Source organism: Anabrus simplex, chromosome 7 (genome assembly GCF_040414725.1).
Source record: "Anabrus simplex isolate iqAnaSimp1 chromosome 7, ASM4041472v1, whole genome shotgun sequence".
Classification (NCBI taxonomy): domain Eukaryota; kingdom Metazoa; phylum Arthropoda; class Insecta; order Orthoptera; family Tettigoniidae; genus Anabrus; species Anabrus simplex.
The window spans coordinates 243,948,159-244,092,337 of record NC_090271.1 but is presented as its reverse complement, the minus strand read 5'-3'; the positions used below and the strand labels follow the sequence as shown (position 1 = coordinate 244,092,337).

At 41.4% G+C, this 144,179-nt stretch overlaps 1 protein-coding gene across 1 annotated transcript; it reads right to left on the bottom strand.

Moving 5' to 3' along the window:
* Positions 1-80,479: 80,479 nt before the first annotated feature.
* Positions 80,480-128,567, bottom strand: LOC136877085 (uncharacterized). The gene is made up of 3 exons (XM_067150903.2): positions 128,387-128,567; positions 119,581-119,989; positions 80,480-80,632 (listed from the first exon to the last, which is right to left on the bottom strand). The coding sequence occupies exons 1-2, from the start codon at positions 128,520-128,522 to the stop codon at positions 119,589-119,591; spliced, it is 537 nt and encodes a 178-aa protein (XP_067007004.2). The 5' UTR covers positions 128,523-128,567; the 3' UTR covers positions 80,480-80,632; positions 119,581-119,588.
* Positions 128,568-144,179: the final 15,612 nt, after the last annotated feature.

Sequence of the window (144,179 nt, the reverse complement as noted above, 5' to 3'; positions counted from 1 at the left end):
CTGACTCCCAGAGCACAGGTTGAACGAGCAGGGTGGAATTGCTAGGCTGTAAGCCCGCCCTCATTTGCCGGTAATCTCTGGCGAGTGTTCATGCCGACTTCTTGGGCTTACTCTATTTCTCAGATTTTTCTTCCGTCTCCCTGAAAACTAGCAAATATACAAATGCTTCACTATAGTATTCTACCTTGTTTTGATACGGTATTCTACCTTGTATACGGATCTCTACGAAAATGACTGTACACGCAGTGAGTAAGATTACTGTATATTAAATTGCATGCCTCTTAGTGCAGTCCATAAAACCAAACGGGGAGGACTCCCATACGTTGTTTCCGATGTAAGGTGCGTGTTGGATAGTTTTGATGATGATGACAGGCCACATTTCCTACTGCCATTCAAAATCAAGTTCGGGAGAATTTACTATAACGGCAGGCTCACTTTCCAACCACCATTCATAACAGAGATGGGGAGTTTTCATTATAAAGATAGGCCCACTTTCCTAATACCAGTCACAATCTAGTTAGAGATTTGACTATAATCGCGCAATGCAGCTCTATCCAACGTATAAAGAATCAGGATACGACAAAAGGTCATACGACCAAATTGAGCTGTGATTGTGTAATCTGTTTTGTGATATGACCTTCCGTTCAACCAGCATTTACCCCGAAACGAAGGTCTGAACTGTCATTAAAATTGCCTCCATATTTCGATATTTTCCGGGGCCAAAAGCTATACATTTGAACAGATTGGAATTTCTCATCAAACGAAACAGTGTCCAGGTTTCAGGATTATCCCATGCATACAGACGAGGAAACTAAAGAAGGAAGTAATACAGTTAAGAATAGTCATTAATAGACAATAGAATTATAGCTGAGGTCAGCCAGATAGCACAAATATGTAAATACCAAGTGCATGAATTGAAACATGAAATGTCCTTCACTGAATTGTGATCTATTTACGGATTTAAGAAAGCGGTAACAGAAGAGAGATTTAGCCGCAGGGAAACTTAGGTAAATATATAAGGAGATGAATTATGGTGTTATTATTTAAGCCTAAAGGGGCAAGGCTGAGGCAAGGAAATAAAGCAGAAAATAGAAGTAGAAGAGAAATACATTAAAAATTATACCAAATACCAGAAACACCTTACGGTGTGAAGTTATGGGTTAAGATCTGCAGTACTATTCAAACATTAACAGCTCCCTTTAGTGAAATCCGAAGACGATCTTAACCACCAACGGTATTCCGCAGATATCCTGCAGAACGGCAGCTTGACGTCGCTACCACCTTCGACTCAACGAACAACCGCAAGATTACAGGAATGATGACGAAAATGGCATTACGTTACTTCTCTGCTGGCAAGCAGCCAGAGACTTTGCCATGGTAACCGGTACGTTCGTTGTCGGTATGTCGGTCACTCAGCGTAGACCATGAAAGCCCAGAAAAATAGTAATTTTCTCTGTCATTTAAAGAATAAGTGAAATTATCCTCATAGCAAAAATTGTTTAAAATGCAGGGATGTTTCCCATATAGTCCACGGATTTTACACAAAATCAATAGTCATCATCATCATCATCATCATCATCATCATTATCACTAGTGGTCTGCCTATAGGCAGGTCTTCGCATGAATTCTCCACGCTGTTCTGTCCTCAGCCATTCTCTTTGTTTTCCAATAGCTTCTATTTACCTTTACACTGTCTACTAGCTGATACCTCTTCCTTCCTCTCTTCAGTTTTCCGTGCATCTTCCCTTTCGTCGTGCTGGTGGAACAGACGAACAAACAAACAGACGAGAAAGCCAAAAACCACTTATACGGTCTTGAGTTGACCTAAAAGGGATAAATGTATAAAAATTTGTCAAAATCGGTTATTAAACAATTTTGTCGCAAACAGTAGCCTCATCAATTTTTCTTCCGTCTTTCAATGCATTCCAATATCGTTCTCCTTCTTTCACCCACTCTTTAATACTTCTTCATTCCTTACTTTTTCCTGCCAGCTGATTTTCTCCATCTTCCGCCAGATCCACATTTCAAATGATTCTAGTCTTCTTTCTTCCTCTTTTCTCAACGTCCAAGTCTCAGCCCCATAAAGCGCCACATTCCACACAAAGTACTTTACTAACCTCTTCTTAAGGTCCCTAATTAGAGGCCCACTCAACAGTGTCCCTTGTTTCATAAAATCAATAGTATAAGAGAAAATTGAAGAAAACACTTCTGGTTTTCCTATAAAGCATATTCAGTGATTTTTAAAATAATATGCATATTTAAACCTTCCCCTGGATGAGTATACTCTAATTATGAAGTTTGGTCGAGATCTATCTAGCCGTTTCGTCGTGCTGGTGGAACAGACGGACAAACAAACAGACAAGAAAGCTAAAAACCACTTATACGGTCTTGAGTTGACCTAAAAGGGATAAATGTATAAAAAATTGGGAAAACAAACGAAATTACAAACAGCGGACCCCCTTAAACTTTATTTATATAAATCTAACTAAACGAAATTGTTGACATTTCAACTGATCTTGCCACGAAGTTATGGATGTTATGCAAGCAAATGTAACCCTTGGAATCCAGTACGTTAACACTATACAAGACAAATGTAACGATATCACTCACAGCTCTAGCGTCACGGAGTCGCGAGCTATACAAATTTTAGTGCGTCGCGACGGGCAGGGTGGAACTGCTAGGCAAAATGGTGGAGGCCTCCCACCACTCACCATGACATCATTGACAATTGAAACTTGTTTCAAATGATATTTTCACCTTTCTAACGGTTTATTAACCATTTAGATGTCTTTTATTGATCCGACGTTGTAAAACTGAAGTGTTATACATCCCTGTGTGGCGCTCGAACTTCTCCGCGGGAATCACTACACGAACTATGCGAAAGACCAATTCTACGCCAAATATGTTCGAGAATTGCATGACATCCATTTATTAAATGCACACATCGCACTCTGGATTCCCTAATCCGTAAAATGAGTCAAGAAGGATATGCGGCCGTACACTCGAGAAATCGAAGATCATAAGCCCGGTGGGCTTGTCATCACATCCTGTGGTTGGCAATTTTTCTAGTGCCAGGTAACTTTAATGTACAATGACTGCAGTTTTTGTCAATATTCTTGCTTCAGTTCAATTTATTTAAAATAAATAATGTAATGACAGACACAGTTTCAAGTTCATCAAATCAGATTCCACGAACAACAGCCACAAGACATTTCAAGACCATCAACTGAACTGCCTCGAAACAAAATCAAATGCCGATTCCATTTGGCAGCCCTTGGTAGCTCTTACGGAACTTCACTTTTGATCTCAGAGCCCTCCGTCCCGTTCGCTTCATTATGCACCACGCAGTTCGCTTGCTCAACACATATTTGGCTGTGACTCACACGCGTTCATCTCGTTTCTGCTCTGGAGCAGTCATCGACGGCTCTTTCGAATCATCTTAGCTTCTCTATTCAGTTTATTAACCATTTAGATGTCTTTTATTGATACGACGTAATGAACGGGAGAAAGTTTCAGATGTATTTGTCATCCATTTAAAAGTCATTTTTTAAATATCATTTTCGTAAAGTCTGATATGAATGTTGCGATATTGTGTGAATTCGGCATTCCGCAATTTTTATTAAAGATGTAATCGCCGCAGCTGATCCATCGTAGTATTTTAATACCAAGAAGAGCGTTTTATCAGAACGAGAACCGAAGCTATGATAATGTACCACGCGCGGCGCACTGCCAGTTAAACATGCTGATCGTTCATGTGCTATCAAGGCCGGATGACGTCACTGGAGAGCGGGAGTGGTCTCAAATCAAAGTGCGTCGCCTGATAAAAGAAGTGCATGAGTGCGATATATATCATCGAAGTTATTAGTATTTCAAATCATTCATTAAAGTATCGTGGCATGGATTTTCCACAAGGACCAACGAAAGAAGCATATTCTTCCTCAAATTTTAACTCCCACTGTTCTCTAGAAACACGGTTAAAGAAATTGTCAAAGAGCATCTAGAATTTCAATTATATTAAAATGATCACAAATCGGAACAGGTAAAACATAAAATTAAGAAAAACAATCAGATGTGTGTAAATCAAACTGATGTGTATCGCATTCTAGAATTTCAATTATATTAAAATGGTCACAAATCGGAACAGGTAAAACATAAAATTAAGAAAAACAGTCAGATGTGTGTAAATCAAACTGATGTGTATCGCATATCCTGTAGATAGCTATACTTTCTTCCTCAATCTTAATACGATACTGATTGTTGTTGTTATTATTATTATTATTATTATTATTATTATTATTATTATTATTATTATCATCATCTATATATTAAAAAATTTATGAAAACTGAAGTCAGTCAGTCCGGCCATTCTATCCGGTCGACTTCCTTCATTTTTTAACTGAAAGGTATTCATGCACAGATTTGTCATCAGGTACTATAAATCACTTAACTGCCGCCTTCCTCAAATTATTTTATTTTTTCAATTTTTTGTCTCTTTGAAGCAATCATATCTTTGGTTCCAATTGAGGTACGGAGTTCGTTTTGGCCTAAGAACTCTCAGAGGATAAACCTCTTTCATTTTAGCTCTTAACTATTCAAACTGGTTGATTCTGAGGAAAGTTATGAGTGCACATTCAATTTGACGTCTCATTTCTTCAACGTTTTTTCTCATTGAAGCAATCATATCTTTCGTTCTAATTGAGGTACGCAATTCGTTGTGTTCTAAAAACACTCAGTGAATCAAGCGCTTAAATTGGTAGATTCTGAGAAAAGTTATGAGTACATTTGTCTCCATGACGAATATCTATGAATGACTTTTTAACAGTTCAGCGCGTAGTGTTGTTCCAAGGCATGTTTAATTCAATTTCTTTGTGTGATATATTTTCAAGTGTTTTGTTGACATAATATCGTCCCCACTCTGGCAAACTAGCGAAACTGACAAACTAAGGAATCTCTAGTTCTGAAGTTCTGGTCTAGATTTTGTTTTTTATATATTGTCTACCCTCTGACAAAGTCTCACATCTGCAGTTCGTTCTGTATGCCTAACACATAAAACCAATAATTAAATATAAAAATTGATTTGACATGAGTAATCACAACTTCTTTCAGCTCTCCTAACCTTTTGACAATTTGCAGATTCGTTAGTTTGCCAGAGCAGGGACGATATTACATTCTGTTACCACAGCAGGTCATGTGCTTTATTTCATTAACTCGAAACTTTGCAAATACATCCGTGAGGATAGTAACGAACAACACCATACTTTCTACGTTGCGGGCGGAGCCAGCGGGAAACTGCTAGTTATTATTATTATTATTATTATTATTATTATTATTATTATTATTATTATTATTATTATTGTACCGGGCGGTACACCTCCACTCCGCTAATTTAAAATGTGCGCCTGATGAAACTCCTCTGTTGGAGGAAGTCTGAACTTTATCTACGCTACTAATTCTCTACTTTCTCTGAAGATGTCACCACATGGGAAACTTTGAGTTTTTGAACTGTGTCATTTTTAATGTGTTTTTGTTTCGCTTGAAGTAAGAAGTGTGAACTTTCTCTTCTAGAGGACACTACTGAAGATCAACAATAGTGCAACCTAGTGCGGAGTCAAAGAACTATTTTGTTGGAGAAATTTTATTTCAAATGTTTGTTCTTTGCTAAATTTCTTTCTGTTATTGTTTAAGTTGGCTGTATACCCCTCTTTTTCCCCTTGTTTTAGATTTATCCAATCCCGAATTTCTTTGAGTTATTTCCGACCAATCCGATGTATCTTCCCCCAACTTGGATATGTTTCTGTACCCTAGCCAATAAAGAATTTGCGGGAGGGTGTTTTCATTCCCCTAACGCCTCGAACCTTCTGCGAGAGGATATAAACTGCTGATTTTTGGGTCTCCGGGCCACTTCTGTTCCATCTTTCAGTGTGTAAAGTACATAGCAGGGGGCGGGAAGCGCCTCTTTCTTCTCCAGCTGTTCAACACCAGGTAATGGCCTCTTAATAACTTCTTTTCTTGCTAGGTTGGCAGTTTAACTCTCGGAGCGGGTTCGAAGCGTTTCCACCATGTAACCTTTTCCTAAAATGTAACCAATCTTTTCATCTATTCTCTTTTAAGCTGCATATTGGGATAGAGAGTGCTAACCCTCTCGAGCTCCCACTCACATTGTTTTGAGGTGAACTTATTTTCTCAACCTATTCTTCGTTAATGTAAAATCAATTGCTCTTTTCTAAAGTCACCTCTGTAGTATGGGATTAGCCCTTGCATTAGTGGCCTAAAGCCAGATTAGGTTTTAAAAACAAGTGTATTAGGAGTGCAAGATCGCCTCCTCTCAAATTGTTATTTTAGAGGTCATGTAATTGCCCCTTTTCATTTAATAGACCTCAGTAGGTTGGGTATTTTACCCCTGTGTCTATGTCCAGTGAGGACAACTTGAAGGTGGAGTTTGGTGTGGCCTGGGCGAGGCTTAAATTTGAGAGCGAGTGGCTCTTTTGAAAATTGAGTGTTGTATGCCTCGAGGAGGCTTTTCAGTGTAATTTGGAGCAAGGGCTCCTAGGCATGAATGGGGTTTTCTGCCCCTCTGTTGAAACTTGTGTTTGGGGTAAAACTGAGCTGATTGCCCAAGCAGTGTAAAGTCAGGGCGCGAAGCCCAAATCCTGTAAATATTGTAACTACCCTTTTGATTTGCTACTTTGTACCTGCCATGCTTGTTATTTCTTTGTTTTTGAAAAGAAAATATAACCTTGTTAAATTTTACATTAACTTTGATTCCGTAGTTTGAGACAGGTTCACGCCCGCACCTTCTTTCACCCCTACCTACCACTAAAACACGGTAACAAGTGGTAGCAGAGCGTGGTTGAATGGGTCTCAATTTAGCCCCTTTTGACGGCTAAACATTGTTTTGTTCCGAACTCTAACAATTTTCTCAGTTGCTGGAATTTTTTGACTTTTTCAAAATTGTTCTGTCATCATGCCCGGCCCTCGCGATGTTCTCCATCTTAACTATTTGCGCAAGGAGGAGTTGATCTACGAATTGACTATTAGAAATGTGCAATCTGGAGGCACGGTTGCAGTAGATACAAATAAGCTTAGAGAGTCCCTTGATCTGCCCATTTCCATCCCCACATTGGGAGAGAAAGATATTGACGACTCTCTTTCCACGATCGTCGAGAATATTACTGGGCTAGCTTCTGTAGTTAGTTTTTTTGATGAAAATGATCCCTCTCCGAATCAAATTAAGCGTGTGCAAGCTAGGCTATATCATTTTTCGAATAGGGTTAACGATCTGTTGTCTCTAAAACTGAATGACGTTCAGAGGAAGGAAGCTAGTACGCTCCTGGAAAATATTTCCGAATTATCTAGTAAGGTCACTCAATTGTTAACTGGGGAAGTTCCTCCCAAATCTGATCAACCCACCATAGTGAATGTAGGTAGCGAGGAAGAACCTCCTAAGGGAGAAGTAAATAGGAAAACCCTCGCTGCTCAAACTATCTCTGCCCCATTGGACAACGAGTCTGAACGCCGTGCATCGTTGAGTAACATCCGTTCTGAATTAACTTCCTTGCCATTGAAACCTTTACCTACTATGTCACCCGGGTTTAGCAGCTTGCCTCATCCATTGGCAATGTTGCTCAGAGGTATCTCTAAGTTTTCCGTTAATACCACCAGTGATGTAATTTCATTTTTAAGATTTTTTAGTTGAATTTCAGGATCATGCACTTGTGTTTTCTCTTTCTCCATGTCAAATTTTGCAAATTATCTATCCGTATGCTATTGGTATTCTCTCAGATAAAATCGTAAGAGCCATTGCCGAGCAATCATCTATTGAGGATTTCCATGCCCATTTGCTAGCTAACTTCATCCCGGCTAGGGCCAGGTCTTCCCTTATTCAGAAGTACTATTACCGTGTACAACGCTTGGATGAAAACTTGGCTGATTTCATACAGGACATTAAGTTTTATACTAGGGTGTTTGCTCTGCACTTCCCTGAGGACCAGATTGTACAAGCCATTGTAGAAGGCATTTCACCATCTTATAGGTCATATTTGTGTTTCGCGGCATGCCCGTAGACTTTCTCTGAACTTGAAGCGTTGGCCGTCTCAGCGGAAGGAGTTAGGTACGCCGATTCTTTGCGTGTGGCAAAAGAACCCCCTCCCTCGTTTAGTAATACTCGGCCTCCACCTCGCCGACCAGTCACACCCCGTAAATGTTATGCTTGCGGGTCGTCTGACCATCTTCGCAATAAATGTCCATTGGTCAAAACTAGTAGGGCAAATAATGGAGCTGGTTCAGCACAAGGCTGTTTTAAATGTGGGGCTTTCTCACATATTGCCAAGAATTGTCCCAATTCAAATAGCACCCCCTCCTGCTCAACTTCTGGTGCAAATTCCACCTATGCCAATAATAAAAAGTGACTAGTGGCTTCGGCTGAGTCGACTAATCCATCTTCCCGAGACTCAGCCCCTGGTAAACAGGTTGTAAATTCAGGGAACGAGCAATTTTCAAATTCATCTTTTGAAGGTCCCAAAGAGTGTCTTAGGATTACGGCGGATACCCCCGCACCGGTCCCCTTTCTCAAAATTGAGTTAAATAACGAGCCTATAACAGCTCTCTTAAATTCAGGTAGTGTTTGTTCTATTATTTCGGCTGATTGGTATTCAAAATTGAAATCTGTTTGTAAGCTTCCTAACTATTGTTTGTCGGCGATCCAATACGTTTCGGCTAATTCCTCTCCATTAGAAATTCTCGGTTCCTTATATGTCAAAATTCGTATTTTTAAATTCACATGGAAAGTTAAATTGTTTGTGGCCAAGCACTTGTCTTGCCCCATTATATTGGGAGCGGACTTTATTTCTCACACTGGTCTTGTGATCGATCTTCAGAGTAGGTCTTGCACTTTCAAATTTGCCTCTAATTGTAATATCCCTCTATTAAAGTGTAATTCTGCATCACGTTCTTCTATTTCGCCTACCCAGGATGAGATGTTGTTAGACCTTAGACATCTACCTGAGGAGCAGGCTGATAGTATTCGCAAATTGTGTCAGTCGTTTCCCGAGGTGTTCTCTGATACTCTTGGTGTTACTGACCTGATCGAATACAAAATTGAGGTCACGGATTCGATTCCTGTCCGTTTTCCACCGTATAGGCTATCTCCACCTAAAATGAAGGCTCTAAAAGAAATCATCGATCAGATGTTGAAGGATGGTATTATTAGGCCCTCTAAGTCGGCGTATTCTTCGCCTATTTTTCTAGTTCCGAAACCCCAAGGAGGCTTCAGGCCTGTAATTGATTATAGGGCTCTCAATCGGAAGGTGGTGTTGCAATCTGTGCCCCTTCCTGACCTTCATTCTTGTTTTTCATGGTTTCGTAAGGCCAAGTTCTTTACTATCTTGGACTTGAATCAGGCCTATAATCAAATTCCCCTTGCCGAAGAGTCTAAACATCTTACAGCGTTTGCCACGGACTGGAATTTATACGAATACAACCGCGTGCCTTTCGGGCTCCCCACGGGAGCAGCTGTACTCACTAGGCTACTAGATAGGGTCTTCTCCGACATCAAGTTTGAGTACTTATATCACTACTTGGATGATGTCGTCGTATTTTCAGAGACTTTTGAAGAACATCTAGATCATCTGCGAGAAGTTCTCGATCGCCTTCGTAAGGCTGGGTTAACTGTTAAGTTGTCCAAGGTTGCCTTTGCTAAGCCCTCTATGTCATTCCTAGGGCATATTGTGTCACCTGATGGTGTAGCAGTCGATCATTCTAGAACCCAGGCCATCCGGGATTTTAAACCTCCCAAGGACATTAAAGGTATCGCCAGGTTCATTGGTATGGTGAATTTCTTCAGGAAGTTTATTCCTAACTTCGCTAATAGAGCGGCGCCCTTAAACCTTCTTCGTAGGAAAGGCATCAAATTCGAGTGGGGACCTTCTCAACAAGCCGCTTTTGAAGACCTTAAATTAGCTCTTTGTAATGCCCCTGTCCTTGCTATGCCTGATTTCTCGAAGAAATTCATTGTCCAAACCGACGCATCGTCGTCAGCAGTAGCTGCAGTCCTTCTTCAAGAGACTGAACTAGGGAGGCGACCCATCGCCTATGCGTCTAGGACATTGTCGGCTCAAGAAGCCAAGTATTCCATCTATGAGCTCGAAGGTTTGGCAGTCTTATTCGCCTTAGAGAAGTTCCGTCTCTATCTAGAACATGTCAAATTCGACCTGGAGACAGATAATCAAGCCCTAAGCTGGGTCTTAGGTAGGCCGCGTCGTACTGGTCGTATAGCCCGCCGGGCCATTCGTATTTCTGCCTTCCAGTTTGATGTTAGACATATCAGAGGTACCGAAAATGTTGTTGCTGATGGACTCAGCCGTATGTTTTCTAACGACGTCGAGACCCATGAACCGGTCGACAGTTCATCACCTTCCGAGTCCATACTATCTGAGGTTAACGCCATCCTAACAGATGCTCCCATGCTCTTTAGGGATATCGAGAAATACCAACGTGAAGATCCGACGCTGGCTCCGATAATGGAAACCCTTTCTTCTGGGGAACATGTTGTCCCTTATGTTCTGAGGAATGGTGTTCTATGTTGCCCTTCGAGGCATGATAAGATGATGAAAGTTGTTGTTCCAGCGGTTCTTGTACCTATGATCTTCAAGTATTATCATGAGACCCCATTAGGAGGGCATCTTGGTATCTTTAAAACTCGTGAAAAGATTCGTGAAATGTTCATCTGGAAAGGTATGGACGGTGAAATCCGTGAACTAGTAAAGGCTTGTAAATCCTGTTTGCTTAGTAAACCGACCATGTCCACCAAGGTAGGCCTCTTGTCTTCTCAGCAAGCGTCGCGCCCCATGGAACGCCTGTATATTGATTATGTAGGACCCTTCCCCCAGTCAAAGGGTAATGCTAACAAGTTCATCTTTGTATGCGTAGATGGTTTTACCAGATTTTCTTGGTTATTTCCGACTAAGCTGGCTACCGCTCAGTCCACCATTACTTGCCTAAATTCTATTTTTGCTTCTTTTGGTCCGTGCCAATATATTGTGTCTGATAATGCTAAGGCGTTCACATCAAATCTTTTTCGTAAATTCTGTTTTGACTTATCCATCTCTCATGTAACTACTTCTGCTTATTACCCTCAACCATCTCTGGCTGAACGGGTTAATCGTAATCTCAGGTCCGCACTTATTGCCTATCATCATGAAGATCATTCTAGGTGGGACACGTCCCTGCATTGGTTAGCTTTTGCTTTGAATTCGGCGGTTCATGAATCTCATAAGTTCACTCCAGCTTCCTTGATGTTCAAGTTTGTTCCCAACACGCCGCTCTCTAACCTCTGGTCTCTGAGTGACATTCTACCCGAGACAATAGATCCGGATAACATTAAAGATCTTTGGAAGAAGGCTAAAGCCAATCTTAAGGTATCTCATGAAAAGGTTAGGGAAAGGTATGATCGTGGACGGAGACCCACCACTTTGAAGGTAGGTGACCAGGTGATGGTCAAGAACTTTGTTCCCGCGGGCAAGCTTGCCCCCAGATTTCATGGGCCATGCATTATTCTTGATTTCCTTACGCCGGTTACCTTATTGTTAAGTAATCCAGCCACCGAGAGGATATTTAGAGTTCACCTGTCCCAGGCGAAACCGGTGTAAATTTTGTGTCAACTTGCTTCATATAATTTGATAGGAATATGAAGGTTATATTTTTTTTTGAGTTTCCCCTCTTAAAGCATTCTGCTCCTTCTATTTTGTTTTATATGTAAGCATTTGTGTGAAACCTCCCCCGATTTGTTAAACTGCCATCCTGTCCTGGCCACGGCCATTACCACGCTCCCGTCTCCTGCTCCACTACACACAGTGGCTGGCTTAGTTGAAATGCCATGGATATCTGCACGCCGCTGGCCCCTCAATCTCTCTACATGCCTGTGCCCTCAAAAGAAACATGATGGTCCAACACAATTCTGCCGCCTAGCTTTAATGTTTCAGTGCCCCCGCAGCCGCGCGGCGCCGTGCAGCAACTGGGGCAGAGGACGGGCCCCCTCTTCTCCAGCGAGGACGTCAGGTGCACGGCGAGCCGGAGCTCTCCTCCCGGCCAAGGCTGAGGCGCGGCGCACGACCTGCTACTTGCCCGCAGCCTGTATATGTTCACCGCTGGCGCGGCGTGTTTCAACAACTCTGCTCCCCTCATAGTGCGGGCGAGCGGTATCTCAGGGTACTTGAGGGGTCCGAGCGGCCTCCTTTGGACGCAAGCTGCAACGGCCGGTCTGGCCATCCAACTTCATCAACATCAACTACATGAACAGTTACTATAAGTAATGACTACACTTGGGAATTCAACAGCAATATTTGGTGGACATTGCAAAATTTTTCATCACTTTTGAGTATTAAGAGTTTATCTTCAGAATTCTACTTCTACAAACTTAAAGACTATACTTCACCTGCAACAACAAAATTTTGAAACTGAATCAAACCAAATTAAGAAAATCTTATAATTTTTTTTGGCAATTAATCTCCATATCTACATCAAAACTTGGACCTTGTTTTCAAACATTTCATGTGTCACCCCGGGAGGAACTTTTGGGGGGGGAGGTCTGTACCGGGCGGTACACCTCCACTCCGCTAATTTAAAATGTGCGCCTGTTGAAACTCCTCTGTTGGAGGAAGTCTGAACTTTATCTACGCTACTAATTCTCTACTTTCTCTGAAGATGTCACCACATGGAAAACTTTGAGTTTTTGAACTGTGTCATTTTTGATGTGTTTTTGTTTCGCTTGAAGTAAGAAGTGTGAACTTTCTCTTCTAGAGGACACTACTGAAGATCATCAATAGTGCAACCTAGTGCGGAGTCAAAGAACTATTTTGTTGGAGAAATTTTTATTTCAAATGTTTGTTCTTTGCTAAATTTCTTGCTGTTATTGTTTAAGTTGGCTGTATACCCCTCTTTTTCCCCTTGTTTTAGATTTATCCAATCCCGAATTTCTTTGAGTTATTTCCGACCAATCCGATGTATCTTCCCCCAACTTGGATATGTTTCTGTACCCTAGCCAATAAAGAATTTGTGGGAGGGTGTTTTCATTCCCCTAACGCCTCGAACCTTCTGCGAGAGGATATAAACTGCTGATTTTTGGGTCTCCGGGCCACTTCTGTTCCATCTTTCAGTGTGTAAAGTACATAGCAGGGGGCGGGAAGCGCCTCTTTCTTCTCCAGCTGTTCAACACCAGGTAATGGCCTCTTAATAACTTCTTTTCTTGCTAGGTTGGCAGTTTAACTCTCGGAGCGGGTTCGAAGCGTTTCCACCATGTAACCTTTTCCTAAAATGTAACCAATCTTTTCATCTATTCTCTTTTAAGCTGCATATTGGGATAGAGAGTGCTAACCCTCTCGAGCTCCCACTCACATTGTTTTGAGGTGAACTTATTTTCTCAACCTATTCTTCGTTAATGTAAAATCAATTGCTCTTTTCTAAAGTCACCTCTGTAGTATGGGATTAGCCCTTGCATTAGTGGCCTAGAGCCAGATTAGGTTTTAAAAACAAGTGTATTAGGAGTGCAAGATCGCCTCCTCTCAAATTGTTATTTTAGAGGTCATGTAATTGCCCCTTTTCATTTAATAGACCTCAGTAGGTTGGGTATTTTACCCCTGTGTCTATGTCCAGTGAGGACAACTTGAAGGTGGAGTTTGGTGTGGCCTGGGCGAGGCTTAAATTTGAGAGCGAGTGGCTCTTTTGAAAATTGAGTGTTGTATGCCTCGAGGAGGCTTTTCAGTGTAATTTGGAGCAAGGGCTCCTAGGCATGAATGGGGTTTTCTGCCCCTCTGTTGAAACTTGTGTTTGGGGTAAAACTGAGCTGATTGCCCAAGCAGTGTAAAGTCAGGGCGCGAAGCCCAAATCCTGTAAATATTGTAACTACCCTTTTGATTTGCTACTTTGTACCTGCCATGCTTGTTATTTCTTTGTTTTTGAAAAGAAAATATAACCTTGTTAAATTTTACATTAACTTTGATTCCGTAGTTTGAGACCCGTTCACGCCCGCACCTTCTTTCACCTCTACCTACCACTAAAACACGGTAACAATTATTATTATTATTATTATTATTATTATTATTATTATTATTATTATTATTATTATTATTATTATTATTATTATTATTATTATTGGGAGACCAATACATAGGAAAACTTCATGAAAGATTGCAAAACTGGAATTTTATTTCAAAACACGCAGTGTAAGGAAGGAATTGAATCAAGATTCGACAATCAACCATTAATCACCAAATTTGAAAAAAGATCTTCCAAGTAGATAAATTCATATATCACCAGGCCGAGCGACTCCGATGGTTGAATCGCTGGTTTTCTGACCCCAACCTGGCAGGTTTGATCCTGGCTCAGTCCAGTGGTAATTGAAGGTGCTCAAATACGTCAGACTCGTGTCGGTAGGTTTACTGGCACTTAAAAGAACTCCTGCGGGACAAAATCCCGGCACCTCGGCGTCTCCGAAAAGCCGTAAAATTAGTTGGTGGGACGTAGGAACAAATACCATTATTATTAATTCAAGTGTCAAAGTACAATTACTCAACCCGCAGGGATAAATGACGAAGCAAATGGAGAAAGAACTGCTACATTGCAAAGAGCTTACAAGGTGACCTGGAGTAATAGATACAGTAAAAAATATATAAAAAATGCAAAGTTACGACACAGCAACACACTCATCAAATTAGAGACACTTATTGCACCCGAAACCCTGATAACTGACGATAAGAACACATCAAAAAACAGGAGAGTAGAATTCTGAGGAAAATTCTGGGACCAAGGCATGGAATCTGGATGAAAAGAAACTAAAGAAAATTTACAAATTCAAAGACAAAATCGTAGATACAATCAGAAAATTGCGATGAAAATTGGATTGAAACCGATCCAGAATGTATAACAGCGGAGTTTGAAAGGAATATCTAAATATAAATCCCTGAAAATCCACACCAACTGGTTGGTGGAAATAAACGGAGATCTACAAGAAATTGGTATAACCGAAGAAATAATTCAAAACAAAATATAGTTAAGTATTCAAAAATAAATTTTCGTAGAAATCTAAGAGAAATATACCTATATAGAAGATGGACAGAAGAACATTAAAAAGTGTTCAGTGAATAAATGAAGAGATATTCGGAAGAATAGAAGAAACAGTGCTAAATAATTTCAAAATTGCTGCTTAGTTGGGCATAATAATAATAATAATAATAATAATAATAATAATAAAGAATATAGCATATTGCTGGGTAACACTCGTACTTTGCTGGCTAGAGTGCGTAAGATCCAGATTTATCCTCACCACTTTGATTTCTGCACTGAGAATCTTTGTTAGAACTGTGAAACCTGCCATTTGCTCGACAGTCCTAAATACAAATCCGTGATTTTTGATTGAATGATTTATCGATTGGATTTCATATTTTAATTTTTATGTTATTTTCATTCTTGCCTTTCAGAATTTCATGGTAAAATTCTGCACTAGGTGAGGTCGAAAATTGTGTTTTGAAGTATTACCCTCGCTTTCACCATGTCAGTATCTGGCCTGTTCTTTCTGCCTCTCCAAAATGAATTCGTGAAGGTAAAAGCACTCTGAATCGAATTATTAGTCCCGGGGAGACAAAGAGCGAATTAAACTAGCCTAAATACAGTAACACACTCAACGCAAGGTAACTTTCTTAATGGCGCGATGCATGAAACAAAAACTTGTATTAGTTTTGAATTTTGTTTAAATCCGGGATAATGTATGATCCGTAAAGTACTGTTGCGACAACGGGTCAGATGACTGTAACTCTGTCTCCGCTGGACGGCAGGATGGATACAAGATCAACCCGTCAAGGACGGGGAAATAACCATAATGAGTGCAGTACACGAGTGTCCAATGCCATACATCACAGTGCTTGGAGAAAATCCCCCAGAACTGGGTCTGCATGTCAGCCAGCACATCACATCCGGAACAGGGACATCTGTCTTGACTGGTAGGACAGGTATCTGTCTGCAGTAACCTTGTTCTTAAACCAGAATGTGGACTGCTTGTTCTCTGTACGTTTTCAAGAATATGTGTAAAGTAAACTCGGTGTCACATATATATTGATCTATTTTAAAGGGAGCGTAGCACGTCTCTCCCACGTTGTCGTTTTTCCCACATTTGCTATAGTCCTAACATGGATGCGTTTTTGGCTGGGGTTTTATCAGGAACTAACTGTATTACCCCGCGTTGCCCGGGTAGTTTTGGACTGTTTACCTTTAAGATTCGTAATACCAGCTAGTTATATGGGAAGTGATCTTTATAGAATTAATTATGGAGATATTGATTGATATTTTAAGATCTATTCTGCGGTTTTGGAGTTATTTAGATATGTTTAACTTCAAGTTTTCGATTATTTAATTTTCGAGTAAATATTTGTGCTTAATAAGTGATAACTATATAAATATTTTACCTGTCGCGCTATAGATATGACGTACACGAATCCAACTGTCACTGAGACCATCCCCAATCAGCTTTACGACCCCATAAATAGTGGATTCAACACTAACCTCAGTCATTTTTTTTCCATTTAATTTTAAGCCCCTCTTAACCCCCGTCCCAATGGTGGCCGAACGTGGACTTAAACGGTGCAGAGCGTCACAATTCGTCTCAGCGACATATAAACAATAGATTCGACATTAATATCGGTTATTTTCCATTATTTTTACATGGCATCGCCTCCCCTCCCATTCCCCACCACCATTGGAGGTTGAGATGTTTCTTCTCCATAGCATTATTTTCCAGATGGTAAGTCATATGTGTATCAAGTTTCGATGCGAGCTATTCTGGATCATTCCCACATACACCCATGATCCGGTTTTTTAACATTCATTTTCACCCCATTTTCACCCTCCATACTGATTGCGGCTAAAATACGACTTGACAATCCAGAGTAACACAGTTCAGCGACCTCGTAAACAATGTATTCGACATTAATATCAGCCATTTTTGTTCATTTTTATATTTCAGTCCTCTTATCCGTGGTTTCCCATTTTCACACCAGGCTGTACCGTATTTAAGGCCATGGCCGCTTCCTTTCCACGCATAGCCCTTCCCTGTCTCATCGTAGCCATAATTCCTATCTGTGTCGGTGCGACGTAATTGTAAAAAATATTCTACTATTTTACTTTACGTCGCACTGACACAGATAGGTCTTATGGTGACGATGGGACGGGAAAGGCCTAGGAATGAGATGGAAGCGGCCGTGGCCTTAATTAAGGTACAGCCCCAGCATTTGCCTGATGTGAAAATGGGGAACTTCCGAAAATCGTCTTCAGGGCTGCCGGCAGTGGGATTCGAAACCACTATTTCCCGAGTGCGAGCTCGCAGCTGAGCGGCCGTAACTCCACAGCTAGCTCAGCCGGTACAATTAAATAGAAGTACGGCATGATCATGCAATTAAAAGTTATTTAGTATTTTAATACACACTAAGGAACTAACAGACACTGAAGAGGCTGTCAGACTGACGAATGCGTGCGGCATACCGGTGAATTATAACTCAGGGTCCACGACCTTTGCACAAACATTATACCCCTACTACCCTTCCCCACAGCACATGCAAAGTCTCCACTACTTGCCGTAGTGCTATACAAATCGGTTAGCCGCGACGAACGGCATTTGGTGCTTATTTCCGCCAAAAATTATGTTAATAATTAAGGAAAATAAAGGAAAGAATTAGCTGATAAGACACAAAGGCTTGGACAGATAACGTTTCTTTTGCAAATAATTCGCTGTGAGCTTGCATCCGGGAGATCGCGGGTTCGAATCCCACTGTGGGCAGCCCTGAAGATGGTTTTCCGTGGTTTCCCATTTTCACACCACGCAAATGCTGTTGCTGTACCTTAATTAAGGACACGGCCGCTTCCTTCCAACTCCTAGGCCTTTCCTATCCCATCGTCGCCATAAGGCCTATCTGTGTCGGTGCGACGTAAAGCAATTAGCAAAACAAATAATAATAATTCCTAGTTCCAGGTGGCTAAAGTGAATATGTAATGTTTACTCCACAAAGTGGCTAGGGGCGGGGGCGACTTTCCCTTCACACCCCACCCCCTAATCGCCGCTACTGTTTGTTAACACGCCAAAGATGCAGAAAAGGAAATTTAATCGCGTGTTAATTTATACATGTGTAGACATTCCACTCGATAAAAGAGTCGCTTGTATGAAACAAAAACGATACTGTTCGGTGAAATACTTGTGTAGAAGGCATACGTCTGTTTGGAGCTTCGATTGCATTCCGACCGGGTTGTCAAAATAATGTCTATGTATTCGTCGCTGCTGAACACACTAGCCATTGGCGATAAGTAGACAGTAAATATAGTGCGGCTCTACCATACACCAGCCTAGAACTATGCGGTCGAAAACGATGTTTACTAATGCAAGGGGTGCATTCGACCGCCAGCGCTGAGTAACATGCTGCGAGTGTGACTCTGTTTCTTATCTCTTCATATTCTGACATAACCTGCCCGCTGGCAGTAGTTCCCCTGTTAAAATCAGTTGGTAGACACCCCACACATCACTTATGCATGCGGGACATTTATAAGTAGAAAGTACGGCGTCCGTGAGCCACCTGGTATATATATATACTAGCAAGATACCCGTGCTTCGCTACGGTATTATACTGAAATGTATTATTGAATGCTTATTGTATTAAATATATAATCCGCCGAAATTCGCGATCTGACTCGTTTTCTGCGAGAATCCACCAAAATTCCCGATCTGACTGGTTTTCTATGATTTTACGGCACGTTTCCTCCCACTTTTAAATCTTCCTTTCCAGCAATCGATTTCGTACTTCCCGGGCTAGGCTCAGGTATTCCTCCCGGTCAGTTGGGTCCGTAAATCTTTGCCATCTTTTCCTATAATATTTTAAATATGGATAAAATCCTTCAGGAGATCCGGCGTGGTGTCATATTGGGTGCCTTGGCGGCACTGAAACCGCGGCCGGACTGCATTCTTAGTCATTACCCGTCCAGGATCCGTTTCCAGCGCGGTCCGCACATTTGACAACGGTCCGGAATATTATTACTATTATTATTATGATTATTATTATGTGTTGCTGGAATGGCTGATGACAGGGAAAACCGGAGTGTCCGGAGAAAAACCTGGCCCGCCTCCGTTTTGTCCAGCATGAATGTCACATGGAGTGACCGGGATTTGAACCACGGAACCCAGCTGTGAGAGGCCGGCGCGCTGCCGCCTGAGCAACGGAGGATCCTTATAAGTACATTAATAACAGTAAAATCAATTGGTCTCACCTCCTTCTACACCCCACTGAAGTTAAGTTTATTTACCGCCACCACCCCCGCCCCCGCCCACAATAAAAAATTAAAAGAATGCTTGTTTCTTTATGTTTAAGGGAGATTCCAAACACCAACGTTCACGTCTATTACCTTCAGTTTTGAGATATAAGTATTCCCATAAAAATAATTCACTTTTTTCACTTCATTTCACAATAATCCCCCCCCCCTTAAGTTAATTTTCCCGCAAATAATACTTGTTTCTTTAATAGTAAAGGATCTTCTAAATACCAGTTATCACGACTCTAACTTCTTCAGTTTTCGATTTATGTGTCCTCATGAAAGGAATTCAACTCCTTTACACTCCCGCCCTCCAAGATGGTTTCCCCACCAAAACGCGTTCTTCTTTGTTTTTAAAGGAGGTCCAAATAAGAATTTCCACGTCTGTAACAACTTTAGTTTTTATTAGATGTATGTATTCTCATACAATTCAGTCAATTAATTTTTCAATTCTTTCACCCCCCCCCCTCTTCATTGGATTTTCCGAGAATACGTGTTTCTTTACTTTTAAAGCAGATTGCAAATATCAAATTTCACGTCTGTAACATCTTCATTTTTGAGATATCAGTAGCCTAATTAAAATAATTCAACACCATTTTCAGTCACTTCCCCCCCCCCCCTCCACACAAGCGGTGTTTCAGAAAACTAAAAATACACGTTTCTTTACTTTTAATAGAGATAAAAAATACCATTTTTCACTTCTGTAACATGTTAAGATTTTTTAGATATACTGTAAAAAATCTCATTTTAAAATTTCGCCCCTTTTAAGTTCCCCTTAAGTGGAGTTTCCAAAAACAAATCACCTATATTTCTTTACATTTACAGGAGATTTACACCCACTCTTTACGTCTGTAACATTTTACGTTTCCAAGATATTCTGTAGATATAGTCTTTCAAAAAATTCACCCCAATTTGTCACTCCTGTTTAACCGCCATTAATTGGCTTTTATAAAAACTATAAAATACGTATTTCTTAATTTTTAAAGGAGATCCCATATGCAAATTATCAGTTCTGTAATATATTTCGTTTCTGAGATATGTGTATCCTCAATTAAGGCATTCAACCCATTTTTCACCCTTTTACACCCCTCCTATTAGGATTTACAGGAAACAAAAAAACGTGTTCCTTTATTTTTAGAAGAGATTCTAACTACCAATTTTTACATCTGTAAATTTTAAAGTTTTAAGATGTAGACAGACTCATTTTAAAAAATTCACCCCCCTTTTCACCCCCCAATATTTGGATTTTCCAAAAACGAAAAAATACGTGTTTCTTTACTTTTAAAGTAGATCCAAAATACCAATTTTCAGGTCTGTAATATCTTCAGGTTCTGAAATATAAGTAGCCTCATGAAAGGCATTCAACCCATTATTCACCCTTTTACACCCTTCCTATTGGGATTTTCCGAAAACAAAAGAATACGTGTTTCTTTATTTTTAAAGGAGATTCTAAATACCAATTTTTTCATCTATGAACTTTAAAAGTTTTGAGATATAGACACACTAATTTTAAAAGATCACCCCCTTTTCACCCCCCCCCCCCCATTAATTGGATTTTCCACAAAAAGAAAAATACGTGTTTCTTTATTTTTAAAGGAGATCCCAAACACCAATTTTCAGGTCTGTAATATCTTCATGTTCTGAAATATAAGTAGACTCATGAAATGCATTCGACCCCTTTTTCAACCTTTACCACCCTTCCTATTACGATTTTCCGAAAACAAAAACATACGTTTTTCTTTACTTTTAATGGAGATTCTAAATACCATTCTTACATCGATAACCTTTAAAAGTTTTGAGATATAGATACAGTCATTTTAAAATATTACCCCCTTTTCACCCCCTTAATTGGGTTTTCCAGAAAAACAAAAAGTACGTGTTTCTTTATTTTTAAAAGAGATCCCAAACACCAATTTTCAGGTCTATAATATCTTCAGTTTCTGAGATATAAGTAGCCTCATTAAAGGCATTCAACCCATTTTTCACCCCTTTTCACTCCTCCTATTGCGATTTTCCGAAAACAAAGAAATACGTGTTTCTTTATTTTTAATGAAGATTCTAAATACCAATTTTTACATCTGCAAACTTTAAAAGTTTGGAGATATAGATTCACTCATTTTAAAAATTCACCCCCTTTTCACCCTCCCATTAATTGGATTTTACAAAAACAAAAAAATACGTGCTTCTTTATTTTTAAAAGAGATCAAAAGTACCAATTTTCAGGTCTGTAATATCTTCAGTTTCTGAGATATAAGTACTGGTATCCTGATTAAAGGCATTCAACCCCTTTTTCACCCTTTTTCACCCCTCTTATTGGGATTTTCCGGAAACAAAAAAATACGTGTTTCCTTATTTTTAAAGATGATTCTAAATACCAATTTTTACATCTGTAAACTTTTAAAGTTTTGAGATATAGATACACTCATTTTAAAATTTCATCCCCCTTTTCACCCCCTTAACGACGGAATATCCAAAAATCCTCTCTTAGCGAGCACCTACATCTTAACATGAATATATCTCCAAAATTTAATTTCCTTATGTCCAGTAGTTTTGGCTCGGCGATGATGAATCAGTCAGTCAGTCAGGACAAGTTATTTTATATATATAGATAATATCATGTATGATTTATAAAGTCTACAGAATTTCCCTGAAAATTGAATTAATGTCACACAACCGCTTTAAAATGAAATGAATTCGAATATAAGATAACATTCAGGGAGGAAAATTCTCGTAACTGACTGAGACGATGCAACGTAAAATTAATATATGTAAAAGATATCTGTTAAAACATTCTTATTTACGCAAAAATCCTCGTACACACCCAGCCAAACCAAACCATTCATTTCACATTGGTTAGCGAAGGTGTATATTTATCGAACCTACAAGCTATAATTATTACAGGAGGTGTGACAGATATCTCAGTCGGATCGTCACTGGTTTCCACCAAGCAGTTAGTGGTTCGAATCCCCCATTATCCATGTGGGGAATATTTCAATGAAAAGCATTGTAAAACTGCAAATTCCACGATCATGGTTTGTGAGAAGTGTAGCTGTAGCTGTGATGAATTCTAACGCTGAAAACGACACACACCTCCAGCACCTGAGTCATCGGAATTAAGCAATTAAGATTACAATCCCCGAGACGATCGGGAATAAAACCCGGGACCCCTTGGACCAAAGAGTAGCTATAAAGCCGGACTGTTCTGGTATCAAACGAATTTACATTACACTGCCTTGTAATACAGTATACAGTACATAAAATGAGCCAGCCACGTAGTGCGCGGGTAGCGTGCCAGCCTCCTTCTCACAGGCCCCAGGTTCGATTCCAGGCCAGCCTGAGGGCTGGAATATGGATTAGTCATACCAAATGAGGGTCTGTCTATTGTGATAAGCAGCGGATATGGCCACGAAAGTTAAGCTGAGGTTACCCATACGCTGACCACGAGACACTTCCGCAATTAGCTTGGGAAGCTTAGACACTGAATGGCAATTTTTATCTGTTTATTCCCTTATTATTGGTCATCTGTTTCTTTGTTAGCTTATTTGTTTGTTTTTGTTTGTTTGTTAGCCTGGTCGTTTGGTTAGTTGTTTTCTGTTTATTTGTTATTCCGTTTGTTTGTTTGTTTGTTTGTTTGTTTGTTTGTTTGTTTAATCATTTGTTAGTTTGTTTATTTATTCGTTCCCTTGTTTTTTGTTCGTTTGTTTAATGATTTGTACGTTTGTTTTATTTTCATTCTTTTTTTTTGGTTGTTCACTCATTTGGTTATTTCTTTATTCGTCCGTTTGGTTTGTTTTTCGTTTGTTTGTTGGACTGTTCGTTTGTTTACTTGATTGATCATTTGTTCGTTATTGTAATTTATCACAGTAATATTCTTGGCTTAACGTCCCATTGAATACTTCTAAGGTTTTCGGAGACGCCGAGATGCCGGAATTTAGTCACGCAGGAGATTTTCTTAAGTGCCAATAAATCTAATAATAATGTTATTTGCTTTACGTCCCACTAACTACCTTTTAAGGTCTTCGGAGACGCCGAGGTGCCGGAATTTAGTCCTGCAGGAGTACTTTTACGTGCCAGTAAATCTACCGACACGGGGCTGTCGTATTTGAGCACCTTCAAATACCACCGGACTGAGCCAGGATCGAACCTGCCAAGTTGGGGTTAGAAGGCCAGCGCCTTAACCGTCTGAGCCACTCAGCCCGGCACCAATAAATCCACCGACACGAGATTGACGTATTTGGGTACCTTAAAATATCACCGGACTGAGCCAGGATCTAACCTGCCAAGTTGGGGTTAGAAGGCCAGCGCCTTAACCGTCTGAGCCACTCAGCCCGGCTTTTTAATTTTTCATTTGCTCATTTGTTTTTTTTTCATTCTTCTCTTTGTTTGCTTCCTTGTTCATTTGTTTCTTCGTTTGTTAATTTATTTGTCTAACCATTTGTTCGTTCGTTCGTCTGTATAGACGTATGTTTCAATTTTTCAAATGTTCTTGTCCTATTAAATTGTTAAATATTCACTTTTAAAATTTTGGTAGGAATAATCATAGTAATAATACCGTTGAATATTGTTATTAAATAACTTGTAAAATTATGTGGATATATAACTGAATATTTGTAATAGTTTTTTGATTGTCGATATTATGCTACTGAATGAAAGTTTGTAATTACTTTTTATGAATTTATTCCCACTTCTTTATATTTACAAGTAGTTGGATTGGATTTAACATAATTTTGGCTTCTCCTTCTTTCCATTCTATGTAATGTATACGTATACGTGCTTCTCATCATTAGGTTTGTACCTGTCTGAAGCACGATAGATAAGTACATTAATTAATTAATTAATTAATTAATTATTGTCTGGAGAATCATGCATAAGTTACACATTGTTACTAATTTCTTCTCCTTTATTGTTTCTTCCCATTTAAACTGATAAAAACGTACTTCTAAAGCACAGATTAGGAACTGTTCTTGTTGAAATGGACATTGTTCTTATACTTGTAAATTGTAAAAATGTTTACTTTTGAAATGATGGTTGGACAGATAATAACTTTATTGGTATTACCCCAGGTTTAAATTAATATTTGAAGACCTCAACAAGAATTCTACCTTATTATTAATGAATTCCTCCGCCGACCTGTGTAGCTCAAACGGCAGAACTCTGGCTTTCTGTTCCGAACTTGGCAAATTTCAATCACGGCTCAGAGCGATGGTGTTTGAAGGATCTCCAATAATTCAGTCTCGTGCTGATAAATTTACTGGCACGTAACTGTGGGAAAAATCCGACACACTGGCGTCACTGAAAACTGTCAATGTATATTTAGAAAGATGTAATACCAATAATACTTGTAGTATAGTTTTATTATGTTAAATATGTATGTCTATCCATTAGCCCCGTTTCTTAATACGGGGTCTGGGATAATGTGAGATGAAATTATATGGCATGTCCTTTTTATGGCCGGATGCCCTTCCTAACGAGTTAAGGAGGATCAAATGAATAATGGTGAATAAAACTGGGTAAGTAGGGGGAAGGAATCGGCTGTGGAATAAGAATAGGAACTCTCCCGGCTTTTGCCTGGAAGTGAAAATGGGAAATCACTGAAAAACATTTTCAAGACAGCCGACGGTGGGGTTCGAACCCACGCATCTCCCTAATGCAGAGCTTGTATCCGTAGTTCTGGAGCGTTGATACGCGTGGCAACTCCACTTGGTTATTACTTTATGATTATTATTTATTTATTTATTTATTTATTTATTTATTTATTTATTTATTTATTTATTTATTTATTTATTTATTTATTTATTTATTTATTTATTTATTTATTTGCTGGGGCTATCAAGGACTACGCAAAGTCTCGTTACATTTGGCAGTGAAGTTTGCTTACTTTTGAGCCCAGAATTCGCTCATTCTCTCTCAGGGGGCCTGCTTGCTTTTCTCTAATTTTCCCCCTTTTAATGGTCTTTCATCGATGGTGTAGTTTGAGACTAAGTTAGTGCCTGTTTAAAATAATACCATTGTAACCCACATAGGCATGTCATGGGTATTGCTCCATTTAATGTTTCCTTTCTCGTATTTTGTATTGCACATAACCGTTTATTTTTGCTTGTCTAGTTTTGTTGACCAGCATGATTTTAAAAATTTCGTCCGTAATCCTTCACACTGTCGACAACTCAGACGGTTACACTACGATCCATACAACACCCCCAAGTCATTGCTGTCCCTTCGAGATCACGAATATTGCAACTTCGATATTACACTGGAAATAAGAACTTTTGACAGAAATGACGATAAAGCTTGAATACGTGTGTTCCGAGTTGTTTTAGTTGGAATCAGAATACAGCCAAGAGCGATGCGGATAGAAATACGTTGGGAAGAATTCCAGATGCAGGCTGCCTCGCCTAGTTCGGTAGTAAACGTTTTAACCTTAATAACAGATTGCCTGTAGGATGGGACTACTTTTGTGACGTCATCCCCCAATGGAATGCTGTTCGGAATGCTCCTTGCGGCTTTCTAAGAATGAATGAACAGATGAACGGGAGGGAGCAACACGCACTGTGCCGTGGTCAAGTCCAACGAAACTAATATCGGCGTGAGATTCGCATGAAGTGGGCCCGCACAAGTTGCTTTCTCTCTACAGTCTGCCGTATATTTTGATCTCTTCCTTTGCCCTCATTCATACCTTCTGTAGTATTCCTCGCCATCGTGCGTGGTAACGAAGGGTACGGATGATGTTCCGTGGTTTTCCTTCGTGGAAGAGGATTGATGAAATTATAAACAGCCCATCAAAATAGAATATACACGATAGAACTGTGAAGGTAAACAGATTACGTAACACAGTAGTTTTCTACTGGACCAACTTACAGCTATTTACTCTTTCCGGTCCTTAGCGCCCGAAAGCGCCCGACTGTTCATTTAGCCTTCCGGTCCTTAGCGCCCGAAAGCGCCCGGCTGCATTATCTGCATTCGTCTGCGATCTGTGCGATAGTTTTCTTATTTTTCTCATCAGTGAAGTGTTTATAAGGCATTTATGGACACGCAGTGCAATCTACAAGTCTAAGGGAATAAAGGAAGAGAGATAATCTGTCTTGACGTTGCCCAGGCAACGGTCTTGAACTTTCGCGAGCGTGGGTCAGCTGTTTCGTTCGTGAACATGGCGGGATTGAATATCGCGTATATTGAAACTGAGCTAAATATGGGCGAAAAAGTGACACAGAATCATTGAGTAGGGATGCAGGTGAATTTTTAATGAGTGAATAATGTATCAACAAAGATAATTTTAATGATAACAGTGATATGAATGAAAACGAATATCGATAAATCGGACCTGAAGGCTATGCCACGGCAATTCAGGTAACACAAATATTACGTTTCGTTACTCCGAATGGTTAAATGGATGATGTTGAACCTGCGCATAATTCGGAAAGAGTATTAGGGGAAAGAGATTGCTTTTTACGTATGTTAGGAGGAGAAAAACTATTCAGTGGCATAGGTTATTGCGCATATAACAATGCAGCCTTCAAACAGTCGCATTCCGGTAAGATAAAAACAGATTGGGAAGACCCTTGCCCAGATGAAATAAAATCTTATATACATGGGCATCATTCCACTTCCAAAATCACGTGATTATTGGTTTTGAGGAATTCAGACAACATGGGAATGTGACAAATGCGGACTGTCTCTGTGTCGAGTATCACGAGGAGGGGGGGGGCTGAAAAACACATTATGACTCAATAAACAGAGAAATGGATGTGGTGGTATATTTTCTAATGTTATTGAAAATTTGAATTCATTGTGATCAATAGTTTTTACTGTATTTAACTTTTTCTGAAACAATACGGTCTGTTTCAGTTTTTACTAAATAATAGGTTGAAGCCTGGGGATAAGCGGAGTGAAAATGCGGGCGGGAAAGGGTTAAAAACAATCCCAGGTGCCTCATTCGCATTGCAATCACACTTTCCACTGGAATAAACTATTGAACTGGTGTGTGTGCAGTGTTTTTGCAGCCACATCTTCTTGTAATTCTCAGGACTAAATCGGTCAACTCGTGAGGCATTTGAATGTAAGAACAAACGGCTGGAGACGTAAGCAACGAACATTGATGACCTTAAATAAGTGATGACTTATAATGTTATTCATCACGCCAAACCTAAGATGTTTACGATTACGAGCGTAGCCAGAGAGTTAAAGCTCACTGATAGAATGGTAAAGTTAAAAAGAAAAGCAACCAAAGTAGAATGCATACGCAAGAAAGCAGAAGGCATTCTCTAATGAGTGGCGTTAAACAGAGGGCATACGGCATATACCCGCGTGTACCCTCCACTACAGTCTTGCTTATATATTGAGGAGAGGCTCAAGAATATAGTGCGTAGATCTCCTCCTCTCTTCTTTCTTTCTTCTTTCTTTCTTTATTTATTTATTCCTTTCTTGATGCCGTTTTTCCTAAATCTCGATTGGATCTCGGTTGGTGACTGCAAAACTCGTTCAAACTCGTTTATAAAATATTGTTTTCGCTGAAAATTGCGAAGTCTAGACTTAGTGAAAGCTTCCTGCTCGAACACTAGCGAATGTGTGTTTGAACGAACAAAACTATAACATACGCTCAGCTTCATTGTACAAATGAGTTTACTGAACTGCCCAAGCTATGTAATCACAATGAGCAGAACAATTCTGGGCCGCTCGAACACCCGGAAGTTCAAGGGTCACTCTCGTTGACACACAGTCGGCACATGAATTGTCCGGCTCCATGGATGAATGGTTAGCATGCTGGCCTTTGGTCACAGGGGTCCCGGGTTCGATTCCCGGCAGGGTCACGAGTTTTAACCATCATTGGTTAATGTCGCTGCACGGGGGCTGGGTGTATGTATCGTCTTCATCATCATTTCATCCTCATCACGACGCGCAGGTTGCCTACGGGAGTCAAATTGAAAGACCTGCAGCACCTGGCGAGCCTAACATGTCCTCGGACACTCCCGGCACTAAAAGCCATACGCCTTTTCATTTAATTTCTTGTCGCATGTATACGTTATAGGCATATCCTTATTCTTGTTTGTGCCATTAGTGCATACAAAACTCGTCTCGCACTCACGTGAAGCAGGAACTGGGAAACACCACCTACTGAGTGACTTAATAACTCAGTGGAATGGTTATTGAGCTCACTCTTCAAATATCGCCCATTTTCACTGAGCGCCAACTAGTCTGGTTCGAGTCTGTCTAGACTAGCAGCAGGCTCGCTCTGTAATCAAACGAGCAGAGAAGTACAAGTGGAGAAAATGAGCTCAGACTCGCCCATTGCACGGCTCTTACCTCGGCACATCTGGGGCGTAGATTTTGAATAGGGCCAGTTCTACGACTGCTACCTCTCCCCATACAATGGGATTTATTCAACTAGAGTGTTGCATGAGTATATTGTAGTTAATACTGTGGTATGCCGTGTGGAAATGAAGAAGTGTACACGAAGACAGACTGAAACAGGCCAGAAGAATCAAAAGAACGGGGTTATAACACCCATCCAGGCCCAGAAGAGAATCAAACTGGGTACCGTCTGAAACAAAGGTGGATATGCTGGCCATTCAGCCTAGGAATAGAATGTGATCTCGTCATTGCTGTTAGATTATCCCGATAGAAAGGTAAACTATTTCCGTACTGGCCATGAAGGGCCATGGAGGACTAACCTCGTCTCTAGACTTTTCACCCTACACTCCCAGAAATATGCCTGGTGGTGCAGGTTGACTGAACCTCAGAGCCATGTGCCTCTCGACAAGTGGAAAATTCTTTCTTAAATTTTTCGACTTTCTGGCAGGGAAATTAACACATATTCTTCCGGGTGAGCCAAGAACATCTTCACTATCTCGGTCAGGCAGGTTATTCTTACACCGAAATAAAATTAATTTTGAACAAAACCTTTCCGAGCACATCGGTAAACCAGTATTGCCGACTTAGTAGTATTTGCACCATATATATGAGTTCTGAAAGCTTGACTATTGGAATTTTTCTGCCTAGCGAATAGATGGGAAGCTTGTGAATTTTGTAAATTAACAACTAAAAATCTTTAGATCTAAATTCTACCGAACAATGGACGTGAAATTGTGAAATACTACGCTGTAATGGCTCAAACATTTCTACAGCACATATGATTGAATTTATTGTACAGGACCAATGCAATGCCACTGGGAGTAAAACGGTGTTGGTTTCACTATTTTAGGAAGCACCGAGCTGCTGCATACAAGACTAACGCAATTTACCTCCTTGAAATACCACTATACTGATCCGGAATCGAACATAGAACCTTGAGCTCAAAAGGCCGCTCACTAAGTAAGATTTTAAAGGTTTTTATCACAGCTTGATACTTTATGGTCAAATGCAGAGAGGGAAAGAATATTATTTCGAATCACTTTCGTAAAATCTAGCCTAAGCTACTTTAACTAACACAGACAGGTTTTCGCTGGGATGGAAAACAGGATTCCAGGTAAATGCTGGGTCTGTACTTCAATTAAGTCCACAGCCGCTTCCTTCAAACTCCTAGGTCTTTCCTATCCCACCGTCGCCATAAGACCTATCTGTGTCGGTCCGACGTAAAGCAAATAGCTACAGAAAACAGGATAGACTCGGAAATTAATGTGACCTTATTTTCACTAAGTTAATTAACCCCGGCATTTGTTTGGTGTGATGAGAAAAGAGCGGAAAACCATGTTCACATTATCAGGCGAACCCAACATCTCATGAATACAATCATACAACAGCTCGTAACGCGGTTTCTCACATATACCTGGTATTTTGACAAAATTGACCTTAATTTCATGGTCTTAATTGAGTGACATCATGGTGGCTGTTGAGCACTGATTTGATATTGACAAAGCTTTTGGAGTGGTACAGCTATAGATCGCTGTCCACTTCTCGTAACTGTGCATGGCACACCTGTCATGCTGGTTGCATTTCAAGTTGAACATTTGGGCGGAGGACAATAAATTCAGAATTAATCGACAAAAGACGGGAACAATTGATCTTCCGCAAGGGAGGCAGAACAGCATTAACAGAGAAAATTCACTATGAAAATGGAAAAGAAACTATGCCAATTGTAAACAACTTTAAATATTTGGGAATTACATTACAGACGTCAGGAATTACTTATACCAGACACATCAAGGATAGAGTGGCTGCGGCCGTAATAGCAATGAATTACATCTTGATCTTACGCAAACTTTCGGTTGAAGTCACTATGAAATTGTTCCATGCAAACATATCTCCGATAATGACGTACGGACTAGAATTGATAAGGGAACATCTCACTAAAGGAAATATTCGAGACATTGAAGGTGTAAAAGCATTTTTTTGCTAGTTGCTTTACGTCGCACTGATACAGATAGGTCTTATTGCGACGATGGGACAGGAAAGGGCTAGGAGTGGGAAGGAAGCGGCCGTGGCCTTAATTAAGGTACAGCCCCGGAATTTGCCTGGTGTGAAAATGGGAAACCACGGAAAACCATCTTCAGGGCTGCCGACAGTGGTGTTCGAACCTACTATCTCCCGAATACTGGATACTGGTCGCACTTAAGCGATTGCAGCTATCGAACTCGGTAGTGTAAAAGCAATCTACATGAAAAAGGTATTATGTTTGTCCAAATTCACTCCTTCAAGACTACAGATACGAGCTGACAAGATAACTCTTCTATACAGAAGAACTACGTCACAAACTAATATTGCCGTCTACAGATGTATTCAACCAGTTACAAACAGATCTGCAAACCAAGAAGGGATATGGGAAACATTTTACACCACTGAGGCTGTGACTAGTACGGATTGGATGAAGGCAAACTATGAACTTAGGCACATAGTAGCTAGATTAGCAACACACGGTTTTCATCACTGCGTTTGTGCTAAAAAAAATCTTTTCACACCCCTAGAAAGGGATGTATATGTGTACTGTGCGAGAAGACTTGCGACTTATGTCATGTGGTGACGTGTACTAAAAGATAGATGGACTAACCAAATTCTTTTTGATGTAATTAGTCACGTAAACATATTTGAATGGCCACTGCCTGCAGTAATTTTTTTTTCACAGGGTTGCAGGAACGTAATGTTGTGGCTGTTAAAGTGTATTATTATTAAACCGTCGCTTAACAAACAATACATCGTATCTGACAATCTCTTCCAGTCTGTTATTTTCTATAAGTCTGGTAGCATCACCCAGCCACATATGGATGTGGAGTCCAACAGAGCAATTCTTGTTACGTTAATTTCCCTATACCGTCCTGTAAAGGAAAATGAACCGTGCCATACCGTACAGAATGTATGTATAGCATATTTTCACCCTTCTACAGTATAATGCATTTAATGTTCATTTTCATTTCTACTTCTGCACAGCAAAATAAGCACAACGAAAATTGCGTTGATGGACTGCGTATCCATATGTGGCTGAGAGGCGTGACGAGTCTTAAGGAACATAATGGATAGGAAGAGCATTGTGGAATACGCGGTATTGTTTTATGGGGCAATATGTCTTTACTGATCGTGGCAGAGCCTCCATGGCTCAGGCAGCAGCGCGTCGATCTTTCAGCACTGGGTACCGTGGTTCATATCCTGGTCACTCCAAGTCAGATTTGTGCTGGACAAAGAGGAGGCGGGACAGGTTTTTCTCCGCGGACTCCGGTTTTCCCTGTCATCTTCCATTCCAGAAAAATTCTCCAATATTATTTCATTTCATCTGCCAAACAATTATCTTTGCCCCAGAGAAGTGCGACAGGACTCGGCATCCGGCACAATTCCTATCATCGCCGCTAGATTGGGACTTCATACATTACATTCTTGACCCCATCGAATGTCTGCAAACAGGATGATGATTTTCATTTTCATTGACAGTCGCAAAGTTAAGGCTCCTGGTTTTCTATTATACTTAGATAATAATAATAATAATCATATATAATACACTGTATAAAGGCTATAGCATTTTAACTATTCATCACACCGAGGTCAGGCTCTTCTTACTGGGTACAATGAGACAATGAACACTGCTGTTGTCTAGACATTATTTAGATTTTATAATAATAATAATAATAATAATAATAATAATAATAATAATAATAATAATAATAATAATAATAATAATAATAATAATCCATTTGCCATCCAGGTTTTATCCCCTCAGACTCAGCGAGGGATCTCACCCCTACCATCTGAAGGGCAGTCTCCTGGAGCGTGAGACTTTGGGTTCGGGATATAACTCGGGAAGAAGACCACTACCATGCCCAGGCGGCCTCTCCTGCTCTGATGAATAGGGGCTTTGTTGGGGATAGGAAGGTTGTAAGGGATGGACAAGGAAGAGGAAAGAAGCGGCCGTGGCCTTAAGTTCGGCCTGGAGGGGAAGTGGGGAAACCACGGAAAACCAATTCGAGGAAGGATGAGGTGGGAATCGTACCCCCTCTACTCAGTTGACCTCCCAAGGCCGAGTGGACCCCTTTCCAGCCCTCGTACCACTTTTCAAATTTTAAATAATAATAATAATAATAATAATAATAATAATAATAATAATAATAATAATAATAATAATAATAATAATAATAATAATAATGTTATTTGCTTTACATCCCACTAACTACTTTTTAAGGTCTTCGGAGACGTTAAGGTGCCGGAATTTAGTCCCGCAGGAGTTCTTTTACGTGCCAGTAAATCTACCGACACGGGGCTGTCGAATTTGATCACCTTCAAATACCACCGGACTGAGCCAGGATCGAACCTGCCAAGTTGGGGTTAGAAGGCCAGCGCCTTAACCGCAGTTAATCACACTAATCACTGCACGACATGGACGGATATTATTATTATTATTATTATTATTATTATTATTATTATTATTATTATTATTATTATTATTATTATTATTATTATTACGAAATATATAATTGTGATTCATATTATTAACAAGATAGCAATATTCGAGAGGATAATAATAAACATACGTCGGTTAGATCGGCATGGCACAATGTAGCCATCTAGTAATTAACTGTTTTACCTGCACTGAAAATATTTCTAGTAGCAAACATTTGCGCTGGTTGAAGTACAGCGAGGAAAGTAGCATAATTACAGCTTCAAAAATTCCACTTTCCACAATATTTTGAAAAACATAAGCATATAAAATTAAACGAAGTGGGAAGAAGAATCTATTTCTCTTTTTACCTCAGTTGTATTTATATACTTTTACCGATGTTTGAAATGTATATAGACAGACCGAAAACTTAAGTGTTAAATTCAAAATGAGCATAAAATCATATCTACAGTATTAACATTTAATACACACAGAAATTTATGCAATAATGCATGCATTCACTAGGTGGCAAGTATAACAACGGCCTACTGAGCGCCTCAGTGCTGACTGTTATAGGTTCGTAAACTAATTAATTCCAGACACACGAGATCTTCTACAACGCTGACAAAACTGTTTCTTTCTGTAGAAGTTGGTCGTCATTTCTCTGTTGAATTATTTTCTCGTCCTCTGTTTGATCGAACTCGTGTCTTCGTCACTGTTGTTGGCCCTCGTGGGCAGGACGCTGTTCTGGTACATTGTATTGAGAACACACATGCAGTGAAGTCTTAAGGTGACAATATGTAATCAATCAGAACATGCTTTGGCTTTCGCTCTTGTCGTCATATGTATTCTGTTTTTTTTGTTTGATGCACCATCATCGTGATCATCATCACCGTTATCATGACTCTATTGAAACGTTAATATTAAATGTAGATATTTAGGTCAACTGTCCAATCTACTTACAAAGGAACAGGAAGGTAAATCTGCACGAAACTGTCCCAAGTTCAATTTCCAGACAGGTCGTCAACTTAATCATGTCTACTTAACTCCTCTGGCTCAGTGACGAGTGGTTTGTGCTAACACACACATATTCATGAACACAAAGCACATCGTACTATCAACCACCACAGAAACATGTAATAACTTACCACATTCTTTACATAAGGTTGGCGTCAGGAATGGCATCCGGTAGTAAAACTATACTAAGTTCTCTTGAGCGATGGAGATCACACCTACGATCTCAACGGGATGAGGGGAAGGGGATATAGAAAGAAATTTACATTGTTATTAAGTAATTATTATTATTATTATTATTATTATTATTATTATTATTATTATTATTATTACTATTATTATTATTATTATTATTATTATTATTATTATTATTATTATTATTATTATTATTATTATTATTATTATTATTTACAGTTTGCTTCACGTTGCACCGACAGAGACGGGTCTTATTGCGACTACGGGATAGGAAGGGGTTAGGAGTCGGAAGGAAGCGGCCGTGTCCTCAGTTAATGTACAGCCCCAATATTTCCCTAGTGTGAAAATAGGAAACCACGGAAAAAACCATCTTCGCGGCTGCCGACAGTGCGGTTCGCCCCCTAACTGCACAACCAACTCTCTCGCTAATAATTATTAGTTTTACGTCCCGCTAACAACTTCTACGGTTTTATGAGAAACCGAAGAGCTGGAATTTTGTCCTGCATGAGACCTTTCATGTGCCAGTAATCTACAGACACAAGGATGATTTGAGTGGACAGAGGCGGAATCGAACCTGCCACGATGGGCTCAGAAGAGCACCATTCTACCGTCTGAGGTACTCAGCCCGATAAGAAGGAGGAGAAGAAGAAGGTTAGTGTAATTGTATTGCCTCATCCACCGTTCTATAGTATTTTAACTATTCATCACACTGAGATCAGGCTCTTGTTACTAGGTACAATGAGACAATGAACACTGCTGCTGTCTAGACATTATTTAGATTTTAGAACTTCCATGTTTTTGTAACATCATCAGCCTATCTATTATTATTATTATTATTATTATTATTATCATTATTATTATTATTATTATTATTATTATTACTATTATTATTATGTATCTGTTTACCCTCCAGGGTAGGTTTTTCCCTCGGACTCAGCGAGGGATCCCACCTCTACCGCCTCAAGGGCAGTGTCCTGGAGCTTGAGACTCTGGGTCGGAGGATAAAACTGGGGAGGATGACTAGTACCTCACCTAGGCAGCTTCACCTGCTATGCTGAACAGGGGCCTTGTGGGGGAATGGGACGATTGGACGTGATAGATAAGGAAGAGGCCGTGGCCTTAAGTTAGGTACCATACCGGCATTTGCTTGGAGAATAAGTGGGAAACCACTGAAAACCACTCCCGGATGGTTGAGGTGGGAATTGAACCCACCTCTACTCAGTTGACCTCCCGAGGCTGAGTGGGCCCTGTTCCAGCCCTCGTACCACTTTTCAAATTTCGTGGCAGAGTCGGGAATCGGACCCGAGCCTCCGGGGGTGGCAGCTTACCACACTAACCACTAAACCACAGGGCAGGACATTATTATTATTATTATTATTATTATTATTATTATTATTATTATTATTATTATTATTATTATTTCTTCCTTTTTCTTTTTTCCTTCTTTCTTTCTTTCTTTCTTTCTTTCTTTCTTTCTTTCTTTCTTTCTTTCTTTCTTAATCCGTTTACCCTCCGGGGTTGGCTTTTCACTCGGACTCAGCGAGGAATCCCGCCTTTGCCTCAAAGGCAGATCCTGATGCGTCAGACTTTGGGTTGGGCGATACAACTGAGAAGGAAGACCAGTACCTCGCCCAGGTGGCCTCACAGGGGCGCTGTAGGAGGATGGGAAGTTTGGAAGGGATAGACAAAGAATAGGAAGGAAGTGGCCGTAGCCTTAAGTAGGGTACCATCCCTGCATTTGCTTGGGGGAGAAGTGGGAAACCATGGGAAACCACTTCGAGGATAGTTGAGGTGGGAATCGAACCCCTTTACTCAGCTGACCTCCCGGGGCGGAGAGACCGTTCCAGCCCTCGTACCACTTTTCAAATTTTATGGCAGAGCCGGGAATCGAACCCGGGCCACCGGGGGTGGCATCTAATTACCCTAACCATTATACCACAAAGGCGTATATTTTATTATTATAAAATTACTGTATAAGGTGATGACATTATTGCATATTTGATGTTTATGGAAGTTCAGATGCTGATCTGGTTCTACCCCACAGACTTCACTTTTACCGTTAGTGTGCTCTTAATGTTGTCATCATTCTTTTACTTTCAACATTACTGAGTGCAAGGTTTTAGGTCATACCGAGATCTAATTAGGTATCTTTGTAAGGAATTGAAAGAAGAACAACATCCGCGTAAGCCTGATTTAAGAGAGCACAGAAACAGGAATTACCTGGTTCACACGCAACGGAACGCACATCACGCACAGAGTGTATGTAGGCTATTGTATCATGTTCTTGTAGGACAACTATAGGGAAACTTAATCAGACATTAATTAGAGTCTATGGAAACTGCATTTCTTTGAATAAGGTAGAAATATACACATTCTGACAAATTTCCTAAACTTAAATATTTATTTTAGCCAACATTATTTCTCAACTATATCAAATTCACCCATTAGAAAATGTATTGCAGTTATCCTGGAACGAATACGCGTATTACTATGTGAGAGACAACACACACATTTCAATGCCTAATCCATTGTGCCTTGTAATGATAATTTAATAGAAATCCACACCTAATTTGTACATAGATCAACAACAGTATTTTATAGCCCATTGAGGGTTGGGTCTGCCAAGACAACTGCAATACAGACACTGGCCGACATATAACTGGTTGTCAAATGGTCAGCTTAACGCCTCCTTAACTGTAGTGTTTGATGTGATTTTTAACACTCGAAACTGACGAATACAGGCCTCTAGCATTGGGCAGTGTGATTTCTTTTTTTATTCGAAAGAATTTTTTTAAATAAACTCATTTTCATGATTCAAAGTGGTATTTTTATTCTCAATATATGGCCACGAAATGAGAGGAAATTATATTCGTTTTATAAGAAAATAATAATAATTATTATTATTATTATTATTATTATTATTATTATTATTATTATTATTATTATTATTATTATTATTATTATTATTATTATTATTATTATTATTTGTAGTAGAAGTAGTAGCAGGAGAAGTAGAACGAGGAGGAGGAGGATGTTTGAACCCCAAAATCTGCAGTCCTGAAGATCATTTACCATAGTTTCTCATTTTCACACTAGGTTCCTTCTTTTCCACTCCTAGCCCTTTTCTATCCCATCGCTACCCTAATACCTACTTATGTCAGAATGAAGTAAAGGAAATTGTGAAAAGAGAAAAAAAGAGTAGTAATATTTTAATATATTCTCAATTTTACAATTGCATTGCAGAATATACACATAGAACTTCAATACAAAGCGCTGACTGTCGTTGCATTGTTGGAGTACTCATCAGCTTCGACACGATCCTTGCCGCTATTACCACCGCCTTGTGCATTCGTTGTTTTGGCATCTTCAGCTCTCTGAGCCCAACGTGCAGGGTCTTTGGTATTAATTCCCTTCTTGAAATGATTCCTGGGATTGTTCCCACTTACCTCATGTTCCATTGCGTTCGGATGGGCTCAAGTAGTTCGGTGTACGTGCGCAAATTTCCTGTGTTTTGATTCCAAGTTGTCGTTGTTTGGTATCGTTATATGATGTCTTTGCTGGCGAGACGTAGCGTTTACAGTGCTCTGTCTCCTGATACGGGCTTCAACAAATGTGTTACGTTCATTGACCTGTCTCAGTCTTATCCTTGGATTGACAATAGGAAAGTGACTAAGGTATGAGCAATGCTAGTAATGCCATTCCATTGCAGCCAGTCCCTGTTATGAATAGTGTCAAAATACTGCTCATAGGGTCGGTTGGTGCGTTCATTTCAGTGGGCTTTGCAGACTGATATGAAATAGCAACTTCTGGCCGTGTGAGGAAAGCAACGCGAATCTATCTCACTTCTCATTTCCCTAGTAAGCTTCTTCAGTGAAACCTAGGACATCTATGACAGGTGATAGTGCAGCTGATATAGACCTACTTCACATTCATAAATACATCGTTATAACAATTAACCATACCACAAACACCGAATCTTGAGACAGTACGCTGGGTAAAACTCAATTATTATTATTATTATTATTATTATTATTATTATTATTATTATTATTATTATTATTATTATTATTATTATTATTATTATTATTATTATTATACCACTTCGCGCGGGTGTGAACTGTGTCAAATATATGGATTTGGCCCTGTTTTACGACCGGTTGACCTTCCTGACGGCAACCTTCCGTAGAGAGGTGTAATCACTATTGCGTGTTGCTGTGGTCGTTGGTAGTATGCTGTGTCGTCTGAGAGGAAAGTGTTGGGGCAAGCACAAACAAACACCCAGTCCCCGAGTCAGAAGACCTAATAGGAGGCGATTAAAATCCCTTATGCGGCCGGGAATTGATCGCGGCACCCAATGAACCGAAGGCTTCAACGCTAAGCAATCAGCCAAGGAGTCAGACGGTTTGTAAAACCCAATGAAGACGATAATTAATATTTTCAATAACAGGTTTATCTTGTCTCTCTCTGAGATGTTAGAAGACTATGTTTCAGAGCCGGAGGTCCCGGGTTCTATTTCCGACCAGGTCAGCGATTTTTACCGGGACCTGAGGGCTGGTTAGAGGTCCACTCAGCCTACGTGATTAGAACTGAGGGGCTATCTGACGGTGAGATAGGCACCCCGGTTTAGAAAGCCAAGAATAACGCCGAGAGGATCCGTCGTGCTGACCACACGACACCTCGTAATCTGCAGGCCTTCGGGCTGAAGAGCGGTTGGTTGGTAGGTCAAGGCCCTTCAAGGGCTTTAGTGCCATGGTATTTTATTCAGAGCTTGTTTCTGATAGTTGCAACTGAATTGTGGAGAGACATGTACAGCCTCATGTGACATGTTGAACTGACTCATCTGAATTTATCCTTACCGACATCTGTTATCTATCCGCCTCCATAGCGTAACGGTTAGCACTATTAACTGCCGTCCACGGAGGCCCGGGTTCGATTCCCGGTACTGCCAGAAATGTATGAACGGCAGAGGGCTCCATTGAATTGTGCCTGCAAAGAGCTGAGGACACGATTTATTATCTGTCATCTGAAACTGAAATAAATTGTCAGTAGTTAGCCAATTATTATTATTATTATTATTATTATTATTATTATTATTATTATTATTATTATTATTATTATTATTTAAGATTGAGCACCCCGCCAGACTGTTTGTCTCAATGGCCAGCGTAGTGGCGTTTAGTTTAAAGGGCGCCGAGTTCGACTACCAGCCAGGCTGAGGAATTTAAGCGCGTTTGTTTCAATCCTTTATCTCGGGGCTGGCTATTTTGTTTTCGTCTTAATAAACAACTTCGTTTAGATTCAGTACATCACACTGCAGATCACGAATGAAGCACGCTATAGCAAATTGCAACCCTCCACATAATATTGCCGTCAGGAATGGTATCCGGCCGTAAAACGTAATTCAGGTAAGAATTATTAGAAATAAATCATCCGTCCTCCGGTAAGGGTGACCAAAAATGTCCGGAACATATAACTTATAGTATAAAAATTACCCTATATAATTATGGTAATGAAATTGTACGTAATAATATTGTTGCTGCAAAATTACGATCTCAGGTATAAATTAATCTGTATAATTTGCAGAGAATCTCTTACGATCCATGATTTAAAAAATCCACGTCATGAAGAGGCAACCCCACATAGTCGCTAAAAGACCAGGATTAAGAGAGAAGAAGATAACTGATTGAACAACAATTGGCGGTAGGATGTCACTACAGTAAGGGACGCAGGGTTCTGAGGATTACGTAGACCTGCTTATCAATTTTATTTTCATGTTTCAGCTAACCTTCAACTGAGTGCAGTTTGAAAGGATCTGTTACGCGAGAAATATTTTTTCCGAAAGTTCAAAATCGACTATTGTGTAAAGCATTAGTGTCGAATTTTGTTTTAACTCAATGTTTAACTGGCCATGGACAATTTAAATCTTATTAAGAACGCTTTAAACTTAATGTTACACACGGCTAATAATGCTTTTGTAAATCAATCCAGACAGTGAATTATTTCATATTTGAGTGTCCAGTTTTTGAAATGAGAAAATATTCTTTAAAATACCAACTGAATGGTTGTAACCTGGAACTTTTAAACCGCTGTGTTATGTACTCAAAAGACAATGTTCTTATGTGCAGTTTCTCACACCAATTAACAAAATTTTTGAAAACTAAATTTGTAAGAATTCTCTTCGTTATAATTGTAAACTTTAACCATAATATAAACCAAACCCAAACCCCATGGCACTACAGCCCTTGAAGGGCCTTGGCCTACCAAACGACCGCTGCTCAGCCCGAAGGCCTGCAAATTACGAGGTATCGTGTGGTCAGCACGACGAATCCTCCCGGCCGTTATTCTTGGCTTTCTAGACCGAGGCCTCTATCTCACCGTCAGATAGCTCCTCAATTCTAATCACGTAGGCTGAGTGGACCTCGCACCAGCCCTCAAGTCCAGGTAAAAATCCCTGACCTGGCCGGGAATCGAACCCGGGGCCTCCGGATAAGAGGAAGGCAAGCTACCCCTATACCACGGGGCTGGCTTTAACCGTAATATACCTTTGGTAAAATAGGGTTCCTGTATTGTTTTTGGATATTAAATAAATAACAAAGTATGCGTGTGACGACACATATTTATAACAAATTTTGCCTTACATTAAAGCGCTATTTCATGAAAACTACACTACAAATTTTCATTTTATCTCTTTTTTTCAACAGGTAGCCTCCCCTTTTATCTGTCAATCGTCCCCCCTGTGGGTGGGGGCGGTAGAATAACACCCACGGTATCCCCTGCCTGTCGTAAGAGGCGACAAAAAAGGGGCCTCAGGGGCTCTGAACTTTGGAGCGTGGGTTGGCGACCACGGGGCCCTCAGTTGAGTCCTGGCATTGCTTCCACTTACTTGTGCTAGGCTCCTCACTTTCATCTATCCTATGCGACCTCCCTTGGTCAACTCTTGTTCTTTTCCGACCCCGACGCTATTAGGTTTGCGAGGGCTAGTCTTTCACTTTCACGCCCTTCGTGGTCCTTGTCTACCTTTGGCCGATATCTTCATTTTTCGAAGTGTCGGCCCCTTCAATTTTTTTCTCTCTGATTAGTGTTATATAGAGGATGGTTGCCTAGTTGCACTTCCTCTTAAAACAATAATCACCACCACCACCATCTGTCAATCGATACATTAAAGATAACCGGATATTTAAATACTCTCGGTGATATTCGCGTTCTACCAAAACACTAAAAGCGTCTATAACTTTTTCGTTTCCATGTTGTGGAGCCTAAGTCGACCTTCAAAACCTCAAGCAGAATATAAAGAAATTATAGCATCAGAGTAATCTAACAAGGAGCATTACTAAAGACAATAATTGGACACGAAATGATTAATAGAGAGCTCGTCATATTTAAGTATATTTGGTGTATGAAATTAAGGAAAGAACGTTTTATTACAAGTGCCACTCCTAGGAAAAGTCAACGTGCCAGAATTCAGCTCTGAGAAAGTGTTTTTCACAGGTGCTTCGAGGATTAGACATTGAAACAGATCATGATAAAAAGCAATCTGATTCCTGAATGTGTTGTTATGTGCGTGGTTGTCGAACGCGGCTTCTCATTATATACTTATTTGAGTTTTGCTGACGGATATTGCCATATTTGAGATAGTTGAAGTGTGTCGTTCAGAAAGTGGAGCTACACTTTCTACCAGAGTGGTCGTGAGAAGTGGCACACGAGTATCTCGGCCAAGGAGCGGCTCAGTCCAGGTTCAAGAGCAAGGATGATGCGCCACTCTCTCCCATCTCTATTTAAAGGTCACTGCCTTCCTGCTGTCTGCTCTTACAAATACCGTAAGATCATTTTAATAACAACAACAGCCTACAACTAATATTCCTTTATTTATTTCTTAATCCATTTACCCTCCAGCGTTGGTTTGTCGCTCGGGCTCAGCGAGGGATTCCATCTCAAGGTGGTAGGGGGATACAAATGGGGAAGGGGACCTGTACCTCGCCCAGAACGCCTCACCTGCTATGTTAAACAGGAGCCTTTTGGTGGATGGCAAGATTGGAAAGGATAGACAAGGAAGGGGGAAGGAAGCGGCTGTGACCTCAAGTTTAAGTACCATCCCGGCATTTGTCTGAAGGAGAAGTGGTAAACCACGGAAAACCACTTCCAGGATGGCTGAGGTGGGAATCGAACCCACCTCTACTCAGTTGACCTCTCGAGGTTGAGTGGACCCAGTTCCAGCCCTCGTACCACTTTACAAATTTCGTTGCAGATCTGGGAATCGAACCCGGGCCTCTGGGGGTGGCAGATTATCACACTAACCACTACACCACAGAGGCGGACGCCAACTACTAATACTACTAAACAACCAATCCCCATGGCACAACAGCCCCGAAGAGCCATGGCTAACCAAGCGAACGTTGCTCAGCCCGAAGGCCTGCAGATTACGAGGTGTCCTATAGTCGGCACGACGACTCCTCCCGGCCATTATTCTTGGTTTCTAGACCGGGGCCACTATCTCACCGTAAGATAGCCCCTCGATTGCAATTATGTAGGCTAAGTGGACCTAGAACCAGCCTTTAGAGCCAGGTAAACATCCCTGACCTGTACGGGAATCAACCCCGGGGTCTCCTGATAAGAGGCAGGTACCGTGGGGCCGGCGCATTACTACTACTACTAATAATAATAATAATAATAGTAATAATATTCATAATAATATAACTGGCTTAATGCTGGCAAATCTACACATTATGCGGACCCCAATAAACCGACAGAGGGAATGGAAGTACACGATGTTTATTACCATTATTATTATTATTATTATTATTATTATTATTATTATTATTATTATTATTATTATTATTATTATTATTGTGGAGTTGTAGCATTCGCAGTAGCAGTAATATTTCTTAACTTATAACCAAAGCAATGATTAAGGAATTATTTTGTGGGTACAGTCACGCTCACTGCTGGACTTTAAAAGCGTATTACGGCTCTGAAGTCGAGATTATAAACTATATTTTTCATACTTTGTCGAATTCATGTCTGAAAATAATATAGTAATTAACTGTAAATGTATTTATATTAATTTTAATTCTCAAACCTATATTTTGTCATTGTGAATATTTTGCTGTTACTTTGAGCCTAACACTCTACGAGATAATTGGCGACGCCATTTCTGCCTGAGACTTTACAGATAACTGTTTGAAGTGGCTCCACACAGTGGCGAAGGAAGGAAAGGAAATGTACTACGGGCTGTCACTGAACTATGATTTTCAGCATCCGAAGCAGCTAGGCGATTCCACGTTTCAGAGAGGGTAATTCAAAGATGGGTGCAAAATTGTGGACATTCGGGTATTTTTGTCCAAAAAGCTGGGAGTGGCAGAAGGAAAATATCAACATTAAAACAGGACGCCAGATTAGTGGCAAAGGTTGAAAGGAATCCCTTTAAAACCACTACATTTAAGCCAGTTCTTAATTTTCCTCTCCACGACCAGACCGTGATAAATCGTTTAAGGCCCACCAATTTGTCTTCTGGGCGTGTCATTCCTAGAGAAGTTTTTAAGGAAAGGATGTATTCAATATTGCTGTTTGTTAGTGTGCTGTGTTGTGTTTAAATGGAGAAGTGTGCATTTGAAATGCCGGTTCCCGTGAACATGGTCGACTATGATTTGTTAGGAGATTGAGGCTAAAGGAGGCAGAGATAACCACCCCTATTAGGAAACCGAAAAATCGGCCTCCTAATCATTTCATATGAACTATTTTTATTGTATCTAATGTTTGGATGTAAGTGGGGTACGAGTTAAAACTCAAAATTAAAATTGTCACCCATCAGGCGTATTTTCTCTTTCGTATTTTACTGGGAAAAGAAAATCCAATACATGGTGTTTCGAGTCAGGGAGCACAAACGGTGTCTAAAAACTGCCAATAACTTTTTCACCGCAGAGTCTGAAAAAGGGTGTCCGGGATTTTGCTTTTTCTTAGGAAGTTCACCGTCTCCATAGGAATTGTCCCTCTAGCACAGGGCCTCTCAAACGCCCAAAATCTCACGCGTGCAGAGCGAGGCGCAAGAGCTGCGTGCACTGTGCCGCTCGGTGCCGCTCGGTATGGCTCGGATGAACGCTTCGTCTCTGGGCTACTCGGCTATGCTCGGCTCTACTCGGCTATACTCGGCTCAACTCAGCCCGGATTTGGAGCGCTACGGCGCAAGTGGGGGAGAGGGAGACAGGCGGAGCGAGCGAGAGAGGCGTGAGGAAAGAGAGAGTTAGCGCTATTGCTCCAAATCGAGGAGTGGGGGGTCTGCACTCTGGTCAACCAAGCCAAGTCGTCTTATGCACCGTGCACAGTGCATGCACCACGCGCATGCACCCTGAGAGGCCCTGCTCTAGCATGTAGGTTTTTCTAAACATGTCTCATGAACAATACTTGAATTTTGAACTATTGAATCCGGTTTATTTGTTGACAAGAACACCGGTCGACTTTTCACTTTGCTTGTCCTTAGAATGTTTGTGAACTTCAGTCTTGCCAACATTTGAAAGCTACAATGTGACTGTGAGGAAGAATGAAAGTTTAGAGAATGTCACTAGAAATTTTTTTATATTGAGCATAAAATGTACTGCGTTTATTTATCCGTATTCCGTTGAAATCGGTCAGTGAGGAAGACAGTGAAAGTATCAAACACAGACGCAGTAATTGATCCCGGCGTGTCGTGTCGACTTTACCGCCCACCGCCTCTGCCTCTTACTGGGAATCCAGGAGTAAATCATCATCATCATCATCTGTTTACCCTCCAGGTTCGGCTTTTTCCTCGGACTCAGCGAGGGATCCCACCTCTACCGCCTCAAGGGCAGTGTCCTGGAGCTTCAGACTCTTGGTCGGGGGATACAACTGGGGAGTATGACCAGTACCTCGCCTAGGCGGCCTCACCTGCTATGGTGAACAGGGGCCTTGTAGGGGGATGGGAAGTTTGGAAGGGATAGGCAAGGATGAGGGAAGGAAGCGGCCGTGGCCTTAAGTTAGGTACCATCCCGGCATTCGCCTGGAGGTGAAGTGGAAAACCACGGAAAACCACTTCCAGGATGGCTGAGGTGAGAATCGAACCCTCCTCTACTCAGTTGACCTCCCGAGGCTGAGTGGACCCCGTTCCAGCCCTCGTACCACTTTTCAAATTTCGTGGCAGAGCCGGGAATCGAACCCGGACCTCCGGGGGTGGCAGCTAATCACGCTAACCACTACACCACAGAGGCGGACATCCAGGAGTAAATACTGAATATAATTTTAATTCTTTTTACTCCCCAATTATATCAGGAAGTTGTTGATCAATGTAACCTCAGCCATCTTGTAATAAAAGTCTTGTACCAATAGTTGTTCCGTCACAAAGTCGGTGCTGTGTCCACTACCTCAACTGTCCCTCGACGTGTATTGTTACTATACTACTGACAGGTTATTTTAAAAATGTGAAAGAGAGGTGGAATAATAAGGTTACAGATACCGGTACATTAAGTTGAAGAAACACTATAAAAATTACTTACATTGTGCACCAAAGGTATAGTGCACGTTATAAAACTGTTCATATTAAACCTACTCACCTGGATTGCATTACGGTCACTAGGCGTATTAGTATAACTTAAGTGTAATTATTTTAAGATTTTCTGAGCATATGATGACTGGTTATTTTTTAATAATTATTTACAAGAATACTTTCAAATTTACGACAAATCATAGCGACAACTGTAATTAACTTTATACCACACATACTTGTAATGAACGGGCAGTTGCAACTTTTTCATTTTTAAGGTTTTATATAATCACTCTTATGAGTCTATATCCTTGAAAATGAACTGTCAGTATCACCAACGTCTAAAAAAAAGATTAAGTAAGTAAGTAAGTAAGTAAGTAAGTAAGTAAGTAAGGTGAGGTAGAGTAAAAAGAATGTCTCAATTGAATATATGTTCGACTCGTTGGCTGAACGGTCAGCGTACTGGCCTTCCGTTCAGAGGGTCCCAGGTTCGATTCCCGGCCGGGTCGGGGATTTTAACCTTAATTGGTTAATTCCAATGGCACGGGGGCTGGGTGTATGTGTTGTCTTCATCATCATTTCATCCTCATCAGGCGCGCAGGTCGCCTACAGACGTCAAATAGAAAGACCTGCACCTGGCGAGCCAAACCCGTTCTGGGATATCCCGGCACTAAAAGCCATACGACATTTCATTTAATTTCATTGAATATATGAATGAAAAAAGGAAAAGATGAAGACGCCCATAGAATTACCTTTGGTGATCATTATCTTCCTTCTTAAAATAAGCTTAAATAAGCTGCTCGTTTAGAATTTCAGTTTTTGAATAAATGGCATTGTAATTGGAGTTTCGCTACTCAGCAATACAATGTTATGTAAACTTGATCATATAATATTCAAACTGTCAACTGTATCTACTGATATATATATTTTTTTCTTGTGCTATTTGCTTTACGTCGCACCGATACAGATAGTTCTTATGGCGACGATGGGATATGAAAGGCCTAGGAATGGGAAGGAAGCGGCCGTGGCCTTAACTAAGGTACATCCCGAACATTTTCCTGGTGTGAAAATGGGAAACCACGGAAAACCATCTTCAGGGCTGCCAAGAACGGGATTCGTACCCACTATCTCCCGGATGCAAGCTCACAGCTGCGCGCTTCTAACAGCATGGCCAACTTGCCCGGTTATCTACTGTTGTAAATGCACTATTGAAAGCTTCGAAATGGCTTTGTAATCACAAGAGCTGAAAATCTTGTATAACTTATAACACAATACAGCTAAATCTTCTAGAAGGTGCCTTCCAACCATTTAGGAACAATTGTACACTTAAATCATTGAAAGCCGGACCGTGTGGCTCACCCACACTTGGAAGGTTCGATCCACACTCAGTGTGATGGTATTTGCGGGTGCTCAAATACGTCAGCCTCGTGTCAGTAGTTTTAGTGGCACGTAAAATAAATTCTGCCCGACTAAAGTCCGGTACTTCGGCGTCTCGAAAACCGTAAAAGTAGTCAGTGGGACATAAAATCCATTAACATTATTATTATAAATCATTGATAGCTGTTATGGGCACGCTGACAGTTGGAATGTATTTGATTTGAAATTTGTAAAATAAAAATCAAATTACAGCAAATATTCAAGTTAGTCTATATCTTTTAAGTTACCAAACAAATCGTTATAATTCAATATATTACCTTCTTCACAACATGCCCTGAAGTTCTAAACTTAGATTCCTATGCAATGTCAGTGGTCAATTGTGACATTATGAGGGGCTGCCGACAGCATGTTATTGGGAGGGCATCATCTGTTAATTTTAGTTTTCCGTTTGGCAGAGTTAAAAAAATGGTGTCAAATTTTTGTTTGGGAAAATTAAATGATCATAAATATATCTTTCAATAAATGAAACTCAAATTCAAAACAATAAATTTATTTGCGTCTAATGAATCTTTTTCAAGAGATAACTGTATGGAATTTGGAATCAAAAGTGCAGAATTCAGTGCATCGAAAGGGGGCAGCTAACTCAGGGCCTTTGGAAATACCACGAATGAATAGTTCTCTAGAATGTGATGAAATAAGGCCTCTTTGATGCATGAGCCTTCGTCTGACTCTGTCATCTCCACTCATCAATACATCACATCACACCCTGCAAGATCACATCGACCATCTGCATTCTAACGCCCCTCTTTGATAATATGTCTCTCAGTCATGGCCATCCACCAATACTTCGCATCACAGCCTGTAAGATTGATCAATCAATCAATCAATCAATCAATCAATCAATCAATCAATCAATCAATCAATCAATCAATCAATCAATCAATCAATCAATCCTGATCTGCATTTAGGGGAGTCGTCCAGGTGGCAGATTTCCTATCTGTTGTTTTCCTAGCCTTTTCTTAAATGACTGCAAAGAAATTAGAAATTTATTGAATATCTCCCTTGTTATTCCAATCCCTAACTCCCCTTCCTATAAACGAATATTTTCCCCAATTTGTCCTCTTGAATTCCAGCTTTACCTTCACATTGCTATCTTTCATACTTTTAAAGACACCACTCAAACTTATTCGTCTACTGATGTCGTTCCACTCCATCTCTCCACTGACAGCTCGGAACATACCACTTAGTCGAGAAGCTCGTTTCCTTGCTCCCAATTCTTCCCAGCCCAAACTTCGCAATATTTTTGTAACGCTACTCTTTTGTCGGAAATCACCCAGAACAAACCGAGCTGCTTCTCTTTCGATTTTTTCCAGTACTTGGATCAAGTAATCGACGCGAGGATCCCATAAACTGAAACCATACTCTAGTTGGCGTCTTACCAGATACTTTATGCCCTCTCCTTTACATCCTTACTACAACCCCTAAATATCCTCATAACCCTTTTTTTACAATCACATTTATGTAATTACCCCATTGAAGATCTTTCCTTATATTAACACCTCGGTACTTACAATGTTCCCCAAAAGGAACTTTCACCCCATCGACGCAGTAATTAAAACTAAGAGGACTTTTCCTATTTGTGAAACTCACAACCTGACTTTTAACCCCGTTTACCATCATACCATTGCCTACTGTCCATTTCACAACAATATCACCTGTACTCTAACGCTCCTCTTTGATAATCTGCCACTCAGTCATAGCCAGCCATCAATACTTTACATTATAGCCTGCACGTTGCAACGTAACACCACGTTACACCTCTAGTATCGCTAATTTCGTGACGCAAGTTTTCAGATGAACCCAGCCTTACGACTTGGCCCCACAAGAGTGTGACAGGCTTCGGTAGCCGGCACAAAGCCTATCCTCTGCGCTTCATTCATTCCATTCCTGACCCGGTCGAATGCTTGAAAACAAGCTGTGGATTTTCATAAGGTACAAACGCAAATGCAAATTCAAACGCAGACGCCTCGTGTGAATGTCGTGCTGAACCCGAGCCACCTACTTATCTGTCCCCTCCTGGACAACCCATGCACATCACAAGTTGTTTTTAAAGGAAATAACAAGGCCATCACAGCTGCAGTTTTTGGAAATGTCGACTGAGCAACGAAATGAATTAATTAATTATTTTAAGTAGATATTCTTTCTTTCTTTCTTTCTTTCTTTCTTTCTTTCTTTCTTTCTTTCTTTCTTTCTTTCGTAATCCGTTTTCGGTTCAGGGTGGGTTTTCCCTGGGACTCAGCGAGGGATCCTACCAACACCGCATTAAGGGCAGTGAGACTTTGGGTCGTGGGTACAACTGGGTAGGAGGACAACTACCTCGCCCAGGTGGCCTCGCCTGCTATGCTGAACATGGGTTTTGCGGAGGGATGGTAATATCGGAAAGGATAGATAAGGAGGAAAAGGAAGCGGCCGTGGCCTTATGTTAGGTACCATCCCGGAGGAGAAGTGGAAAACGAAAAAAAAAACACTTCGAGGATAGCTGAGGGGGCAATAGAAACCACCTCCACTTAGTTGACCTCCCGAGAATGAGTGGAGCCCGTTCTAGCCCTCGAACCACTTTACAAGTTTCGAGTTTCGTGACGGAGCCGGGAATCGAACCGGGGCCTCCGGCTTTGGCAGCTATTCACACTAACCTCTGCACTGCAGAGGTGGACCTTTAAAGTAGATAATTGTTTATGTATTTTACTTTGTCGTACGTTAGACCTCACATAAGGAAAGTCTAAATGAATAATAAACGTAAATGATGTGAGACAACAAAGAAGGTCGTCAGAGGGTTGAAATAAATCGATAAAATGGCTCTAAACAGTATTACGACGTTGATGAATATTACGACGTACTTTGCGGTTGTAGGAATATTACATTATTATGTTCTACAATGAACCCTATTTTACCACAGAATTCAAGGTACATTTTACATTTCTTATATACCTGTCCTGCCTCTTGCAGTTTCTTTATGGATGCAGTATATTTTATATGTCTGTTGACTAAGTTCGGAGTTAAATATAGCTTCCACTGAAGTTTCAGTCTCACTTATGGCTGTGATGTGTGCTTCTGGATGAGACACGACACCTGCAAAAACTGCTTTCGACTCGATTTGGTCTGCGAACACAGCGGACCAGTCTAAAGACCACCACACACAGAAACCTAAGCTAAACTACGCTATGCTACGCAACCCAACGATAAAAATCGCTCCAGTGAAGTTAAAGTATGTGGAATGATACACACAGGATACTTACGCTAAGCTACGTTGATCTAAGCAATGCCAAGCGAAATTTTATAGATCGCCAAGGAGGCGATTTTCACAACTGTAGCTGGCTTGGTGGATGCACAAAATTGGCTTTTTGCTCGGCGTCCAGTGAACAGCCGTTTCATGTATGTGGCTTTCGAGAATTATACACGAGTTATTATATTGCTTAATTGTTTCTATGCATGTTAATTATCACGAAAAGCAGACTAAAGGTAAAAGAAGAGATACAAACATATACATGTCTGTAAAATTATTAAGGACTTATGAAAGACAACTGTTGGCAACAATTAAAATGAACTCTGAAAATTGATTGTACGAATCATTTATTGCTTTTACATACATTTTTACCCCACATTCTATAATTTGGGTACTTCACTTTTTTTCTTAATATCAACCAGAGTAACAGCGAAACGTTTATGAAGCTGTCCCTGATTTACACGAAAGTAATTTTTAATTCTTCACCATTTCCATGTAATGCTTGAATCAAATGATGACGTGCTGAACGGCTCAGACGGTTGAGGCACTGTCTTTCTGATCTCAACTTGGCAGGTTCGATCGTGGCTCAGTCCGGCGGTATTTGAAGGTGCTCAAATACGTCAGCCTCGTGTCGGTAGATTTACTGGCACGTAAAGGAACTCCTGCAGAGACAAATTCCGGCACTTCGGCGCCTCCGAAAAGTCCAAAAGTAGTTAGTGGGTTGTAGAGCAAATATCATTATAATAATAATTATTAATTATTACTATTAATTATTAATTATTATTTATTATTATTAATAATAATCGAATGATGGAATTCACCATGAATTATTCTCCCTCCAATTGCACGTATAAGGAATATTTTCCTCTTTCTCTTTCTTTCTCTTTTTTCGTCTTCCACAACAGTGGCCAATAAAAGAAGTCTCCACTTCAAATATCCGCCATCTTTAGCTTAGCTTTTAATTCGTGACATAGAAGAACACAGCATGGCATTGCTTAGCATGGCTTAACGTAGCTTATCTTCGCTTTCTGTGTGTAGCGGCCTTTACTGTTGAGCACATCCTACCTTGTGCCGTGTTACTGGTTTTACTTCCTACTAACTATTGTTACGGTTTACGAAGACACCGAAGTGCCGAAATTTTACATGCTAGTAAGTATACTTACGCGAAACTGGCGTATTTGGGCACCTCCAAGTATCATTGGACTGCGCCGGGTTCGAATCTGCCAAGTTGTGCTGGAAAGGTCTGCTCTACTCAGCCCAGCCTCTTATACTTATTTTAATACTTCCGTAATTCAATAGCATATAATATAATTAACCAAATTATAGAGGGTGTTATGTTTATTGTGTACAGTAAGTGGCATTGATTGTTTTACGATGATCTGAAAACTACACTTCATGACAAACTATAATGCGCGTAAAATACACTGACTGACAGAGCAAATGCAACACCAAGAAGGAGTGGTTCGAAAGGGATGAAAGTTGGGGAAAAAACAGAGACGGCACGGACGAATAATTGATGTTTATTTCAAACCGATATGCAGGTTACACAATGCGCACGGCATCGACTCAGTAGGATGTAGGACCACCGCGAGCGGCGATGCACGCAGAAACACGTCGAGGTACAGAGTCAATAAGAGTGCGGATGGTGTCCTGAGGGATGGTTCTCCATTCTCTGTCAACCATTTGCCACAGTTGGTCGTCCGTACGAGGCTGGGGCAGAGATTGCAAACGGCGTCCAATGAGATCCCACACGTGTTCGATTGGTGAGAGATCCGGAGAGTACGCTGACCACGGAAGCATCTGTACACCTCGTAGAGCCTGTTGGGAGATGCGAGCAGTGTGTGGGCGGACATTATCCTGCTGAAACAGAGCATTGGGCAGCCCCTCAAGGTACGGGAGTGCCACCGGCCGCAGCACATGCTGCACGTAGCGGTGGGCATTTAACGTGCCTTGAATACGCACTAGAGGTGACGTGGAATCATACGCAATAGCGCCCCAAACCATGATGCCGCGTTGTCTAGCGGTAGGGCGCTCCACAGTTACTGCCGGATTTGACCTTTCTCCACGTCGAGGCCACACTCGTCTGCGGTGACTATCACTGACAGAACAGAAGCGTGACTCATCGGAGAACACGACGTTCCGCCATTCCCTCATCCAAGTCGCTCTAGCCCGGCACCATGCCAGGCGTGCACGTCTATGCTGTGGAGTCAATGGTAGTCTTCTGAGCGAACGCCGGGAGTGCAGGCTTCCTTCAACCAATCGACGGGAAATTGTTCTGGTCGATATTGGAACAGCCAGGATGTCTTGCACATGCTGAAGAATGGCGGTTGACGTGGCGTGCGGGGCTGCCACCTCTTGGCGGCAGATGCGCCGATCCTCGCGTGCTGACGTCCCTCGGGCTGCGCCTGGACCCCTCGCACGTGCCACATGTCCCTGCGCCAACCATCTTCGCCACAGACGCTGCACCGTGGACACATCCCTATGGGTATCGGCTGCGATTTGACGAAGCGACCAACCTGCCCTTCTCAGCCCGATCACCATACCCCTCGTAAAGTCGTCTGTCTGCTGGAAATGCCTCCGTTGACGGCGGCCTGGCATTCTTAGCTACACGTGTCCTGTGGCACACGACAACACGTTCTACAATGACTGTCGGCTGAGAAATCACGGTACGAAGTGGGCCATTCGCCAACGCCGTGTCCCATTTATCGTTCGCTACGTGCGCAGCACAGCGGCGCATTTCACATCATGAGCATACCTCAGTGACGTCAGTCTACCCTGCAATTGGCATAAAGTTCTGACCACTCCTTCTTGGTGTTGCATTTGCTCTGTCAGTCAGTGTACTTGTGTTCGCTATATACGTGACCTACGTTACGCCTGCGTACAGTTAGCAAAATTGGCTAAAACTGAAACAGTGTCTCATGCCTCCTCCACCAAATATTCTCCTCACGCTCACCTCACCTTATTTGCATTGTCAATTTTAGCGCCGCTCGTCCAGTCAGAAAATCCAATTCCCACTTATCATTACCACGTGATGGATACTCAAACTCATCTCTTCAGTGCGACAGTGGAATATACTACATTTCTCTGCCAGAGAGGCATCACCTGCTGGTTTCAGGAAACGTTATGCCAACATACTCTAGCTTGTTGTGCGTACGTCTTTCTTCAAGTTATCTACTCCATATAATGACATTATTATCATTAAAGATCACATATATTTTCAACCATAAGTTTATTATAATTATGGTGGTAATGATGATGATTATGACGATGATGGTACAATCTATTATGATAACATTGCACTACTAATCACTATACAATTCATTCTTGCCTTTTTGTTATTACTGTATAGTTTGGTGGCTGTAAGATGTTTCATTTGTAGTTTACTTCTTTAAATTTTGTACATGTGAGCCATGTATTTCCTGGTTAGATGTAAGAAACGGCCTAATGGCCTTAAGTTTGCTAAACAAGGTAAATCTATTCCGTTCTCTTCTACCAGTACGTTTGCCATGATAAATATGGCTGCCCAGAGTGAAATGTGTTTTTACAGGAAAATTATTTTGAGCGTGGTTTCTAGAACTTGACATCAATTATACAATATTCAACTATAGCTGTCAACCTACAATACAGAAAACAGTTCATCCTTTTAAGCAACTAAAAGAAATCACTCAAAATAAACCATAACAAGGAGTCTGTTATTGTTTGGATTATATATATGCATTGGTTGTTTCTTTCAGAAACATCTTCAGATGAAAGTCAGATTACACAAATATGTCTCCACCTGTGAGCTTGGCTTCCTTGCCATATGTCTACTTCTGTCACGCATAGGATTAGTAACATTCTCAGAAGCCACAATGTGATGGCCATATCCAACACTAGTGTCACCAAAGACAATAATTCACAATTATTGTCAACCCTCAAACACACGCGTATGGGGTGGAATCCACCCCAGGTCATTTTATTTCCTAGTGAAATGTACAAATAACTTTCCTGTGCTCTCCCCGCTCTTATATCTTTCTGGCTGGATCCCCGCAGAAAGAGACATTCTTACATAATCTATCTTAAAATCTCCAATTAATACAGTAATTCATATTTTACAATGCAATGATATGTGGGGTGGAAAGCACCCCAACGCGTGTGTCTGCGTTCTAAGATTTGGCACGTGTGTTTGAGGCTTAAAGACCTTGTTATCGAACTTCATTACGATTCCTTGTCATTTATGTTGACCAGGCGTGTAAGAAGGTAAAGGACAAGGACTAAACATTCTAGGTATGTGGAGCAGGTGGCTGCGCTGTTTGTATCACGTAGCTATCAGCTTGCATTCGGAAGGCAGTGGGTTCGAACCTGACTGTCAGCAGTCCTGAAGATGGTTTTCCTTGGATTTCCATTTTCATCCCAGGCGATTGCTGGGATAGTACCTTAATTTACGCCATGTTCGCTTCCTTCCCACTTCTAGCATTTTTCTATACCCTCGTCGCCATGTGACTTATCTATGTCGGCGGGACCTAAAGCAAGTAGAAAAATAAAATTCTAGCTATTTATGACTTGCCAGCCTGAGGAGTATTGTGCAGAAGAACATGCCAGACACAATTCACTTTTGATGAAACGTCGTATCATTTGTAAAGAGAAATATTCGAGAGGCCATCCTGTTCCTTGGAGGATCTCAGATTCGATTGTCGACTTCAAAATCCGATTACAGTGGGTTCAGACCCGGTAAAAGTAGTTGGATATTTACAGGGTGAAGAGCGTCCATTCTATTCATGTTGTGTGATATCGATACTTAAATAATATCTGGTGTTTACTCGACAAAACTAGTCAAAACTCAGACAGAGATGCGGTTTTCTGCCAACTGGTGGAGGAAAACGGAACGTTGTAATTGGCACGTAGGCAGCCTAAATTGCGTCAGATCAATGTACTTGTGCACGGTAACTGAGACCACTCACAAATACAGAGCAGGTGTTTAGGCAGTGACTTTAGAATGCAAACTAATTTAACTGGTAGGAGTTGTCAGGTCCACCCATCCATAAAGTAACATAACTTCTAGGAGTTCTAATAGGCCAGGCCCCTAGTGTTTATGCAAATCTCATAGCAGAACTGTTGTTCGGGCTAGAGTATACTTGTTACTGCTTGCGTTCTGACCTACAGTGTAAATGTGTTACAAATACCTGACCTGCTCATGATTCCCACGCATCAGTGACGCATCAGACGAAGTGACTGAAAGGAGGAACACCTGAATGTTTTGTTTTCCGATACATCTCATTGCTGCCATTAGGGCAGATGTTGGCCAATTAAAGATGTTAGGGGCATGGGCTTACCGAAAATATGTCCGACTCGTTGGCTGAATGGTCAGCGTACTGGCCTTCGGTTCAGAGGGTCCCGGTTTCGATTTCCGGCCGGGTCGGGGATTTTAACCTTCATTGGTTAATTCCAATGGCCCGGGGGCTGGGTGTTTGTGCTGTCCCCAACATCCCTGCAACTCACACACCACACATAACACTATCCTCCACCACAATAACACGCAGTTACCAACGCATGGTAGATGCCGCCCACCCTCACTGGAGGGTCTGCCTTACAAGGGCTGCACTCGGCTAGAAATAGCCACACGAAATTAAACCTAAAATATATCGTACCACACCAATGAAAGCGATATCCCCACATCAGATTATGGTTGTCCGGCTAAATGGTTAGCTTTGGTCCAACGGGTTCTGGGTTCGATTCTCGGCATGCACGGGGATTTAACCTTCATTCGTTGATTCGGATGGCTTGGGGACTGGTTATGTGTGTGGTGTTTTGAACATTAGAATTCATCACATGTAGGTTGTCATCCTCACATCCGCGCAGGTCGCTTTCATACGTCAACTGGAAAGACCTGCACCAGTCCTCTCCAGAGGCCATACGGCCTTAGATGATGGTTCATGGAGTGAAGGAAGTACCATATTTCCACGACACGCAACTTCACTGTAACAACGAAAGTTGTATCAGGCAGAAATAGAAACGCTAGCCCTGTACGTTATCACCGTTGGGGGAGAAAAATTCCACCAAAATGCCATTATTCGTGATCGTAATTAGAGTAAACGCAACGAATGAGTTGGATTGAAATTGTATTGTTGAATTCAAATCATCTCCACCATGGATAAGAATATTTAAAAGAAAACTATACCACGAGTAAGTGTATACTACGTGATATGAATTTACAGGGCATACTTTTACGGCCGGATGGACTTCTTTACGCTCCAAACTCAGTTGAGGAGCTAATGAAGATGAAATGAGTGATGGTGGATTAAACTGGATAAGGAGGTGGAAGGATTCGGCTGTGGCCTATAAATAGGAACTGTCCAGCATTTGTCTGGAAGCGGAAGTAGGCAACCACAGAAAACCATTCTCAGTGCAACCGAGGTAGGTCTCGAACCCACGCGTCTCTCGATGAAGAGTTTTAGTGTGCTAACACGATGGGCCATTCCATTCCATTCCATTCCATTCGGTAAAATGCTATGGCGAAAAATTACACATATAAATTTCTTAAATCGTTCATGAACTAGAATCATCCGCGAAACACTGCAGGTAATTTCGTCGCAACAATCTCAATCCAAGTAAAGATTTCGATGCTTATTTCATGCTTTAGAAGGACGATAGGAATTAAAACTAGGAAGTAAATGTATTCTAGAATGGGAGCAGCAACAAATGCAATTCACCATGCCATTACAATACCAGTAATATTGAATTGATTTTCGTAACCTCCTATCTCTAAGTTCCTCTTTCAAAGTCCATAGGATAATTGTTTCTAGGAAGGCAGATATCCACCAAATACTTCAACATTGCCTAAAAAGATGTCCATATAGTTTTCCGAGGTTTCCTCATCAATAAATATTTTCAGGGCTACCGACAATGAGTTTCGAACCCGCTATCCCCGAATGCAAGCTGATAGCTACGTGACCGAAACCGCGCTGACGCCGACGTATCTCTAGACTGAGGAATCTGAGAGATTCGTATGGAATGTCTTCCACAGAACTGTTCCATCAACAAGTCTGAAATGGTAGTAAACTCTCGGAACGGAGAAGGCACTAAAACGAGAAGAAATTTGAGCCTGTGATAAATTCACAGTTGAAGAATTAGAGCTGTTTGTAGGCCAAATGATAAATTCACATTTCCTCCTTGTCCATTTACGCTCTTGGAGAAATGATTATGCAATGATAAATCCTACTGTTATACCGGACAGTAATTCTTTCAAATTATCATTTTTGACACCTGCAAAGTAAACTGGATTTATTCCTTCTCCTTTTTTTCAAGTGGCTTTACGTCGCACCGTCACAAATGGGTCTTATGGAGTCGATGGATAGGAATGTGCAAGGAGGGGGAAGGAATCGACCGTAACTTTAACTGAGGTACAGCCCTAGCATTTTATTGGTGTGAAAATTCGAAACCACGGAAAACCATTTTCAGGGCTACCGACAATGAGTTTCGAACCCGCTATCCCCGAATGCAAGCTGATAGCTACGTGACCGAAACCGCGCTGACGCCGACATATCTCTAGACTGAGGAATCTGAGAGATTCGTATGGAATGTCTTCCACAGAACTGTTCCATCAACAAGTCCGAAATGGTAGTAAACTCTCGGAACGGAGAAGGCACCAAAACGAGCAGAAATTTGAGCCTGTGATAAATTCACAGTTGAAGAATTAGAGCTGTTTGTAGGCCAACCCAGACGAAGTTTGAACATGAGTATGTGGATTATTGAAATTGAAATGTCGTATGGCTTTTAGTACTGGGATATCCCAGAACGGGTTCGGCTCGCAAGGTGCAGGTCTTTCTATTTGACTCCCGTAGGCGACCTGCGCGTCATGATGAGGATGAAATGATGATTAAGACAACACATACACCCAGCCCCCGTGCCATCGGAATTAACCAATTAAGGTTAAAATCCCCGACCCGGCCGGGAATCGAACCCGGGACCCTCTGAACCGAAGGCCAGAACGCTGACCGTTCAGCCAACGAGTCGGACATGTGGATTATTCATACAAATACTATAGAAATATTGCGACTGGTTACCACGAGGAGTAGACAGCTTACTTATGTCAGAAGTCACTATTGCTATTGCCTTTACGTAGCACCGACACAAATAGGTCCTATGGCGACGATGGGATAGGAAAGGGCTAGGAGTTGGAAGGAATCGGCCGTGGCCTTAATTAGGGTACAGTCCCAGCATTTGCCTGGTGTGAAAATGGGAAATCACGGAAAGGCATCTTCAGGACTGCCGATAGTGGGATCCGAACCCACTATTTCGCGGATGCAAGCTCACAGCTGCGCGCCCCTAACCACACGGCCAACTCGCCCGGTGTCAGAAGTTGAGCCACCACACCTTGACTTTATCTTTTACTCATGACGCCCAATTCTTTCATCAGTATCAATCACTTTTCATGTTAAAATCGGAAGTTTGTGGCAAATTCAGAGACTCCTGACTTCCATTCTGAAGACCGAAAGACATCAAGGATAAAAGTACAAACAATTTTGAATCATAATGGACAACTTACCCCACAGATAAAATAATTCTAACATGGAATAGTCGTAAATTTTCAAAAATAGATTATTTATTTTAGGATATATTGGTCTAATAACAAAAATGAAAAGATCATCACACTAAATAAATCTAGTACAGTACAATAATGGGTTAATGGGAGGATACAAATTAAGACGTAATGGAATTATTACTAAATGACAAAGATCATGGACCTTCCGTTTTTAAAAATAGGAAGTCAAATAATATGATAGAGAGGATTTATTTTAGACTAATTTCTAGTAAAGCCCTCCCCCCCCCCCCTTACCATCAAACAAAGAAATTCCGGAACCTATTCTTCTTACGAATGAAACATCGTAAGTGCATTCACTATTTACATGATCGGCTGGGTATTGCAGTTGGTAAAGTGGCTGCCTGCTATTTGTATGATGTTTTAGCGTACGCAAATACAGAACACTCCCTCCACTAGATGGAGGGGGTGATTGTTGTTTTTTGCTGGGCTGAGTGGCTCAGGGGAGCATGTGCTAAACTTCTAAGCTCTAGTTGGCAGGTTCGATCTCGACTCAGACGGCTGGTATTTGAAGTAACTTTAATACTTTTAAGTCTTCAGGCGGTAGATTTACTGGTGCGTTAAAGAACTCTTGCGAGACAAAATTGCGACATATTCTCTTCTCCGAAGACCATTAAGGGAGTTAGTCGTACGGTAAACCTATACAATGTCCTTTCGGCCGATTAAGGACCACGTCATTTCAACTGTCTCCTTCCCCGGGTTCTACCATTTTCCCAGTAATCCAGCATTCGTTTCCGGCGTTGTTACTTTCTTGCTTCGGTCCACGCCTCCTCTGTTTTCAGCTTTGGCTTTTCTTGGAAACTCTGGTGGTCTTGAAGTTTCTTCTTAAGTGGGTTGCGCTTCACGATATGATGTGATACCCACCTCTTGTAGATCTCTTTCTACACTTTTGCCACACTTTTGTCTTCTTAAATTGGAAGTAAGAGAAGATCCGCTTGTTTGACTTTGCAGGGCTAATTCTTGCCACGTAATATTATTATTATTGTTATTAAAATAATTAATTATTGCTTTAAGAGGAAGTACAACATGGAATATATCCTCTCCCAGCAGACTGAAAATAAAATTTTACGATTCAAATAGATCTGCCGTTATATTAAATGTATTTTCAAAGAATACAATTATTTGCACTTTTTGTCTTTTTTAATCCGCAGAGGAGTCCTCCTGTGGGTGGGGGCGGTAGAATAAAACCCACTGTAACCCCTGCCTGTCATAAGAGGTGATTAAAAGTAGAACCAGAGGATCTTGACTTGGAAGCGTGCGTTGCAGACCACGGAGCCGTTGGCTGGGTCCTGGCACTGCTTCCACTTACTTGTGTCAGGCTCCTCACGTTCATCTCTCCTGTCTGACCTCCATTGGTCGAGTTTTGTTTTTCCGACTCTGACGGTATTAGAGCATTCAAGGCCTAGAGAATATTTCATTTTCACGCTCTTCGTGACCCAGAGATTTCTTTGGCCAATATCTTCATTTTTTTAAGTGTAGGATCCCATCTATTTTTCACTCTGATTAGAGGATTGTTACCCATTTGTACTTCCTGATAAAACAATAATCACTACCACCAGTCCAAGAAGGAGAACTAATGTGACGATAGCTTCAACGGCAAGATGAAATGATTCCACGAGGTGGTTTCCAGACAACTGTGTTAAGCAAACGGAAGATGTAACTTGTTTTGTTTATCTCGCATCTCGGTTAAGTAGCATAGAAAAGTTACATGTAGCTTTGTCCGTAAAAGCCTGTTCATTTGTGTAAATATGTTCTGTTCCTCTAGACTAGAGCACACCGAGTAGTAGGGAGTAATATGCCATCTAGCGACCGGTCCGCGAATTTATTGCAATTTCTCTCCATGCTCGCGGTGTGCTATGTTGCCGCTTGGTCGCGCCACTGTCAATACGTCTACATGCATAGCGGCGTAGTATTATTGCCCCTCCTCTTCTACATCTGCCTACATTATTCAATTATCTGTCCAGATGAACTGGTCAGGGTAAGAAAAGGACATGTCAGTCAACCTCCATGGGCTGTTTATGTTAATTTACGATTTTTTATTTAGTTCCACCTATGGGTAATTGACATTCTTCTCCTTCTTCCTCCTCTTCTTAATCTGTTTACCCTCCAGGGTAGGTTTTCCCTCGGACTCAGCGAGGGATCCCACCTCTACCGCCTCAAGGGCAGTATGCTGGAGCTTCAGACTCTGGTTCGGGGGATACAACTGGGGAGAATGACCAATACCTCACTCAGGCGGCCTCACCTTCTATGCTGACCAGGGGCCTTTCAGGGGGATGGGATGGAAGGGATAGACAAGGAAGAAGGAAGGGAGCGGCCGTGGCCTTAAGTTAGGTACCATTCCGGCACTTGCATGGAGAAGAAGTGGGAAACCACGGTAAATCACTTCCAGGATGCCTGAGGTGGGAATCGAACCCACCTCTACTCAGTTGACCTCCCGATGCTAAGTGTACCCCGTTCCAGCCCTGGTATCACTTTCCAAATTTCATGGCAGAGCCGGGAATCGAACCCGGACCTCCGGGGATGGCAGCTAATCACGCTAACCACTACACCACAGAGGCGGACATAATTTCTACCTAACCCAATTAATGTTAAGTGTAAGGCTGACCGCACTTAAGCGTAGAGTTAATGTCTGGCTCCGTGGCTAAATTTTTAGCATTCCGGTCTTTGGCCCAGGGTGTACCGGGCACGATTTCCGGCCGGGTTCGAGATTTTAACCTTCATTAGTTAATTCCAGAGCCTCGTGGCCTCGGTGAGTGCGCCTTCTTCAGCAGTATAATTCATCATAGACACGGCTCCATCCTCACGTGCCCGCAGGTTGCCTATGAGATGTCAAAATTCGAAAGACCTAAGGCTTCTTCGGAGGCAACTCCATTATTATTATTATTATTATTATTATTATTATTATTATTATTATTATTATTATTATTATTATTATTATTATTATTATTATTATTATTATTAACTACTAATTCGTTACACGAAGGAAGATACATTTTCTGCAATCAAGGCACGCTATTCTTGGAGTAAAGAAATCGAAGAAACCGGATTTAAAACCAAACGAACATGGTGAAAGATGGAAATTTTGCCAAGTTTATTCTAAATATCAGTGAAAATGAGTTAAGGCTCACTTTGAACATCAGAAAGAGAAAACCTCTCTACGTTTCTCATTGCGGGGACACAGTAGCCGAGTGAGTGATATAGTCGTCGGCCTAACACGGTCGTTCCACGACTATGGTTACGATATCAGTAGTCACGTAGAACTAGGCTACAAATTTGTATTCTTTTGTTTTTAATTCGTGAAGAATATATATTAAAATATGAATATTGCTTCTCTAAACCTGTAAATAGTACGAACATTTGTTACTGAAGGCTAACGAAGTGTTCTCCTGCAGTTGAGAAGTTCACTTCCCATTTATATTTAGCGTCAAAGCAATATCAACGTGCATTGAAATCTAGCTACAGATCGACCTCTGAGTTTTCTGCCATCTGCTGGCTACACATTTAAGCTTCGTTCGTCCACGACTGACGTAGGAATGGCAAAAAAAATTTAAATACCGATATATTGATATTCCGATGTATTGAAAAACTTACTTTCAATAATTGATATTTAATGCACATAATATATCGGTATATTCAAACGATATCGATATATCGTTAATGATAACCCGAGAGTCCAAGAACAACAACAATATAATCAGACCTCAATGCATATATATCAATATTGGTATTCTGCCTGTGCACGCGACTGGTTGGTTGAGTTTATCTTGCTACTGGAATTCGCGGTTTAATTATCCATGGAATATATCCATCAACGGCTGTTAATTTCAGATGAGCACCAGCCTGCACGGTGCTAGGGTTATACTTCCGAAACACAAATTTTCATTGACCCTCAGCCACAAGATATATTTATGTCAATAGGAGCCAGCAGTCGAGGCATAGATCCTGAATAATTAGCTTTTTGAAAGAACTAAGTACACCTGTGAAGGAAAGTGAAAAAATAGTGTCAATAATGCTTGATGAAGTCCGTATAAACCTCGTAAATTAGTAGGAATGGCCGAAAATAGTTAAGAATTTGATTCAGAATCTACCGTGCAAGTAATTAGGGCTTTATTATTGCATTCTGGGAATAAAGATGTCATTGGTCTTTTTTCTGATGAATAACATTAACTCAGACACTTAAGGTGTTAGAATTCATGGTTGAATTAGGTTTTGATGTTTTGTACTTTACTGCTGATACCATTTTACACACAATATTTTGGTCATTATATTTGATTCCCTTAATTATCTTGTTTTTCTTGGAACTGCCGTGGTCCCCGTTTTATAGACCTTCAATATAATTTCAAATCCTTGTATTTTGAAAAAAATGATATCGAGATATATCGATATTTTTGTTTTGATAGTAGGATAATATCGGCATGTCGATATCGAAGGAAATATCGATATTTTAGTACGGTATATCGGAACGTCCCTAGGTGTTATCGTTGCCTACGAGATAAGTAAAGGCCTCTGCATGCACGGTCTCTTCAAGTACAAAATTGACAGAGTAGCAGCAGTTCAAATAGCGCCGCTGGATGTCAGGTTTTCCCTCCATTCCTCAGCCCGATTCCAATTGGCATTACGAGAATAACTTGCACATAAGAGCACATTACAAATACAAGACATTGCGTTTTGAGTAGGAAAGTGATATTTCTATGACGTTTAATGAAGAAAAATAAATGTATCACCCAGTAATTCAAGATGAGGTCATACGAATCAGGTAGTATCATTGCAACCGGGTACGACTCGTTGGCTGAACGGTCAGCGTACTGGCCTTCGGTTCAGAGGGTCCCGGGTTCGATTCCCGGCCGGGTCGGGGATTTTAACATTAATTGGTTAATTCAAATGGCTCGGGGGCTGGGTGTATGTGGTGTCTTCATCATCATTTCATCCTCATCATGACGCGCAGGTCGCCTACGGGAGTCAAATAGAAAGACCTGCACCTGGCGAGCTGAACCCGTCCTGGGATATCCCGGCACTAAAAGCCATACGACATTCCATTTTTCATTGCAACCGGAAAGTTCACGTCCTAACAAAAATGAAAATACTCCATAGTATATTTAAAAACACTCCAGTATTCAATAGCCTACGTCGATGAATGCAGAGTGGGTCTCGATCTACAAGTGGCCACGGCTGGTTCCCACTGTCCACTGTTCTGAGAATGGTTTTCCGCGCATTTCCATTCTCCTGCACTAAGGCGAATGCCGGAACAATTCCTGGTATAGACCACGGCCACCAATCCCCTCACCTTCTCCGAGCATCTCCTTCAACGTGACAAATCTCCCGGCCTGAGAGACGGCGTCACCGTCTGAGAGGCCCACCTCCTCCATCGGGTAAGGAATGAGAACATTGTAGTAGTAGTAGTACATGCAAATATGATGGATACCCTGAAAAAGGTGTTGGCATTGATTGCGGCTAGTTTTAGTAGAAATGCTAAAGCATGTGCTTTCAAACTTTTCACTACATACTACAGACTTCGAGGAAGGTTGCTACATGCTATTCTTCTCGTCACCCCGAGATGATATAACTTTGTCCCATTTTTCTCGTAGTTCGACATTTGCTCGTGGAAAGAAATGCCACTACCTTTCTGAAGTTTACTTTGGCAGAATGGTACACAGCAATAAAACATTGTTTATCACGCGCAATAAACATCCTGTGAACATAATGTTTACAACAAACTCTCTCTCGGCTCTTGTATATTTATCAATATGCAAAAAACATTTTCTTAATGTAAATCCTCAGCCTGTTTAGTCATTTGACCGGGTCAGGAATGGAACGAATAAGGCCCCATCTAGAGGCGAGGATGGGAACTGTGTCGCCTGCCGAAGCCTGTCGCACTTCTCTGGGGCAATGATTAATGACTACAGATGAAATGAAATGATAATGGAGAGTGTTTCTGGAATGAAAGATGACAGGGAAAACCGGAGTACCCGGAGAAAAACCTGTTCTGCCTCCGCTTTGTCCAGCACAAATCTCACATGGAGTGACCGGGATTTGAACCACGAAACCCAGCGGTGAGAGGCTGGCGCGCTGCCACCTGAGTCACTGAGGCTTCTATTTTCTTAATCTTACATTTAAATATAAACCATATACTGACTCCAAGCTGAATACACAAATCAACGCCTCTTATAATTAATTTTAAGGCTTATCTCACCTAAAAACTCACTAATTTACATTTTTTGCTTCACAGTTTCCTTATACGTCTGTGTTGTTAAACAATGGAGGGCTAACACGAAGTCTAGCGGCGACTATGGAACTAGAATGTATTTCGCGCTGTGCAAACTGCCATGCGGAGGCAACGGTGTTACATATTCCACCGTTTGTATTCGAATTATAGTCCAGCCTATCAGAGGCTCAGAGCAAGGTATTGATTAAATTGGATATTTCCAGGTTGCAATTCCACCTTCACTAGCACCATCTCTTGAAGAACTATCGGCGTTCTCTAGTGCAGATGAATTTATGAAAATAATAATTCAAAGAAAAAACGATACATTTATGGAAAAACCGATATATTATGCCATAAATTGAATCAAAATTTCGGTATCGATATACCGATACATCGGAAGGAAAATATTGGTATTTCGTAAAAACCGATATATCGTTAGGAAACGGGCATCACGCTCTACCATCTCACGAACGATTGAGAACCATGATACGGAACTTAACACGACTTTATACCGTCTTTTTTTTGCCTGGTGTTAGTAGAGATGGCAAACGAATATCGATATATCGGAAATATCGATATCTTGAGATGGAAATATCGATATTTTGAGGTCGATATTTTGTACCCAGAATATAGATATTTCTGTCTAATTTAATACTTTTGGCTACGATTTGATTCTTTTTCAGACCCTCTCAATATTTTCATGCCACAGTTAAGAAATTTGAATTTTCATTTCTCAATTCACTTCGGTAAATAAGTGATAATATCACAACTCATTCATCGTGCATACCTCGTATGCATAGTTTTACACGTTATCTAGGCAATACTTGAGCATTATAGCGACCTCTGTCCCAACGGAGAGACTGTTTTCAAAGGCCGGTAACACCATCCCGGAAAAGAGAAACCGATTAAATGGCAAAATGTTATCCAAGTTTCTTTTTCTAAGTTACTTACGTAAGGGGTATTGGAAATTGACCTAATATCATTATCATGTTTTATTTTCAGGAACAAATGGAATTGCAGCGCTGAGGAGGAAGAAGTTGGGAATACAATGTTTCATTATTTTATAGAGCTCTGATAATTATCAGATGTACTTCGTACACAAATTATACGTTTGAAGTTATTAGCTCGTTACTAAACACCTATGTATCATAACATCGTTTCGGCTGTAAACGTTTTTATAATGTGTCATTGTAGTGAAAAAGTCATGTTACTTTGTCATTGTTTTAAGCTTGTTTTCTGATCTGTGTCAAGACTTATTAAACCTAATGAATACTTTACTCATTGTGTTAAATGTAAAACTAGACTTACAATAATGGATAATAGCACCAATATTTTAAAAACGGATGTATCGGCGATATGTCGATATTTTGAAGACCGATATTTCAATGACATTGATATTTTAAGAGCGATGTATCGAAAAACCAATTTATCGATACTTTGAAAAGTATTGCCATCTTACTAATGGCTCTCACTCAGCGAGTACTGGAGAGGGCCTGCGGGTTTTCTAATTTCGGTTTTAGCAGTTGTATGTTTCATCTCTAGATGGTGAACCGTTTCGTGTGGGTTCGTGCAATCGGCGAATGCAGAATAGAATCCGTGGTCCGACATGTCTACACTCCGACTGACCAACGTTGGCCCTACGCCTCTGCATTGGGGAAACGGAGACCGCAGTGTGTCCAGAAAATTATTTTGCGTCGTTTTCCATTCTCCTGTACCTAGGCGAATGCCGGTACACCACCTAGCATAGGCCACGGCTGCCAACCCTCTCACCTTCACTGTAACGAATCTCCCTTGCCTGAGAGAGTACGGAATGAAATACTTTGTAGTTAGTGGCTTCGTGCTTTCGGCAGATAATGAGCTCACAGCACCCAATACAGCTGGGCTGATTGGCTCGGACGTTTGAGGCGCTGGCCTTCTGAGCCGAAGTTGGGGGCGTTCATTCTGGCTTCAGACTTACATTGGCCATTCAAGGGGAGAGACAGGAATTACTTCTTTGGTACGAGCTCATCTGATTGCAGAAAGAAATCCTTGCAGCACGATAATGAAATGATAGGTTCTCTCATCATAGATGAGATGGCAATAAAATCAGAGCTGGTCTATGACAGGAATTTGAATTTGCTGCGTGGAATAACTGATGCAGAGAGGGATGCTGTTGGTATTGAAGATAAGCTTGCTAATAAATTGCTCTGCATTCTGTTCGTAGGTCTTTACACGTATTAGAGAATTCTGTGTCATATTATTCCACACACAGCCTGACAGGAGATCAACTAGCCAAATTAACACGCGAGGCCTTACAGGTTTTCGAAGACTGTGGATTCCAAGTCGTCCGAATTGTGACAGACAATTGTCAAGTGAATGTTGCCATGTTTCATTCCTTGTGTGGAAAAGAGGCAAATCTTGTACATCAAACTCAGGTCCCATTAGAACCCAGAAGGCCTATAGTTTTGAGTTTTGACCCTAGCCATAAAAGTTATTAAAAAATGTAAGATCACAACCCTTGAGCAGGAATTTTGAAGTAAATGGTAATGTGGTAATTGCAGAACATGTCAAAAAGCTGTATCACCTAAAAAAACGATAGGTAGTGAAACCTGTGTGGAAATTAACTAGGAAAGTAATATACCCTACAAGTTTGGAAAAGATTAATGTTGCAAAGGCTAAAGTAATATTCTTGACAGACACTATTGCTGGCCTAAGAAGTTTGGAGAAAGTAAGCCCAGAAGAAATCGGTGAGAGGAACAGCTTCAATGAAACCATACATTTTCTTGAAATGTTTCAAATATGACATGATGTTCGTGATATTGCAACACTACACATGCCATTACTTCCAGAAATTCTAATACATTTATTTTCAGCAGTCTTGACGATGACAGACTCTCCTGGTTGACAAATTATTTCGTACATTGAAGCAATACAAGCAATTCAGGCAAATCGAACAGATTCACAAGATGAACATTTCAAGCTTTAGTGCTCACAACTCTGTCAACAGATGCATGCATAAAGTATCTGTTATCCGTAAAATTCCATTATGTCTTAACCAGAACCTTCACAAGTGATGACACTGAACTCTTTTTTAGTCATTTAAGGTGAAATGGAGAATTCAATGACATGTTGGACACAAGATCATATATTTACGCTATGGAAGCAACACTACAAACTGGCATCATTGCAGCTTCTAATCATGGCAATGTGGAACTTAGGAATGGTAGCAAATTTGATTTTCCTCAATTAATAAACAAGTAAAAAGAGTCAGAATTGCCAGGGAATGGAGACATTTAAATTCCAAACATTCCCCCTCATGTTCTACAAATTCTGGAAAAAAAGTTAAAGGTAAGCCTTCTGAACTTCTGTTTACATAAGCCAGTAGAGTATGAAAATATAGGGTCATAAAATTTCATGTGATTAATTTAACAAAACACTTTTAAAAGTGCTTACAAATGATTTGCTATGTGCTGTACGTCGCATCGACACAGACAGGTCTTACGGCGACGATGGGATAGGAAAGGCTTAGTATTGGGAAGGTATCAGCCGTGGCTTTAATTAAGGTACCAGCACCAGCATTTTCCTGGTGTGGAAATGGGAAACCACGGAAAACAAATATTTGATCCTTAACTCATCAGTGATAATTACCTTTTTCTGTTTTCAGAATCTGTAGTTACTGTGTCATCAGTTTCATTGGCAATGATAGCTGGATATCTGATACATCTAGCAGAAGAAGGTACTAGCTGAGACAGTTGTCTACAGATAATATTTTTGCCTACAACTGATAGTCCTGCAGTATGTTTAACCCGTTTTCAAGACAGGGTACTGTTAAGGTACCTAACGATTTCTTCAGGGCTTTGATACAAAGGTGCTACGATTTTTTTATTGAAGTAGAACACTATATCCTAAGAAAACACTATCTACTGATCTGTACACACTACTTGAAAGACAGGTTTTTAAAGGAACTCATATGCAAAATCTGTAATAACGAAATATTGCCACTATTGTTGCTGCAAAAATTAATCAAGCCTTTGTTGGACAATATTGCAAGGAATATTTCATCAAAGTGCCAAAATATTTCGAATCTGGACCGAAAACCTTTGAACAGAAGAGCATTAAATAAAACTTAGGCTAGGAAGTGATGTAAGATTCAAATAGTGATTCTGAACCCATTAGAAAGACTATACTTTAAGTAAGAGCTTTCACATGTGTATAAATTGACTATATATTTCACAAACATTTTAAAATTCGTGTTGACTCTGGGTCCATACTACGACGACTCATATCCTCAACATACTGATGTAAACAAGTTTCCAACAAGACAGGTTAACATTATATTGACGGATTATTTGCACTACAACAAAAATGGATCACCAGTAACATTCAGAACACGTGGTTTCTCCATAAGTACCATAATTAGCTATATATTAGTGAATTTTCACAATCACTTGTCACAAGGTCCATGCTGAACATAGGATGATATTCAAAACTTGTGTCTTAGAAGAGTGATCCTAACGATAGAACTGAAAACTATATTCGGTGACCCCCGGCCGACTTGATGCGTCGCTCTAGCTAGGGTGACGCCACTTCTATCGCTCATTTCCCAGCCTTGTATAATAGCGTAAGCAACAACACTAATCATAACAGAAGACCCGTAGTTTCAGCGTTCACTCGCTAGGTGGAAGTAGCTCTATACAATCGGTCGGATATAAACGGAACGAATTTCTCTATCTTAATTTATTGTTAAGTTAGACAGCTGTTCGTTGCGCATACTGAGAGCAAGAATTTTTCACTGACTTCTAAAAGATAAATCATACAGCATCATATTTAAAATTATGGGATAAGTCCGTAAGATGACATATATACATCTCTTGAGGCAGGACATCAACTTTTAATCATACTTAGGAAAACTTGCCTTATCCAAACCTGGTCGATGGTGATCTTTTAATTGTTGCCAGCAAATTCAAGGACACTGATCAGCCATACTTAGCTAGAATTTACTAGCCGGTGTGTGATCAATTCTGCTCCTCAAGTAGCCCACATGGTGTCCCCATCCCTGTGGTGATCAGGACCAGTGTTGCTTAACTTCGGAGATCTCCCGGATCATCTGATTACGTTGTTGACTAAAGATTCTTGCAGAATGCAATAATGTTTTTAAAAGAAATTAAAAACCTTTATCTTGTACTGTGTAATAGAATCTTAGGACTACACATGTCTAGCAGCCAATACCGCCTCATATTTTGCATAATTTATATGTGTGATCTTATGCGGTTCCATGCTGAATGACCGGCATAGCGGACTTCGGTTGAGAGGATTCTGCGCTCGAGTCGCGGTCGTGCCGCAGATTATAGTCAGATCTGGCTGATTCCTCGGAAGTGGGTCACACCTCCTCATGCACAAACAACATACTGCACTGCCGACCACATCCGTAACCTAATGGTAGAAATGTACCTGTACTTAAGAAGGGTATCTTACCGTAAAACTAGGGCTAGACTACATGTGCTGCCGATGGCAGGTAATTTAGAGTGCCATACTCAAGAGATGCATATACGATCTTATGGGCTTATTTCATTATTTTAACATCACATTAAATAATATTTGTGTACTGTAATTTTAAAAAATACGTTCAGACAGATATGGCTTAATATGGCACCAGTTACTGTATTTTAAGAGACATATCGAGGCTAAACCACAACTCGGCGTTAAGTTTGTTCCTCGTAAAATGTTCCATGTAGATTTATATGATTGAAATCGTGAGCACACCCATGTAATTTACAAGGCTTCCGAAACAAGAGGACGTGAATATCCTGTTTAAAAATCCCACATGCTTTGGCCAGGTGGTATTAGTGAGTTCAGATGGGGGTCTGAATCCTAGCACAGCAGCAGCTTGTGATTCAGACGATTAACGCTGGGACTGGACATCTGAATACACAGTTCTTCATCTCTACACACATTATCCGAATACATGCCTTTACCTAGGAATTACCTATCGATTCTGGCACCAATCCTCTGGCGTGTTCTTGTGGTTGTTTGTAGTGTCGTCCCGTGTTTGTAAATAACTATTTTATACAGATGCGGAAAAATAGTTGCGTAAATTAGAGGAATGTTATAGGGTAGAAATGCGAGTATTTATTTATTTATTTATTTATTTATTTATTTATTTATTTATTTATTTATTTATTTATTTATTTATTTATTTATTTATTATTCCTATGCTAGCGGGTCCTAGTGTTTACAGTGCTCTATGTCTTCTAGTATAGGCTAGAGCAATTTTGATACTTTCATTGACCTGTCTTAGTCTTATCCTTGGCTTTGACAATATGAAAATGACTGACGTATGAGTAATGCTAGTAATGCCATTCCTTATGCAGCCAGTCCCTGCTATGAGTGGTGTGAAAATATTGCTCGTAAGGTCTGTTGATGCATGCATTTCAGTGGGCTTGGCAGACTGATATGTAATAGCAATTTCTGGCTCGGTAAGGAAAACAACGGGAAACTATCTCTCTCCTCATTTCCCTAGTACGCCTCTTCAATGATGCCTAGGCCATCTATGATAGTTGATGGCGGAGCTGTTGAGGATCCGACCAGCGTTAGAGCTGACGACTGAACATTCATTTATTTATTTATCTATTTATTTATTTATTTATTTATTTATTTATTTATTTATTTATTTGTGGCTAAGTTAGAACTTTTGGCCCTCTCTTGCACGTAACCACAATATGCGGCTTGAAACTGAATGCTTTATACAAGTTGAAACTTAATATGTATGATATAATACATAACTATATACTATAGCCTACGTAATCAAGACAAAATATTTAGACTGCCTTTTCAAGGTAATTAATGCGGAACAATTTCTAATTTCAGGGGGAAAAGCATTCCATATTCTAGCACCCAACACAAAGAATTACTTAAGGTAAATGAATGATATGCAGGTATTGCAATATTATTGACCCAGATCGCGTATCACGGTCGTGAAAGGAAAGCAGAAAACGGAAATTACTGGAGAGGTATTGAGATATATTTTCAGTCAAGAGTCGATAAATTAAAGCTGACACATGCTGATTTCTCTGCTGCTCTACTTTTAACCAGGAAAGTTGTGCAAAGAAATGGGATATATTTGAAGCAAAATGCAATGAAAAAATAAATCTATTGCAGGAGATTTATGCTCTCCGCAGTTACATCCAGCAACACAACGTCACAATAGTTAAAAATTGGATGTATAAATTGTTTGAACCAGGCTAATTTTTAAGTTGATAGGTATTGTATTGTGAACATTGGAAGCAAAGGTCTGCGGTGATTAGTTTCAGAGCTACAACTCCTCCACCCCATGCCCGAGTTAACTCAGATTTCAAATAATGCGCTGTTCTCCTCTTCCAAGTTCAGTCGGAAGTATTTTCATTGTTCATCACAAGGTAGTATCTTCTTAAATGCTCTGCTCTGACGAGAGCCAATTCATGAATGGCCTTATCGTACTTTGTCGATAAGCATGTGCCCTGTATTTTTCTTTGACAGCTGTCTTCTGTCTTCTAATATGGGTACGCAGAAGTGAAGAAAAAGCGTGGAGAAGCATTATACTGTATATATTCGATGTTTTAGTGATTTTTATTTACAAAGTGCTTAACGTTGCATCGACACAGACAGATCTTACGGCGACGATGCGACAGGAAAGGGAGATCGGGTATGGGGGTGCGTCGGCGGATGCAGAGTGGTTCTCGGCCCACAAGTTTCCACGGCTGCTCCGTGGTCCGACAGCTCTGCTATCCGACTGGCCATCCGAGAATAGCAGAAGAGGCCACAGCTGTACTGTGGCTCTAATTATCTGTATTTGAGAGATAGAGAGGGGCTGGTTCACACCGTCGGCTGACCCGAAAATGGTTTCCTTTGGTTTTCCATTCTCCTGCACTAAGGTGAATGCCGGGACAGTTCCTCGTATAGGACACGGCCGCCAACCCTCTCACCTTTCCCGATATAAATCTCCCGGCCTGAGACACGGCGTCACCGTCTGGGAGGCCCTCCTCCCCCTTCAGGGGAGGAATGAAAATGTTTATTTGTAGTAGTCCTATGGTAGGAAAGGGCTAGGAGCTTAATTAAGATACAACCCCAGCATTTGCCTGGTGTGAAAATTGGAAAGCAGGGAAAACCATCTTCAGTGCTCCCGAAAATGGGATTCGAACCCCCTATCTCCCGAATGCACGCTGACAGCTACATAACCTAAACCCCACAGGTACACACTCGGTAGTTTTAAGTAATGATGATGGTTCTGACCTTTGTGTGTATAGCGAAGATGAGCTGCAGAAAATAAAGCTGTAGAGATCCATCACGTTACGTTCCGGTAAAGGAGCCAAGAGAAAACGTTTGCTAAGGCTGTCTTTCCATGATAGTCCAGTAGCTGTGTACATACACGCTATTCTAGCCTATTTACACCATTGTAGAAACATCCAGAAAAATCGGCATGGAACATAAATAAGACTGGATAGGTATGAACATATTTAAGGGGAAATGGAATCGGATTTTTGGGTAAAAAATTCAAATTTCGTTTTTTGTCTTAATTTGTTCTATGAGCTTCCCTCTTTAAAATGACACCCTTGAACATGACCCTAGAGTAATATTGTAACTATTTTATTTTTCTATTTAACTGATACGGGAGCGTGGCGTCGGGGCTAACTCCATAGCTGTCAAACTTCATTCGTTTCTTTAGAGCTCCTATTTTTCAATGGGGTGTTTTTTTATATGGGGCGTCGACCCCTGTGGATCTTCTGCCCCTACTGGCACCATATTGTATGAACCTGCGTGTATTTGGAATGGCGGTAGTGTGGAACGTTGTATGTAAGGAAAGGAAGATTAAGTTCACAAACACCCAGTCCCCAGGCCAGGGATATTAATCATTACAATTAAAACCCCTGACCCTGCCGGGAATCGAACCCGGGGCTGCCGGGTGTCAGTCGGACGCGTTGTCCCCTACACCGCGGGCCAGACTCAATGGGATATTACTATGCGGTAAAAGAAAGGTTTATTTCAATAGATGGTACGTGGCAGGTGATGTTATTCTGTTTTTATATATATTCCTTGAATGTTGTTATCTTTGGTGTCTCTGTAAGCATTGCGATTTTTTCGAATTTGTGTTGTCGCGGTATCAGTTGTTGAATGATCTCTCTCGCTCTCTCTCTCTCTCTCTCTCTCTCTCTGTGTAGAAATGGCCTAGATTTAATGGCAACATTTTCAGAAAGCGTGTGAATTGACAAAAGAAGGGAAAGGAAAGCAATTTTCAAGGCAGTGGCAACATAAAACCAAGGGAATTTTACCAGGTGTTAGGTTCTTGTAAAGTTAGGGTTGCATGTTGGTTCTGAGACAGCTGATTCTATTCCGGCATCACATAAGCTCAGACTCAAAAATACAGACAGTGTAATCAAGATTTTAGCTAGAAAAGCAAGACAAGTTAGAATGAGTGCCAAGAAAAGCCAAGAGGAAGCCTCTGGAGATGACGAAGGAAGTGGAGATTATGCATCAGGGATGTTTAAACATTGAGCTCAGTGTTCCATAAATTTAAAATTTTCATGTTCAAGGAACATTTTCTCAGATTCAACTGATTATATTGCCCCCGGCTGTGAGCTTGCATCCGGGAGATAGTGGGTTTGAATCCCACTGTCGGCAGCCCTGAAGATGGTTTTCCGTGGTTTTCCATTTTCACACCAGGCAAATGCTGGGGCTGTACCTTAATTAAGGCCACGGCCGCTTCTTTCCAACTCCTGGCCCTTTCCTCTCCCATCGCCGCCATAACCTGCTATCTGTGTCGGTGCGACGTAAAGCCCCTAGCAAAAAAATAAAAATAAAAAACTTTTCTATTCTTCTGAAATTTTCAGGAAATGTTTGTGTATAGTACCCTAGATGTACTGCAATGGTGTTATTTCAAAATCTACCATAGTAAGGGTTTTAGAAAAAAGTGTTAAAAATCATACCCACAAAAAAATTAATATCTCATTCAGGAAGAGTAATTATAGAAATCTATTGTTTCTGTACAGACAACAGTATGTCTGCATACAATGCCAAATTTATATTTGTAGCTGCAGTGGTTTATGAGAATGTGTTCTCTATATTAGGCGTTATTTAACATTGTGAAGGTAGAAGATGCCATTTCCCCTTAAGATCGGTTGCCAACTTCCTAGGCACTCGAGTGTACACATGCCTACCACACTGTTTAATTTTTGACATAGATATGTCTCAGAACTGGGTGACATCCGAAAATTTGTGTAACGAAATAGTGTATGTTTCAAAATGTGTGACGGAATTATAAATTAGAGACCGTGCAGTGGTGGTAGTGGTGGTGATTATAGTTTTAAGAGGAAGTGCAACTAGGCAACCATCCTCTATTACTAATCAGAAGGAAAAATGGAGGCTGTGATGCAAAGTAGGGATGGTGGGCCACACATTGTTACCTAGCAACCGTGCAGGCTGTGATGTAAAATGCCTCTGTGTGTGAGGGCGGTAGAATAACTCCCACGGTATCCGCTGTCTATTGTAAGAGGCGACTAGAAGAGACCCGAGGGGCTCTTAACTTGTGAGCGTGGATTTGCAACCACGGGGCCTTTAGCTGGGTCCTGGTATTGCTTCCCCTTACTTATGCCAGGCTCCTCACGTTTATCTATCTTATCCGACTTCCTTTGGTCAACTCTTGTTATTTTCCGATCCCGAGAGTATTAAAAGCATTCGAGGACTGGGAAGTCTTTCATTTTCACGACCTTCGCGGCCCTGTCTTTCTTTGGCCAATACGTTAATTTTTCTAAGTGCCCTACCCCTTCCATTCTTTTCCTCTCTGATTAGTATTGAATCGAGGATGGTTGCTTAGTTGTACTTCCGCTTAAAACAATAATCACCGCGTGTGAAGTAAGGAAGGGGATGCCTGGCCGAGGCGGTAAAGGCGTGCTCGGTTCACCCGGAAGGACGTGAGTTCGATTCCCCATCAGGAAGTCGAAACATTTAAGAAATGAGATTTACAATTCCGGAGGTGCACGTGGCTCTGAGGCTTGCTCAGCCTGCACCAAAATGAGTATCAGGTGAATTCCTTGGGGCACAGGCAGCCGGGCATAGAGCTAACCACTCTACCCCATGAAGTGCCGAGGTTACGGATAGTGGAAGCCTTTACCTTCCACCACTCCATGGCCTGTATGGAGATGACTTTGCATGCTTTGCTTTTTGTGATGTAAGGTATGGATGGATGGCCAAACAATGTTACCCAGCAACCTACTCCAATGCAGTAGCTTCTAGTGTTGAGTAACATCCTACCTCCTCCGATCAGAAGACAAAACAAATCTTGTTCATCTATGGTCAAGAATGCACAAGAACATAGCACTCCCAGAGACGTGAGTCATCTAGGAATATCTGGACTGAAGTCCCGCAAACCGACATATAAAACTGCCTTGGAAATAAATAATCACTTCAATCGCGAAGACAACTAGCGGAATGGACGGACATCTAGACCACCAGGCATCCTCAAAGTTTAGAACCCAAGTAGAAAACTTAGTGGCTTCAATCTGCCTGGGTGTGTCCGGAGTAGGCTCAACCGTATCAGATGAGGCTTGGGGAGAACTTCTTCTGTTCTTCATAAGTGGGATTAGACAGATTGCCCTTACTGCAGCTGTGCTATCATTCCACAAACAATGGAACACATAGTGTTGGATTGTACCTCCCGTGCCTTTCCTGAAATTCTGGAGGACCTGAACTCAGCTACCCCTGAAGCGGTGGACTGGATCAAGAGTTTAGAGGTACGAATCTAATCTTTCAGTTGTGCGAGAACTTTTTGTTGATGTGCTTATGGATGTAAATTATTTTAATTTTATGCTGCAATGCATCACACGCTAAATAAATAACAACTTAGCAATCGTGAAGGCTGTGTCTTTTGGCTGGCAGTAATTTGAAATTATGAACCGTTGGTGGATGGCCATGACCGAGCGACTTACTTATGATCATTTTATTTACCCATAGGGAAATTTGATACCATTTTTATTTACATTTTAGCTCCAGGCAATGAATAAGGGCAACAAACCCACAGCATCTCAGAACATATTTTCGAAATGTCTCCCACCAAATTGGTAGCATGTGTATTCTTCGGGAAATTTCCGGGGCCTCTAAGGCACGGCAAACATTAACGTAAAACTTGAACTAGAGAAATTCATTAGATGGGGATGAAATACCCTGAGCAATCAGGAATAGAATCCGGGACCCCCTGAATCGAAGGCTACTACCTTAATAATTCAGCCACAAAACCCAAAAAATGTGGAGGCAATGAGGTAGGAAAATAAAAACACATCAAACAATATAACGAAACATTTTTTATCTGTTAGAAAAACAACAACATTAAGGAAATTACAAAATTTCTATACATTAAATAACACAGAATACTGAACAGTTTTACTTTTATTGACGGCAGTCATCACACAGAAGATGATCCGTTATTTAAACCCTCTCATCTTGTTACTGGCAATAATAAATAAAGTTCAATAAATATATTAGCATCAGTAAAAAAAATTATAAAATGGATACATAATTGTAAGAAATATCAGTCAAATGAAGTCAGTCACATAGTAAATGCTTGTCACTGTATAGTGTGTGTAATATATTACATCTAAATCTCTGTCGTCTTTGAGCGGGGATGGACTAGAAGGTGGATTGATGTCACTTGTTATTCTTATTAGACTTAATATATTATTTCAATATAAATATTTAGCCATATTAAGATTAAGTGGGCAGAGAGAATTGCAAAGAAGACAGAAAGGGAAGAAGATGATACTGTGTAAGCAGTTGTACGTAAAGAAGCACCCTAAGTTCAGCTGACAATGTTTGGGATTTCCCCATTTTTATTGGTAAATATTTGAATGATTATTGTTTCAAAATCAGTGTTGCCAAATTGTGTGTAACACTTCAAAACGTGAGCTATTTGAAGTGTTATGAGAAGTGAAAAGCTGGAGAAGAACAACTGGCGTCACTTGCGACCTGAGGATCAAAGATGATCTCAAGTAAAAAATATATCGTACTGTCATCCGACCTCTTGCACTGTAAGGTTGCGAATGTTGGCCGACTACGACTGAGTAAAATGCTAATTGGAAGTCAACATACCAATATGAAAATTAGGCTGCAGGGAGATATGTTACAGGTGAGAGCTCATCACGGGATAAGGTGGCATGGGAATCTATGGACTGCTGACCGAAGCAAACAACTTTCAATCAGCCACCTAAGTGATCATTGTGGTGAAGTGAATTTGGCAACACTGATTTTAATAGGACTACATGCTGGATGATGTCAGATTTGTATTAAAATATTGTTATTGTTACAAATCATGTTAAATAAAATCTTCATGAAAACATTGTTTAGTGACTCACTCAATATTTACAATACATAGAAACAATAACGAAAGAAATGAATTCATAAATAGTAATTCATAAATAATCAGTTCAAATTTTGAAAAATGTATCGATACGAGCATCATTTTATTCTATAAACAAATTATTTATGATTTATGAGAAGTCACTTTTCTACTTTCTACCTTTATTATATAATATTCATCTAAAGTAAGTTTCAAATGTTTTTATGATGACCCTGACATTCAACAGGTATTCTCTGAAGTGTTCGTAATTCCTGAACGTTTTATATCTTCGTGTTATGATAAGACAGGTTTCATCAAGAGGATATAGTTTAAAAATTGTGAGTGAAGAGAGAAGAAAATAAATATAAGAGAAAGAAACAGATACAGAAAGAAAGAATTCACAGCCATATTTTGCTGCCTGTTATGTCTTGTTAAAAACTACTCAAATGATGGTAATAAGTTGTCTTTGTTTCCTGTAGTGTAATCAGTAGCTGTGTGGATGGTCCTGTATTGATTTGTGAGTTCTTTTCATTTTATTAGGATTGTTTTGTGTCTGCAACAGTTTTATAATAATGTCGTCTTGGTTTAGAGAGGAGTAAAGTGATCAATGATCATATGCAGTAACTTACATTCAATTTTATAACATTTTATTTGTGATTTGATCTCTCTTGAATATCCTGACTATACCGACATATGCTAAACATTTAAACTAGAAGAGATATTTGTTGTTTAAGAATTTTGCATATATTCTGTCGTTGGAAAATGGGAAGTTATTACTAAAGGTATAAATAAGGAATGTGAAGGTATTTTAGGAAAATTGCCAAGGTATTTACTAATTCGCTTTAGCGGAACATGATTTATGAATGAATGAATGAATGAATGAATGAATGAATGAATGAATGAATGAATGAATGAACGAATGAAAGATCCGTATGGAATCTGGTGGAGTACGTACCACAGACATTGACTTAAAAGAAAAGAAAAGAGATTATTTATGATGTCTTTACTGTTGCCTACCAACCCTGAAGGAAAGATGAGCTCTAAAGATACAAATTATCAATGGTAGAGTGGAGTTCATTCCTGGGGATATTAGTTAATTTTCAGAGACAAGGGGGCTATTATGTCCCATGTTTTTTAAGGTGGCATATACAAGAATCCATGTGGATACTTCAGGTATTCATTTGTAATTATAAAATGTCTACACCCTAGGTTAATGCAGTGGCGAAATCTCTTAGCGATGTTATGATTGCAACGTTGGAAATAGTAACTTGCCCTACACTCGCAGAGGGGTTTAACCCTGTAAAGTTGTTTCGGTAAGGTAATCAGTAAGTTTTTTAACTTATTTGTTAATTCGAATTATATACATTTGTACATTTTGATCAAGATGGTCAAATGTCGGTACATTATGATGAATTATAAACCATTAAGGTCAATGAACAACTTTACTTTCTCCACGTCTCCGTAGAATGTTGTATTACGAAGTTAGTCAATAATGTCGTTCAGCCTCAATACAATGTGTATGTCAGTGAGTAAAGTCTGCTTGTCTGTCAGTCATTATAGTCTGAAATCTGAATTGTCTTTGACTACTGGGATATGTCATGTTTGTTCAAATGCACACCGGCGTACCACCATACAGAATGCCATTGCATTATAGTTATGAAAGAATACGTCTGATTTGAATTTTATGTACAAACTGAGTTAGTAATTAATATTTGTGTTAATAAAGAGCACAGAGTTAGAAGTGACATGCAGTTAGTAGGTGTTTGTAGTTTGTACTTTGTCTTGATTAACCTGAGACTAATAAAGTGCGGCGCAGTATTTTCATGCCCGCGCTACAGAAAACAATGAAAATGGAGAGAACAGCGTATTTCGTAGTGAAAGACTTAGTAAGAGTTCATTCAGTGTATCGTGACTCGTATTATAAATCACAGACAAAGTCCCATACGGAACACTTGTTCTTTGAGGTCAGCGTACTTGGTCATTTTGGATCGTCTTGGTAATAAGTGGCTGGATATTCTGGTAGTAGTACCTGGAACAAAAGAGATATTGGTTAAGTTTGAAGAAACCGATCGTCATACTGATAACTTACAAGGAATAGTTGCTTCCTGTTCAGCTGAGTTCCACAAAACACCATTTTGAAATTCTGCATCACACTGAAAAACTTGTTCTCATATTGCAACATTGATAAAAATGAGGTCACAAATTGCATGCGTCACCTTTATCCAAAATGAAATTGTAAAAGTGATTTTCTGCTGATTGAGGTAATACGTAAACTGTTGCTGCAATAGTTTCATAATGAACACACAATGCGATAAGAAATCAAATGTTTCATTTTTCTAATTAAATTGTCAAATGTAGTATGTGTTAATTGTGGTTAAATGCACCATATTTCCAAAAAACTGGTTTGAAAAATGGATTTAGTGCTTATTGAAGAACATTTTTTTCTGGAAAACCATTTATTTTGAGTTTTGACTGCGTTAATAAACTGTTAGGTTCTTCAGTGTGCCGAAACTAATTTTTGAGTTAATCATCATCATAATCATCTCTTTACCCTCCAGGTTCGGTTTTTTCCTCGGACGTAGCGAGGGATCCCACCTCTACCGCCTCAAGGGCAGTGTCCTGGAGCTTCAGACTCTTGGTCGGGGGATACAACTTGGGAGTATGACCAGTACCTCGCCCAGGCGGCCTCACCTGCTATGCTGAACAGGGGCCTTGTGGAGGGATGGGAAGATTGGAAGGGATAGGCAAGGAAGAGGGAAGGAAGCGGCCGTGGCCTTAAGTTAGGTACCATCCCGGCATTCGCCTGGAGGAGAAGTGGGAAACCACGGAAAACCACTTCCAGGATGGCTGAGGTGGGAATCGAACCCACCTCTACTCAGTTGACCTCCCGAGGCTGAGTGGACCCCGTTCTAGCAGTCGTACCACTTTTCAAATTTCGTGGCAGAGCCGGGAATCGAACCCGGGCCTCCGGGGGTGGCAGCTAATCGGCTAACCACTACACCACAGAGGCGGACTTTGAGTTAATAAAATTTATAAAACATCTGAAAAAGAAAACATATGGTACCAGATATAGGCCTACCTCTCAGAAAGACACATCTCAGATTGAAGGACCGAGCTCGATAGCTGCAGTCGTTTAAGTGCGGCCAGTATCCAGTATTCGGGAGATAGTAGGTTCGAACCCCACTATCGGCAGCCCTGAAGATGGTTTTCCGTGGTTTCCCATTTTCACACCAGGCGAATGCTGGGGCTGTACCTTAATTAAGGCCACGGCCGCTTCCTTCCCACTCCTAGCCATTTCCTGTCCCATCGTCGCCATAAGACCCATGTGTGTCGGTGCGACGTAAAGCAACTAGCAGATTGAAGGAAGAAAAATGGAAGAAGGAAAGTCCTACCAGATGTTGCTTATGATACTTTATCGAATGTATCTCAATGAATATAAGGAAAGCTTGAAGATGTTTAAGTCTGTCAATAACTGAATTACTGAGTTACATGTAAGAAGATCCTCCGATTTTTGAATCACTTATTTGCACATTTACAATAGTATTTACATTGTGTTACTTTTCAGGGATTATGAGTGAATTATGTTATAAATAATTGAGTTCAAACCCTTCAAATATCTCGGAGAAGTCATCATACCATCTCGACTGGACAGCCAAAGCAATTTAGGAAGAGCCACCCAACTCCTGAAAGCGTATAGAATAATATGGAATCACTATAATAATAGAGTAATATAGCGTACTGCGAAATTTCGTCATTGCAGCACAGTTGTTTCTCCGGAAGCATTATATGCCACAGGAACTTAATCTCCCCGAGGTCACTCTAATATTGATAAAACTGTAAAGGAAGAGGAAAAATCCTTATGAAAGTATATGGCCCCGCTCAAGTAAATGGCATATGGATTGAAAGAAAAAATACAGACCTAGTGGCTTTACGTCGCACTGACACAGATAGGTCTTATGGCGACGATGGGAGGGAAAAGGACTAGGAGTTGGAAGGAAGCAGCCGTGGCCTTAATTAAGGTACAGCCCCAGCATTTGCCTGGTGTGAAAATGAGAAACCATGGGAAACCATTTTCAGGCTGCCGAGAGTGGGATTCGATCCCATTATCTCTCGGATGTAAGCTCACAGCCGCGTGCTCCTAACCGCACGGCTAACTCGCCCGGTTCGCAGAAATGTTTACCGATGCCGCACGTAGGAGACGCTTGAAATTCTATGTTCACATCTGTAGAATGGGCAATTGTAGATTGGCAAAAGAGCTATTAGCTATAATCAATTCAAACAAGGTCAAGATCAACTGCCTGGAAGAAATTAATCAGGATTTACTACAAAGAAACGCTACATACGATACCATAAAAAATCGTATAGTCTTTGGAATTCTGACTGCAAATTACAGATTTGTAAAAAGAAAGCTATAAAAATCACTGGAACCCAGTAAACAGAAGAACAAATAAAAACCACCGCAGCGAATTTATGAAGAGATTTTGGGAAGAGAAGGAGAAGAAGCCGTCAGACTAAGCTATTAAGTTCAAACACGCTCTTTAAATTGGGCGTTACGAACAAAGAAGAAGAATTGAGGTCAGAGAAGGAACTGTATGCGAGAGTCAAAAACATCACCACCGTTAAGAAGAAACGAAGGTTTACCTTTTATGGTCACCTGAAGAAAATAATTCCGGAAAGGCTGGCGCACAAATTGCTCAATTTTAAGGAAAGATGGAAATCTCATCCCCGCTGACTGAATGAGGTGCACAAAAATGTGCGGATGAATGATATAAACCAGAGGACATAAAGGACAGGACGATCTTTAGCAAGAATATTACGGGGTTGAGGGATGATCCAGAGAAATGACCTGCTAAACCGTGGATCATCTCGGCGGAAGAACGGCTGAAAAAGAGCATGAGGTTGAAAAGCCTCTTTGGTTACAATGTAAACAAAAAGACGTAAGCCTAAGAAAGAGAGATTGGTAGCTTGTGTAACCGCAGTCCACAGTTGACTGTATCGATGTACATAAATAAATAAATAAATAAATAAATAAATAAATAAATAAATAAATAAATAAATAAATAAATAAATAAATAAATAAAAATTAATACAGTAAATATAACGACCGTGTGCATGTACATTGACTATTTTGGTGAAACTTCCGTTCAATTATCCTTTTCAGGTTGACCATCTGCATATATTTTGGCTTTGGTGTCTCTTTGTCTGTTTGTTTGCCTTCTTATAACTTGAAGACTACTGGAAATATTTCTACCAAACTTCATATTTAGAATCCACCTGTCCTTTGGGCAAGTTTTATGGCCGATATTGTTTCTAAATCCCCGAAATGATTGGGGGTTTATACGAAACCGAAATTATGATTTTGCACTCTCACAAAATATACACAATCAAACTTAAAGGAAATCTACTTTCTGTCATTTCAAGGTGGGTTACAGGGTTTAAGAGTTTTAGATGAACAACAATATGTAACCCAGAAGTGTGGAGAATTTCGCAGAACTTCAGACCAGGAACTGTGCCGTCCAATAAACTCTGTACTCATCCTCATTCAGTCTCCACTTTGTTCAGTTTTATCGTACTTCACGTCAGACTACTGCCACTTGCTTTTGTAGAAGAATATCAATTTAACATGCCGGATTAAACGTTTGAATACAGGGTTGTAACTTCGCATAGATTCATGAATGAATCGTGAAGTCTATTGCAAATTCCCGTGCGAAGATTGGGTACATATGCTAGTAAATAAATAAATAAATAAATAAATAAATAAATAAATAAATAAATAAATAAATAAATAAATAAATAAATAAATAAATAACTACATTGAAAAATCATCCGAATTTTAAAATGGCGCATCATTGATGGTATGTTCTCAAGTCATTTTTTCACCGTATTAAGAAGGTCAACGAATGTTATGATTGAGATTATTTCTTCACTTACTCATTATATCACTGACACGTTTACAACGCGAACAGAATCTTACAGGCTACATCCAAGTGCCTTACCTAGATCTGGACGTTAGTGACGTAGCCATTGCCCCAGACAGGCCATCAGCCACTCTGAGCCGCAGTTTACTAGCGGCAGGGTGGTGAGGGGTTCCTTTCTGCTCCGCGTGAACTGTCCATCCGACTGGTGACCACGCTCAATATTGTTTAACTTCGGAGTTCTCATGAGATCAAGTGTTTCAACATGGTTTTAGTATCATCCTTGAACGACGCATGCAATCTAGTGAGCTGAAGGAAACTGAGGATGTTCTTATTGAACGAAACATGTCGTTTCATGTTTCAGGTAAGTAATACTGTTCCACCAATTTGTATCCTGTGTCCAACAAACTGAAAATTTTATAATTTATATTAAGAAAAAAGTAAAAAGCCTCCGTGGCTCACGCGGCAGCACGCCGGCCACTCACCACTGAGTTCCGTGGTTCAAATCCCGGTCACTCCATGTGAATTTTGTGCTGAAAAAACCGGAGGCAGGACAGGTTTTTCTTCGGGTATTCCAGCTATCCGCGTTATCTTTCATTCCAGCAACACTCTTCAATATCATTTCATCTGTCATTCATTAAACAGAGGAGTGCGACAGGCTTCTGCAGCCAGCACAATTCTTATACTCGCCGCTAGGTGGGGTTTCATTCATTGAATTACTGACCCGGCGGAATAAATGGAAACAGGCTGTGAATTATGTTTTTCACTAACTAAATTGACGTTGAAAATCATAGGTTCCATCTTAACAAAAAACTCTAAAAAATAAATATTTAATATCGCATTGTAATCAGCGAGTACCAGAGTATAATGGATTATGGATGAAACCAAACTCTTTTCTAAAACATGATTTCCAGCAATGAGAGCGAAGTAGGTTCCCATAGTTTTCTACTACACATGTACTTTGAGGACTCCTCATGCGCTGGTCTAGTTTACTACCTTGTTATTAAACTGAGCCGCTTTGTTTTCATATATACTTGGGGACCAGGAGAACAGGTTGGTCGTCAAGTATGTCGCCACTGACGTCACTGAGATACAGTTACTGTAATAGCGGGCCATCCACAATACAATGCACGATGAGAGTAACAGATATAACATACTTGAAAAATGTCGAAAACAATGGCTTAGGAACCCCCATTACAAAAAGTTCTTCAAAACCACGTTTAACTACGACCTGTATTATGGTAATGTGATAAAATTATGTCAATGTTAAAAATGACACACTTTTACAGGAGATACGAACTTTTCATGATTATTATTATTATTATTATTATTATTATTATTATTATTATTATTATTATTATTATTATTATTATTTCCGCCTCCGTAGCGTAACGGTTAGTGTTATTAGCTGCCGTCCTTGGGGGCCCGGGTTCGATTCCCGGTACTGCCAGAAATTTAAGAATGGCAGGAGGGCTGGTATGTGAGTTCAAATGGTACATGCAGCTCACCTCCAATGGGGGTGTGCCTGAAAAGAGCTGCACCATCTCGGGATGAGGACACGAGTTTAATTACTATTATTATTATTATTATTATTATTGTTGTTGCTGTTATTATAAGCCAATTAGGACTACGCAAAGTACTCAGAGGCATGCATTTGGCTTCATTTGTGCCCATATTTCTTTCATTCTTTTACTGTGGGCGTCTTTTCTCGTCTTCAGGCCAGGTTGTTCCAGTCTTCTTCTTTGGTTTTTCCGACTGGTCAACTTGCCAGATGTGAATTTTGGATCTGAGGATTACCCTATTTTGGACATCTGCTGGTGTAATTCCTGCCTATTTCAAATCGGTTTTGATTTCGCTAATCCATTTCATTGTGTCTGTCGGTCGGCGTGTTGGGCCTAGAATTTTTGTTATGATTTTGTGTACCTTTTTCTCAATTTTTTCAGTATCTGCTTTCCTGTTCAAAATTAGTGTCCCTGATCCACAAAGACATTCTGGTTTAATGAGTGTATTGTAATGTCTTAGTTTTGTGTGCTTGGAGATATATTTTTATTATAGATATTTTGGGTTAGTCGATATGCAGCTTTCCATATTTTGGGATGAATTTCATTGGTTTTAGTTTCGGGTCCATTTTCCTGAATTGTTTCACCAAGATACTTAAATTTTGATACTCGTTTAATTTTGCCATATTTAGTCTCCATGAATGTTGGTGCTTGGTTGTTGCAGGTCATGTATTCTGTCATTTCAAATTATTATTATTATTATTATTATTATTATTATTATTATTATTATTATTATTATTATTGTTGTTGTTGTTGTTGTTGTTGTTGTTGTCCGACTCGTTGGCTGAATGGTCAGCGTACTGGCCTTCGGTTCAGAGGGTCTCGGGTTCGATTCTCGGCCGGGTCGGGGATTTTGACCTTCATTAGTTGATTCCAGTGGCCTGGGGGCTGGGTGTTTGTGCTGTCCCCAACATCCCTGCAACTCACACACCACACATAACACTATCCTCCACCACAATAACACGCAGTTACCTACACATGGCAGATGCCGCCCACCCTCATCGGAGGGTCTACCTTACAAGGGCTGCACTCGGCTAGAAATAGCCACACGAAATTATTATTATTATTATTATTATTATTATTATTATTATTATTATTATTATTATTATTATTATTATTATTATGTATAGGCTGACTAAGGACCACGATATTTAACTATTGATCCTAGGGTGAATTTTGATGTTTGCCAAATAATTGTGCATCTTCTGGCTGTTTTGTTCCTTTCTCTATTTTATCCAGAGGGTACCTGTCTTCCTTCTTGGTGGATTGTCCTGGCCCCGCATTTTTTTAAGCATCCTGCTGAGATATGTCAGGTCTTTTAAGTCTCATTCTGTTCCTCCTAAATACTGAAGATCTTTTTTTACTTCTATCAACCATGGTGACTTATTCTTCTTCTTTAGCCAGTAAACGAGAAGCTGGTTGGTCGATCTGGCATGATGCATCCTGTAGACATGTCCGCTTGGTTCTCGGAAGAGCATATAAACCCATTACTTAGCGTTCTTCTTCCCCTTCTTAATGTCTTCCCCAAATTTCCTCACCCTCTTCCTAGTAGTCTGTCGTCTGTCTTGTGTCCGTGCGTTTTTGAGTTCCTTGAGTTCCTTCGGCTCCTTGGGTTTGAACGTGTATGAGTTGATTTTCTGTCTATGTGTAGTCCGTGTCTGCTAGCTAGTGTACTTTGATTATTCGGGTGCCAATGATGATGGGGAAGAATGTTTTGGTCAATCGCATCCGAATAACCATCTTCGAACTTCGGTACGAATATATTCCTCAATATCCGCCGCTTTAATTTCTCGGTGTCCTTAATGTGGAAGGTTAATGATGATGTCTCAGTCACGTACAGTGGTTCCGAGAGAACGACTATGTGATAGTAACGAAGTTTGACTTCGGTGGAAATTGACGTTTTTTTCCTTTTGGTATCAAGTGAAGTGTAATCTTCAAAAATCAAAACTAAAATATTGTTTACTGTATCTCAGAGCATTTATGAGCGTGGACATTCCCTAAGTAACGCGTGTAGAAAATTTTCGTAGGCCTATACACTTCAAAAATCATCGTACGCCTATTTTGACCCTGAATTGATAGAAAGCAAAGCCATCTCCAAACGGACAATGAATACCCTTGAAGCAGTGGAAGGTTAAGGCTTTCAATAACCGTAACCCCGGCACTAAGCGGTAAAGTGCGCTTAGCTATCTGCCCTGCCGCCTTTGCACCAAGAAATTAACCTGGAACTCTTTTTTTTTTTTTTTTTTTTTTTTTGGTGTAGGCTAAGTGAATCTCAGCGACATATGCCTGTTCACAAATGGGAATCATGGTTTGCTTTTAATTTTTGCCTTCCTTACAAGGAATAGAACCCACGCCCTTTCAGATGAACGAGCACAAATTTCCACCATCAGCCCATTGAATTAATAAACTACTTCTGGATGGAAAAAATTAATATTTGAAAGAAATAATAAGTTGCTCATTTTAGGTCGCCTAATGATATTTTTGACGTTCCATCTTTTCTACAAATCGAAATTAAGTTTTGTGACAATTTATTCCGTCGGAGAAACAACAAAGGTATTATTAAATATCTTTTACATATGGACATCGTACAACATGGACTTTCGCCAATCTTTAAAACAATTCCACTGCGTGTGCCCAGCGTGCACCTGTGACCTAAGTATCTGCAGTAGTCACAGACGCTCTACCACTGGTCCATGGAGACAAATACATTAGCCATTGTTAGCACAGAGAAAAGGACAGGCTAACGGTGGCGCTGCTCTTGACAGAACCTGGCGAAATCTTTAATGCATTTCTTATAGAAGAAAGGTAAATATTTCTCAAAAAATCTTTAAATTAAACTATTACCGAGCGAGTTGGCTGTCCGGTTAGGGTCGTGCAGCTGTGAGCTTGCATTTGTATTCGAACCCCACCGTGACCAGGCTTGAAGGTGGTTTTCGGTGGTTCCCCACTTTTACAACAGGAAAATGCTGGGTCTGTTTCTTAATTAAGGCCACGATCGCTTCCTTCCCACTTTTAGCCCTTTCCAATTCCATCGTCACCCTAAGACGTACATTTGCCGGTACGTAAAGCAACTTGTAAACACAATTATTCACATGTAAGTGATATTAGTTGTCAGAACGGCCTATCTGATGACTATGGAGACAAAAGGAAGCACAAAACTTCAAAATATGATATTTAATAAAGCGTTCATTCGTAATTAAATATTAACAAAATCTAGTTATTACAATATCTAAATGTTGCCATTTTATGTTGGTTTCACACTTCTAAGCATAGGATTGTAGCAGCATTTAGTAAATTCACAGAGACTTGCAGACTAATCGCTGAAAGGATATAACGAAGATGTATGTTCGATATTTCCTGCTACACATTTTTTGTCCTCTATTTCGTTTAATCATTTCAGTAACATTGAATATGCACACTCAGACCTTTACTAAAAAAAAAGACATTGGCACATTCTTTGCAGATGTAGTTATATTAATAAATAGTTATATCTTGTATTTATCTTCAGTTAACTTCGCATAAAATAATTACAAATTTGCCATTAAAAATAAGTGAATTACACTAATGTATTTGTTGATTCTTTTGGATTTTAAAAATCTGGCACTCATATTATATTGTCAGTTCACTACATCATCTAATGCTGCACTGTTGCAGTTACAATAAAAAGTTAGGTACGCTATTGCATAACTAGACATATTGAGAGTGAGTTAGCTTCGTAATTCGGGTCGTATAGCTGTGACCTCTCACATTCCAGAAATGGTTAGTTCAATCAATCAATCAATCATCAATCAATCAATCAATCAATCAATCAATCACCACTGATCTGCATTAGGGCTCTCACCTAGGTGGCTGATTCCCTAATAGTTGTTTACGAAGTTCTTCTTTAAATGTTTTCATAGAAATGGGAAATTTAACGAAGATCTCCCTTGGTAATTTTTCAATTCCATAATTTCTCTCCCTGTAAACGAATATTTGTCCCAATTTTATTTTATAATTCTAACTTTTGAGTTCGTGTCCAACCGTTGACAGCCCTGAAGATGGTTTTTACGTGGCTTCTTGTTTTTACACCAGGCAAATATTGAAGCTGTACGTTAATTACGGCCAGGACCGCTAACTTCTTAATCCTAGGTTTTCAACATTTTTATGTCGATGAAAACCTTCGTATGTTGGAATGAGAGTGACCTAATTTTACAATTATCATGAATAAATTATAAATAATAAAACATTCAAGCTCTTAAGTCTTTGGGCTTTTATCAATCTTGAAATTACCAGCGTTTCGTCCCAGTGCAGCAGCGGGCTCACCAAGACGCCGGCGCTAGTACGCCGCTGAGACACCACTGCAAGCCTCTATGTAGGACAATGCATGAATAATAACATGCATGCCTACGGATTCTTTATCACTTGGAAACGAGGAAAAATTCGTACTTCATTATTACAACCCCCAGCGTCCGGCTCCGTGGCTAAATGGTTAGCGTGCTGGCCTTTGGCCACAGGGGTCCCGGGTTCGATTCCCGAAAGGGTCGGGAATTTTAACCTTGATTGGTTAATTTCTCTGGCACGGGGGCTGGGTGTATGTGTCGTCTTCATCATCATTTCATCCTCCTCATGACGCGCAGGTCGCCTACGGGAGTCAAATCGAAAGACCTGCATATGGCGAGCCGAACTTGTCCTCGGACACTCCCGGCACTAAAAGCCATACGCCATTTCATTTACAGCCCCCAGCAGAGTCTGCCTAAATGAGTCTGTAAAGGCGCGCTCCGTCCACCCGGAGGGATATTGGTTCAATTCCCTGTCAGGAAGTCGAAAAATTTAAGAAATGAGTTTTCCACTTCCGGAAGTGCACATGACCCTGAGGTTCACTCAACCTACACCAAAAATGAGTACCAGGTTAATTCCTGGGGACAAAGGTGGCCGGGCGTAGAGCTAACTACAAGTGCCGAGGTTACGGTCAGTGGAAGTGTTTACCTTCCACTCCTCCAAAAGTCTTCATGCCCTGTGCGGAGACTATACTACGGAGCTAGAGTGTATTAATTTACAAACCGGAACAAAGACTGAACGCAACAGTTGCAACTTCTGCATTGACGTCACAGTCCCTGAAGGCTGATAGTCTGATTGTCATGTGTCATTAGTTTCCAAATGATACACTTACAGTAATAACCTGTCCACCTCAGCTTCAGACATCATTACAAAAGAACTCTGGTGATTATATAGTTCGCCATTCAGTGACCTCTGTGGGTAGCTTGTTAATTCAGACCACATTCTTCATTTATTACAAGATCATTGTCACGCTAATCTAGTCAATTATGCTGTCAGACTCCCATTGCATCACGAAGGTTATTATTATTAATTTACGGTCACTTTTATAGTTAAAAGGAAGCAAAAGAGCCCGCTGGAGAAGTAGAAGGTGAAGGCCTCCATTCTGAGTACTGTAGAGGGGTCAGCGGTCTTAGCTTCTAGGAAATAACCTAGCTCTGTTGTTAGGCTGGTACAGACCCCCCCCCAACTGGTGTGGGGGCGTTTACCGTGTACGGGAAACTGCGTTTTAGTGTGGTGGATAATACACGAGTAGTGTATGAGTTGCAGGAGTGTTGAGGACAGCATACATACCCAGTCCCCGAGCCAAAAGAATGAATTATTTGCAATGAAAATCCCTTGACCAGACCAGGAATCAAAGCTGGGACCTCGAGGACCGAAGGCCAAAACGCTGACCACTCAGCCAAGGGGCTGGAAAAAATGATTCTCATTTCTGTTGCAGGCTTTTATATAAACTGCTGAAGTTCCTGACTGGTAAAGGAGTCCGTCCACATCGTTTACAGAAGAAAGACTCTACCCCGTCCTTCCTCCCTCCCGCCACTTTCTATCCAGTACATGCATAATCATGTCATTTACTTCCTTAAATTTCTCAAAATAATGGTCATAAGATATTTTCCATTGACGTCGTAGATAAATTACTATAAAATCTCGATAGACATATGCTCACTTATCGTTAGCTCATTAGTGGTCTAAGATGTAACTAGCGAATTTTAAAACGGTATTATATGGATATTGAAACACAGTCTAATGAAAAATCAATGTATTGCTATCTTTGTACACTGGAGAAGTAAAGATACAAAGCAACCGATTTAGGAGATAACTAAAAAACCAGGAAAATTTCCATTTGGAAATTTGAAAATGACAGAAATACAATTCGTATCGTGTGACTAATCATAATGTAAATATCAACTTAAAAAACTCATGGCACAACATCCCGAAGGGCCATGGCCTACCAAGCGACCGCTGCTCAGCGCGAAGTTCTGCAGATTATTAGGTGTCATCTGGTCATCACGACGAAACCTCTTGGAGGTTTTTCTCTGCTTTCTAGACCGTAAACATAGATAGATTTATAAATAATAACCAATCATCATTACAGTTACATTTATAAGACCATTAACTTCAACGTAGATAAATTGTCGGACAATCTATTACTGCTAGTGTTTTTTAATAGATGAAACCGCTTCTAGTACAATTTACTTTTACATTTACGAACATGTGCATGCGTCATTTATCTCCACTTGACGCCATGTTTCTTGTGAAAGCTCCGGCGCCTTTTTCCAGTTTCTAGAGAAAATGTAATATTTTGTGTTGGCAGTGTTGTTATTAGAGATATGAAAATCAGGAATTTTCCACTGATAAATGAACATTCGTCGCAAGGAATGTATTTTGTCTGAAAACAACTTAATTTGTCACGCGCATTACCTTTATGTGGTTGACAAAGTAACTTGTCCCGTCGCATACGCGGAAGACGAAATAGCTAGCGGCTTACACTGCATGAGGATTCACATCTTGTTTTGTCACACTATGTTACAATGACACTAGTGAAGACGCTATTCATTTTTTCTCGACATCGCGCCGACACATATAGGTCTTGTAGTGAAGATAGGGCAGGAAATTAATTATTAAGGCAGAGCCCCAGAATTTTCCTGGTGTGTAAATAGGACACCACGGGAAACCATCTTCAGGGCTGCTGACAGTTGGGTTCGAACCCACTATCTCCTGAATTCAAGCTGACAACTACGTAACACAAATCACGCAGCCGCTTGTCTGACGCTAAGAAACAATCACTAAAATGACGCTATTGTCTTGCAATACCCCTACAGCCTACGTTATCATTACATTACTTGAATTACCCTTACCAAAATTGCGAGTTGGTGCGGGGGTTAAAGGTTTCATTCAATACCCAGATAGGATATCGCGGGCCTCCTACACGGCAACGCCGTCTCTCAGGCTAGAGAGATTTGTGACAGTGATATTCGGAGAAGGTAAGGTGGATGCGGCCGTGCGCCTTAGTGCAGGAAAATGGGAAAGCACGGACATTCGACGGTAGGAACCAGCCCCTCAGCCTCCCGAATATAGAGCTGCAAGGCTAGTACCCCTTGTGGGTGACGGCGGTAGAATAACACCCACGGTATTCCCTGCCTGTCATACAAGGCGACAACAAGGGGCCCCAGAGGCCTTTAAATTGGGAGTGTGGATTGGCGACGACGAGACACTTAGCTGAGTACTAGCATTGCTTCCACTTACATGTGTCAGACTCCTCACTTTAATCCATCCTATCCAACCGCAGTTGATCAACTCTTGTTCTTTACCGTCCCCAGTGGTATTACGTGTGGAGGCGTAGGGAGTCTTTCATTTTCACGCCCTTCGTGGCCCGTATCTTTAATTGGCTGATTACCTTCATTTTTCGAAGTGTAGGACCTCTTCCATATTTTTCCTCTGTATAATGTTAATAGAGAATAGTTGCCTATTTGTGCTTCCTCTTAATAATCACTATCATCTCCTGTTAAGGCGAAGCCTGGTCTACTCGTGTACTATGTATAACAACAAAAGCACTAAAAATGTAAAGTTTCTAAATAATCGACATGATATAGGCTTTATGGCTTATGCCGTTGACATGCTTTTCTCGTGGACAGTCGAGATTTTCTTCTGATGACGCAGAGCAAAGTATTCGGCGAAACGTAAAGATTTTCACCTTATTTTCTTGACACGGCATAAGCCCAAAAGTCTATAGCATGTCTATAAGTACGGACCATGAAAGCATCAGTGGCAACATTTCTAAATAATGTTACCGAAAAACTCAATAAGTCTACAGTACCCACATCAGTTCTTCAACTATTCTCTTTTTACGATGGTAAGCAATGAGGCATGGAGCCATCAGTATCGAAAGTGCAGTAGATGCAAATGACGTGTGTTTTTCCTCTTATTACAACACGCCGATATGCATCAAATGTCGAAACTACTGACATCTGAAAAACGATCATCGAACTACTGTCAACAATATATTGGAATGTTCTCGCTCGTCCCGCCCATTAGAGAACAGCTTCCGAAGGCACTGGACGAACTGTGTGATAATTAGATCAAAATGTCACCAGCGTAAGGATACATTTGGGGGGGGGGGGGAGGGAGGGGAGAAAAGCACTGGCACTCTCTACTTTCCAACATACCGAAGTCATAAAAAAATCACGTAATTCATTCAGCTTTCAAAAACATATCTTCACAAATACATACATACATGCATTATCATTATAGACTGTCATGCCTTTCAGCGTTCAGTCTGCAAGCCTCTGTGAATTTACTAAACGTCGCCACAATCCTCTATTTGCAACTAGTGCTGTGGTCTCATTTAATTCTACACCTCTTATCTTTAAATCGTTAGAAACTGAGTCTAACCATCGTCGTCTTGGTCTACCTCTACTTCTCTTACCCTCCATAACAGAGTCCATTATTCTCCTAGGTAACCTATCCTCCTTCATTCGCCTCATCTTCATAAATATTCAATTTTTATCCATTAGTGCCCGAAACCCTGTGATATTATTTAAATTATTTCTGTAAGATTATTTCACAACGTTAAGATAATGTTAAGCCTCAAGTTCTTTTACAACAATCTAAGAATGTACACATATTCATTTTCCTTTCCGGAAGGATGTTCAATAAAACTGTACGTTTATTTCATCCCTATTTGTCCAATACCTTCCACACTTCAGTAAAATGCAAAAAGTACGGAAAATAAAATCCTACTTAGGCTACACGAGTAAACTATTTTGCAAAATAAATTCTATAAGAATGCATAGTAGATTTATCTCTTATTGTTGTGCGTCGTACCGATACAGATAGGTCTTATGGTGACGGTGGACTAAGAAAGGGCTAGGAATGGGAAGGAAGGGAAGCGACCGTGGTCTTAATTAAGGTACAGCCCAAGCATTTGCCTGGTGTGAAAATGGGAAACCACGGAAAACCATCTTTAAGGTTGCCGAGAGTGAGGTTCGAGTCCACTATATCCCGAATGCAAGCCGATAGCTAAGTAACCAAACCCGCTCAGCCAATTGCTCGGTATCTTTCTCTCCTCTACTCCGATAATAATAATTATAATGCACATCATTCGAGTTACGCCATATAGACATCCTGCACGTCAGTGAGCAAGCAACCTTCCCGAGGCACAATAACCCAGCCGCCAAGACAGAGGAATTAACTACCGAAAGTTAAATTCCCCGGTTGGGCCGTGTATCGAACCACGAACATTTGGGCCAAAGGCCATTATGGAGTAGGACTTCTACTCCAATGGTTTCTATATTATTATACAAAAAGCTGTTGTTAATTGTATCCCTACCCCTCAGTCCTACTACCCAATAAATTATAGGTGATGAGGGGAGATCAGATTATATGACATGTTTTACAACCGGTTGCCCTTCCTCAGTCCAACCTCAGTTGAAGAACTAGTGAAGTTAAAATGAATGGTGGTGAATGAAGTTGGGCAAGTGAAAAAAAAATCGGCCGCACCCTATGTATATGAAGTGCCACGATATTTAACTGCAAGTGAAAATGGGTAAAAACGGAAAACAATTCTCAGGACAGCCGACGGCGGGGTTCGGAGCCAGGGCTTGGCCACATAGATGTAGCGTGTTAACATAGGCGGCCAATCCGTTCGGTAAGGTTGATATTAATTATAATGCTCTATTTTTGGTCTTCCAGATAATGCTCCAAACGTGTCAGTAATCTAAGCACTGAAGGAACTTATAATTGGCAGAAATTCATACGAGTTAACTGTAAAAGTTACGCCTTTGTTCGGTGCACAGATGAATGCACTGATGGGCTATAAATTAGGTTTAGCAATGCCCTTTTGTCAAATGAGAAACGTCACAAAGTACAATTTCTTGAACTTCCATTACTGGAGTCTCAACAATGGCACAATTTTCAACCGTGTGCGAGGTTTCCAGGATTCTCACTCAGTCTAAGAGTAAAAAGAAAGTTCACCTCGTTGTGGTCACGCATGTCGTAAACGAACGGTCAAGCCGAATCGTCTTCCGCATCTCGTGCTACGCAGAACATGCCGAGGGCACTGGAAAATACCCAGTTCAGAATTGATCAAGTCCAGCCCGATTGGCCTCACAACTTCCTAGCCTAAGCCATATGGACTAATATTTTGAATTTAACTTTCTGCAGACGTGATTAATAATTATCCACAAAATACACAGTTACAAATGATTAGTTATACGTCATTTTCTTCTTATTAAATATTAATTACATTTAGATAGTAATAATAATAATAATAATGATAATAATAATAATAATAATAATAATAATAATAATAATAATAATAATAATAATATACCTAATAATAATAATAATAATACCGAGTGAGTTGGCCGAGCAGTTACGGTCGCTCAGCTGTGCGCTTGCGTTCGGGAGATAGTGGGTTCAAATCACACCGTCGGCAGCCCTGGAGATGGTTTTCCGTGGTTTGCTATTTTCACACCAGGCAAATGCTGGGGCTGTACCTTAATTAAAGGCACGGCTGCTTCCTTCCCACTCCTAGGCCTTTCCTGTCCCATAATGCCATCGTTACCATAAGACATACCTGTGTCGGCGCCATGTAATAATAATAATAATAATAATAATAATAATAATAATGTATAAAAGTAGTCCGCCTCTGTGGTGTAGTGGTTAGCGTTAATAGCTGCCACCCCCAGGAGGCCCGGGTTCGATTCCCGGCTCTGCCACGAAATTTTAAAAGTGGTACGAGGGCTGGAACGGGTGTCCGCTCAAACTCGGGAGGTCAACTGAGTAGAGGTGGGTTCGATACCCACCTCAGCCATCTTGGAAGTGATTTTCTGTGGTTTTCCACTTCTCCTCCAGGCAAATGCTGGGATGGTACCTAACTTAAGGCCACGGCCGCTTCCTTCCCTCTTCCATGTCTATCCCTTTCAATCTTCCCATCCCTCCACAAGGCCCCTGTTCAGCATAGCAGGTGAGGCCGCCTGGGCGAGATACTGGTCATCCTCCCCAGTTGTATCCCCCGACCCAAAGTCTGAAGCTCCAGGACATTGCCCATGAGGCGGTAGAGGTGGAATCCTTCGCTGAGTCCGAAGGAAAAAACGAACCTGGTGGGTAAACCGATTAAGAAGAAGAAGAAGAAACGAAAAATCTTAAGTTAACTCTTTTTGACAGTCTGTACAGGGGGAATCTGGATGATAAGGAAAAATCCATGACCTGCCAATACCCAGCGAAAATCTGAGGCATATTTGGGGAAAGTCGTTTGAAATTTTGCGGACATATTCTCACAAATTGTTTTCACCATGAGTGAAATAATCAGAAATTTCAACCGCACTGCTTTGTCCCTTTATCGCACTAGATTGAACTACATTTTAAAAATAACTGATTCGTAAAGCAGAACAGAATTTCAAACTGTAGTGTATAGTTGTGTAAATGGTGGAGATATCTGATTCACTTTAGTTTCCAACACATTGTCCTCTCTTTCTGGATCTTTAATTGAGTTCTCCACCCCTCAGCAGAGTTGATCCCTAAGCGCCTGGCGGAAACTTTAAGGAAGTCTTTACAAAGCCATATAGGGGCTGCCTGGCCGAGGCGGTAAAGCCGTGCTCGGTTCGCCCGGAAGGACGTGGGTTCGAATCTCCGTCAGGAAGTCTTAAAAGTTAAGAAACGAGATTTCCACTTCCGGAGGTGCATATGGCCCTGAGGCTCACTCAGCCTACACCAAAAATGAGTACCAGGTTAATTCCTGGGGGCAAAGGCGGCCGGGCGTAGAGCTAACCACTCTAACCCATCACGTGCCGAGGTTAGCAATGGTGGAAGCCTTTACCTTCCACTCCTCCAAGGGCCTTCATGACCTGTACGGAGGTGACTTTGCTTTGCTTACAAAGCCATATTCTACATCATTACCAAATTCTTCCCGCTATCGAATTCCGCGAGAACCTGCCTAACTGGTTCATGAGACGCAGCAAAACAATCTTCAGTCCAGACCATTCATTCTCTCATTCGTTTTCACTTATATCCCGCTATTCACATCTGGTTAATTACAGTTAATATTTCGTGTTTCTCACATTATCCAATATGATTTTGTAGACTTGGACCTGTCAGTCCGGTTAAGCGAGGATCGAATGTCGGTGCAGTCGGCAGAGACAGAGAACAGATGATGGCAAACACAACGCAGGTTAGCGAGGGAGGATCACTAATCACTGGTAACTGTTCCTTATTTACCAGAATGTTTCATTTTCTCAGTATAACATAGGTACAATTCCAATTCATTAGGCTATAAAACACCTGTGTAGCCGTTGTTTTACATGAATTATTTAAGAATTTATGAGAGATGAAAACTTTAGCTTTTGCCCATACTATGAAACTCAATGCCCGCCATCATACCTTCCGTCACATGCTAACCGACTAACTTTACCACTCATGAGAAAGTCTCTGGAATCGCTATACAGTAAACACGAGTAGAACAGACATCACAGCCTCTAAATCTTACTAAAAAACTGGCTATATACTAGATCCTATTATGAGGTTTGAACTGAAATCAGACCAGCCATACGAGGTTGACAATGAGAATACGGATATCTACGAACCTACAGAGCACTATTAAAACAAGTATAACCTTGAACGTATTGAGGCAATTCGATTGATGCCGTAAAATAAATTGTAATCTCAGCAGTTAAGGGATCTGTCGCGATGTTACGAAATCTACGTAACAATGTGTTATTGTCCTTAATCTCTTCTGCGTTTTCATATCTTTTATCAGCAATTGTTTTGCCTTTGTAATGCTTCGTACATATGGCAACTTTGATAATTTTCGTGGAGCTAATAACATAAAATAAGGGGTGATCAAAAAGTTTCCCTTCGACGGCCGTACAGTCCTGAATCGGGATGTCAATCAGCCAAAGTCGCCGTGAGCATTTAGGCACTCATCGCACCGAGGCATCAGGTTGAAGAACCCCGTGCGGTAAAACATCGTTTCCTGCTGCCTGAAGAAATCCGTAACCGCCTGTTGCACATCCTCGTCCGATAAGAAGCGTCAACCCTTCAAGGCCTTTCTGAGCGGACCGACGGCGTGATAATCGCATTTTGGAGGGATCGATACTATAGGGCCTCAACGCATCATCCACTGCCCGCCTGTTGCTGTTCGTAAACGATGGGGCTGGCCCGCCATATCGACCGGCGTCTTCTCTCGAAATGCGACCCGCACGGAACTTGGTGCACCATTCCACAACGGTGCTTTTCGACAAACATGCTGCCCCATACACGGTCTTCATTCTCCTATGGATGTCCACCGGTGTTTGCCCTTCGGCAGCCAAGAACAGAATAACAGCACGTTGGTCCTGTTTGGACGCATTTGGTAATAACGTTGCCATAGTTCGCATGGCCGCATTTAACGCACGCACCTCGCACGACACGACTGTCACACTAATCCTTTTGCCTAAATGTCCGTGCTTATATACCAGCATCGCAGTCGCGCTACGTCACATGTACGATGAAGAAACGCCCTCAAACGGAAACTTTTTGATCACGCCTTATATAATATATCTTAATCAATCAATCAATCAATCAATCAATCAATCAATCAATCAATCAATCAATCAATACTGATCTGCATTTAGGGCAGTCACCCAGGTGGCAGATTCCCTATCCGTTGTTTTCCTAGCTTTTCTTAAATGATGCAAAGGAATTGGAAATTTATTGAACATCTCCCTTGGTAAGTTATTCCATTCCCTAACTCCCCTTCTTATAAATGAATATTTGCCTCAATTTGTCCTCTTGAATTCTAACTTTATCTCCAAATTGTGATCTTTCCTACTTTTAAAGACGGCACTTAAACGTATTCGTCTACTAATGTCATTCCACGCCGTCTCTGCACTGACAGCTCGGAAGATACCACTTAACCGAGCAGCTCGTCTCCTTTCTCCCAAGTCTTCTCAGCCCAAACTGTGTAACATTTTCGTAACGCTACTCTTTTGCCGGAAAGCACCCATAACAAATCGAGCTGCTTTTCTTTGGATTTTTTCCAGTTCTTGAATCAAGTAATCCTGGTGAGAGTCCCATACAATGGAACCATACTCTAGTTGGGCTCTTACCAGAGACTTATATGCTCTCTTCTTTACATCCTTACTACAACACCTAAATACCCTCATAACCATGTGCAGAGATCTGTACCCTTTATTTACAGGCATATTTATGTGATTACCCCAGTGAAGATCTTTCCCTATATTAACACCTAGCTACTTACAATGATCCCCAAAAGGAACTTTCATGCCATCAATGCAGTAATTAAAACTGAGAGGACTTTTCCTATTTGTGGAACTCACAACCTGACTTTTAACCCCGTTTATCATCATACCATTGCCTAGTGTCCGTCTCACAACATTGTCGAGGACATTTTGTAGTTGCTCACAATCTTGTAACATTTATTACTCTGTACAGAATAGCATCATCTCCGAAAATCCTTATCTCTGATTCCACTTCTTTACTCATATCATTGATATATATAAGAAAGCATAAAGGTCCAATAATACTGACTTGAGGAAATCCCCTCTTAATTATTACAGGGACAGATAAAGCTTCGCCTACTCAATTCTCTGAGTTCTGTTTTCTGGAAACATCTCAGACACCATACGGAAGAGGAGAGCCATGTTCCTCGGACATATCTACAGAATGAATCCGGGAAGGCTGACCAATCAAATAATGAAAACTATGGTGCACTGGTATCAGTAGATGAACAAGGACCTGGAAGAAATAGGAATACAAGAAACGGAAATCAGGAACGGGGATGCTTACAAGTGTAGGATCAAGACCACCAAGAGTTTTCAACGAAAAGTTACTTCCTGTACCCAAGTGTCGTGAACAGAAGAAAAGAGAAGATTGCAGAGTGAAAGGATGAAGGGGTACTAGGCGAGGATTAAAGCCCAGAAAAAGATGAACCTGAGTTCATATTAACGTGGTCCATATTCGGCCAAAACGAAAGAAGAAGAAGATGATAAAATAAAAATAATGAATTGTTTCAGCTTCTCAGAATAATGTAGATAAAGGTTCAGTTCATTAGACTATGCAACACGTAAGTATCCGATACTTTAAATGAATTGCACTACTTTTCAAGGTACTATCATAGCAGATGGTAGCCCACCTATCAGCTCTTGTAACATATGTTACCTCGGCCCCTTTTTAACAATCTGTGGACACTTGAGCCAGTGCCGATATCGCTTGGTTGAGGTGGATGTGAGTCACGTGCGTGCTCAGTGACTGTAGGACCTACCGCGTGATCGTTCTTCCAGTGGTGGTGTATGGGCCTGAGGAAACACGAGCATATGCTTGTCATATTCATCTGGTGTGCGGGAGTCACACGAACTTATCATATCAGAGAGCAACTAATAATAATAATAATAATAATAATAATAATAATAATAATAATAATAATAATAATAATAATAATAACAATCTTAATTTTTTACACTTGGTTTTACATCGCACCGACGCAGTTAGGTCTTGATGATGATGCTTGGTGTTTTAAGGGGCCTAACATCGAAGGTCATCGGCCCCCAGTTAAGTCTTAAGGCGACGTAGGGATAGGAAAATGCTACGAGTGTCAAGGAAGCGACTGTGGCCTTATTTAAGGCACAGCCCCAGCATTTGCCCGGTGTGAGAATGGGAAACGGAAGAGCACCTTCAGGGCTGCCGACAGTGGGGCGGTAATGAAATGGTGTATGGCTTTTATTGCCGGGAGTGCTCGAGGACATGTTCGGCTCGCCAGGTGCAGGTCTTTCTATTTGACACCCGGAGGTGACCTGCGCGTCGTGATGAGGATGAAATGATGATGAAGACGACACATACACCCAGCCCCCGTGCCAGAGAAATTAACCAATGATGGTTAAAATTCGCGACTCTGCCGGGAGTCAAACCCGGGACCCTTGTGACCAAAGGCCAGCACGCTAGCCATTTAGCCATGGAGCCGGACAGTGGGGCGGTAAAGACATTAGTAGACGAATAAGTTTGAGTGGAGCTTTCAAAATTATGGAAGATCATAATATGAAGATAAAGTTGGATTTAATGGGAAAATATTTATTTATAGGACGAGGAGTAAGGGATTGGAATAAATTATCGAGGGAAATGTTCAATAAATGTCCAAGTTCTTTGAAAACATTTAAGATTAAGCTAGGTAAACAATTGACTGGGAATCTGTCAGCTGAGCGACAGTCCTAAATGCAGATGTTTCATTGATTGATTGATTGATTGATTGATTGATTGATTGATTGATTGATTGATTGATTGATTGATTGATTGATTGATTGATTGATTGATTGATTGATTGATTGATTGATTGATTGATTGAACCCACTATCTCCCGAATGTTAGTTTCATGACCCAAACGGCACAGCCACTTGTTCGACAATAATATTAAAATGTAATCATTATAAAACACATTGTAAATAGTTTCGCAATATCATTAAAAGAAAGACGTAATTGATCCTTGGGAGAAGTGGAAGTATCTTCAATAAGGAGTGAGTAAGGCCGGATAGTAAAATATGTATTTCACTTATTCCTTCCGTCATTCCATTGTTATAAAAACGTATTCAACCCACCTTATTTTCACAAAAAAAGTATTAAAATTTCTGAGGTTCGAATTTCCGTATCTGGAAGCCTCATAGCAATGATGACGATATCAGTGGTTACTACAAGCCTCCTTCCGCTCGATACATCATCGTGCACTGTCCATTTAGTCATTCTGAAGTCATGGTTCAGTCGTAATGGATTTCTCTTGTCACATACCTTGACAATGAACTTGAAACTAGCTGACAGTGCTTTCTCATGTTGTTACATAACTTGCATTTTCACTAAATTACCTGTCCGACATTTGCGGTTTCCTTTCTCATTTCCTTTCTTCGCTCTCCTGAATAGGACGAGCGTACTGTATCCCATTGTCAGACCTTTCAAAACACTTTCACGTCTGTCCTTGTGAGTAGCCATAAAGAAACGACTACATGAATGAATAGCACATCAGTGAACTGTTTATTGCACCCGTTTACATCATCCTTCTTCAATTGTTACTCTCACTGGCTTCTTTGTGCTTACAACTTCTCCGTTCTTGTGCTAGCCACTTCACTTCATGGGTTGACAGGATTGTCTGTCAAAGCGAAGGACCACGGGATCGATTACGGACTTGGATGAAATGTAATGGCGTGTGGCTTTTAGTGCCGGGAGTGACCTGCGCGTCCTGATGAGGATAAAAAGATGATGACGGCGACAAAGACATCCAGGCACCCTCCCAGCACAATTAACCAATTATGGTTAAAATTCCCGAATCCGGAACCCCTGTGACCAAAGGCCAGCACGCTAACCATTTAGCCGTGGAGCTGGGCGCCCACTTGGATGAGTGACATTAACATACCGTGCTCAGGGCACAATTCACCTCGGTACGAATGGTTGCAAGAAGCGAAAATGCGTTTGCATTTTTCAAACGCCTTGTCGTTTGCTTAAATTTTACGTGCGAAATCGTAACGGGAGGAACATTACGAGCTCGTTAAAAAGTTACCATAAACGAACAATACATACATTTGACACTGTAGTGGTTGCTGTTGACGTATGGCTTACGAAGACGCTTGGTGCAGTTCATTCTGTTTGACACTTACGAGCGACGTGCGCGTCTGATTGTGTTATGATGATAATACAAGGCGAGTTGGCCGTGCTGTTAGGGGCGCGCAGCAGTAAGCTTGCATCTGGGGGATAGTGGGTTCGAGTCCCACTATCGGTAGCCCTGAAGATGGTTTTCCGTAGTTTCCCATTTCCACACCAGGCAAATGTTTCAGTTGTACCTTAATTAAGAACACGGCCGCTTCCATCCCACTCCTAAGCCTTTCCTCTCACATTGTCGCCATAAGACCTATCTGTGTCTTTGCGACATAAAACAAATTGTAACAAAATATTGTAAAAAGTAACGATAATGAAGACGTAAGTAGAAGGTGAAACCTGGTGTCGGCAAGTGTCGTACACCTGTCCAAGGTCACGAAGAAGTCCCTTCAAGATTTAACGTCTCCATCGGACGGACGAATCGCTATCAGCAGCGCTCATTCCATATGAACACTGCGGAGAGGTTGGTTATTGAATTTAGCTTCCTTGTGCCCAGTCTAATGATTTTAAATTGTATAGCACACCACCACCCTGCCAGCCAACATTTTGATGGTGATTTCTCTTTTCACCATTTCACCAACGGCATTCGAACCAGATGATCGTCGTGTCTGAGCAGAGAGAGTCCATGGCTTGAAGACCATGGCGATCAGGTTGGCATTGTTCTCTAGTTACTTCTGATTACATTATTTGAGTCATGTTGCTCTTTAGTGATCCAACGAGTACCTCAATATCATCATCATCCCACATCCAGACGTGCACGTCACCCATGGATGTCGAATTAAAAGACCTGCACCAGGTGAGCGGAACCTATCCACGGACACATTCGGCACTAAAAGTCATACGACCGGGCGAGTTAGCCGTGCGCGTAGAGACGCGCGGCTGTGAGCTTGCATCCGGGAGATAGTAGGTTCGAATCCCACTATCGGCAACCCTGAAAATGGTTTTCCGTGGTTTCCCATTTTCACACCAGGCAAATGCTGGGGCTGTACCTTAATTAAGGCCACGGCCGCTTCCTTCCAACTCCTAGGTCTTTCCTATCCCATCGTCGCCATAAGACCTATCTGTGTCGGTGCGACGTAAAGCTCATAGCAAAAAAAAAAAGTCATACGCTAAGTAAAGTACCGTGTTGTTGTGTGTTACCGTCTGCGGACTCTGTATTCTTATGAACAAGGATTGTATTGCAAACATCGGAAGTGTATTGCCAAGGGTTTACTTTATCGTCGTTTAAACGAGTATGAGTTACACACACGTCTTCCTCCGAGTGATTTACAATTGAAGTGGTTCATGTTACGTTAACACATTACGCGTTCTACGCAACATGAGATGGGATTAAATTTCAAAGTGACACAACCGACAGCCTTGTTTCTTGTGTGTACATCTCACTGTCGAGTTCCAAATATACAGCATGTATCAGAACTATACCGACAAAAAATCAGCGATGCTCTTCGTGTCGTGTTAAAGACGATGGTGCAATCGGATTGGCTGAGAAAGTTTTTCTTTTCGAGATAATGAGGTTATTTTGTTTCTTCCGAGCACACGATTAAAATTGACCATCTTGCAGTGTTTGCTATGCCAGAGAGTCATATGCTGCCTTTTTCTGTGCGTCAGAGGAGGGAAGGGAAGGGAAGTGGGAAGTGGGAGAGAGAGGTTTTGTGCGACACACCACACATTCTGAACACAATCCTTTGCCAACTCTTGTTCTTTTCCGACGCTCATACTATTAGGTTTCGAGGGCTAAGGAGTCTTTCATTTTCACGCCCTTCGTAGCCCCTGTCTTTCTTTGACCTACAAATTCATTTTTCTAAATGTCGGATCGCTTCCTTTTTCCTCTCTCTGATTAGTGTTATACAGAGGATGGTTGCTGAGTTGTACTTCGTCTTAAAACAATAATCACCACCAACATCAGTCGACGCGACAAAATGTGTCACGGAAGTGTAACCATTGCAACCATGCAGACAGTGATGTAAGGTGTGGATGGATGGCAGAGAGTTTTATCTAGAAACCTTGCAGGCTAAGGTATTGCTTAATTTTACCATTTTCACGGAATGCAAATGCAGGTCTCGTACCTAAATTAATGTCACATGCCCGTCCTATCATCACGGGAGATTTATCTGTGTTAGAGCGACGTTCAACCACTGGACACCAGTTTCTACGTTCTGATTGCTCTGCTGCAAGCTATTGTAGTTCCTGAACCCGATTCAGTTTCATTGGGTGGATGTAAAACCGTTGCGAACTGTGCTTCGAAGTAGGAGGGGGGCATATTGAACATCTACTGTACCTCGTAATCAAACCACTGGGTGTACTGTTTCATTCGTTCAATATGTCATTCCTTTTACAATGTTGTGTGTGAAGAAATACACAACCGTGGGGTGGCAGCGCTGCATCTTCGAGCATGTTAGGTAATAAAGAACGTTACTGTGACCAACATACGAAAGGAGAAACGATCTAGTGCAATCCTTGACTGACAAGTGTGTCTTAATTACAGTATGTACTTGCACTGTTGTACTGCGTGTGCAGTTACGGCTGTTTAATAAATGAACTGTGGATATTGTCTCTTAGAGACAAGGAAAATCCTATGCGAGTCGAACGAGGAAACTTGTGCCCACGCGCGGAGCATTATCTCTGTCTCCACCGTACACCACACTTCCCCTCGCTCCCCTTATCTTCCCTGAAGCATGGCAGTGGCTTGTGCTCTGGTATAGCAAATACAGCGGATTCGACAATTTTAATCGCGTGCCCGTAAGTAAAAAAAAGTAATCTCATTTTCTCGAAATGGAAAGCTTTCTCAGCCAATCCGATTATACCATCGTTCTTAACATAACACGATGAGTATCGCTGATATTTTTATCGGTATAGTTCTGATACACGCTGTCACCAGATGGCTCCCCGGTCGCGGCACAGCGCTAGCGTTCGAAGGGGAAACTGACGGAACCATCATATGTTAGTATGTTGTCTGAGGTGCCACAGAAGCCGTGGTCGCATGACGAGTAATACTGCCAAATGAATGGAAATGAAATCTGAATTGAATCGATAATATGATCGACCGATATGAATTTTCTAAACCTTTATTATCTTAAGCCAACAACTGTGTCACTCACACATTATATAACATTTCTAGCATGAGTTCAATTGTTTCGCTTTGCTGTGTAAAGAACAACAGTACTGGTACGTGAAGTGTACGCTGTATATTTGGAATTCGACAGTGAGATGTATACTTGAAACCTATCACATACTGTCATGGAAGCATTATAGATGTAAGCTGAAAGTTTCAACGAGATTCTCGTCTACAACTCCGCATCTCACCGGAGTTAGTGTCGAGGTCACGGATAGTTGGAGCATTTGCCTTCCTCTCCTCGAGGGGCCTTCATAGCCTATACGGAGATGGCTTGCTAGTTAAGGGTATGATGCTAGCAATTTTATACGGCCATTTAACACATTAACGACGGGCTACGTTAATTACCGTAGTTTCGTATTGGTGCGCGGGCGACCGGCTACGTAAATTAACGTTTTCTCACATTGCTTCATTCTTGTGTGATTTTATCCTCTCCGCCGTTTATTAATCGATATATTTCGTGTTGTTTACAAACTAACGTCTTTGTTGATCTGAATTTAGGTGGATACATTCTTTCCTTGACTATGCTTTCGGCACAGGAAGTGTGGTTTCATAACACTCAGTACCGCATGACCGAGCGTATTGTCAGGTGTCAGCATTGCGCGCCGTAGCAAAGACAGCTTGAACGATGATGAAATATTTGGAGAATTGCATGCTGATAGATTATCTGATGTCCCTAGTGATTGCGAAAGTGTAAGTATTAGTGATTGTGAAGATTTGTGTCCGTCAACATCAAAATATACGCGCGGAATTAAAAGTGTGACATTCGGTTCAGACGAGTCTTTTGACGGCGACAATAATACGAGTGAAGATACCAGTGATAGTAGTGACAGTGAGGTTGATGGATGGACAAATAAGGATGAAAACAGATTCCTAGAACCATTTGCAGGTCATTTGAAAGTTACATGTATTTATATTTCATTCTACTTCTCTTGCCGGTCCACAGGAAAGAATGGATAGCGCGTGTCCGGACAACAATGTGTTAAGATAACAGGAGAGCTTTTGTCCTTTGAACAATAAATTCTAGATCACAATAGAATGTACCCTTGTCTAGTGCATCCGTGTATCGTGCACAGTTTTAGACATCCTGACACAAATGTGATCGCTTGATAATTCTAAGTCGTACATTTTCATAGAGGTTTCTTGGCAAGTTAATACCAAGAGTTTTATATACACTGATTCAATAAATAATGCGGACATATTTTCTGATGCTCACCAGGGGACATGCAAAGATACTGAGAACTTTACGACTTCAACCTACTCTTATTTTTGTTTTCTAAATGAAGGCAGTAAAAGCATAGGCCCGTTCAACTACTTACTATAAACATACCGAAAAATTATTACCATTCTCAACAAATAACTCCGTGGTTTACGCAGACGAACAAACATGTAAACAAAGTATTATTTGCCTTCACTTTATAGGGTCTAGTAAATGAACAGTCAAATGGTCTTTATGTTTGTTTATCTACTTACAATCAACACAAGATAAAATTATTACATTACTGAATAAATGGCACTACTATCTATATGACTATTTATTAAAATATACGACGGTACACGCAAGCATCCAAAAAAACCTATTGACCTCGATAGCTGCAGTTACATAAGTACGGCCGGTATCTAGTAATCGGGAGATAGTGGGTTCGAGCCCGACTGTCGACAGCCCATTTTCACACCAGACAAACGCTGGAGCTGTACTTCAATTAAGGCCACGGCCACTTCCTTCCCACTTCTAGCCCTTTCATGTCCCATCGTGTCCGACTCGTTGGCTGAATGGTCAGCGTGCTGGCCTTCTGTTCAGAGGGTCCCGGGTTCGATTCCCAGCCGGGTCGGGGATTTTAACCTTCATTGGTTAATTCCAATGGCCCGGGGGCTTGGTATTTGTGCTGTCCCCAACATCCCTGCAACTCACATACCACACATAACACTATCCTCCACCACAATAACACGCTGTTACCTACAAATGGCAGATGCCGCCCACCCTCATCGGAGGGTCTGCCTTACAAGGGCTGCACTCGGCTAGAAATAGCCACACGAAATTATTATTATGTCCCATCGTCGCATTAATAAGATCTGCCTGTGTCAGTGCGACGTAAAGCAAGTAAAAAAAAAAAAAAGAAGCCTATTGGGATATCGAGACAACAGCTTGAAATGCGGGTCGTTTAGTCACCTTACAACAAATAAGTGAACTTGTGTGTTTAAGAACAAGTGTACAAATACTGTTTGTCATTTTAATAATACTGCACACAAAGTCATTCGCATGGTGTATATTTTATATATGTACTATGAGTTAGACAAGAAATAGCTGATTATGAAAGACCATAGCACGGGATGACATTGACCTAATCTGAATTTGATTATTTTCTTCAAGGATTCTGTTCAATTTTTGTTTGGAATTGACGTCACCAAGTCGAGAACCAAGGTGAATAAGCTCTTGTGTTCACTCATCATACGGCGGAGACCTATTTTGTGTCGGAGTGTCATCCTCATCTAGCACGAACAAGCACTGCATCAATGCCAATTTATTTCAAGGCCCTAGACCGTTCCTAGAGGAACATTCACTCCTATGTATTGAAATGATTTGTTAATGCTAACGGTACATCATGATTTCTCCGAACAAATGCTTGCATGACGTCATTCGAGGCGGGGGAGCGAGTTCAAAGGTGTGCATCCTAGGTCAAGCAGCAGAGATGAACGCTCTCCTACTTTTAGTGTCCCGCAGTGTGTATCAACAGTACAGCATACGACTCACGACCCCAAGTACTGTATGAAGTGTGTCCGGGTTTCGATCTGGGTCGGAACTGCCTATTTGTTAATGGAAAGTCAACATTTTTAGCATCTCATACCTTAATGACATTTCGGAAGCCCTCATATAATGCATTTTACATCCACCCAATGAAACTGAATCGGCTTCAGGAACTACAATAGCTTGTAGTAGAACAATCAGAACGTAGAAACTGGTGTCCAGTGGTTGAACGTCGCTCTAACACAGATAAATCTCCCGTGACGATAGGACGGGCATGTGACATTAATTTAGGTATGAGACCTACATTTGCCTTCCGTGAAAATGGTAAAATTAAGCAATACCTTAGCCTGCAAGGTTTCTAGATAACACTCTCTGCCATCCATCCACACCTTACATCACTGTCTGCATGGTTGCAATGGTTACATTTCCGTGACACATTTTGTCGCGTCGACTGATATTAGTGGTGATTATTGTTTTAAGACGAGGTACAACTCGGCACCCATCCTCCAAATAACACTAATCAGAGAGAGAAAAAAAAGGAAGGGATCCGGCATTTAGAAAAATGAATTTGTAGGTCAAAGAAAGACAGTGGCTGCGAAGGGCGTGAAAATGAAAGACTCCTTAGCCCTCGAAACCTAATAGTAAGAGCGTCGGAAAAGAACAAGAGTTGACAAAGGAAAGTCGGATAGGACAGATGAAAGTGGGGAGTCTGGTACAAGCAAACGCAACTCCAGGACTTAGCTAAATGGTCCTGTGGTCGCCAACCCACAATTTACTCTTACGACAATCAGGGGATACCGTGGGTGTTATTATACCGCCCCTACACACAGGAGTGGTTTTGTCGCGTCACGTTACACAAATTTAATGACCTTCGGCCATAAGATATAATGATGTCAAAAGTTTGTATGGTACATTAACCTTCCAATCCACACCCTGGATCCGTTAACTATCTGGGAACTAATAACATATACTTAGCTCCAGATAGCCTCCAATTACGGCAGGAAAGCTGCTCTTGTGAAGTGGTTGTTGTTGTAGTGGTTTCTGGAGATTTCTCTACTGTACATTCCAGGACGCGATCTCTTCAGTGGTAGCCGTGTTTGGACATCAGTAAAAATTGTAATGAACTTGTAATTTGTTTGTTTTACTGTTTGTGTTTGCTTGTCTGTTTAATTGTTTGATTGTTTGTTTCTTTGTTCGTTCGTTTGTTTGGTTGGTTGGTTTTTGTTTGTCTGTCTGTTTGTTAGTTTGTTTATTTATTTGTTTGTCTGTTTAATTATTTGTTTGTTTGTTTGTTTGTTTGTTTGTTTGTTTGTTTGTTTGTTTGTTTGTTTGTTTGTTTGTTTGTTTGTTTGTTTGTTTGTTTGTTTGTTTGTTTGTTTGTTTGTTTGTTTGTTTGTTTGTTTGTTTGTTTGTTTGTTTGTTTGTTTGTATTACAGACTTCTGACTGAAGCCAGTTTAGATTTACAACAAAACAGGTATCCTAGAAAAGGTACATTAGAAAAATGAGAACGGAGGTCATTTTCCGTTGCTTTATTCACATATATCGAAGTCTGCAAAGCCCTCTAATTTGCGAACATTGAACTGTCCTACGGCTGAAAATGAAGCATTCACCAGAGGAACTAAGTGAAAAGTAGACATGCGTTACCAGCATCGGTAACACCTCACTTATTTTCAAGTCAAAGATTAAATGAAAGTCCGCCTCTGTGGTGTAGTGGTTAGCGTGATTAACTGCCACCCACTGAGGCCAGGGTTCGATTCCCAGCTCTGCTACGAAATTTGAAAAGTGGTACGAGAACTGGAACGGGGTCCACTCAGCCTCGGGAGGTTAACTGAGTAGAGATGGGTTCGATTCCTACCTCAGCCATCCTGCAAGTGGTTTTCGTTGGATTGCCACTTCTCCTCCAGGGAAATGCCGGGAAAGTACCTAACTTAAGGCCACGGCCACTTTCTTCCCTCTTCCTTGCCTGTCCCTTCCAATCTTATCATCCCTCCACAGGGTCCCTGTACAGCATAGCAGGTGAGGCCGCCTGAGCGAGGTACTGGTCATTCTCCCCAGTTGTATCCCCCGACCCAAAGTCTGAAGCTCCAGGGCACTGCCCATGAGGCGGTAGAGGTGGGATCCCTCGCTGAGTCCGAAGGAAAAACCGACCCTGAAGGGTAAACAGATTAAGAAGAAGAAGATTAGATGAAAACTGGTCAATGAAAGTAACAAATTTGAACTAGGCCGTACCAGGAGACAGCGCATTAAGAATGGCATCTTGTCAGATATTTTACTGTACTCGTAACAATGAATTCCCTATAATGTCCAGATTCATTTCTGGTTCGACGAAGCGTTTTCAGTGCAACACATGTCTTTTGGTTTAGGCTGGAGTGAATGTTTTAAGGTCATTAGCCTGCTTCAGTTGCATCCTAAAATTTAAAAGTGTCTGAGGTGCGAGCAACGCTAGTAATACAATTCAGTATGATAAACAGTTTGAACGTATGACACATAGCGTTGGTTAGCGCGCGCATTTCAGCACGTTCTTAATCAGTTAGGTGAGCAATGGGAAACTGCCTCATTCCACATTCTTATTAAGCCTCCTCAGTGATGCATAGGTTTGCTACGGCAGCTGGAGGTGGAGCCAGCGTTTGAGTAGTCTAATCTCACTCAGTGTACCAGTGCCACGCTCGCTGCCGGGACTTCTAAGGTCGCACACACAGTTGTTTTCACAGACTATTTCAGAAATTTCGCACACTTTCGCAGACACGTATTTCTTCGAAACGAACTACTTTCCAGATACACCGCATGCAGAATTCGTTCACAGATGAACGTCGCGATATTCCTTAAAAGCACTTTTACTTTCCTTACAATTGGCTTTACGTCTCACGTCTAATGATGGGATAGGAAAGGCCTAGAAGTGGAAAGAAAGTGACCGTCGCCTTTAATAAAGGTGCAGCTTCAGCATTTACCTTGAGCGAAAATGGGAAAACACAGAAAACTATATTCGGTGCTGCCGACAGTGGGGTTCGAACCCACTACCGCCTGAATGCAAGCTGAGAGCTACGCGACGCAAACCGCACAACCACTTGGTTGGGAAAATGTATTTCTGAAACACACTGTTTATGGACTAATCTTCGCCAATGATGAAACGTGTGATAGTTCTATATGCAATGTAAATAACTTAGTGAGCTTTCGAGCACATTATTCGTCATCAACTTTAGAAACGTCCCTACTCGATCCGAGTTAGACACTCTTCCCATGCATGAAAATTAGCATAAACTGAAGTTGGATGGTTCTTCCCCCATTTTTCAAACCCTTTTGTCAATCAGCATATATGATACTTGTTTAGATGTCTGAAGAGTCTGATTTCTTTCTTTCTTTCTTTCTTTCTTTCTTAATCCGTTTACCATCCAGGGTTTGGTTTTCCCCCGCAATCAGCGAGGGATCCCACCTCTTATCACCTCAAGGGCAGTGTCCTGGAGCGTGAGATATTTGGTCTTGAGATACAACTGGGTAGGAGGGCCTGTACCTTGCCCAGGTGGCCTCACCTGCTAAGCTGATCAGGGGCCTTGTGGGGGGATGGGAAGATTCGAAGGGATAGACAAGGATGAGGGAAGGAAGCAGCCGTGGCGATAAGTTAGATACCATCCCGGCATTTGCCTGGAGGAAAAGTGGGAAACCACGAGGATAGGAATAGAACGCCTCTCCACCTAGTTGACCTGCCAACGCTGACTGGACGCCGTTTCAGTCCTCGTATCAGTTTTCAAATTTCGTTGCAGAGCCGGGAATCGAACCCAGGTTGCAGGGGTGGAAGTTATTCATACTAACCACTACACCGCACAGGCGGACAAGAAACTGATTACCTAGCGAAATTACAGATTGCATGACGACGAATACTTCGATAAACTCGAAGCGCACAAAAGCAATTTAATATAATGGAATCCTCCTTTTCGGGGCTGCCTGGCCGAGGCGGTAAAGGCATGCTCGGTTCGCCCGGAAGGACGTGGGTTCGAATCCTCGTCAGGAAGTCGTAAAATTTAAGAAAGGAGATTTCCACTCCCTGAGGTGCATATGGCCCTGAGGTTCACTCAGCCTACACCAAAAATGAGTATCAGGTTAATTCCTGGGGGCAAAGGCGGCCGGGCGTAGAGCGAACCACTCTACCCCATCACGTGCCGAGGTTAACAATAGTGGAAGTCTTTACCTTCCATTCCTCCAAGGGCCTTCATGGCCAGTACGGAGGTGACTTTGTCTTTGTCTTTATAACTTTAGATAAACTCGAAACGTTATATCATCGCGTCGCATAGAAAAACCTATATATGATAAAATTTCGGCGTAGAACTCTGACTAGAAAGCTTCCGTCATCCAAGGTTCAGTATTGCATGAACTATATCAACGAATATTCATTCTAACAAAGGGGCATTCCCTACTCGTCACCACCGATTTCGCTCAAATTTATAGAACATGAAGAGCTTGGCTAGAAATGAAAGTACCCGAAGTGGGAACTCCAGATGGCCAGCGTATAGAAAATAAACATAAAAATATAAATGTTGCCGCGGCTCTCGTACCGTATAAGCCACTTACGTTAGTACACACGCCGAGCAGTTGTTGGCGTAGAGGTAAGAGCTCGAACGGGTATATTCGATGGTCGTAGGTTCGACTCCCCGTGTGGAGGCTATTTTTTGTCTGTCAATTTTTATATTATTCATTTTCCAATTAAGCAAAGAGGTGAATAATTAATTTTATTTATTTATACGCAATAGGCATAGAAAAGGTAAGAAAATTGGGATTTCATTGTCAGATTTTGTTCTACCTGCGCCAAGAATCTATTGTTTGTGTACAGCCGCCAGGAGCAACCTTCACTTGTCAGTTGAAAACGAATCTTACAGCGAAACGATTATTCTAGGTTTATGGCACATTCCCCAAGGAGGGGAGATAGCCAATAAAGGAGAAAAAAGAAGAATTTCTGTTTGAACACGTCGGGAAAGTTCGCAACTCTAAATTTTCTACAATTGTGCGCTCATTGAAAAATGACGTCCTATATGGCTTTTGCATATAAATTAATTAATTAATTATTAAAACAAATTAAAATACATGAATGATATAAAAATTGAGAACTATGAAATGTCTCCAGACTGGGAGTCAAACCCACTACCATCGAATTACCAGGCCGCGCTCTTACCTCTACGCCAACAACTGCCGGCGTAGGTACTAACGTAAGTGGCTTATACAATGCGAGATCCGCGGCAACATTTATATTTTTATTTTTATTTTCCATACGCTTGGGCATCTGGAGTTCCTACTTTGGGTACTTTCATTTCTAGCCAAGCTCTTCATATCCTATAAATTTGAGCGAAATGGTGACGAGTAGGGAATGCCCCCTTGTAAGTGATACATGTGCTGCGGGTTACGATTTCTCCCCTGAACAAAGTCACACAGCGGTATTTCGAGGCACAGGCGATGTGCTGTAGACGACATCACATTTATACGAAGCAATAACTAACTTGGACGTAGAGTAGACTTTCAGGATAATAAAACTTGCTAGACTGTCTCGACCAGTTTATCGCTTAGTAGATCAGCTGTTCTGTATCCTGTTAACAAGAGATTCGAGGGCATACCTCAGCACAGGAAAATAGTTTATCTTCTTATTAAGAAGATATATTTTCACTGAATCTGGGAGAAGGTATAGTTACTGTGAACGTAGCAGCAGTGTTTCTATTTCCAGAACAGACTCAGAATTTGCTGCGAAACCATTAAAAATTATGTTTCTGATGTCCGACTCCTCGGCTAAATCGTCAGCGTAGCTGCCTTCGGTCCAGAGAGCCTCTGGTTCGGTTGTCGGCCGGGTCGGAAATTTTAACCTTGGCCCGGGGACTGGTTGTTTGTACTGTCCCCCCTACATCCCTGTAACTCGCACACAACACTATCATAAATACATGTTCTTAATAAATGCCCTATTAATGTGTATTGTGCTTTTCATGATACGGAATGTGAAAAACTCTACCACCAGATGCACCGCCTGAACAGTTTCCAGTCTGGCCCTCTAAGATCATTTTTGTTTGGTGGAGGGGGGAAGAAAATGCTTTGTCCCCAAACACCCAACAAATACCGCAGCCACTATCCCACCGTCAGATAGCTACATAATTGTAATCATGTAGGCTGAGTGGACCTCGAACCAGCCCTCAGAATCGGCTAAAAATCTGTGACCTGGACAGGAATCGAACACGGAGCCTCCTGGTAAGAGGTACGCATGCCATCTTCTATACTGCGGGGCCGTTATGATAATTTTAAACATTTTAATGTACAGCGAAATACTGTATGCCAATATCAAACATAACACAATAGTCAGTTTTATCCCCACTTCCATACCCCTTCATCATCCCACGGGCTTGGCGGTCGCTCTTTAGTGGTTACAGGACATAGTGAGGGCAAATTACTTGGTGTATGCACATTTTGTATAGCGTTAAGGACCTCATTTGAAGGCAATGCGACATGTATTTAAATCGCAATTAATTAAAGACTGATTGAGAATGGTTTATACTCAATTAGCTATAATGAAATACTAGTACAGACACCAGATCCATGAAGGTTAAATGAGATGAGCTTTTAAGTGCAGAAACATCTGCTTTCATTAAATGAAAAGTGACAATGACATGACATTGAACTTGACCTTAGTAGCCACTACTGTGGACGAGGTATAAGTATCAAATCACAAGGAACTGGTTCTGGATGTTCTATAAAAGAATATTCCTTCGCCGGAGGCAATTTATTCACAACACGCAAATCCGAAGGTGGTTACCATCTTACTGTACAGTATGTTAGTGATCACTGCCAGGTCTGTGATGCATACACAAAATCTAGAGACGCACGGATGTTGCAATATTCATAATAATTTTCCATTAACAAATAATGAGGAAGAATACCAGCTAACAGTGGATCCAAACTATTTCTGGGTGACGTGAGTTCTTAATTAGTTTTGTGGACCGAATACTGAATGTGTCAGCAGAAATCATTTACATGCCTACATCACACGATATGGAATGCCCAATTTACTGGCTTTTGTTTTATAGTGCAATATTTCACATAGAATTATTTGCTGACACAGCAACGATATTTTTTATGCTAAATGATACTTTTTATTTAGTGTATATATATGCTATTAACATAATCTCTTATTATATATGCAGATGTAATTATGGTTGAATTATATACACTGATTAATTGACCCCGGAATACAAACTTGCTGAAGTTAATAATGTAATTTCGTATGGCTATTTCTAGCCGTGTGCAGCCCTTGTAGGTTTATTATTATGGTGGAGGATAGTGTAATGTGTGGTGTGTGAGTTGCAGAGATGTTAGGGACAGCACAAAAACCCATCCCCCGGGCCACTGGCATTAACCAATGAAGGTTAAAATACCCGATCCGGCCGGGAATCGAAGCCGGAACCCTCTGAACCGAAGGCCAGTACGCTGACCATTCAGCCAACGAGTCGGAAGTGAGTAACAAGTATAGTCCATCCTGAAGAACGGTTATACTATTAGCTTAGCATAAACATTAGGGGAACGGCCCATCATAACGCCTACAATTAATGTTACTCTCACTACAATACGGAATACCAGGCTAATCGTCACTTTTAACCAAATTAGTTACATTCTAACGTATTACCACATAAAACACCAGTGTCAACGATGAGCAACTGAACTTGAGATGGCTTCCGTTGCGACAAAATGGCACTGTGGTAGGCGTGGAACATGACTGCAATGTCGTCTGACCTCATACTGGTCGCGTGAGCAAAAGGTGAGCACAGGATGGTGAGGACACTAGATTGCGGCCAGACTCTCGGAGACATGCGTATGGGCTATTCCATCTCAGATGTCGTGCAAGCAATAGGCCTTCCATAGATCAACATTTCGAAAGTATACCACGTGGGCAAAAGCACCATCGCCAGGGTCCACTGCCATGGTGTACCAACGTATTGTTGACAGGGTTCACCGCCGACTGACTTGGATGGTAAGTGTGGAAAGATAGCTTACGGAGCAACTGGTTACTCGCGGACTCAATACTGGAAAAACAATGATGTGTCAGCAACTTTACCGTCCACGACCACCTCCTCGCAATGAGGTAGAGAAGGCACCGCTCCACTTGGCTACCACTGCTCACCACACGTCACAAAGAACGACATTGATACAGGACCATCACCATTGAACTCTAAAAGCACAGAAAAAGAGTGTCCGGACAAATGAGTCGTGGTAGCAATTTGTACTCCCCGATGGCAGGGTAAAAATGCGTTTCCAAGCACGCTAGGTTATGGATTCTGTTGTCAACAGGTTACAGTTCAGGTGGGAGGTGGTTGTATTCGGGTATGAGGACTGTTCCCGTGGGATGGAATGGGACCGCTGGTATGTCCGACTATGATACGATACAGGAACCTGTTGTCAGATCACGTTCACACATTTCTTCACCTCCTACATACTGCAGTACATTAAGACAATGCTCCGAATTGCTGTTGATTGGTTCAGTGAACACTATCGATATGAGGACGCTTGCCTGGCCCCTAAGGTCGCCAGACCTCAATCTTTTTGATCCCTTCTAGGATGGCCTGGAGAGAAATTTGCGCGTCGTTCGCACAGCCCCAAACAATCTATGTGCATTGCAGGAGGCTAGGCAGTGGTCATAGAATAGACTTTCCACACTTCGGGTATCTTGTAGAGTAGCTGTGATGCCGCACTGCCATCATCTGGGTGAAAGGGGTTGCTACACACAGCTAGCCAAGTATCTCTCATTCAATTGCTCATCACTAGAAACCGCATGTTGAGGCATTTATACTGTAGGTTAGAATAACCGAGCTCGATAGCTGCGGCCAGTATCCAGTATTCGTGTGATAGTGGTTTCGAATCCCACTATAGGCAGCCCTGCAGATGGTTGTCCGTGGTTTTCGATTTTCACACCAGGTAAATGAACCTTAATTAAGGTCACATCCACTTCCTTCCAATTATTAGCCCTTTCCTGTCCCATCGTCGCCATAAGACCTGTCTGTGTTGGTGCGACGTAAAGCAGCTTGCAAAAAAAGAATGCGAACTTACTGAAAGGAGAAACAGGTATATTCTAGCCTGGACAACAGTTCTGCTATGAGATTTGCATCAATATTAGGGGCCCGGCCTGCTAGAACCCCTAGAAGTTATGTTACTCTTAATACATTGCGGAAGATTGGGCTAGACGATAACTCTTGCCAGCCAATTTTAGTGCCTAAACTTCTGACCTCCACTCATCACTGTGGACTCAGCAAGTAGTTTCCAGAAGGCTGTCTCCAACATGGGATTGTAAATAGTACAAGGGACCTGCAACCTGTTGTCGGCACAATTACTTTTATGTGTTTATCTCAGGAATATCGAATATTTCAAAATATTCTTTGTATCAGTCAAGTAACAGGGCAGTTGAATAGCACAGGGCGCACAAGAGATACGTTGGTAAAGACCAGGGTAATTCAAATGAAGATGAGATCAATACTCCAACTATTTTCATCCAAAGTGAATGACCCCCAACAGAAACAATATATTGAAGAATACAGAAATAAATGCCATAATAAGCCAAAATACTTCTTATTCATGCTCATATCTACTCTAAGATTTACTGGAAATTTAACTTAACAGATACGTAATCTGAGTAGTTATGCTAAAATACTATCTAATTTTCTCAATGAAGGTGAAGAATGAACACTCACCTGTGTCACTACCTGCGTACAGGTTTGTGCGCGCTGTAGGCGATGGCGTGTCCAACAGGGGACGAGTGAGAGCCGTACTCGCCGTGACCGCCGTACCCTGACGAGTCAAAACTGCCGCCTCCCGCGCTGTAGCCGCCCCCAATGACACCGTGGCCTCCAGACCAGCCGCTATGGATGGGAATGGCCTCGTGAACCTCGTGGTGGGGATGATGCTGCTGCTGCTGGGACAGAAGCTTCTTAATGCCGATGAAGGCAGAGATGGCTATCGATATCAAACTGGCCAGGATGGCCTTCTTGGCGATCAGAGCGATAGTCAGGTATCCAAGTGCGATCAGAGCTGCTATCTTCACTTTGGCGCCGATCAGGATTGGCAGCAACGTCTTCAACAGCTTCTTCTTCTTCCCACGTCCTAAAAAATAGTTCGGGACCAATCAAGGCTCTGTTTTTAAAACAAGATTTTAGCTTTATTGGCCACCTGATGAAGACATAAGAGGTTCTGTGGCTGCTGATGGACACCCTGTCATGAACCATTTAATATCCCAAGAGGATCTGTGGCTGCTGATGGACACCCTGTCATGAACCAGTTAATGTCCCAAGAGGATCTGTGGCTGCTGATGAACACCCTGTCATGAACCAGTTAATGTCCCAAGAGGATCTGTGGCTGCTGATGGACACCCTGTCATGAACCAGTTAATGTCCCAAGAGAATCTGTGGCTGCTGATGGACACCCTGTCATGAACCAGTTAATGTCCCAAGAGAATCTGTGGCTGCTGATGGACACCCTGTCATGAACTATTTAATGTCCCAATAGGATATTTGGCTGCTGATGGACACCCTGTCATGAACCAGTTAATGTCCCAAGAGGATCTCTGGCTGCTGATGGACACCCTGTCATGAACCAGTTAATGTCCCAAGAGGATCTGTGGCTGCTGATGGACACCCTGTCATGAAACAGTTAATGTCCCAAGAGGATCTGTGGCTGCTGATGGACACCCTGTCATGAACCAGTTAATGTCCCAAGAGGATCTCTGGCTGCTGATGGACACCCTGTCATGAACCAGTTAATGTCCCAAGAGGATCTGTGGCCTCTGATGGACACCCTGTCATGAACCAGTTAATGTCCCAAGATAATTTGTGGCTGCTGATGGACACCCTGTCATGAACCAGTTAATGTCCCAAGAGGATCTGTGGCTGCTGATGGACACCCTGTCATGAACCAGTTAATGTCCCAAGAGGATCTGTGGCTGCTGATGGACACCCTGTCATGAACCAGTTAATGTCCCAGGAGTATCTGTGGCTGCTGATGGACACCCTGTCATGAACCAGTTAATGTCCCAAGAGGATCTGTGGCCTCTGATGGACACCCTGTCACGAACCAGTTAATGTCCCAGGAGTATCTGTGGCTGCTGATGGACACCCTGTCATGAACCAGTTAATGTCCCAAGAGAATCTGTGGCTGCTGATGGACACCCTGTCATGAAACAGTTAATGTCCCAAGAGAATCTGTGGCTACTGATGGACACCCTGTCATGAACCAGTTAATGTCCCAAGAGAATCTGTGGCTGCTGATGGACACCCTGTCATGAAACAGTTAATGTCCCAGGAGGATCTGTGGCTGCTGATGGACACCCTGTCATGAAACAGTTAATGTCCCAGGAGGATCTGTGGCTGCTGATGGACACTCTTTCATGAACCAGTTAATGTCCCAAGATAATTTGTGGCTACTGATGGACACACTGTCATGAACCAGTAAATGCCTCATAAGATATCCTGGATTATATCCCAGCACTCAAATAGTTCGTTATGCAGCAGCCACGGAATGTGAAGAGTGACATGTTTACGGCCTCACCTGCGGCTCGGACGGAGTATCGAAAGCAGTAACGTAAATTTATCACTTTAGTGGCTGGTACATACAGTGGGACCTACTTTATTTCATACTATGGTGAAGTTACTTATTTTAAATTAAATATAAAAATTATTCCTGAATAAGTTACGATGGCAGAAATAAGGTCATAAAATGCAGACTAGCCAAAGCAAGGAAGGTCTTTCTTAAGAAAAGAAATTTGCTCACTTCAAACATTGATTAAGAAATTAGAAAGATGTTTTTGAAGACTTTTCATGTGAAGCGTGGCATTGTATGGAAGTGAAGAACAGACGGCAACCAGCTCAGAAAGAAGCTTTTGAAATGTGGTAATACAGAAAAATGCTGAAGGTGAGATGGGTAGATCGAAGAACGAACGAAGAGATACCGAATCGTATTGGTGAGAGGAGATCTAGTTTTGCGGGTTGCATAACACTGTACTCTAAGGGGGCTGGTGGATTAGTCTGTGTATTCATGAAAAGCGTGATTCGTTACGTTCCCAAGACAGTAGTTCGATGTACAAATAAGATAACCTTGCGGCTCTGGTTCGTGGCAGGTTAGAGAACTACTACTCCCCGAAGCGATGTCAAAGAAATACTGTAACATTATTATTTTCAAATTCAACTTTTCGAATTAATATTTATTATCAAAGGAGCTTATTTTGACAATCGTGTTGTAGTGAGAATTGATATTAAAATGAGTTATTGGTTCAAAGTAGTTACAGTAGTTGGACAAGGCTGGAATGTTTCACCCTTGCTGTTATACTAAACATGGATCATTAACCGAAAGATACAAACGGAGGAAGTACAAGTCTAAAACAGGAGGATTTCTCTACGGTTTTACAACGTGTATTCTCCCAGGATGGTCGAATAATACGCGAAATTGAATCCAGTTGCAGCAAACCTAATACAGGGAGCTCGCAGTTACGGTCAACGCTATTCAGTAAGAAAGAATTGAGTTATCCCACTAACCTGTCTATTTCCTGACCAACTTTACTGTATTACAGTGGATTCTCGGTGGATTCGGAATATCTTCGTCATAAGTTAGAAGTAACAGATAAGAAAGTAGTGAGAGTGAGTTATAGTACAAACAGGAGGGAACAATGGGAGGAGTGTTCTCGGAATGAGGAAATAAAGTTAGGAATAAACTCGATGTGCGTATAAACTAGCGTCTCTGGACTGGTCATGTGAGGCCAACGTGGAAGGAATAATGGGCTCAGTCATGGAGGGTAAAATAAGAAGAGGATGACCAGACCGTTAGTGGTAGAGATACGGAATTAAACGAGGCCACAGAGCTATTTGCATATAGAGAATTGTGGAGGTGTTTAGTTCGTTCACAGAGACTTGCAGACAAATCGCTGAAAGCCGTAAGAGTCTAAAATACAAAATCGAAGTGTAGCCTGGAGAACGGCTAATAACCAAACCGCATGACTCAACAGCACCGAAGGGTGATGGCCTACCAAGCGACCGCTGCTCAGCCCGAAGGCCTGCAGATTATGAGGTGTCGTGTGATCTGCACGATGAATCCTCTCGGCCGTTATTCATGGCTTTCGAGACCGGGGCCGCCATCGCACCGTCAGATAACTCTTCAATTCTAATGACGTAGGCTGAGTGGACCTCGAACCAGTCCTCAGGTACAGGTAAAAGTCCCTGACTTGACGGGGAATCAAACACGGGGCCTCCGGGTAATAGGTAGGCTTGCTACCCCTACACAGCGGGACTAGCCCTAATAAATACATACTTCCCAAAATTACCGGTTCCTGTATTGTACAAAGTGAAATGTTTTCACTTTTGATTGTCAGTGACTACAAAACGAACTCGGCAGAGTTGTGAGATGGACAGCAGACAGAGGTATGATGACAAACAGAATGGCAAGTCCAGTTGTAACTTCCACCAAGAGGAGAAGTCCTGAAATGAAAATCTACAGCCTGTTTCCAGTAATTCGACCGGGTCAGGAATGGAATGAATGAAGCCCCCCATCTAGCGGCGAGGATAGTAAATTGTGCCGGCTGCCGAAGCCAGTCACACTCCTCTGGGGCAATGATAATGACTGACAGATGAAACGAAATGTTAGTGGAGGGTATTGCTGGAATGAAAGATGACATGGAAAAGCGGAGTACCGGGAGAAAAACCTGTTCCGCCTCCACTTTGTCCAGCACAAATATTACATGGAATGACCTGGATTTGAACCACGGTATCCGGCGCGCTGCCACCGGAGCCACGGAGGCTGAAGGAGAGAAGTCCTGTCAGTTTTAATTATTGTTCTAATGGGGTTAAAGTACCTCATGGGGATCACTGTAAGTACTCAGGAGTAATCAGATAAACGAGGTAGTATTTAAACATTACAGATCTCATTTGGTTATGAGGGTATTTATAGGTTGTAGTAATAATTTAAAGGAGATTACACGACTTTGGAAACAACCTAACGAGAATGTGGTTCGAGAGTATGGGACCCACATCACGATTACTTAATTCACCGGGTGAGTTGGCCGTGCACAGCTGTAAGCTTGCATCCAGGAGATAGGGGGGGTCAAACCCCACTATCAGCAACCCTAAAATGGTTTTCTGTGGTGTCCGATTTTCACACCAGGCAAATGCACAGATTGTATCTCAATTAAAGCCACGGCCTCTTGCTTCCCACATTTAGGCTTTTCCTATCCCATCGTCGCCATAAGACCTATCTGTGTCGGTGCGACGAAAATCAAATTGTAATTATATACAATATTCACCTAACTAACCCCATGGCACTACAGCCCTGAAGGGCCTTGGCCTACCAAGCGACCGCTGCTCAGCCCGAAGGCCTGCATATTACGAGGTGCCGTGTGGTTATCACGACGAATCCTCTCGGCCGTTATCTTTGGCTTTCTTAGTTCGAGAACGGGAACGGATTTAAAGGAAATCAGCTCGATTTGTTCTTGGTGATTTGAGACAAAAGAGTAGTGTTACGAAAATTTTACAAAGTTTGATATGCGAACTACTTGACTAAGCGAGATGTTCCGAGTTGTCAGTGCAGAAATGGCGTTCAACGATATTAATAGATGAATAACCTTGAGTGGAGCTTTTGAAGGTAGGAAAGATCATAATATGAAGGTAAAAGAGTACAAATAGTAGGTTAGAACCCCACTGTCGGCAGCCCTGAAAATGGTTTTCCGTGGTTTCACATTTTCACACTAGGCAAATGCTGGGGCTGTACCTTAATTAAGGCCACGGCCGCTTCCTTCCCACTCCTAGCCCTTTCCTGTCCCATCGTCGCCATAAGACCTATCTATGTCGGTGTAACGTAAAGCAAGTAGCAAGAAAAAGAAAAAGAGTACAAATTGGGAAAAATATTCATTTGTAAGAAGAATAATTAGCGAATGGAATAATTTATCAAGGAAAATGTTCAATAAATCTCCAAGTTGTTTGAAAATATTCTTAAAATGTGTAAGAAAATCTAGGTAAATAAATAATTGATAGGGAATCAACTACCTGGGTGACAGTCCTAAATGAAGATCAACGATAACTGATTGATGATTGATGTACATTTCCCATAATTATGGGCTGCTGCATTCAACGAAGAGTAATGTTTCCACATAAAGTATAAACATGAATGAAAATTGTCTCTTAGTATATGGATATCTGTTACTTAGGTCCCTACAACCTGTTTTGCAGTCATTGACCGGGTCAGGGATGGAATGAATGAAGCAGATATAGGCTATTAGTACGGTGGGGTCGCCACTCCCAAAGTGATTTATTAATGACTGATCGATGCTATGAAATGAGAATGGAGAGTGTTGCTGGAATGAAAGATGACAGGGAAAACCGGAGTACCCGGAGAAAAACCTTTCCCGCCTCCGCTTTGTCCAGCACAAATCTCACATGGAGGGTCTGGGATTTGAACCACGGTATCCAGCGGTGAGAGGCCGACGCGCTGCCGTCTGAGCCACGGAGGCTACACATTGATAAAGATATAGGATACAAAACATGAAGATATTACAACACTTGACTAGTTAGGTAGTGCACTTATGAACAAGAATAAATGGAGAAGCAGCTGGAAGAAAACAATTAAAGAAATTACAGGTCTGAAGAGAGCGAGAGTTTATGGGTGGAGGTCGGACAAGAGAGTAAATGGAAGTAACGGCAGACTCATCACTCTTGTGATTTGTATTGCACGTAAAACGGAAGTCGCGTTGCTACTATTTCGATAAAAGCTCATGTTAAATACAACCTTTCTTCCTTATTTGCTGTAGAGAGCTGATAGAATCATCTGTTCGTATGATTTCTTAAAGGAACCTTCTTTTCGGGAGTAAAGGCCCGACCAGGTACATGTTAACACCATTGCGGTTATTCACTGTGCTGCTTGTTAAGAATAAAAGGAATCTTACGCTACATAATGGTCAGTGATGGTTAGCGTACTGGCCTCCGATTCAGAGGGCCTGTGGTTTGATTACCGACGGGGTCTTGAATTTTAACTGAGTATGATTTTAATTATCTGACTCTGGAACTGAGTGTTTGTATTCGTATTAATACAGTTTACACTAAACACGATAGAAACTCGCCATAGTGCATGCATCGTTCCATGTAGGGTTGGTGCCAGTAAGGGCATCCAGCGGTAGAACTGGGACAATTCACACCCTTTGCCGACCCAAATAAGTTGATAAATAGGCCACGAAGAATAATAATAAGAAAAAGCCCTAAAGCACACGCCAAATAGGGATGGTTCGTTTCAGAGGCTGCACAACAGAAGCCCATTGGAATGATCTCGCATGAAGTTGATTAATACACAGAACATAGGAGTAAAAAAGTTCTGTAATTTTAGGTATCATATCGACCAGAACTTGAACTCCATTATATGAATAGGATTTTTAAAATTAAAAAAAATATTCTAGTAATAATATTAGTTATGTTATAGGATTAATCATACGACAAATGAAAACAACAGAACAATGGAAAACAAGCAGTAATAAGGAAATATAATACACCAGAACATGGAAAATATTACATAAACAATAAGAAAAGTGATTTGCTAATTTTTGGCCATATCTATAGAATGGATGATAACAGATTGACAAAGCATGAATACCCTTGGAAGAAAAATCAACAACGCGCTGGATACAAGAGGTTAAGAATTTTAGAAAGAAATAAAATACTACGAGAAGAGGAAACCATGGAAAGAGAGGTTTTAAAACGGAAAGAATGAACAGGAAACCCGATCCAAAGTGGTTGAGGAGCGAAGAAGAAAGCACAGTGCAATGATGAAGGAATACAAGAAAGAACGGAACAGGAAACACCAAGGAAGGATGAATTGAAATTGCCTCACAGTAAAGAGCAAAAAGAACGATGTTATTGGTTTTACGTCGCACTAAATACTTTCGATGGTTTTAGGAGATGCCGAGTTGCAGCAGTTTTGTCCCGTAAGAGTTCTTTTAGGTGGCAGTAAATCTACCGACACGAGGATGACGTATTTGAGCACCTTTAAATACCACCGGACTGACCCAGGATGGGACCTGCCAAGTTGGGTCAGAAGACTAGAGCACTACCACCCGTGTCACTCATGGAAAAAATTATAGCATAGCACTGTTGTTACGATATTGGAAAAACAGTTCCCTTATTTAAATACTCAAATTTACAAACCACGGAAAAGCGTTCACATTTTGCCAATTGGCATCTCATAAATCCTCGTCACATATTAGCGAGATACAATAGAAGTTACACGATACGGAGAGTACACTCAAAAGTCAAAAAGAAATACATTTTTATCAAATTTAATCAGCCCAGTAATGATGCTGCGTGTCTCCAAAATAATTATTTGTTTTGTTTACAATCTGTAGAAAATATAATTTATAATGGTTTGATAGATAACTTCAACTAAATTGTGTCTGTAATGTATCTTCCAGACAGAATTTATCAATTTTAGCTATTGCTTAAGTTAATGTCGTTGAATTTGGATACATTTGCTTACAAAAACTTCCCTACCTCAGCTAAAAGTTGCTACAATGAACAATGCAAAACGAGTCAATGAAATTTATAATTTCGGCTTCAAATGATGATTTTGTTGATTCTTCTTCTTATAATATCATTAAAGCCTAAGCAACGATTTGTATGCAATGAAACTGAACCTCGTAAAACTAGTAAAGATATAGTTAACAGTTCTGACCGGGCGAGTTGGCCGTGCGCGTAGAGGCGCGCGGCTGCGAGCTTGCATCCGGGAGATAGTAGGTTCGAATCCCACTATCGGCAGCCCTGAAGATGTTTTCCGTGGTTTCCCATTTTCACACCAGGAAAATGCTGGGGCTGTACCTTAATTAAGGTCACGGCCGCTTCCTTCAAACTCCTAGGCCTTTCCTATCCCATCGTCGCCATAAGACCTATCTGTGTCGGTGCGACGTAAAGCCCCTAGCAAAAAAAAACTGTTCTGAAATATCTAACTTATTTTCTGGAATATCTTCAAAGTATAATAATAAGAAAATATCTAGACTGTTTATCATTTAAAACATGTAAATACTCTCGAGACTTTTCTTGTATAATGGAAGATCTGAATTGTCCTTTCACAGAGTGTGACAGCGTTCGCTTCGGCTGTATTACAAGTATGGAAATTATAATTGATAGTTAATGAAATGAAATGGCGTATGGCTTTTAGTGCTGGGATGTGTCCGAGGACTTCGGCTCGCCAAGTGCAGGTCTTTTGATTTGACGCACGTAGACGACCTGCGCGTCGTGATGAGGATGAAATTATGATGAAGACGACACATACAGCCAGTCCCCGTGCCAGGGGAATTAACCAATTATGCCGGTAATCGAACCCGGGACCTCTGTGACCAAAGGCCAGCACCCTAACCATTTAGCCATGCAGCCGAACATTGATAGTTAATATAAACACAAGTTAAAAATATATCACAGTGACATCTTAAGAACATCATATTAGTTAGTAGAATGGTTAGTCAATTATTTATTTTCAAAAACTTACCTTCAGTCAAGAATTCCGTGATCCTTTTACGAACATCGGAAGGTATACTATCGATGGCCGCCCTAGCAGTAGATTTGAGTTCAGTTACCACCGGAGACAAGTTAAACTTGAGGCTACGCCCTTCAAAGAATGACATTGCCTTCTCTACAGTGAACGATTCTAAAGCATTTTCCCTCTCTTCTACGTCATTCGATTCTAATAACCGTTGTTCTGTCGCTGAATTTTCAGAAGATCTTCCAGCAGAATCAGAATCTGGTTTCTCCTTCGTTAATGAAAATCCTCCGAATAATTCAATATCCTCTTGATTGAAGAAAGATTTCACTCCTCTATAAATATGCATCTGTACGCAAGAGATGGAATCCTTTTTGAAACACTCTTGTATGCCCCCATTTTCGGAGGTAGACGTCGGTGTATTACTGTTTACTTCTTCTGTACGAATTGAAACGACACAGAAAAGTAATAGCAAAAGGTATGATTTTATTTTAACCATTGCTATGCTACAAGTTGAGCAGTGGTCACCGGCCAAGTTCGCGATTGTAAGTGAGCCTGGCCTGGAGCAGGCCATAGCTTTTAAAGCTTGCTGCTCAGCTGTTGCATACGCGAGATGCACATAGTGGAAGCAGTAGTGTGCTGTGCGTGCAGCCTTCTTCCCCCCTCCACAATAAAAGCTGTCCTTGTCCTCCTGCGCTACAACTTGGCCAAGTCCACATTTCTGCAGCGGATGTCCGGCATTACTTCCTACTAAAGCAAGGATATAATGCGATAATGTGTTCTTGTTTACAGAAGTGAAGCATTGTTTTCTTTCTGCTTTATAAGGGTGGATTGGAGTGGGGAGAGGGTAAGATGCTTTGGGAGCGCTGTTTTCAGGTCGCACTCAAGAGGTGAGAGCGTATGTCCACTCCCAACTGGTTTTCTACCACACCCAGGCGAAACTATAAATGTTATTTACAATGTATACATCATCAACCGCTATACAATGCCACGCATGCTGGTTGTTCCTGTGGCTGAAACAGGCTTCTTTCAACTCAAGCACCTGAGTTCGAGAAGAGCCACCGCCGTATGTCACCGTGACACACTTACTGCACAGCACTGCCCGGTTAAATATAGACTAACTTGTCCAGACATCTGAACATATTTCTATTGGACACCTCGTTTGGCATACCGTAAACTGGGGTTAGTAGGAACAAATTTGAAGGCTTTTTAACAATAAATCCAGAAATGAGTGTTGTAATATACTTTCTGCGTTCGCCTCTGTGGTGTAGTGATTAGTGTGATTATCTGCCACCCCGGAGGCTCGGGTTCGATCCCCGGTTCTGCCATGAAATTTGAAAATTGGTACGAGGGCTGGTACGTGCTCCACCCAGCCTCGGGAGGTCAACTGAGTATAGGGGGTTTCGATTCTCACTTCAGTGGTTTCCCACTTCTCCTCCAGGCAAATGCCGGGATGGTACCTAACTTAAGGACACGGCCGTTTCCTTCCCTCTTCCTTGTCTATCCCTTCCAGTTTCCCCATCCACCTCACAAGGCCCCTGTTCAGCATAGCAGGTGAGGATGTCTGGGCAAGGTACTGGTCCTCCTTTCCAGTTGTATCCCCAACCCAAAGTCTCACGCTCCAGGACACTGCAGTTGAGGCATCCCTCCCTAAGTCTGAGGGAAAACCAATCCTGGAGGGTAAACGGATTAAGAAAGGAAGAATATACTTTCTGCTCTTTGAAGTGAGAGATTATGTCACATGCTATCTCCTGAACCAAGTATGATCCACATAGTATTTTAAAATTTCGAATAATTCACCATTAAAACGCGCTCCCCCTTCGCCCCAGGGATGGGGTCATTAGGCACATAGATAGGTATTATGGCGACAATGGGATAGGAAAGGGCTAGGAGTTGGAAGGAAGCGATCATGGTCCTATTTAAGCATTTGCCTGGTGTGAAAATGGGAAACCACGGACAACCATCTTCAGGGCTGGCGACATTGGGGCTCCAACCCACTATCTCCCGGATGCAAGCTCACAGCTGCGCGCCCCTAACCGCACGGCCAACTCGCCCGGAAAATCTTATTCTAACAACCATTGAGGTTATTAGAGACACAGACAAATATTTAAAAATGCAAAACTTCTTAAAATATAAAATCAGTACACAGTCATTACTTAAAACTAAGTCTGCCTCGCCTAACAGTTGGTTACTACATTATTTGAACCACTTGCTCTGGTCAAATTCACACAGATCTTCTACATTTGAATAAAATTAAATGTTTTCATCCTTTGAAGTGTGTCTCAAGAATGGTGACTTGTAAGTCACTCCTTCATGTACAACAAAATTAATGTTTCCAATGAAACATTTGATATCTTCCTTAACGCTCTCAAATTTTACTTTCATCCACTGACCAACACGTAACACCTGGACTCCGGTTTCTTCATTTAGTTTAGGGACACTATTAGGCTGTCATTGACAGAGCTCTCTTCTCCATTATGTTCATCCGGTACCATTTCAAGCACACTGTTCATGTCAAAAGGATAGATGACTGTTTTCCTGATACCGGAGCAAATGTCTATTTTTATGGTTAGAGTTAACATGTCAAGAGTTTCTTTCAGCAGACGAAGAATATACTTCTTATCAATTCCTGAACACTTGTTGTTAGTTATAATTTTTCAATTTTTCAGGACTTTTGGCCATTCCCGTTCAGGGCTCTAAAGTGTTGGTTTTTTTTTTTTTGTTTTTTTTGCCAGTTGCTTTACGTCGCACCGACACAGATAGGTCTTATGGCGACGATGGGACAGGGAAGGGCTAGGAGTGGGAAGGAAGCGGCCGTAGCCTTAATTAAGGTACAGCCCCAGCATTTGCCTGGTGTGAAAATGGGAAACCACGGAAAACCATTTTCAGGCCTGCCGACAGTGGGGTTCGAACCTACTATCTCCCGAATACTGGATACTGGCCGCACTTAAGCGACTGCAGCTATCGAGCTCGGTTGGGCTCTAAAGTATCGATCATGTACAATGTTTGTGGAATTAGGGGGTAGAAAGTCAAACTCATTGTCAATTCTTTCACATAAATCTATGACCGCTGGAGAATGGAGCGGCATCCTCTAAGGTCACTTTTATTGTTCCCGATCATATTTTCCAGTTACCCCCTTAACGTGAAAGAAGTTCGCCTCTGTTAAGTTTGATTAGCCTCCACCCCCCGCAGGCCCTGGTTCGATTCCCAGCTCTGCCACAAAATTTGAAAAGTGGTACGAGGACTGGAACGGGGTCCACTCAGCCTCGGGAGGTCAACTGAGTAGAGGGGGCTCCATTTCCTCCTCAGCCATCCTCGAAGTGGTTTTCTGTGGTTTCGCGCTTCTTCCGGTAAATGCCGGGATGGTACCTAACTTAAAACCACGGCCGCTTCCTTCCCTCTTCCTTGTCTATCCCTTCCAAATACACAAGGCCCCTGTTCAGCATAGCAGGAGAGGCTTCCTTAGTGAGGTACTGATCCTCCTTCCCAGTTTAATCCCCCGACTCAATGTCTCCCGCTCCTGGACTCAGCCCTTGAGGCAGTAGATGTGGGATCCCTCGCTAAATTTCCAGGGAAGAAAATAACCCTGGAGAGTAAATGGATTAAGAAAGAAGAAAGAAAGTAAAAGAAAATATCATAATTTTGCTATGGTATACTCTATGCCCATAATATGTCTTAGAAATAGTAACTGTAATTACCAGCCAACTTTAGAAATGTTTATGTTAACGAGTTACGGATGCACGAGAGAAGTTTTGGCGCCAACACAATCTTGTAAACAGGTGATCAACATCACATGTATCTCAAATACCGAACGAATTCTAAAGAGTATCTCTATTAATCAAGTAGGTTGTGAGAAGTAACGCACCAGGATTCTAAAACATCAGATGTCAGTAGTCTAGCTCAATTACTTTCGTGTTAGTCTCTCTGTCTGTTAGGTCATCAGCCCAGAGGCTGGTTGGATCCTCAAATAGCATCACCAAAGGCTATGCAGTTACAGGGAAACCACAAAAACCAATGGCAGTACCAAAATGAGGCGTACTAGGCAAGATGAGGAGTGAGGTATTTTGCCATTGCTTTCCTCACTGGGCCAGACAGTGCTATTGTAGCACAACTAACCCTATGAGCAACACCTTTCATGACACTCAGACACACTGGTTGTGCTCTGAATGTCATTAATCAGCACCACCCATACTCCAGTAGCTTCCATATTGTCACAGCCATGGATAAGACTGGGACTTCAGTGGAAGCTACACTTTGCTCTACCGAGCTCGATAGCTGCAGTCGCTTAAGTGTGGCCAGTATCCAGTATTCGGGAGATAGTAGGTTCGAACCCCACTGTCGGCAGCCCTGAAAATGGTTTTCCGTGGTTTCCCATTTTCACACCAGACAAATGCTGGGGCTGTACCTTAATTAAGGCCACGGCGGCTTCCTTCCCACTCCTAGCCCTTCCCTGTCCCATCGTCGCCATAAGACCTATCAATGTCGGTGCGACGTAAAGCAACTAGCAAAAAAAAAAAAAAAAAAAAAAAACCACTTTGCTCTGGCCTGTGCCAAGAGATGGATGCAATAGTACTGTATCCATCAAGAAATGACAGCAGGCAGTTTCGTGTTAGTATCAAATAAATACTTTATCTGGAACTGTTGTCCCTATTCACCCCGAGCCGAACATGTCCTCGGACACTCCCGGCACCAAAAGCGATACGCCATTTCATTACGGTACACAAAATTCGTTTCTGTTTATTGATGGACGACGCACGTTTGAATCTGTCTCTTGCCAGCCCTTCGGTGTATGGGTAGCGAGCCTGGATTTACCGGAGGTCCCGGATTCCATTCCTGGATCTGAGGACTGGTTCGAGGTCCACACAGCCTCCGTGATTACAATTGAGGAGCTATCTCAAGATCAGATGGCGAGCCCGGTCTAGAAAGCCAACTAAACTGGCCGAGAAGATTCGTCGCGCTGACCACACGACACTTCATAATCTGCAGGCCTTCGGACTGAGCAGCCGTCGTTTGGTAGGCTATTGCGCTTCAGAGCTGTTGGGGAGTTAGCCGTGTATAGTTAGCGGCGCGCAGCTGTGAGCTCGCATCCGAAAGATAGTGGGTTCGAGCTCCACTGTCGGCAGCCCTGAAGATGGTTTTCCGTGGTTTCTCATTTTCATACCCAGCAAATTCTGGGGCTGTACCTTAATTAAGGTCACAGCCACTTCCTTTCCACTCCCAGGCCTTTCCTATTCCATCGTCGCCGTAAGACCTAACTGTGTCGGTGCGACGTAAAGCGAATTGTAAAAAAAAGTCTCTCTTTCTTAATCCGTTTACCCTCTAGGGTTGGTTTTTCCCTCGGAATCAGCGAGGGATCCCACCACCTCTTAACGCCTCAAGGGCAGTGTCTTTGTGCGTGAGACATTTGGCCGGTGATACAACTGGGTACGAGGATAGTACCTCAACAGGTGCCTTGGAAGTTGATGGGAAGATGGTATGGGAAGTAAACTTTGCAATCTGTTTTACGTCGCACCGACACATATAGGTTTTATGGCGACTTTGGAATAGGAAAGGACTAGGAGTGGAAGGGAAGCGGCCATGGCCATAATTAAGATTCAGCCCCAGCATTTACCTGATGTGAAAATAGGAAACCACGGAAAACCATCTTAAGGGCTGCCGACAGTGGGTTTCGATTCCACTATCTCCCGAATGCAAGCTCACAGCCGCGCGACCCCCATCGGTGAACTCGCATGTGGTTCATATAGCAACATGAAGAGGCTAGTAGAAGATCGTCAGATGTAGCTACAGCGACAAGGCATTACCTTTAGTAGATTATGATAAAAACCAAACCAAACCCCATGGCACTACAGCCCTTGAAGGGCCTTGCCCTACCAAACGACCGCTGCTCAGCCCGAAGGCCCGAGGTGTCCTGCGGTCAGAACGACGAATCCTCTCGGCCGTTATTCTCGGCTTTGTAGACCGGGGCCGCTATCTCACCGTCATGTAGCTCCTCAATTCTAATCACGTAGGCTGAGTGGACCTCGAACCAGATCTCAGGTCCAGGTAAAAATCCCTCATCTGGCCGGGAATCGAACCCTGGGCCTCCGGGTAAGAGGCAGGCACGCTATCCCTACACCATGGGGGCGGCTTAGTAGATGATGATGAGTTATATAATTTACTGGCTGATTGGACTTAGTCCCGGTTGCCACAAAAACAAGAAGAAAAAACCACCAGGAGCTTAATGCACGAGGCATAGATTACAGCCAATCTGCAGAGGCTCTATACTTGCGACCACTGGGCCCGCAGGTGAATCTCATATTGTTTGCGCCCAGTTCTTGTCCTGCTCTACCTCCCTTGGTAAAATCGTATTTCTTTTCCAACTTCAATGGTAGGAATGTTTTTCATTTTCACAATCTTTATGAACTTTTCCTTTCATTTTTCGATACCTTATTTCTTGGAAGAATCGCACCTCTTCTCTGAAGAGATGACGGATGCCACGTCGTACTTCCTTTTAAAATAAAAATTTCTCACATAAATTCAGACCGAACCCACGGTGTTTGTACTCTGCGCTACGGCAGGTGCCTCAGCCGAACTTACAGACATGGACAAAAGTATTCATATCCCTAGCCATCCAATACAAAATGACTGTATAGCTGGACCAATACGGAGTATAGGTCAAAATTACAAACCCAAATGTATACCTTGTACAGCAGTGGTCATTACAAAGCACAAAATAAACTGAAAGTAAATAACAAAGCAACAAATGCGTACTCCATGACACTTCTTGTCTGGACGTAAGTATTCATACCTTAAGTGTAAAAAATGGGGTTTGAACGAGTAAAGAGGAACCTGTGTTGTTCCGTGGCATTAGTTGTGTAGTAGATGCAGACAGAAACGGACTGATCAGCTAGTCATGGACGGTACTAGACCAATGGCAAGGAAAATCAAGGAAAGGTCTGTTGAAGAGAGACGACTTATTCTACGCCTTCACCACCAAGGAAAATCGTATTCCGAGATCGGAAACATCATTGGAAGAAGTAAAGCAACTGTGCAAAGCATCATACAAAGGATAAAAGGACAGGATGTTCTTATAAGCAAGAAAAGAAGTGAACGTCCGAAGAAACTGACCGCACGAGAAGAAAGGTTCATAGTAACCATGATCAAAACACAAGCACACACTATATCTTCGGCAATAGCATCGCAGCTGGCAGAATATTTCCATCGTGCAGTGTCAAACAAAACAGTAAGGAGGGTCCTTCATCGTGCTGGGTATCGATCTATTGTCCCAAGAAATAAACAACACATAACGAAAGTGAATTGACGGAAGAGACTACAATTTGCAAAATAATACGTGACGAAAGATAATGCGTCTTGGTCGACAGTGATGTTTACAGATGAGAGTAAATTTAATATTTTCCGAAGTGATGAACGCATTTTAGTGTGAAGACGCCCTAACACAGAGCTCGAGGAGCAGAACCTCGTTACTACTGTGAAGCACGGCGGGGGTGGAGTTATGGTGTGGAGCTCAATGGCCGCTTCAGGTGTCGGGGAGTTGGCATTTATGGATAGATTTCAACATCTGAACATCCTGAAAGAAAATGTTCGCAAAAGCGCCGAAGAGCTTGAGATTACTAACGAGTTTTACTTCCAACACTACAATGACCCCAAACATACGGCGGAAATTGTTCGCTTGTGGGTATTCTACAACACGCCGCACACATTAAGAACACCTCCCCAATCGCCGTATATCAACCCCATAGAACATCTATGGAGTGAATTAGAGTCCAGACTAAGAAAACACCACATAACAAGTGAAACACACTTGGAACAGTTACGACAAAAAGAATGGGCGAATATTTCATCTGAACTAACACGGAAACTGGAATTCTCAATACCCAACAGGTTAAAATAAATAATACACAGGAAAGGCAAACAAACGCGCTACTGATCGAGTTGCTAATATCTGTTTCTTCATTGAGTTGTGAACTCTTCTGGAATACGGTGTGAATACTTATGTCCAGATAAGTAGTGTCATGGAGTACGAATTTGTTGCTTTGTTATGTACCGTTATTTCTAGTTTATTTTGTGCTTTTTAATGTACACTGTTGTACAAGGTATGCGTTTGGGTTTGTAATTCTGACCTGTACTCCGTATTGGTGCAGCAATAAAAACATTATGTTTTGGGTGGGTTGGGGTATGAATACTTTTGTCCATGTCTGTATGTCGCGCACGGCCGCCCTGCTTTAAGCTTGTATACATGGTACCATACTTTATAAAATATACTAGATATTTCGTCCTTCTTGGGTTATACAGACATTGTATCCGGTAACGACATTCTGGCTGACGCAACCGAGTTCTGCTACTGTAATGTTTCCGATTTCATTCGTAATGTTCTCTTTCATTACCTACAATGTGTGAAGATTATTTGTTCTATACAATTTTTCTTTCAGTTTACTCCACAAGCAAAAATCACATACTGTTCGATCTGGAGAACGAGCGCGAAATAGACCAGCAAACACTTCCGAGATTGTAAGAAGTGAATCTTCAGGTGTATGAGCAGGTGCTTAATTTTTTTGAAACCACTCACGTGGATTTTCTTTTCCTTTAAATGATGGAAAACCAGCGTCAAAATGTCATCTTGGTACCTCTATGAATTTACTGTCGTCTCGAACAAAATAGGTCCAATTATTCGTCTTGCACTAACAGCACACCAAACACCAATATTCCTATCATAATGATGGGCTTCACAAACACCATTAGGATTTTCTGCACACCAATAGCAAGAGTTACGACTGTTCGTACGACCATTAAGATGAAATCAGAACTGTTGCATACGAAAATACTGTGCTGCATTGATAACAGCCTCATCATGTTAACAGCTGAGATTCAGAATGGCGACTGATGCTTGCGAGGACGAACACGTGCAGGATGCATGCAAGATCTAGAACTTACTATGCGCGCGCCTTCCATACTGAATCTTGCATGTCGCAGAGTAAAGACGCCGGTCTTAGTTTATATGTGAGACCCAGTTTTATTCATCTACGGTGCTTCAATAATAAGGAACCTGGAGAGAAAATGAAACGAGGCAACCGTGGCCTGATGGGATTTCAATCCACCACTACTTATCTTTCGCCGCCACTGAGCGAGTTGGCCGTGCGGTTAGTGCCATGCAGCTGTGAGCTTGCATTTGGGAGATAGTGGGTTCCAACCCTACTGTCGACAGCCATGAAGATGGTTTTCTATTCTGTGTTGGTGCACCTTAAAGCAGATGATAATTTTCGCAACCAGCGTGGGTTCTCTCCTCCCCAAGTTTGAAACTGCTGAAAAAACAGTGAATCATGCCAAGAACCTTTCGCTCCAAGGTTCAATACGTAAACGAACAACATGATTCGATTCTTCTTCTTCTTCTTCTTCTTCTTCTTCTTATCTTTCTTAATCCGTGGTTACCCTCCCGTGTTGGTTTTTCCCTCGGACTTAACGAGAGATCCCATCCCTAACGCCTGAAGAACATTGTCGTTGAGCGTGAGACATTGGGTCGGGGTGGATACAACTGGGGTAGACGGCCCGTACCTCGCCCAGGTGGCCTCACCTGCTTTGCTGAACAAGGGCCTTATGGGGGAATAGGAAGATCGAAAGGGATAGACAAGGAAGAGTAATGGAAGTGGCCGTGCCCTTAAATTAGGTGCCACCGGGCGAGTTGGCCGTGCGCGTAGAGGCGCGCGGCTGTGAGCTTGCATCCGGGAGATAGTAGGTTCGAATCCCACTATCGGTAGCCCTGAAAATGGTTTTCCGTGGTTTCCCATTTTCACACCAGGCAAATGCTGGGGCTGTACCTTAATTAAGGCCACGGCCGCTTCCTTCCAACTCCTAGGCCTTTCCTATCCCATCGTCGCCATAAGACCTACCTGTGTCGGTGCGACGTAAAGCACCTAGCAAAAAAAATAGGTGCCATCCCGGCATTTGCCTGGAGGAGAAGTTGGAAACCACGGGAAGCCACTTCCAGGATGGTTGAGGTGGGAATCGAAACCTCCTCTACTCAGTTGACTTCCCGAGGCTAAGTGGACCCCGTTCCACCCCTAGTACCGCTCTTCAAATTTCGTGGCAAAGCCGGGAATCGATCCCAGGCCTCCGCAGGTGGAAGCTAATCACACTAACTACTACACCACAGAGGCGGGCAATTATAAATTTCGAGTGGTAAAAGCAGAAACCAATATAAGATGGTAGCTAGTAACAAGGTCACCAATCTGTGGGATGAGCAAATTCTTGGCCCATTCCATAGACTGTAGCGCACGATGGAAACAGGTTATGACATCACGAATTTGAAAGTAAACCTACCTTGTTGATGAAAGTCCAGTCAACCATTACTCTGTTCGATCCACATGGGACACCGCTCGGTGTTTGACAATACCGGTTTATGGCGGTTGTATTTTCGTCCATCGCCCGGAGTTCATGAACACTTCAACACTTTTATCACTAGGACTGTCCGACTCGTTGGCTGAATGGTCAGCGTACTGGCCTTCGGTTCAGAGGGTCCCGCGTTCGATTCCCTGCCATGTTGGGGATTTTAACCGTCATTGGTTAATTCCAATGGCCCGCGGGCTGGGTGTTTGAGCTGTCCCCAACATCCCTGCAATCCACACACAACACATAACACTATCCTCCACCACAATAACACGCAGTTACCTGTATATGGTAGCTGCCGCCCACCCTCATCGGAGGGTCTCCCTTACAAAGGCTGCACTCGGCTAGAAATAGCCACACAGCACCAGGACTGTTCTGGGTAACTTTTCCAGTGTATCAGAGCGAACTTTTACAAATGGGCACTATGCATAGAAAGAAATCATTTAATCATTTGCCTGATACCAGAAAAATTTATTTTACTGTGAGTCATATCGATACACTTCTCTCCCGTTCTTTAGCTGGGATATTTATTTTCTTGTCTTGTCTCCCCCTCTTATGCTTCACTGTGCTGTTCCTGTTCCTTTCCCTGCCGTTGAGCTCTTTCATATTGGTTGGTGTATATTATTTCTCCAGTCTCCGTCTTGCGTCAGGAGAAGTGTACAATAAAAGAAACATATCAACAGACAAAAATCTCAGGCACTACACGACAACAGTGAAAAACGTGGTCCTGTACGCGCCCAAGACGGTGACACTAGGAAGATATGGGGCAGAGCAACTGGAGGGAGAAGAGAGAAAATCCTAAGGTGTATCAAAACATTAGGATGATCTCAGAAGACTAAAAAAGGAAGGGACCATGTGATGGACTTGGAGAGAATGGGCAGAAGAGTAGGAGGAGAAAAAATACGCGAACCAAGAGGGTTGTCGAACTGTAGAAGAACAGGACTGAGATGGGGATCAAGTCGAGGTAACGTTCGTTAAACACCTGTGGTCTTCCCGTACAGCGGTTTACGTGGGTGGTAACATTCTCTCTGCGATATTGAAGATCCACCCTCGACACTGTTGAGCAAGGAAACCGAATTCGCGAGTATGCCAACCCTTTGTGCGGCCTGTGTACGTGTGCATGGTGATCATATCCCATACTGATTTTGGGGTACATGCGCAGGAAGCACTGGCGTTTTGTAGCATATGTGTTTTGGGACGGCTTTCTCAACTTAATCACAATACCGTGGACTTTGTTTCGTTTGTGTTCACTATGTGTGTATTATATTAGAGCCAGTTTTGTGTAGTGCCACGCTCAAGGTGTAAACATATTTAACAGCGGTTCGACAAACATATTACTGATGTAAATTTAAGGTGAAACGGTAGGCCCTATACCGACAACGTTAAATTAAGCAAATTCATGCTCCGTTTTCTCAGAAACTACAGAACAGATTTCCCTGAAATTTTCACTGTAATTTAAATGATCTTTATGCTACTCACTGATCCTGAATGGCTGCGGTAGTGTCATTCAGAATATATTTATATATTTGTTTCCATGCGTTCCAAATTTTATGTGAAAGTAGTGAATAAATACTTTCAATACAGCAGAATTACAGATGCAATTACCATGACTCAGGATCCACAGCTGCAATGCAGTGTATTTTACAAACTGTGTAATTTTCATTTTAGTTTCTCTTATAGTTTCTGAGAAAATGGAATAAATGTTTCAGAATGTATACTTTTTTCAAAATGAGACAAAGTTTTACAACATATTTATGATAGAAAATAATTACAGATCTTTTCCTAAGAAGTGGTTTCGAGAAGCCTGTACCATAATCAGTAGCCTCATTATCTGACTTGGCGATACTCAAGCTATTACGTTTTCTCAGAACAGTTACAGTATTCTGTCCAAGTGATATACCTAAATGTTCTAAAAATGTTAGTCTGACAATGTTTCTATTGTTCCACGATATCACAACATCTTACACTCCTAGTTGTAAATTTCTACAACAAATGAACACATTTTCCTATGGATGAAGGTCCACACAATGTTTTTGAAGGCCTCGTTTACATTATGCGTCTTGCCGTATAAGCACTTCCTCAGTAGGTTAGGGTGGTCAAGATCTCTGTAGATTGGTTTGATTTTGACCATAGAAATGCGCAGTAGCAGGTTAATGAACATATAAATCATACCTTTCTCTACAAAACACAAAATATCTAACTCTCTAACTGTAAACGTGTCGGAGATATAAGACTTTTACAAAAAGCGACAGAATATCAGTATATTGTTACAGAGTGACAGATGTGTTAAAAATTCGAAAATGTTTAACAATTCAGTTATAATTGGAGGATAGTAATATATAATACACAAAAATGTTCAGAAAATGACATAGTATCTAATTATGCAAACAAATAAAACTTGTTCTGAAACATTTCTGCTCACCATCTTACCTTAAAGCTTTCTAGTCTGTCGAAAACGTAAGTTAAACACATGTAACACTATAAAACACCTGTAAAATACACACTGTTAAACAAAGAATGATATGTTTCGTTCTGCAAGACCGTGCGGTTAGGGGCACTCAGCTGTGAGCTTGCATCCGGGAGATAGTGGGTTCGAACCCCATTGCCGGCAGCCCTGAAAATAGTTTTTCGTGGTTTCACATTTTCATACCAGGCAAATGCTGGGGCTGTATCTTAATTAAGGCCAAGGCAACTTCCTTCGCACCCCTAGCCCTTTCCTATCCCATCGTCGCCATAAGACCTATCTGTGCCGGTGCGACGTAAAGCAACTAGCAAAAAATAAGGCGTTCTGCAAGAACATAGATTCTATGAAATCTCTTAAAATAATGTGTATATATGTATAATATTGCTTACGATGGCTGATTTTGTCATTGATATTGAGTTGGTGATATCATGAACAAGTAATAACAAATAATGATTACAGTATTCTCAACCATCACTTTTTAAGTTATAGAAATGTTTCTGCACTAATCCAAGCTGCTAATCAATCACCCGTTACCTTCAGCGACTGGTTCTAATAAGGTGACCGTTGAGGAATACTACAATCATTATTTCTTATTCATTATATCACCAACTCATTAATCATTGAAAAGTTTACGCAACGTCATGGCATGTGTCATTTAGTACATGGGTCTTTCAAAATTTACATTTGAGTAGCTTTATTACTGAATTTCATAAGAATGTTTTGCTCATTACTGACTAATCGCTTAGCGATAATTGAAAACATAGCGCCTGATTGATTTAGCCTACCTTTTTCCTGTATCAATCTCAACATCATTTTTTTTTTTTTTGCTAGGGGCTTTACGTCGCACCGACACAGATAGGTCTTATGGCGACGATGGGATGGGAAAGGCCAAGGAGTTGGAAGGAAGCGGCCGTGGCCTTAAGTAAGGTACAGCCCCAGCATTTGCCTGGTGTGAAAATGGGAAACCACGGAAAACCATTTTCAGGGCTGCCGATAGTGGGATTCGAACCTACTATCTCCCGGATGCAAGCTCACAGCCGCGCGCCTCTACGCGCACGGCCAACTCACCCGGTCAACATCATTTGAGGTACTAGGAGCACTTATACTTATTTCATTATCTGCACATTTTTCTTTTTCAGTAATAATGTCAGCGCCACCAGAAGAAGCCTTTATCTGCCAATTTTGATATGTTTTATCTTCTGCTTCATATTTTGTTTCTTTAAACAATGATACAATGGAACCATTTCAAAATGTGCGTTTGTTACTCATTGCATAAAAAGTATTCTTTCAGTTAATATTTCATGAATTGCTTCTCTTGAAACACATTCGCTGGGAGTGTTAATGCGCGCAACCCACAAGCTCGTCGTAACTTGTTGTGAAGCCCTGGACTCGGTGGTCGCTGAGGTAAAGGGTATATGCAAACATGCAGCCTACTGTTGCCAGTCCTCCGACCACTGCTAGAATGACCGCAATACTTGCTACAGTTCATATCCTAAGGTCACTATACTACACTGCTGTGCAAAACTTAAGGATAATAATTTGTACCGGGCGAGTTGGCCGTGCGCGTAGAGGCGCGCGGCTGTGAGCTTGCATCCGGGAGATAGTAGGTTCGAATCCCACTATCGGCAGCCCTGAATATGGTTTTCCGTGGTTTCCCATTTTCACACCAGGCAAATGCTGGGGCTGTATCTTAATTAAGGCCACGGCCGCTTCCTTCCAACTCCTAGGCCTTTCCTATCCCATCGTCGCCATAAGACCTATCTGTGTCGGTGAGACGTAAAGCCCCTAGCAAAAAAAATAATTTGTAATTTTGTGTGGCTATTTCTAGCCGAATGCAGACCTTATCAGACAGACCCTCCGATGAGGGTGGGGGACATCAGCCATGGGTAGGTAACTGCGTGTTATTGTGGTAGCGGATAGTGTTATGTGTGGTGTGTGAGTTGCAGGGATGTTGGGGACAGCACAAACACCCAGCCCTCGGGCTATTGAAATTACCCAATGAAGGTTAAAATCTCCGACTCGGCCGGGAATCGAACCGGGGACCCTCTGAACCGAAGGCCAGTACGCTGATCATTCATCCAACGAGTCGGACAACATAAGGATTAAAGTAACATTTACATGTTGTTGTCACTGTCAGGTAACATACCCCGAAGAAACTTTAACCATACTTAGGAAGAACTGCTTCAGTATGGTACGGTAAGCAACTGAAAGGAATATGCGAGGAGACGAACAGAAATGACACTTTTATCCAGAGAAAAAAGTTACATGTAAGTCACTGCGACTCATGATGGCCCCTGGACATCACAAAAGAAGCGACATGTTGAACCCTTGACTTACTATTCCATCGTTGGTCGGCCACAGCTGCTACAGTAGAGCAATATAGAACTCTTAAATCTTGGGGTCGTTGCGGGAAGAAATTCGGTCACGATCTTAACCAAACGATGGGGTTCAGAAGGGAGCCTAACTACTTGAAATGAGGAGCAAATATGTGCTTACTAACTTTTATTAAATTCTTAATGGCACAAAAAAAAGTTATTTATATAAATTCTTGACAAAAATTTTAATTATTCATTATTAAATGTTTCAAACGCAGTCACATTGCGTAGCGTTAATTCATTTCTTACAATATCGAAGAGTTTTCTTCGGAGAAAGTAGGAATCTCATAAATAAGTGGACAGCGAAACTTAAAAAGTGAAAAGAAAACCTGAAAATTCGGGTACCTATTAATCCAAACGATAACTGAGAATTAATCCACACGATCCGTGGAAAATCTGACCTTCAGCAAGTTGAACGCCTGATTTACTCTTAATTAAGGTTATTCACCAGTGGTTAAGTCTAAGAGAGGGCCACGAGCCCTAACTTCGCCACTGCTAAAGTCAATAAATAAATAAATAAATAAATAAATAAATAAATAAATAAATAAATAAATAAATACCCTTTCGGATACGGAACACCCGC

Excerpts from the sequence above, each read along its gene's own strand:
- LOC136877085 (XM_067150903.2), bottom strand. The coding sequence starts at position 128,522 with ATGTCATTCTTTGAAGGGCGTAGCCTCAAGTTTAACTTGTCTCCGGTG. Across the intron at positions 119,990-128,386 it reads CACGGAATTCTTGACTGAAG|GACGTGGGAAGAAGAAGAAG; the intron begins GTAAGTTTTTGA and ends ACTATTTTTTAG.